This window comes from Papio anubis, chromosome 7, assembly GCF_008728515.1.
Source record: "Papio anubis isolate 15944 chromosome 7, Panubis1.0, whole genome shotgun sequence".
Taxonomy (NCBI): Eukaryota; Metazoa; Chordata; class Mammalia; order Primates; family Cercopithecidae; genus Papio; species Papio anubis.
Window position 1 is genome coordinate 49,195,369 of NC_044982.1, and position 132,829 is coordinate 49,328,197.

The window sequence follows — 132,829 nt, forward strand, 5'->3', positions numbered from 1 at the left end:
GCCCCAAATCAAAAATTGCCCGCCCCCAAAGAAAGAAAGATCACCATTACTAACACCATTGAGGTTTTTCTTCTAGTGTTTATTTTATTTTATTTATTTATTTATTTTTGAGATGGTGATCTCCCTTTGTCACCCAGGCTGGAATGCCGTGGTGCTGTCATGGCTCACTGCAGTCTTGACCTCCTGGGCTCAAGCGATCCTCTTGTCTTAGCATCCCAACTAGCTGGGACCATAAGCATGTGCTACCTGGCCCAGTGAATTTAAAAAAAAAAAAATTTTTTTTTTTTTTGGGTAGAGACAAGGTCTCTCTATGCTGCCCAGGCTGATCTCAAACTCCCGGGCTCAAGCCGTCCTCCCACCTTAGCCTCCCAAAGTGTTCGCCTTAGAGGTGTGGCCACCTCGCGCAGCCATTCTTTGAGTTTTGAATTTCTTCCTCAAACTGCTTTGTTATACTTCTCAGAGTTCCCAGGGAGTTGCTTCTTGAATTCTGTAGTCTTTATGTATATTCAGTGGGACAGATGAAGATAAACATGTAGTGTGATTACTTACATTTAAAAATATGTGTAGTTATATGTAATACTTTTTTTTAAAGACTCGATATTCAAAATTATCATCATGATTATTTTGCACTGGTGTCATTTTTCCCCCCATTTTCTATTTTCTAAACATTTTATAGCACACCTTCCTCAGACCTTCCTGTTTAATCCTGCTTCTTTCAAATCTTTGGTTAGCTGAGTCTTCTCTGAAGGAGCTTATGGTTTATAATCATTAGAAACTATTAATATCTGTGGCCAGGCACAGTGGCTCATGCCTGTAATCCCAGCACTTTGGGAGGCCAAGACAGGCAGATCACCTGAGATCAGGAGTTCAAGACCAGCCTGGCCAACATGGCAAAAACCCATCTCTACTAAAAATACAAAAAAAAAAAAAAAATTAACTGGGCATGGTGGCATGTATATACCCATAGTCTCAGCTACTTGGGAGGCTGAGGCAGGAGAATTACTTGAACTGGAGAGGTGGAGGTTGCAGTGGGCAGAGATTGCACCATTGCACTCCAGCCTGGGTGACAGAGTGAGACTCAGCCTGAAAAAAAAAAAAAAAAAGGCTGGGTGCAGTGGCTCACACCTGTAATCCCAGCACCTTGGGAGGTGGGCGGATCAGCTGAAGTTGGGAGTTTGAGACCAGCCTGACCAACATGGAGAAACCCCATCTCTACTAAAAATACAAAATTAGCTGTGCATGGTGGCACATGCCTGTAATCCCGGGTACTCAGGAGGCTGAGGCAGGAGAATCACTTGAACCCAGGAGGCAGAGTTTGCAGTGAGCTGAGATTGCGCCATTGCACTCCAGCCTGGGTAACAAGAGTGAAATTCCATCTCAAAAAAAAAAAAAAAAAAGAAACTATTAATATCTGTAACAACTAGAGTGCTTTCAACTGCAAGAAACAGAAATCATCAATTCAATGGCTTTAACAATATTGAAGTATATTTTCTCGCATAATAAAAAATCCTCTGGAAGGTGGTTGCAGGGCTGTTTGATGCTAGCTGTATGTCATCCCCTGCCATCTTTACGTTTGACATTGGCCTTGAGCTGGTTCTCCTCATGCTTACAAAATGGATGCAGCATTCCAGACATAACTTCTAGATACAACAACATTTAGAAACTGAAAATGGGCCATCTCTTTCTTTGTATTAGTTAGTATAAGATTTGACTGTAAATGACAGGAAACCTAAAATAACAGCCACTTAAGTGTGGCTTTTTTTTTTTGGTTCTGCCATACATAGTCTCCATTCCTAAGGTCATCCATGATCCAAGGTGGTTGTTCTGCCTCCAACTACCACAACTACATAGCAGAATAAAAGAAAAAAAAAGTCCAGATGTGGTGGTTCACACCTGTAATGCCAGTGCTTTGGGAGACCAAAGCAGGAGGATCACTTGAGGCCAGGAGTTCAAAACCAGTTTGGGAAACAGCAAGACTCTATCTCTATAAGAAATACAACAAAAATTAGCCAGGTGCATGCCTGTAGTCCCAGCTACACAGGAGGCTGAGGAGGAGGATTGCTTGAGCCCAGGACTTTGAGGCTGCAGTGAGCTTTGATCATGCCACTGCACTCCAGCCTGGACAACAGCATAAGACCCTGTCAGGAAAAAAAATAAAACTAGGTAAAAAGCACCTGTCAGCTGTCCAATAGGGAAGATTCTCAGGAGCTGCCACACTACAATTCTGCTTTCATCTCATTAGCCAGAACTTATCAGGCCACCTGGGCAACAGAAGAGGCTGAGAAATGCATTCTTTATTCTGGATGTCCATGTACCCAGCTAAACTTTCTGCTACTGTGGAATAGGTGGAACATGTATAGTGGGAACCACAAGCTGTCACTGCCACATTCTTGAACCTCTCAAGAAGCCACTGGCAGACTTCCCCCTTATGCCCTATTGGCCAGCAAAGTATTGCATGCCCATGCCTAAGCCAACCTTGACAAGGGACTGGTAGGTGCCATCATGAATAGCTTACATCAATCAAGACTCCCAGTCTAAGCTTGGAATTGGGACTAGCCTCTCCTGAAGGATATGACTTCCAGCAAAAGAGCAGATACCTGGGTGAAGTCAGAATTCTTAGGAAGAAGTAAAGGACACAGAAAAAACAGGAAAGAAGGAGGGGTGTAGAGTGGATTTGGTAGGCATGGTCACTGCTTACCCTCTGTATGGAGTGCAACAGTGTCCAGGTCCCTGATTCCATGAAGTGCAATTGAAGTGTTTACTGTGATGCTCCTGTTACCGTCCCATCTCTCCACACTGCCAGAATCAATAGTGGATTTATTGTGTTTTCGTGTGTGAAGACGAGAAAAGGGAAGTGGAAGAAGCCCAATTAAATGCAGTTACTGCTAGTGGCTCCCCCAGTATGCACTCTTTCCTCCCACCTAAAAGCTCATTTGAATTAAGTTCTGAGTATTGAAATTATTTGTATTCAAAAGTATTTGATTAGAGAAGTTTCCCAGGAAAAATATAACTGTTCCTTACCTATGGTTGACTAGCAAGAGTCTCGAAGAGTGCAAACAGAAAAAACAAACTGACATTTTGAATTGAGGGTGTTAGGATTAGTAACATACACTTTTTTTTTTTTTTTTTTTTTTTTTTTTTTGCCACACATAAACTTTTTTGGGAAGAAGGAAGCCAGCATAGGAAAAAGGATTAAAAAAATAGATGGAGGAAAATGGCGATGAACAGAAATAGGTGAAAGAGAAACAGTAACAGGGCATATGTGTGAGAGGGAGGGAAGGAGCCGTTTGCTGTTGTCATTATTATGTTGCTATGGTAATGAAGCAAAACTGGGCTGATACTGCTCTATGGGTTTGCTTTGAATGAGAGGCCAAATATGTGCAAGCATAATGGCAGATTAACTCTTTAGTAAACCAAAGGAACAATTTAATTGTACTTCATCTAAAAATTCATGTAATTTTTTAAGAACTCCCACATTCTGTTGAAATACTAAGACCCAAAGAAGACTCCGAAGACATATAATAATTTTGAAGTTTCTTTCTGTGAATTAGCAGTGAATGAAAACTTCTCAATTATAAAGTACATATTCAGTGCAGAAAAAAATGTGAATATATAAAAGAACAAAGCCGATGATGAAAAAGACAGCTGATTCTGTTAACTTTTTGATGTGTAGCTCTATTGTGGTGATCTTCCCTGGCAGCTTCTGAATTTTCTAAAGGGAGAGGATTTGGCCCAGGAATTCAATCTCAGGCCACTTTAAAACATGCTTGGTAGTGGCTCACGCCTGTAATCCCAATACTGTGGGAGGCCAAGGCGGGTGGATCACCTGAGGTCAGGAGTTTGAGACCAGCCTGGCTAATATGGTGAAACCTCATCTGTATTAAAAGTATAAAAAATTAGCTGGGTGTGGTGGCACATGCCTGTCATCCCAGCTACTCAGGAGGCTGAGGCAGGAGAATCGCTTGAACCCAGGAGGTGGAGGTTGCAGTGAGCCGAGATCGCGCCATTGCACTCCAGCCTGGGCAATAAGGTCGAAACTCCATCTCAAAAAAAACAAAAACCAAAAACCATACCTAGTCGGGGACAATGCAGAGGTAGTTGTGTGGGAGTGGAGCACCATCTAAACTCTGGTTTTTTTGGGGGGAGGACGTGTTAGGGACTGTGTGAATATTGAGGTCTGAGTCTATGAGATCATTCAGTATGGTCATGGTGTCTCCTAAGAGTTTCTTGTGATCCTAGATGGTATCACAATAAGACCAAATATGATTCCCTTCTCCAGATACGGAAGAAAGTACAGCTGGAAGGAGCCTGGTGGGTTGAGAAAATGTGCGGCAACCTGCAAACTGGAGTCTGGATGAAGTTGAAGATTAGGTAAAGTGCAAGTATGAGATTGGGAGTTTTGGAGACAGGTGCAAGATGACAGAAGGCTGTGTATAGATCTGCAAGAACAGTGGAGGAGTTCCAGAATGATACATTTTCATGATGTGGTCATGAGAATGAGTTCTTATTCAGAAGCTAATGGATGGTATGTAGAAGGGTGTTGGGAATATTTGTTGCTTTGCTCTAAACTCTTTTATCCTCCAAAGCCCTAAAGACACCTGCATCTGAATGTCTCATGAATCCCCTGCCCAGGCAGAATTCTGCATCTTTCCCCAGCCAATCCGATCTCCATCCTGCGTTGCTGGTCCCAGTACCAGCCATCCAAGCCAGAAATCTGAAGGTAAGTCATCCTGAACATCTCCCTCACCCTCACTCAAACACAGTCAATCACTGAACTATGTTAATTCTATTTTTAAAATATTTTGCAATTTCTTTTCCAACTCTCTATTTCCACTGCTGTGACCTTGGTACAGATCATTATCACAATCTCTACCACTGTGCTCTTCTTGCCACCAGTCTTCAAAACCTCCAGTCTATTCTATCCTGTCCCCACCCCCATGCTGGGTAGAATGAGCTTTTTCCTTCAGCACTTCAGACTCCACTTCCACTCCATCTGAAGCAGCTTCTCAGGACACACCCTGCTGTCAAGCCACACTGAACTACTTGAAGTTGCAAGAATCTTCTACATTTTCTCCTTTGTTCAGTCTTTAGTTCAAAGACTACTCCCTTTGCCTAAAATGCCCCTCCTTTCTTTTTTCTTCCTGGCTAACTCCTGTTCATGCTTTAAGGTCAGGCTTGTGGTTGCCTCCTCCAAGCATTCCTTGGTGACAGCTTTCACCCTTTCCTTCCTGCTTGAGATCCTCCAGACATGCTCCCCAGCACTCCCGCATATGCTAGTAGAGAACTCCCTGCCCTGTCTTGTGAATACAGATTGATTTGTCTTTCTTCCCCATTAAATTGTGAGTTCTTTGAGAGAAGAGATGTGAGTCTTATTCAAATTTGTATTCTATTGCCTGGTTTGAAGTCTGACACATAATAGACCCTTAATAAACACCCACAGAAGGATAAATGAATGAGTGAATCCAGGGAAGATCCATCATAACTATAGTTCTTTGATCCTGTGAAGCTTCTCCCTTTTTGCACCATGATCATTTTATGAAGCACTGTTAGATCATGTCTTGTCTGAACACTAAATCCTCATTAAAACTTCTTTGTCATCAAAGGCTGAGATGGAAATGTAGTCAAGTGTCTTCATCTTTACAGATGAAGAAACTAAGGCACACAACAGTGGAATGACATGAAGGGGCACAGTGGGCCAAACTGGGACAGGATCCTGGGCTCCTGTGTCCTGACTCCATGCTTTTTCCAACTACTACATGGCTGCCCCCTCAAATACCTGTAACTGCAAATACTTTTGATTGTATTTATTTGAGAAATGCATAAAGTGCTGCTTCTTCTTCTTCTTCTTCTTCTTCTTCTTCTTCTTCTTCTTCTTCTTCTTCTTCTTCTTCTTCTTCTTCTTCTTCTTCTTTTCTTTTTGTAATGGAGTCTCACTCTGTCACTCAGGCTAGAGTGCAATGGCTTGATCTCAGCTCACTGTAACCTCTGCCACCTGGGTTCAAGCGGTCTTCCCACCTCAGCTTCCTGAGTAGCTGGGACCACAGGTGCATGCCACCATTCCTGGCTAATTTTTTGTATTTTTGCTGGAGATCGGGTTTTGCCATGTTGCCCAGGCTGGTCTTGAACTCTGAGCTCAAGTGATTCACTTACCTCACCCTCCCAAAGTGTTGGGATTACAGGCATGGACCACCGCGCCTGGCCCATGATGTGCTTCTAACCTCAGGAAACAAACACTCCCACCTGTAGACAACTTTGAATAGATGTTTAACCTTTCTCTGAAATGATTTTACTCTGTATTTCAAGCAGGAGGGTTAAACAGAGTGCCTTCCAACTTGGCTGCCCCTGGCCTCCTCTGTGCACTCCAAAACTTTCGAGGAAGGAAAATAAAGTCAGCTTCTCCTCTCACTTGGCTAGGACAATGAACATGGTCTGATATCAGATCGCCTTCGTTAGGTACTGGGTCTCCTTGGTGTGTTTTTATAAAAATCATTCACATGAAAGTCACAAAACTAAAGCATGTGGTGCTGGAGGTGGTGGGGTGGGTGTTCATAAAGTAAAATACAAAGCTCAGAGCTGTTCCCATCTTTTTTCATAGTCATATGGACTGCTCTGCAAGCCCAACTTGGTTTTAAGGCTTGCTTCTGTTTTCCTCTTTCTTCCATTCTCTCTATGGATCTGCAATATCTGTTAAAAAAAAGATCCCTCCTGATTTTTTCCCTCAGTTTATTTCTCTGATCACTGTGCTTACTGCTTGTGGCAGGTACATGTTTAGCAAGTCAGCGTGACTGAGGTTTCCTTTAGTTATAGGCCATAACCCAGTTTAGATATTTGATTTATTTAATTGCTGCATTCAAAACACTGTTGAGCATTTCATGTTAGTATTTTTTTCAGTCTAAAGATCACCTATGCTTATATTAATATTTTAAAGAGGGTATTTTTGTAGATATGGCTAGTCTGTCAAATTACTGCCTTTTATCATCTCTCAGAAGTATTCATATTTCTTCTTGTAAGTGATTGTTAAGGATGTGTACTCAGTCAAACAATATCATAGAACAAAGCCATAAACACTGGAGGGTAAACTGATGGCAAAGACTTTCCATTTTACTGAGGCTTCTAGGCTGCTATGTTCCACTTTGAACCATAGTGGCACCTTGTGTGTATATGGTGTGTGTGTGTATGTGTGTATTTGCATGTACTAATAGTTGTATATAAATGTGTAAGTATGGCCACCATGCATGCTTGTGGGGTATCAGAACAAAGCACCCTCACAAATATATTATCTACTAAGAAAAGAAACAATTTTGAGCACTGTGGGGAAATTCCAAGGAAGTCTAATCAAGATCACTGCATGACCAGATACCTTTTTTTTAATGTCAGGTATTTATCACAGAATTTTAGCCTTCTTAAATAAAAAGACATACCAAATATTTACTAATAAAACACTCTGACTCAATTTCTCGCCCACTTACAGTTGAGGGAATCATTAAAGTTCTAGGTGATGAACCTGAAGTTTGTGGTTATACAATAGAAAAGAAATGATTCTAGGACTGCTGATGCACTTGAATTCCACGTGGCTCCACCTGCCAGCCTCACAGATTCCCTTCCCCCGGCCCATCAGTCCCTGCAGACTCAAGCTTCCGGTAGGGGGTGCTGTTGTCTAATATAAGGCCTATACTTTGCAAGAGAATTTGGTTATTACTTCAGATCATTTCTAATCTTTACCGTTTCCCAAGATTTAACGTGTTTACATTGATATTGGCTATTTGCTGTTAAGTTTACTGTGAATTTAATCTTACGCTACTGTTTAATACATTGAAGTGCCATTTTGGTTGCTGCCACTGCACTGATCAGCGTTAAATTTTCCCAGAATGTGTTCTGAATATCAGTGACCTTGTTCAGGAAAAAAAATAATAATTTTATTGTTTTTAAAACAATGAAATATTTGATTACTTTGTAAAAATGCATGAAGTGAACTTTGATGAGAAAGGCTTAGGAATCAAACTAAGACTTTTAGAGGAACTGAACATAAAAGTTTTGCCTTTAAAATTTTATTTTTCTGCTGGTGGAGATGTGTTATATTTGCATTTTTGAGCCTGAATAATTTTAATTCCATTTTTATTGTACAAACCCAAGAGGAACGTTTGCTTTGTTTTCACTGATTAGTTATACAATTATTCTCTTCAGATATTACATGAACCATGAACCATAATATTATATTTCTTGTTAATACATTTTGGCAAAAGTATTTACATGACAACACACTACATAAATGTAATGACTTTCTCAAATGAGTACATTGTTGCCATGAAGCAATCATCTTTATTTTAATACAAGTAAAGTTCATTAAAATTTTTCTCAATTAGCAAAGCGACTTTTCCAAATGAACTAGTGAAGGAAAAACATTTCCTGTTTTATCCTAGCCCAGCTGATTTGCTTTTTATTGCCAGATGTCTATTTGGGAAGGAGAGGAAAAAAGAGGAATGTTTAATTTTAATAAACTCGATACAATGCTGACTCCTAGGGGATTAGGTATGGTTCTGATACACTTAGTTTCTTTGCAGTTCGTTTCAAAGTAAAAGTTAAATTTGAAAGCAAAAGCCTTTGAAGCAAAGATACTACTTTCAAGACTCTCTCATGTTGAAAGGTAAAACTTGGAGAACCAAATGAACAAATCCTTTGAATTGCAAACTTAATTTAAACAAAAGAATATTTTATTTTTCTCCTCTCACTAAAATGTTTAAATCCCATCATAAGTCTAATAACCAGATTATGTCATTTGACACAGACAGTTGAGTTGAGCCCTGTATCTGTAAATGCAAATGTAGCTTTTTGGGAAAAAATATAATTAACTTTGAATTTGCATTTACATAGCATAGATTTCAGATTAATTTAACTTAACTGCTCCTTTACGAAGTAATTGTTTAGGCCTAGTATTGGCCATTCATTTTATGTGTAGAATGAAGATATCTTTTTTTTCCTTAAGATAAGTTAAAAAATAAATGACAATACCTGTGTACAGACGGAATGACTCAGAGTATTGAATTTGTAAAGTATGTTAGTTTTTTTTTTTTTTTTTTTTTTTTTTTTGAGACAAGGTCTTGCTTTGTCACCCAGGTTGGAGTGCAGTGGTGTGATCTCAGCTGGCTGCAACCTCTGCCTCCTGGGTTCAAGTGACTCCCCTGCCTCTTCCCAAGTAGCTGGGACTAAAGGCATCTGCCACCATGCCTGGCAAATTTTTCTATTTTTAGTAGAGGGTTTTACCATGTTGGCCAGGCTGGTCTGTTGGATATTCTTAATAAAAATGTGAAGACTAAGAATATTAATTATCATATATGTTTATGTGGCCCTTGCTTTTAAGATACTTAGTAACACAGAATCTAATTCTTAGAATACCTGATTAGCATTCTTCGGATGGATTGTAAATTGCTAGTTAAATAATATTTCTAAGGGAATAAGGTTAATAATGAAAATTTCAACTTCTAGTAATGTTTACCTAGGATAAGTGACAATTAATATTGTCTCTGTCTTGTAGGAAGCTAGATTAAGATGTTAAAATAAATTATACATTAATCATGAGGAAAGAAATCAATATATTTCTCCTTCCCTGATCATCCAAATAGCTCTTAACTTTACAGAAGGAGTCAAGCCTTAAAAAAATAACAGCAATAAAGAAGAGGCACATGATAGACTCTAGTTAAAGGAGCAAGGCTCCTTAGAAAAATGACTGATTAGAGAGCTGATGCAGAGAATATGCAAGATGAATCTAGAGCATCTTGTAAAACTAGACAGTAAGAAAGTGCTCAAAACACAAAAACAGACAAAAAATAAATCAGGCATGTCAGAGGAACATAGGAGTCAAACTAAAGCTGCCAGTGGACAAATCTGGAATAAATAAATAAGGTAGTATTAAATTATAACCCAAAGTATAAAATAAATATTCATGAATCAAAGCTTGAATAAACAAACAAATAGGAGAAGCTCAACACCACCCCTCAAGTAGGTAGAGTTTAACTCTCCACCCCTTGCGTTTGAGCTGTGCTTAGTGACTTTCTTGTGAGAAGTAGAATGTGGAAAGAGGAAATAAGTAACTACAGCAGAGAAATATATCATCTGGCTCCAACATATCATCAGTGAAAAGTCGTGTTGATAGCATGCTTTCTTGATATGATGAGAATGGCACTTTACCTTCATTGTCTTCCTCCCAAATACTCATAACCCCAGTCTAACTGATAGGGTTTGGCTCTATGTCCCCACCCAAATCTCATGTTGAATTATAATCCCCAGTGTTGGAGGTAGGGTCTGGTGGGAGGTGATTGGATCATTAGGGTGATTTCTAATGGTTTAGCACCATCCCCCTCATGCTGTTTCATGGTAGAGTTCTCATGAGATCTGGTTGTTCAAAAGTGTGTGGCACCTCCCTGCTTCTCTCTTCCTCCTGCTCCGGCCATGTAAGACGTGCCTGCTTCCCCTTCGCCTTCCGCCATGATCATTAAGTTTCCTGTGGCCTTCCCAGCCACTCTTCCTGTACAGCCTGTGGAACTGTGAGCCAATTAAACCTCTTTTCTTATAAATTACCCAGTCTTGGGTATTTCATTATAGCAGTGTGAGAATGGACTAATACACTAAACATGATAAAAAAAAAAAAAAAAAAAAAAGTCAGACAAACCCAAATTGAAAGACATTCTACAAAACACATGATGACTATACATAATGCGATATCCTGGAAATATGATCCTGGAATAGAAAACAAAAATTAGTGAAACTGAAGAAACTGTGGAAGTTCGTTAATAGTAATGTACTGGTGTTGGCTCCCTAGTTGTGACAAATGAGCCAGGAGAAACTGGGTGAGGGGTATAATAAGGGAACTCTGTACTATTATTGCAACTTTTCTGTGAGTCAAAAACTATTCTAAAATTTTAAAATTTGTTTAAAAAAGAAAAGGTATTTAATATTTCATTTCTGTTACATAGATCTTGATAGGTTTGGGGGGAAATTGGAGCTGGAGGATAGGAAAATGTGGCACAAGAACTAATTCTCTCTCCAAAAACATACATGATTTGTGAAAAATACCTCCCCGTCACACCCACTCCCAAAGCTTTCCACCCTTCTGGATATTAGTGATCATATTGTAAATTGGGTTTGAAGAAGTCCATGTTTTGTATTAAGCTAATGGTTAATGTGATGGATTTGCCTCATCTGGCATAGGCTGGAACTGTGATTCTGATATAACCCGGACTGGCACCTGTAATTACTGTTGTGCTAGGGATTACCTTTGCCTCTCAAATGTGTAGGATCCATCCCCAGTCTATTGGTCTATTGAATTATAAGTTTTTTTTTTTTTTTTTTTTAAACTGGCTTTCTCTCTCTCTCTTTTTTTAATGGAGGACCTCTTTTAGAAGTTTCATTGAAAAGAATACATAAGGAAGCAAATTTTGGAGAACTTGAATCTCTAAATATCTCATTCAAGTGATTTTTGATTGGGCCTAGAATTCTAGAATGTAAATTATTTTCCCTCAGAATTTTGTAGCATTATTCAACTTTCTTCTAGTTTTCTGTGCTCTCTTAAGAAGTCTGATCCAATACTGAATCTTGATTGTTTATGTCTAATGTTTTCTCCCTTTAGAAGCTTTGTGGATCTTCTCATTGTTCTCTGAGTTCTGAAATTAAAAATTATGAGCCATGTATAAGTGTATTTTTATTTATTGGACTGGACATATACCAGGCCCTTTGAATGCAGAAAGTCATGTTCTTAATTCAACTTTGGAAAATTCTCATGACTGTTTTTGTTGGTGATTTCTACCTTTCCCCTTTCCATTTTCCCTGTTATCTGATTATCTCCTTTGAATCTCCTGTATTTCTCCTCTAATTTTTGAATAAATGCTCTTATGTTTTCTATTTGTCCTGACCTGAGCATCTCCTGACTTCTGGTGATCTGCCTGCCTCGGCCTCCCAAAGTGCTGGGATTACTGGCATGAGCCACCGCGTGAGGGTGCTTCTTGTTCTTTTAAAGAAAAAAACCCTTTCCTGTTATTTTTGTGTGTTTTGTTAAGGCTGACAGAAGGCATGCATATGTGCAACCTGTCATCTTTAGATGGAAATCCAGTATGTCTTTATAGAGGGCCTACCATGGACTGGACTGTGCTAGGAACAATGGGGAATATAAGATGTTCCCTCGAGTCATGAAACTGAATCACTGTCATGACTCAGTTTTAACCTGAAATTTAGAATTGGCCTTAGGAAAGACTGAGTAATTCAAGATGCTACTTTTCCCATGATCGAGGTCAAATCAAAGATGGAAAAAAACATGGTGTAATAACTGTTAGAATGAGTAGGAAAATCTTCCTTAGGTACTTTATGTATTGAGATGTCTATATGTTGTAATAATTTTTTTCTTCTTTTCTTTTACTATTCAACCCAAAAAACTAATGAAGATGAAAAAGAGGAAAACTTTCTTTTTCCCCCCTGAGCATTTCCAAGATAGTCTTGTGAAAATAACTCTTCTTTGAAGGGGTGTTACAGTCCCCCAGGATTCAAATATAATAAACTTAAGGTCACACAGTCAAATGTCCATAGAAGTTACCTGGGTGTAAATAAAGAGAAGCAATAGAGCAAGAGACATAATATATGTCAGAAGACCCTTGACCTTACAGGTGGGGGACCACAAAAAGCAATAGGAACTGTGGAGAACTGAAAAGGGAATGCCCTATTTAAAGAGGGTCCTCACTATTGAACTTCAACCTGTTGCTGCCTTGTGGAAATGAACAATCCAAGTTGTCAAGGGAAACCAGAAATCTGTGTTTTTAATATGAAATTTTAAAATAAGATATAAAACAAAATATTAAAATGTTAATATGAACTAGCCCAATTAAAACATTTTAAACATTAAAAAGTAGCTAAATATATATATTTTTAAATAGTGTGCAGGACAAAGAAAATGTGTTTGTGAAGCAGGCTGAGTTGTAGGTCTCCAGTTTGCAACCTGTGCCATAGTCTTCTATTTGCCCTGGATTCATTTTTCAAGATTATATAGGGTCATTCATAATTGTCATGGCAAAAGTAGCACCAAAGATTAATATTCATGTCTGGGAAATATTAGGCTTAGTAGGATGCAAGAATGGGAGATTCTGACTTACTAAAAATGCGGGCCAAAAATCCTGTATACTCTTTGCCATAAGAGTTATACTATTTTTTCACATAGAGTTGACTCAGTTTCTCAAAACCAGCCTGCCTTTCCACAGTCCTTCTAATCAGAACTGATTTTTGGCCGGGGGGGGCGGGGAGGGGGAAGGAGTTTCACTCTTTCGCCCAGGCTGGAGGGCAGTGGCGCAATCTCAGCTTACTGTAAGCTCCGCCTTCCAGGTTCACGCCATTCTCCTGCCTCAGCCTCCCGAGTTGCTGGGACTACAGGCGCCCGCCACCACGCCCAGCTAACTTTTTGGTATTTTTAGTAGAGACGGGGTTTCACCGTGTTAGCCACGATGGTCTCGATCTCCTGACTTCGTGATCCGCCTGCCTCGGTCTCCCAAAGTGCTGGGATTACAGGCGTGAGCCACCGCGCCCGGCCTGTGATCAGAACTGATCTTGCAGTGCTGTATAGCTGGATACAGGAGTGAAGAAGCTCTCTATCCATTGATAGGAAAGGACTGCCAATATATATTCTTAGGTGAAAAAAATCAAGGTGAGGAAAAATGTCTACTGTGCTACTTTTTGTGTTAAAATAGAGGAAAATAGAGACATATTTGTCCATTTGCTTATATATGCATTAAGAAAATCTAAAAGGTTACATTTTAAAAATTAGGAATGACCTGTGGGGTACTGGGCAGATTGCCGGAAGGATCACTTGAGGTCAGGAGTTCGAGACAGGCCTGGCCAACATGATGAAACCCCGTCTCTATTAAAAACACAAAAAATTAGCCAGGCATGGTGATGCATGCTTGTAATCCCAGCTACTCGGGAGGCTGAGGCAGGAGAATGTCTTGAACCGGGAGGCGGAGGTTGTAATGAGGTGAGATCACATCATTGCACTCCAGCCTGTGCGACAAGAGTGAAACTCTGTCTCAAATAAAACAAAAAACCTATTCTATTTTAATCACAAATCCGTATCAAACATAACTTAAGTTTAAAAAGGGTGGTGTATTGCCCTGTGTACTTGAAGAGTCCAGGAGCAGGACTAGCTGCATAAGGTATGGCTGGATAAATTAGGACTTTTTTGCTTTTGTTTTCTTTCCTCCCTAACTCTCAACTCTCAGTTTGAGGGTGTTGGCTGCATTCTCTTACAGCAGATGGCTGCCCCCTAAGGTTCTGGAAAAATGGTTGCAAGATGCATGAGTCACATGCCTACAGTGGCTACAATCTATTATTATAGATTGCCAAGGAGGAAGAAAAAATATCTTTCTTCTTTGGTAATAAAGTCCAAAAAAGAACTCTGGATCATCTTAGGCTATATACCCATCCCTGATCCCTGAACCAATCATTATGATCAGAAGGTAGAGCACTTTGATTGGCTAGGCTTAGGTCACATGGGGACATTTAGCTTGTCCTCATCTGTACCACATAGAAAGGGCAGGGATATTCCCCCAAGCTAGGGGTGATGGGCCATGAACACTATATCTATTATAGAACCAAATGGGCTCAAAGTTAAAGCAACCCTCCTAAATCCCGGTGGCTCAGATCTTTATTAAAGACGTGCTGCAGAACTCAGTGAACTGCAAGATGCCAGGTACATGGAAAATGACCATTAATCGTCCAAAAATACACTCTCGATTTACATAGGCTGCGAAGTTGAGACTAGAATATGACATCTTTTCCTAGGCCCCTACCTGATTAAAGTTGCCATTTTGCATACCAGGAAACACAGTAAGCCCCTTTTCCTCACAGACTGTTTATTTCACTCAGGTATACATGGTTTGAGAGCCCAAACTAAAATGGTGAGAGAATGGAAGAAGCAATACAGCAAGCTCTGATTTCAAAAATGCTGAATTAATCTTCACCAACTTAACAGATTTTTCAAAAATAAAAGCTACGTTCATTAAAAAGTCATCTAGTCTGACAACTGAAGACAAAAGAATGAATGTTCTGTCAGTAAGTTAGCTAGTTTATGCATCCTGCAGCTTTATCAGGACCTGGGGAAAACTTACTTGCTTCAAGGACTGATTGCTCTCACAATGCATAATTGTTAATAAATAGCCATTGCTCTCACAGTGGCTATTTTTGAGTGTACCTAAATTCTCTCTTGAAGGCTGAATCAAGCCACCTGAATCCCTTGAAATATCAATTTCTCTGTCTTTAAAATTGAGATGATAGTTTTGTTTTGTAAAATTGTTGGGAGCTGCATTAGTGTCTGCTATAGACTGAATGTTTGTATCTCTCCACAAAGTTCGTACATTGAAATCCTAACCTCCAGTGTGATGGTGTTGGGAGCTGGGACCTTTGCATGAGTGGAATTAGTGCCCTTATAAAGGGGACTCCCAGAGAGCTCCTGTTCCCTTCTGCCACATGATGTCACATGAAAAGATGTCTGCCTATGGACCAGGAAGCCAGCCCTCACCAGATGCCAAATCTGCTGGCACCTTGATCTTGGACTTCCCAGCCTCCAGAACTGTGAGAAATAAATTTGTGTTGTTTGTAAGCCACTCAGTCTGCAGTAGTTTGTTACAGCCACCCAAGTGGATTAAGACAGTATCCTACTTAGTCAATTGGGTGGCCATGTTTGTGGCCAATAGCTTGTGGCCATTACTACTGCATAGCAATACAAATTACCACAAATGTAGCTTAAAACAACACAAAATTATTATCCACAGTTCTGGAGGTCAGATGCCCAAAATGGGTTGGCAGAGCTGCATTATTTCTGGCAGCTCTAGAGGCAGAAGCCATTTCCTTGCCCTTTCCAGTTGCTAGAGGCTGCCTACATTCCTTGGCTCATGGTCATATCACTGACTTCTCTCATGGTTATATCTTCTTTTCTGACTCTGATCCTTGTGCCTCCCTTTTATAAGGACCCTTGTGATTACACTGGCCCACCCAGGTAATCGAGGATAATCTTTTGTATCAAATCCTTAATAATACCTGCCACGTAAGGTAACATACAGTTTTTGGTGACTAGGATATGAACATCTTTGGGGGACCATTATTCTACCTACCACCAGAGTAGAAAATGAAATAATATCTGTGAATTTTCTTAGCACTGTGCTTGCCACATAATAGATACTTGATTAATGCTGATTTTAAGTTTCTAAGTTTTATCAATTCAGATGTTTGACCATGCATCCTGTCTAGCATTCCATATTTGGATGTTTAATATCCTGGTAGAGCAGAATATGTAATATTATATTCTCATGAGTACCCACCTAATTTTTTATACTTATGAGCTCTTTGTACTTATCTTGAAAGAGATTGTCTATCCAAAAATAAAGGGCAGTCCTTGGATGGAACTATTTTAAGCAGCAAAATTGCCAACATGCACATTCTTTTCAGCTGCTCTCAACGAAGACCAAATGTAACACATGGATTGTGGAGAATTTTCAGAGAATACTCAATGTCCTAACGAATGTTCCACCTTATAGATGGCAATGAAAGGGTTAATTCATCAAGGTACACTGCAGGGGGTCAAGATTTGGCAGTAAGGGTGTTTGTACCTTAGCACATCTCCCCATTTGTCTTTAGGTTAACAGGTTCCAAGGGCATCCCAGCGTCCTTCTTTTGGGGAGGGTCCTCCTGGCCCAAAATTATACTCAGCATGGCCCAGTGGCTCTGATTCAGGGGTTGAATGGTGAATTTTGATGTTTTTCTCCTGGCCTATTATACTCCAAGGACTTTAACGACCAAACAGAACATGCCACCATATTGAAGAATGTGCAGTGGACTTTGAGAGCCTCCCAAAATGATTCATGAAGCCTAGTCATATATCTAAAGAAAGGTAAAGATTAAGCCTTTATGAATTCTAGCGGAAGAAATGAACGCCCATGATTCCCAGAGGGGTCAATGTTTGCAGTAATGAAGTTTATGTCTGGGATGATGGGCCATCCCTCATGTGTGTTCTTTTGGTTAATAATAGTCTTTGTTTAGTAGTCACTCTCCTAGGAGGGAATGCTAATGTAATACTCACTGATTTCTGCTGCTGGCTGGGAATTATCAATAGGTCATAAATAAACTACCCTCACACAGAAAAGACAGTAAGATTATATATACTCCTACTACCTCCAATTACGGTAAGAGTAACAATTATAAGGTTGTACTCCTACAGCCACCCTATGGAGAAAATGAGAGGAAAATGTTCCATTAGCTTAATGAAGAGAGCACGGCAGAGCCACAAATTTCCTCACTATTAGCACCTATGGTGTGCCCCAGCACAGGAGGGAAGCTCAAGTTGCAGGGTAACAATTAAACTTTCTGACAATTAGCCCCTGCAAGGTATGGTCTCTGAACCTGAAGGAGGCATTTCAAGGAATCCCATTTATGTTTTTCTCACCTCTTGCCTCTGAAATTTGAGTGAGTCATTTGCTTGTGGAAATGGAGGGATCAGGGCAAAAGTTTCTTTTACAGATGATTACAAAGCATCATTGGCAGGCTTGCCAGAGAGCACCCATCAACTGAATGCCCCCATTAGTAAAAGGGAGGGTTAAGAAAGGTGAAAGATCTGCAGAGAAATGCTCACACCAACCTAATTAGGGAAAAGATGAACTGGATCAATGTCAGTACTTTAGCTTTCGTGTTATTTGCGTTAGAAAGAAGACGACTGAAGAATAAAAATAGATGTAAGTCTTGGCATTGCAGCTGTCAAAGAGTCAGGTTTGCTCCTGACAGCACTTGTATTAGAGGGAGAAGAAATCAAGCTCCCCAGAGAGGCTGTCCTGTATTCACATTTTGGCTCTACAGCTTACTCTCATCAAGTCCCTATTTTTCTCCTCTGCAAAATGGAGGTACCAATAGAACAAATGTCCACGGGTTTGGGGAGGATTAAAAGAGAAAATCCACAGAGATTAATCAATAGTAAGTGCTTGACAAATGTTAGGTATTATTACCTAGGTTCACAATTAGCCTACACCACCATGCATTTGTATAGCATAAGTAAATATGTGTGATAATTAATACTCTCAACATATCCTTTGCCAAAATTTCCATGTTCAAACTTTACTTGTGTGTAATTAAATAGTTTACTTAAGATCCTCTCAATTTAAGAAGTAGTATAGAATATTTATACAATTTGGAGATGTAATATGTCTGAACTGTTCTACAAATTGCTCATAAATATATGGATAAATATGGGCAAATAATGGACTTTTCCCTCCATTATCCAAAACACAAGGGGTTTTTGTTTGGTCCAACTTCTCTACCCAATTGCATGGAATACTGATGTTAAGCACAGCAGTCCACTACTGCTCTTGCTTCTTATTGCAGCCCAGAGCCTGTTGAAAAGTGGGTGGTCTACTGCCTACCTCTCTGGGCAAGACAAAGCAGTTCTTAGACAAAGCCCAACTTCTCTTCCTTGGAGCTGACTTTGACCACGGTGCAGCTCTAACGTATGCCTCTTTCTCTTTTATACCCCACATTCTCCAGGGTAGCAGTTGGCCTCAGCAACTCTAGGTCAGTCACCTCATGAATGCAGTTCCCTCTCCCCACAATTTTGCTCAAGGTACTCGCAATGGATTTCCTGAATTGAAAATTTCCAACCTCTGACTTCCAATTATAGTTACTAATAGAAAGCCTAAAAAGTCAAATAGCAGACTATCTTATTGAGAAACAGTCTTGCTTAGGATACAATATTTCAAGCATTATCTTTCATACCTGTGGATTTTATGCTGATGTTTCAGAAGGCAGTTGGCAATTGCAATTAGGCTTTAGGTGTTTTGTGAAACTACAACAGCTGTTTTTTAAAAGATCTTTTAAAATAGCAAGATACTGAGTTTGAGAAATAGAAGTACTTCTCAATGATACCTTTACTTGTCTTGTGATGCCTAGATGTCCTTGTGATGATTAAGCTTGGGTCACTTCTTTTTCCTGGTGTGTGGATTTTGCCTTTCACAGCATGTGCTTCTCTTTTCCCAATCATTAGAGGGTTCACTTTTGCCCCCTGCTACCTGGCTTTCCCCCATTTTGTGACCATTATACATTACATTTTAAAAACTGTACCCCACTTCCATTCCTAGGACTCTGTCCTGATTACCTCTCCCCTCTTTTTTTTTTAACTCCAAAGAATTTATCACCACCTGATATACTATGTATTTTACTTATTTACATCTTTATTTTCTATCTTCTCTTACTGTAGTTAAACTCCTTGAGATCAGGGGATTTTGTTTCATTCATGCTGATCCCCAGTGACTAGAATAATGCCTGGTACATAGTAGATGTTCAACAAATAGTTATCTATAGGTAAAATGTATTAATTTTTAAAATTGTGACCTAACCTCCAAAATTATAGGTGAAGATTTTTATAACTCAACTTCCTTAACTATGAGCCCTATCATCATTGTCACCATTACTTTTTTCTTATTGTCTTATCTCTCAAAACTACATGGCTACTAACAATAAAATTTGATACCTACACTAATTTAAAAGAGACCCAATTTAAAAAACAGAGATTGACTTTTTAAAAGATTTAAAAAGAGATGGGTAAAAAACAGATCATCTAATCATCTTGCCTTGCTTCCACATTTTTCAGATTTAGAAACTGAAAATAGATATAATTGTGATTGCACAGCTACTTGCACTGTGTGGATCTTGGGGACTGGGGGAGTGTTGTTTTAGTTTTAAGATAGAAAAGCCCTGTGACTTTATAAAAAGATTTGATAACCTGTGCTCATGAGGATAGATGCTCCCATAAGCTCATGAGCCCTAACTCCCTGTTTGCAAACACGAGTAATAATTCTGGCTGTCCCTTTATCAAGGTGGATGGACCACATGAGTAGGATGAATAAGGAGCTGCTGATGTAGCATAGTTTGAAAGGTATCTAACAGTATGGAGGCCCTATAGCCCAAAATACAGAACACTCCCAATGTCAGAAATTGTACCATTGGCCTTTTTGCTCAGCTTTATTCACTTTGCAACATTCTATCTGAAAAGCAAATCCTCTAATATTAGAGCGCGTGAAATCCGTAATACTTTAGTGGGGACACGGAGACTTGGAAGTGATTCCCAAAATCTAGGCACACAGAAGTACTGAGATTTAGGTATGGAGAAGGGGCAAAGTGGATACTAGTAATGTACTCAAAGAGAAAGCAAAAACGCTGAGGGTCAACTGCCCACCTAAGGCCAGCTCTGAATGTCCTCCCCAGTAAAATGGGCCAAACGAGCCTGCATAGTGTTAATGGTGGACTATGATGCAGAACTAATCATGTTGTATAAAGGCCCTGGGAAGCATGTGGTTGACACACAATTATTTGAGAATTGTTAATTTACTAATAGATAGCATCCTTGGATCTCCTTCTCACTAAGTGAATATTGATGAACATACAACATTCAAGGTTGGTGTAGCACATCTTTGAAGGTTTTCTGCAGTTGGATGCCCCTGGCACAAAACAAAGCACGTTTTTGTCGAGAGAGATGAAATGAGGGTAAGCAGTAATGTGTCGCAGGCAGGGTAGTCCCCTCCTGATACAGGCAAAAGGGGATGCAATGTCTGTAGAGAAATACATAGTAATACAACTGACCAAAAGTTTGTCTGCTTTTCATTATCACTGTGTGCCACCAATTCTAAACTATGCAAATAATAAAATAATCCTCCTGTAAACTACCTTGTGTTAAATTCTAAACAATTGCTCCGGTTGTGGTTGAGTTGAAATAAAACATATGAAAGTTTCAAATAACCGCATCTTGATAACTTATCCTTTAATAAACATTGTATCCTACGTGTAAATTAATTTGGAGAATTTCCAATTATACAGTTAATCCCCCACAAAAGGGCTCTGCTATACCCATTCTTTTTGAGAGTAACAATTGAGAAGCGCTGAAATTCGCTTTGAAGGCAACTTCTATATTTAAGCAGTATAATTGAAATGAACAATTTAGTGCCATGATTTTAAGATGAAGAACCTGAGTTACTTCAATTAGGTCATTCTGTGTAGTTTTTATTACAATAGTGAAGCAGCATGCCAAGTCTGAGGCGTAATGTTTTTGACAAGTGCAAATTTTATTTCAAGCATTGTCTTTTACTAAATTTGAATACTACTACTTCATTAACTTTTTTTTTTTTTTTTTTTTTTTTGAGACAGGGTCTTGCTCTGTTGCTTAGGCTGGAGTGCAGTGGTGCAATCACAGTTCACTGCAGTTTCCACTTCCCAGGCTCAGGCAATCCTCCTGCCTCAGCCTCCCAAGTAGCTGGAACCACAGGCTCATACCACCACACCCAGCTGATTTTTAAAAATTATTTGTAGAGACGGGGGTCTCCCTATGTTGCCCAGGCTGGTCTTGAACTCCTGGTCTCAAGATATCCTCCCACCTCAGCCTCCCAAAGTGCTGGCATTACAGGTGTGAGTCATCGTGTCTGGTCTAACCATGTTTTTTTCAACTAAAGAATAACTCAAGAAAACAGAATGTTACATCAGTAGTGTAATCTAGTTGTCTAAATTGTACCTTTTGCAGATGTTTTGGTTTTACTAAAATTCAGTTATCAATTACTGTAATGTTAGTATGTATTACCGAGACAGACTAACATGTAGGTATAAACTCTCCCCTCTTTTTGAGATATATAATTTTAAAATAATGATATTTTTTATTTTGTAATATTTCCTTTTTAAATTTTTGTACTGCATGATTATTATGCACGTGCACACACACACACAAACACACACACACATTTTCAATAAAAGACATTTTCAGTATCTGCACTCCTTTTTCAGTCATCGTTCTCGTTCCTTTCATGATTATTACTGAAAACAATTTTGTCCTGTGAAGGTGGGTATTAAAAAAAATCCACTTTGGGTGTCAAATACTCTAGATATGACACTAATACCTACAACACTGGTACTACAATGAGATCTTCTACTTGGATCTCTTAATTACCTGCAGCTTTGCAAATACACTTTGTACCTTCACTGGCTGATATTTCTAGTGATTGCTAAAGCAATGAGCTACTTAAGACCACTGTGAGCTCCGTTTAATTTGGTTAAAAGATAAGAGTTCTTATTATTGCAGTTATTTTGTCTTGATCGGTTAAATTAACATTCAGTTATTGGGGTTGCTGTGCAATATATGGTATCATTCTACCTACTGTGTGTTCAGAGTAGTCTTGTCATAGTGACAGCATGCTAGCATAGGAAGCATTATAACAAATAGGTAAATACATGTCTTTTGTGAATTAAAGGAGGTAATTATGTCAGCCTTACTGCAATTGTGGGTGAATAGCTAAAAATAATTAAAGTAAAAAAATGCCAGAAAATATTTAACATTAAATAAAAATAATCACAAGATTGTCATAAGAATGAGAATGAGCTGTAAAACATAATTTTTAGTTTCTCTTGATAGAGTATTTCAAATCAGAATACGAAAACACATATACAAATACTCTTTTATTTTCTCTTCATTCAAAGCAGTCCCAGTCCTAGACTATACACTACAGGTACGATTGCTGTAATTTTCCTGCCAAAATAGATATTTGCTATAAAAGACTTCTAAATAGTTATTTTTGTTTTTATAATTTATCTTTATGCTTTGTACAAACAGAACCCAAATAAATCTTGATATTTAGAATATTTTGGCTCCCTAGAAACATGTAGGATTATGCTGTATGGGGTGTCCTATTGAGATTCATTTAAAAACAAACATACCAGAACTTGCAACTGAGCCTCAAAGTAGCTTTTGGTTAACTACACTTATTCCAGTAACTCTGCCATTGTGCCAAATCTTTCTGGGAATTTCTTTTTCCTTGTGAATGGCCTTTAAACCATGTGGCATATTCTTCCAAACATTTGATGTATTGAGCCTCATGAATATAAGGTGGTTAATTATGTTAGATAAAATGGTTATTATTTAAACAGAAGAGGGAATTATGAGGTTCATTTTTCTTCTGTAGCTTCTAAATTAGCTACGAAGGCTTTTGCAAGAGAGGTACCCTGAATACTTTTCTAGCTATGACACACTGGAATCATATTCAGAGGAGGCTAATTTGAAAGACATGTATTTGAACTGGTAGAGTTGTTAATGATGTGAGTCCTCCTTTTTCTTTTAATAGTCAAATAGATTTTAATGGCTATTGATGTGAAGCAACAATCAGTGGCATAACACAGCTGTGTGTGGGCAAGAATGAAATGCTTAAATTTAGAAGCCACCAGGGAATTATCTGACATCCGTTGCAGGGTCACATTACATTTTCCCCAATCTTTTTTTCTAAATTTGGCCTAGAACATCACTCAGCAGTGGGCTGACATTATTTTGTATATATAATTATCCTCAGCCTTATTCCAAAAATGATTTGCGAAAACTATAAAGGATATAGTAGTACATCATTAATAAAGATCAGTACAATATGATAGGGTAGTACAATAGGATGCAACATAAAAAAATAGATTGAGGGTGGGAGAGGTGACTCACACCTGTAATCACAGCACTTTGGGAGGCTGAAGTGGAAGGATTGCTAGAGCCCAGGAAATCGAGGCCAGTCTGGGCAACATGGCGAGACCCCATCTCTACAAAAAAATGTTTTAAAGATTAGCTGGACATGGCAGTAGGCATCTTTAGTCCCAGATACTTGGGAGGCTGAGGCGGGAGGAATGCTGAGCCTGGAAGATTGAGACTGCAGTGAGCCGTGATCACACCACCGCACTCCAGCCTAGGTAAAAGAGCAAGACCCTAGCTAAAAAAAAAAAAAACAAAATTGAGGCAAAGGGAAAATCAGGAAAGCATAGAAAAATGAAGACAATACAAAGCTATTAACAAAGCATGTACATGAAAAGGCTCTGCACAACTCTAGTAAAGATCAGAATTTCAGCTCTCAGTTTCCTAGTTATCAAACCAGAGAGGAAAACAATCTGTTACAAAACACATATACACTAATATGTGTGTGTGTGTGTGTAGGGGAAGTGGCACTGGTTAGCTTAACTAGATGAAAATCTAAACCTGACTCTGCCATTGACATAAACTTTTGATTTCTATGTGCTGCAGTAAACATGAGGATTTAACACTTGGCTTTTCCCTATTTTACTAGAATACATTACAAACAATAATTTGATGTAAATAATTATGACCTATTTTCAGTTCATAAGTCATGAATAGAAACAGCTGACATTGATATTTGAGGGGAGTCAGAGGGAATGAAAAGGTATCAGCTATGTTGCATTCATTTTGTATATGCCACATCTTTAATTCATACACCAATCTGAAGAGGTAAGGTTCCTATTTTATAAATGAGGTCCCTGGGCCCCAGGAGACCTCCTTAAACAGAGATGGCATTTGAACTGTGGCCTGCCTAATGCTACAGCCAGAATACATACTCCACTGACTACACTGCTTACTAAACCCACCAAAGGCTTTATTGAGAAACTATCGATAGGTAGCATAATAAAAAGTTATCTTTTTTTTGGATTCCCTAAGCATCAATCTTTGGTTTTCACAAAGGCCCAAGATTACTGTGCACTCATTTGAGTTTTAACCTTTATGTTAGCTATACTCTACCCAAATGATTTACTAATTTTCTTTATATGAATTCATTTTAAATTTATTTCAAGAGAACTTTAAATCACTATTAAAAATGTAAAACCAATGTGTTTGCCAGCAACAGAAGACACAGAGAAGTAACTATTAAAAGATGGGAATACATGTAGTTCCTAAGCTCTCCAGCACTACCAACTGTGCCTCCCTGGAGGGCAGGGGCCCTCTTATGCAGGACTGGGAAGTCAGGAAGCTCCTCGAGTGTAGGGGAGTGGTCTCCGGGAGTTTCTGAGGGTCAAATCCAGGCTTCGATGTCATTTACTTTTCTCCTTTCAAACATGAGAGAAACTTGGCATTTGGCAGAGATGCAACCCTAGGGAAGATTAAGGAATATACCCACTGCCATCAGAAATATGTAGCTGCAGCCTAGGATACCTTATTCAATGGAGCAAATTTGGGGAAAATGCTGGTAGAACAAAACAAAACAAAAGGTGTCTCTTCTGTGAGATGAAAACAAATTACCACTCCTTTTAGCATTACTGAGATTTAAGTGCCCTTGTTCGGAAACTTCAGATTTTCAGGAAGCAAAATTTGATAACTCAAATGTTTCACCACATGAATAAATCAAGCAATCTGATATTAAAAATTTTTATATTGCCAATATTTTTCTATTTTTTGTGGAAAAAAAGTCAAGAAACCCCAAGAGATAATAGCTGGTACTCAAGCATTTCTACATCTTTTAGATTGTAAATTTTAGGAAAGCAGGTACTTATTCGAATTTTACATTCCTGCCACCCCCGCAACCCCAACCAGGCCCTAGTACAGTACATTACATAATGTGTGTTAGAATATTCTGAACATATTCATCTCTTTACCAGACATCCAACTCAGGTATGATCATGGTTCATCTTAAAAAGAAATGACTTCCACAAATAGCAATTTGTTATGAATGGTACGGACCATATGTTGGACAATGTAAAAGACCTCCAGAAGTTAATTGAGCTCTATTAATAGTTTGTGCATTATTACCACATTTGTCCAAAGTTCCTGTGGATGAGTTTTATTTTCACTCAGTCCCACTTTGGGTAGAATATAACTGTTTTCTTATAATTCATGAATTTTGAGTAAATGTCTTTCCATGAATAATGATGAATTGTTAAACTTTAGCAAACTTTAGCAAACACTTACACCCACTCAATTCTACAGCCATTTTATTAACTCCAAGACCCATTCAAGCAACTGAGTAGGCATTCTGCAATACAGAGTTGAACATTCAAAACCAAGGGCACATGGACAATTCATCTAATTTTGATAATCTGAAGGCACAATCACATAATTATAGGTAGAGACAGTTCCATGAAAAGGCCATTATGAATCTTTAATACAGAAGGGAATGAACACTGATTGAATACCTATGCACTTAAAACTTAGTATCATTCAAGGCTCACAATAACCCTACAAAGTTGGGAGGAAACTGAAGACCACGGAGGTTAAGTAATTTATCCAAGACCACCCAGCTTGTAAATGGCAGAGCTGGGATTTGAAATCAGGCCTGTGTGACTTCAAAGACTGTATTATTTTCTCTATACCACTTTGCCTTTATGGTTAATGGAAATGTTCTAAATAATCACTTGGAACTTTTGGATACTGGCGACTCCATTTCATTAGTACACAAGGACCGCTGAAAGCTGTGGTTTTATAGGAGAGTCATAGCATACCAGGTCGTATTATGCCAAACAAAATCAGGATTGACTCTAGCAAATAGTAGGGAGCCCACAAAGCTGTTGTAGAGTGAGTTTCAGATGGACATTTCTAACATACGAGTGCCAAATGTTTTAAGGTTCACTGAAGCGTAACTGCAAGCAATGTGTCCTATGATGGGCAGCCTCAGCTGTTGCCAGTCTGACAGTTTAAGCCAAGGCACTACAAAGTGTGTCTGAAGATCAGTGTCATAAATGGCAACAAATTCTCTGAAAAGTGCTATAAAGATGGCAATCACAGGGCAGAATTCACCTGTGCCCAATACAGAATGAACCACTGTTTGCACAATGGCCTTTCTATACACACATGCAAAACCCTAGTTACTCAAACATCACTAATTTGTTTTAGGTGACAGGACAATCTGCTTTATTATGTATTTAACATTTTGCTACTTCGCTAAATCAACACTAAGCTGCTTTTGTGTTTCTGGTGGCACCGGAAATCTGAAGGTATGAAAATGAATGTCATGGTCCACAAGAGGTTTGAAATATTAGGGAGGTAGGGGAAAGACTGGCACACTAATATAAACCAGTGTGAGGACACTGCTCTAGAGCTTGTATTTTTCTTGTTTTCCACACATGCACACACACACACATTCAAAATGAACAAGGCTAAGAATGTGTTCCAAGGTAGAAGTTCTACTGGATGTGAACTATCCTAAAGAAAAATTTAGTTTATCAATGGACTACACATTAGGATAGTTGGTAAATCTAAGACACATTAGCATATAAATGTTAGATTACATAACATTTCTTCACATATATATTTTCCTTATAATTCTATATAGATATCATATTTTCTTCACTGATAAGGCAGAGGTAAATCTCATACTAGCAAATTGAGCACACATTCAAAATCAGTGAAGGAGGCAGGAGGGGAATCAATGGGAGAAACGTATACTCTGTATGTAGGAGTTTTTTTTGTATTTAATTTAGTATTTCAGTATAATAAATTAAATATCAAATCAAATACAATAGTAATCACTTTCATTAGACATTCATATTTACCCTATGTATCCAGATGTTTGGATCTGAGGCAAAACCAATTCTCTCTCAAACATCTGGAGGCAAAACCAAATTCTCTCTCATGAATAAATATACTTCCTATAATCTTTCTTTCCTTCTGCTCTATCAGGTGCTCAAGTTTCCGGGATTCCGTTTGCTAGAGATAGACCCATGGGGATATGCTGCCCCTGCGGCGTGCCCTTTAACTGGCAGGTAGACTTCCACCATCACCTTTTTGGGCAACGTATAGAAATAGTCTTCTACACTACAATACTAATACATTGCAGGAGGCAGAATATATCCTTCAAAATATGGAACTGTTTTTTGTCTTTGTGTCTAATCCCAGAGTAGCATACAACATGAGCACAAAGCTTAACATTAATTATGAATTTTTATTGACCAAATTAAGGTCTCCCTCTGAACCATACTGCTCAGCAGTTTTAAATTCCAAGCCATACCTTATGATCAATTGCTTAGGCCTTAAATATTAAATAAAATAATGTGCTATTTTAATATGTCTGAGGGAAATAAATACTTATGGCACGAGACCACTGTTATTCATATTAAAAAGTCCTCTGGCTCCAGTTAGTTAACAAGCAACAAATATTACTAACCACTTCTACTGATGATTGCCTTAGCAAAAGCAGAATTAGAGGCGTGACATCTACTTTATTTTAGATTAAAAATTTTTTGATTATTGACAAAGACAACTTTTTATTGATTCTAGACTTAAAATATATGATGCTCTGTAAACATACATATTATAGAAATGGTAAGTAATAAAGTAACAGGCTAAGAGTTTCTTAAGGGCTAATCTTTGATAACTGCGATAGATACCATTTTTAGGTTGAAATGTGGGAAAAGGCCGACAACTTGTCCTGTTGGTAAATCTAAGAAAATAGTTCTTCAAAAATCAGCCAATCCATAAGGGATTACAGAATACTAAACTTGTATTCAATAACACTAAGAGACCAAGTAAAACATTTTAATCCCTGTTAAATACTATATTTCAATTTCTAAAGTGTAAGAGTGATTTAAATTGTTCATTTTAAAAAGGTAAAGGCTAAAATTCTTTCTAAATTTTTAATTATTAACTTTCCCACTTATCAATGCATATAATAAAGATTGAACTTTTAAAGGTCAAATTGGTACACCTATTGTTCAATGGCTTTTTCATTCTCAATGTAGTCTTTATGAGATAGTTCAAAATAACTGCAGCACTCAAAAGTTATCACAGTAATCAACTGGTATTTCTCCAGTGCATATATTACATACCCATTTCAGTAATTTCACAATTGTTTTCATTTTTTGATTATTTTCAGCTTATTATTTCTTATGTATTGTAGCTTCTGGGAGGAAAGTTACATAAAGCATCTGGAAGTAACTGGAAGGTATATTCAAATAAATAAATAGAGAGTTTCTTTTCTTTTCTTTTTTTTTGATGGAATATATTTCCTAGAGACAAAAATCTTTAGCGGAGAAGGTAACATTAAATTTGGCACTTAAATATTTTGAACTAACATAGTTGAGAAATATTATGTTAAAAGTTATTTATTTTCTAAAATGTACAAGTGACTGACTCATTTTTATTATCACTCATGCACTGTAAGTCTGGAGAGCAGCAGGTTGCTTGAAGATGCAACAAATATTCTTTCAACACTTCAATAAACACAATGTAAACATTCACTTTAATAATGTTTCCTTTGTTAATGCAAAACTGAGTGCATTTTTTCCTTCCCTCTGGCTGAGCTATGACTAGCTGAGTAGCAACAGCAGAGTGCTGAAAGAATTTTTCAACAGCAATTTGCTTGTTCTAATTTACTTTTCAAGGTTGATGATCAGAATCATTATGTTGCTTGCAAAAAGATCTATTTCTATTAATTTGACCCAGTCATTCCTCTTGTTCTCATCATATTTAGCTTCCCTGGCAGCTTCACCAAGTAAGTTAATTGAATCAGAAGTGCCATTACCACTCCAGTTCTACAGTTTCATATAAAAAATGAACTCCTATGTCCTTCAGAAACAAATCTGCTACACCTGTTGAGAAAGTATAGGCGTACTGAAAGGAGTAACTCATGTACTTCCACAGGATGGTGAGGAAACCTTTGCCTTTTGCTCTTCAAATACTCTTTCTAGTTTAGTAGACCTATGTCTGCAATGGGCAGTACCTATGCATTATCTGTTTACTACTCACTTTTTAAAAAAATAAGCAATTCTGAGAAGGTCTGCTTTTTGAGCTAGAACACAATCATCATCATCAACAAGATCAAGAAAGAGAAATCTTGTGTAATTTTCTAATTATTTTCTTTCATGTAATTTTACATGACGACTGTTGAAAAAGCAAGGCTTACTCCAAATGTGTAATATTCTAAAAACGTAATGGGAAACAAGCTATTCCCTACATTTGCAATAAATTTCAAAATAGCTATTTTCCCAATCTCCCTTCTGTGAGGGAATGTGTATTACGACAGTTCCAACATTTAAAGAGCTCCAGCTAAGTAGTCTGGAAGTTCAATGGTATCACATTCTTCACACTAAACACACCTATAAAACTAGTGGAGAAAAGAAACTCCAACTTCAACCACTGGCAAATTAATAAGAGTTAACTTAAATAAATTAGCTCACACTTTCTTTGAAATTGGGTGTAAGCAGGCTATGTGTATGAAAGAGAAAAATCACAGGGTTTTAAAATATAGTCACTAATTATCTCTTTATAACCTGCAGAGGGCACCCAAGTCCCTTGAAGGAAAAAGTAAAAATTTAAGAGGAATAACTAATTTAAAATTTTTTCATTATAACAAAATTTATAAACATAAAATATTTAAAAGAGGCCATTTAAAGGAAATATGCAGTTTTGACTTTAAATGTCTGACAGATTAGAAATGCAAATTTTCACATCCTACTGGAAAAAAAATTCAGCAGGTGGTTTTTAGTGTGGAGTATTTGTCCATCTGTAAATGCTTGTGCATCACACATTAACAATACACTGATGTCAATTATACAGATTGGCCAGGGCATTAGAAAAATCAACCAGCCCTTGCAGTATCCTGCTTATAAGGCAAGAAACTAGTGATACAGGTACAGCTTTGTATTGTTCCAGGCTATACACAAACACTAATGTTACATCCATAAAACAGCTGGTGAGGAAAGTTGGAGGCTAGTTGGAAAGACTTCAGGTCATAAGAGTTTTAATCACTTTGTTTCAATCACCAACTCAAGAGTTCCTTGGCAATTTTCAGTTTAATGAATCCTTTCACTACTATTAACTAATACTGTGTTTGGAGGAAAGATATTTGAATATTTGACCTTAAAATATTCTTTATCTTACATGATACCGACATGTTTCACAGGGAAACCCATCAAGTCAGACACACTAGTGTTGTATACATTTACATAAATTCATATACTTGTATATGTATGTTGTGTGTATATATACATATTCTATGATGGTCAATTTCAAAATACACCCTGTTTTATTGAATAAATATAACTGCATGGAGTGTAATGATTAAAAACACTAGTTTCTTAGCAACATAGCCAATGGGAACCTGCCCTCTATCTTTATAGAATACTGCATCTTATATTTTTCCTGATCCGCAATTTTGTTGTGGTTTAGGAACTTGCTATCAAAATATATTTTGAAACTAGTTATTAAATTGAAACTAGAGGAGGCTGGCTTGGCACAAACATAAGTTAGATATGCACTTCTTTGAGTCATTGTTTCAATTTATAAGTTAGATCGCAAAAAGTCTGAGCCAAAAAAAAGTATAATAACCTAAATACATCACTTGTATTGTAAAATACTACTAGAATAGTAATTACTAAGCATTAAAATGCTTTGCTTATAATTCAATCATTAATCAAAATCTAATCTTTAAAAACATATTTTGTGACAAATCAGTATACTTTTTTTTTTAAAGGTCTTAAAATATACTGGAGGAATAAATCCTCTGATTTGACATCTTGCAAGATAAAGACTGACATTACTATTGAAACAGTTTTAAACAGCAAATTGAGAAACCTAGCATGAAACATGATCTTAAATTTTTTTCTCAAAATACTGTGCAAAATCCCATGTAATATTTCAAAATTTAAAATTATGGAAGAAGAGGTACTCAGATGACTGAGAGAAAGGCAGGCAGAAAAAATTTAATTACTCGAGTATTTTGGTAATGCTGTCACTTTTTTTTTTTAAAAAAAAAGCGTCCTGAAAATGAATGCAATTATTCTTATAATGGAAACATAAGAAGCTCCTTTGCCTCAAGAAAAGAAATAGTTAACAAAGCTTCAAAATCATTAGTCTTAAGGTGGATAACCGTGTACTACAACACATTTTCCTCAACTGGATTTCTTTACCACACAGTATGACATTTTCTAATGGTGGTGGTGGTGGTGGTAGGGGGAAAGGTGAGAAGAAACCACGCAGCTTAATAAAACAGAAGCATTTTCTCAGCCTAAGTTATAGCCACTGCTTTGATTTTTGGGTTATCTCAGGGCCAGTAAGTATACTCTAGTGCATGAAACAAAACTAGAAGCAATACTTAGAATGTAGTCTTTGTTTCTTCTTTCTTCAAAGCCTATGTTTCCTAATATCATTGTTAGGCAAAGCAAAAAGAAATGTTTGTTCTATTACGTAAGAAATAAACTTCATTTGGTATTCAATTGACTTTCTAACTTAGCAGACAGGACTTTACATCTTCAAATACTGAAAATAAATTGCATTCTTGGCCCTTGCTTTAAAAGGTTATAGAGAATAAACGCACACCCTGGTAGTGTTCTAGTGATCTCCCTAATCTCAGTTGCACTTTGTCAGAACGAGGTAACTGGTAGTTAAGTGAAATACCCTAGATCAAAGGGGGATTAATCACCAACTGAATCCTTGCTGAATAAACCTGTCATTCAAGAAAATTATTTCCACTGAACTTAGCAGAGGATTGAAGGTATTTGCATAACAGGGACCAACGTACTTCAGCCAGGTTAAAAGGTTCAGAATTCATCCCATGTTTAGCTTTTTGCCTCCTTTTCCTTTCAGCAGCCTGGTACAATGGTTTCTAATCTGATAATACAGCTAACTATCTAAATGATGTCAGAACAGGAAAGTATTGCAAAGTTTGGATGAGGGATGGATCAATTTCACTTTCAGTAACTCCTAAATCTGATTTGTTGGAATTTAAGATGTAATCCTAAAAAAGTCCCTTAAACCTGAGGACTGTTTATTAACACCCCTTTTTTTGACCTTTGTCTTAGGAACAACCATTCTGTTGTGGCAGCAGTCCCTACAGAAGTACTGGATGGTAATTCCACCTACCTAGCTCCCAGGGGTAGGGTAGCAGTTTATCAATGTCTATGAAGTATTTTGAAATACTATAACAAAAACCAAAAAAAATTGGCAATTGTGACTAAGTATAAATGTCTGCCTTGAAAGATCTTAAATCATACAATGTATAAAAACACCATAATAATTTTAATCCAGTAGAAATACTGAATTGGTATGAAAAAATGAAAACTATTTTATGGGACAGACTAATGTTTAATACAAAAATTTTTTTAAACAAATAATTGTCATCGGAATTCCTGACAAGACTACTTCAAACTTGACATTTGAATCAATTGCTTAAAAAGTTAAAAAAAAAAAAAAAATGCCACTACTGTAAGGGTATATTGCCTGAGTACTATATTGCTGGCTTTAAAAAGTTTTTAAAATATTGTTTAGTAAAAATGGAGAAAAGGGTTTACAAAATCATGAACCATCTTTTCTGGAGTTCATTCTAAAAAATTTAACACTTTTTTTTTTTAACCTTTTGAATTTATTGAAGAATAATTACCTATGTGATAGACATCAGATTTCATAATCATATTTTGGCACTAAAAGGGAATTTAGCAATTTTGCATCTAGAGAAGGTCTGACACTATCCAAATCTTTCACTGGAAGTAGTTGCTCATATGCACTGCAAACGCAAAGCATCTTTCAAGTTAAAAAATGCAAAGAATAGTTATCAAAGAAAATGAATAAAATCCATAGTGAGATAATTTTTTAGAAAATGATTGAAGTTTTAACCCAAGAAAGGACTCTTAGAGTGTCTTATAGCTTAGAATAAGAACATGTCAATCACGATTAAGCTTCTGGAATCGGAATCCCTTTGAAATGCAGCTGTTTCTTCTTTAATTGTGGCAGCGGACTCTGAAGAAAAGAAAGGTCCAGCCTTAAAGATGAGTAAGGAATACAAAATAGCTCAGGATTAGTTGTGGAGTTCAAAGGTCGCTAATTACACTAAGGAGTTCCCAGACACAGGGAAAACATTAAACAGGTCACCTACCAAACGGGAAACAGACTCTGTCTTCAGAAATTATCCTGAAGTGACAGGTTTCTAGACAAAATCAAAAGCATCACAGTGTGCCCAGCTGATCTCAATGGGATGAAAACCTAAGTTGGTTCAGTTCTGTAGCACTATGTTAGAATGGAATGGCAACAGATGGTATCAGGTTCCCCAACACCTCATCACTTTTCCAGGACACCCTAGATTTTCCTCCGGTTTCTAGAAATGCCAAATAGAAGATTCACTGATTTTTCTAACTGCTTATAAACTTTTGCCTAGGGGATTATTATATTAAATCTTCGCCTACTCACTAGATAAATGCCTCTCGCTTACCTTAGTGTATTTGGTAAACATTTATACAATCAAGATTCCAAATGGCTCCATTACCATTAACTTATCAACATAAGTGAAATGTTAAGCTTTATTTGAGTTTAAGAGAGATCAAATAACCTACAGGGAATGATATTTTCTTCTTTCTAAAGGAAAGTTTTCACTGCTGATTATCTATGATTAAGCTAGAATAACAAGTTAAAGTCCTGGTCAGGCAATTATTCTTTTTTCTTTGTTACTTGGGATAATTTTGAACACAGAACCTTATGCCATGATAATGCTTTGCAGAAAATGAGTTTATGAGTAGGACTGACCTTAATTAAAAAATCATATTTCAAATCCTAAATTTATATGCACAATCCCTTTAAACTATCATGCTCTTTTTTGAGGAGTTAGCAAATTTTCTAAGCTTTTCCTTAGAAGACTCATTAAAAAACAGAACCCAAGATATTATCAAATTGAGTATTAATCTTTAATGCATATTTTTTTCTAATCTGTAAAAAGACATGAAGTTTTGAGGTTCGTGAGATTTCATCTTCTCTTGAATGGTCACTTAAAGTCCAACTTGACAATGAACTGCTCTGAAAACATAATATGACATATAATTGCAGAAGTAGGTAGAGAATAAAGATGATTAGATGGTTTCTGAAGAAATCAAGAGAATGGTAAGAAAGTGAGAGTGACAGCTTTAAGGAGATATATACTACATGTGACTAAAATAAGCTTAAATGATACTCTCTACCCACAGAGTGCCTTTTGAATTTTTTCCAGAATTCATTCATTAATTTTAACTTAATAAGACACAGAAAGAGCAGTATTAGATCTAAATTACCTTTAAAAATTTAGCTGCAGACATTAAACGATTACAAAACACTATGATCCTCTTCTGAAGCTATTCCACACATCTTAATATGGCTACTGACATCCTAAGCAAAATGTCATTGTGGCAGATTAACAAGCTTACTTAAAAACTAACTCTCGAACAGAGATTACACACCTTAAGTAGAAAAGTAGAATTATGCAGATTCTTTATTAGTCAATAGGATAGTTCTGATTAAGAAGAACAGGTTACTACTTAAACACTTTTCCTTTGTCTCTGTTGGCTGTTTTTTGAAGAGATGTAGTTGTTTCTAACATGGCCTCTGGTATTCTGCAACAACACCTTATACTAGGAGCTTAGTACTTAGATGTGGAAGAGAAAATAGTTTTTATATTGCACATCATCTACAACCCTGAATCTCTGAACTGAAAAGGAGCCTGACCCTTTATCCAAGGCTCAGTACAGAAAAGGGCTATAATTGATTAGCAATGTCTGCCACAGAAACACTAAGAAACAAGTGTGGCAGGGTGACCCAGGACTAGTCTAAAATGAGCCCAAGTGAATCATTACTTTTCTATGTTCTGAATTATACTGGCATAAAATCAAAGGTTAACAAAATTGGAGACATTAGCTTTTAAAACATCCTTTCAAGTTCTATCAGACTACAAACACCAAATAAGACTACTTTTACAATTAAATCATTCAGTGATTTTTCACTCACAGGTTCTATGCATCCACATTAAAAATATAAGATTATGACTTCCTTCAAACTGTTATCATTATATAATCCCATTTAAACATGAGACTATTACAGTAATAATGATCCATATGTTACTGGAGCGGGGGCTTTAGAATTCCAGATGTAATAATCAGAAGAAATTAGTTTCCGGTCTAAAGAAAAGAAAAAGAAATTAATGATAAGATTATTTTATCTTAGCAAAAATTCAACGAGAGCAAAGTCATGATTTTTGAAATTGTGCAATGCAGTTATTTCAAGGCAATACTTTGAAATATTCATTTTAATTTGATATTATCAAGACTTTATTATAACTTTTACCATTTTACAAATACGGACTCATTAAATATTTGAACAACCCATCTTTGACCTTACATGAAATATCTCTCATTTGTGTCAAATCTGCCAATTTTATCTTCACATTTTCTCTAAAATCTTTTTCGTATGGACCATTACTCTGACTGTAAAAACAGTAAACATTTTTCACTGGTTTCTCTTCTATAACCTTATCACGATGGCCCTGATTCTGGGTCTTGCTATTCTTTACCCAAAATGTCAGAGATATAAATTAACACCCAACTTCCTAGCAACATTCTAAACGGTTTGCTTCACTGATTTCTTATTCTAGTTTTGATCAATTTAAGCCTTTTTAAAAATAGCTTTGAAACCCTACAAAAATGGCAACCTATTTGAAGTAAAGTTTTCTGATATGTAAAGTTGAGATAATAATGTTCATTTGGAATTACATATGTAAATTCTTTATATATATTTAATTAAATATCCGATTAAATATAATTAAATACGCAATTCAGCCTTCACTTTCTTCTTCATGCCCTTCTTCATAAATGAAAAGAATATAGACTATATTGTCTTTTTTGTTCTCTTCAAAGTACTCAAACCCAGTAACAATGTGTGGCAAGACAGCATACTGTTAAGTGGACAGGTTCTAGAGCAAGAATGCTTGAGTATCTGACTCCCAGTTCTGCCATTTGCTAGCTATGGGACCCTAATCTCTCAGTTCCATCAGTGTCCTCATCTGTAAAATGGAGATAACAACACTTACATAGGGTGCTGTGAGGATTAATGAGATAATATACATAAAACACTTAGAACTTTGCCTGGCATATAGTAAGCAATAAATATTAGCCATTATTATTTAAATTATCATTAGCCATTATTATTTAAATTTATTAAATTAATTAAATTAGCCATTACTATTTAAAGTATAATTATTACTATTTTTAAACTAAGTTGTATATTTTGAAAATAGATTTTATTGTCAAGATGATGGCAAAATAAAGTTTTACATAATTGCACAAACTGGCAGTCAGATTCCGAAACTAACAGAGGAAGAAAAGATGGGTCATAATATTAATTTAAAATGAGTTCTTTCATTCAACATATTTTGTATTAAGAAGTAGGTATATTCCCATCCTGTATTATGCTCTCTGGAAATTACTGTGGTATGTTTAGTTAACATAAATAAATTAAAATATTTTCCCATAGACAATCTAAAATACTGGTCTGTTTGCTTTCAGTCTCCCATATATACAACAAAAAAATGATGTAAGAGAAAACACAGGGCAAGCCTAGGGAAGTAAAGAATACTGGTTTACTCTGGTTACATTACATAGAAGTTATATCGTCATGCACAGTAGCTGCTTAAAATTCTATAGTTCTAAGTTCTCTAATTCTCTTGAAATGTCCATGGAGAGTCCTTTCCTCTTCTTCCTGTTTTAGGAACCCTAATCCTTAGTTTAAGAAATATTAATCTAACTATAATAATAAAAATGTGTGTAAATTGGGATCATTCTTGTCCACACATATAACAGCTTTATTCTCCTTGAGGCAAAAAGGTTTTGCTTAAGTTTAGGTAACTCTACCTCATTTTAGCTACTATTCTATGTTACATATTTCCATTTGATCTGAATTAAATAATTTTGATTCATTTATAAATTGTTTTTTGTCTCATTATATTTTCATATGTTTTGTGTGTGTGTGTACACACATATAGATCTATACTTTACCAACCATTAAACATACTAAAATGCGGAAACGTCTTTTTTATTGTCTTCCTATTGATTAAGAATAGAGAAGGTGCTAAATAATGCTTATTGATTGCAATATTTGCTAAAGATATTTAAAAGTTTTAAATAAGAACCATCTCTAGTATCTACTAAATCCATACTATATGCTAAGTATCATACTGAGTCAATATAATCTTATTTAAACCTCATAACAAGCCTGAGGTAAATCACACTATTATTTCCATTTTCTAGACAAGAAAATTAAAACTTCAAGAAGTTCACTAATTTGCCCAAAGTTATACACCTAATGAAATGGCTGAGCCAGGCTTAGGTCCTGTCTGTTCAACACCACAGTCTCTGTGAATCATCTCTGAATAAAATAACCAGAGAAAAACAAATCTAATTTTATACTGAAGTTCACCTCTATCCCAATCTTTGCTCATCCAGACCACTTTATAAACAAGGAGAAGGCAGAGGACAGTGCAAAGTACACAAACAGTTATGTGGGGTAGGATCAGTCCAGAATTTTATAAATTGGGATTATTCTCTAATCTCTAAATTCTGTTACATTCAAATTTTACCCTAGGTAATAACTGCAAACATCATTTTAGTTCCCTTAAGTTAGTTTGAATCTGTATAACTTACGTGCACTTATTTTTGGTTTTCCTGATGCAAAAACTTGAACTGAATGCTGATCTGCGTAACACCCAGTGAGTGTGTAATCTAAGATCCTAAAATGAAGCTAGAAAGAAGAGAGAAATATACCAAATTAAGGTGATCATTTGGTAAAAAGGATGGTGACATTTTTTCCCTTGACCCAGTTTTAGCGAATTTATTTTACACAGTTGACAAAATAAAAAGTTTAATACACAAGTATTAAACTTGAATTGTGTGTGTGTGCATGTGTGTGTGCACACATATGTATACAAAAACACACACATAATTTTTTTCCCTTTGCCTTAGGGCCATTTCTTTGTAAGGCTGTCATTATGAAGTACTTAACGCACAATATGCACTTCACTAACAGCTCTAATCCATACTGCAAGGTATGCTGAATGAATTGAGGTTCAAAGATGGAAGCAACTGGTATCCCAGCACATAAGCAGCAGAGCTGGCATTTGAACTCAGACCACACCGACTCCAAAAGCTGGTGCTGTCTCCCACTGTGCTGCTGTCTTGTATGCCGTATATTCTCTTCTATCCCTAGGGCTACGTGGTTATGATATATTGTAGATCATAAGTCTTTTACAGGCAGGAAAGTGTAAACCTTCTAGCAAAATATAATGCAATTATGAAAACAGAAACATCAGTTTATCTTGTGTTTAGGGTGAATGAGCTGTACTACTTAATTTTCCAGAAGGGTGAAATTTAACTTTTATAGAACTAAGCTTAGGAATTACCTTTTCCCTTACCTAGAAAACCTTTCTAAAACATCCTCCATAATTCCTGGATTTCATTGACAATGTGGGGCTATCACTACACATGCCAACTATTACACTGTGCTGTAAGAGAGTGAATCATTAGTACCTTCTCTGAAGACATAGCACACTCTGTTGTCCAGGTTGCAGTGTAGTGGCCAGGGTGCCCCTAAGTTACAATGACATTCACATGACCTGTGAAAAAAATCTACATTTCATGGAGCGCCTGTTCTCCTTTGCTGTGATTCTCCTCATCTCTGCTGCTAAATGCTCCCGATTTTTGCAGTATCCTGATATCTTTTTATATATTTTTTCTCCTATCTCTATTCCCACAAAATTTCTCCCATTTCCTAACTTTATTAATTACCAAACTAACTGATCACATGCATAAGATGGGATTTAGAATGTAATTTTCAGATCTTCTCAGCAATTTTTTTTTCCTGTTGCAACTCAAATTATCTCTGATAATAAAGGGCTTTTGCTTGTTTTTTTGGTATAATTCTCAATGCTGGTATAATTCTCAACGCTGGTATAATTCTCAATACAACATTAAGTATAGTTATAAGTTATGACCAGACTGATATCCATACAACTGAAATACTGTAAAACACACTTAGATCATTCAGTCAACAAAAATATGTGCTACATGCTTTCAATGTGAGTGTAACTGGTTGGTGATGGGAATGAATAGAAAAATCATAATTCCAACCCTTGAAGGACATACAATGTGTGGTAACATTCCACATTTTTTTCTGAAAGGTATCTGAAGTAGGAATTTTTATAATAATCCTTGAAACAAAGCTTCTGGACACAAGTGAAGCCAAGATAGAAGAAATGAATTATCACCAGTATACTTCTGACTTCACTACCACTTCCCCTAATTGCCTGTATTTCTCTTGACTTCTTTAATACATTTTATTTAGGTTTTCCCACTACCTTTCTAATCACTCCTTCAATTGCCTCACTTGTTCTTCTGAATCTTCCTGTATTATTTTATCTTTTTTCGGTTATTTATTTTCACTGCCTCAACTATTTCTTCTCTGTGGATAATTCCTAAATCCTTATATACAGCTGAGCCTTCTCTTATGAATCAAGCTTTAGATTTTTAGCTACCCACTGAACATTTACAATGGGCTATATTGCTATTACCAGCCAAAAATATGATATGAAACCCATTTCTTCCCAATTTTCTTCATATCAATAATTTAGGTATATTCATTCATTCAGCAAATATTTATGTGCTAGGTCCTGGACTAGATATTTGGAATAAAACAATGAACGAATGAGATTCACATGTCTCTACCCTCTTCAAAAGCGTCAAATTTGGTTTAAGTTCCATTTTTTTTTTTTTTAACAATATCATCTTTGAACAACAACATTTCTTGTCTCTGTATTTACTTAGTAGTCAAGGCTTTACTTTTATCACAGCTTTTACAGCAGTCCCTTCATTTTTCTCCCTTTTCCCTTCTTTTCTCTTTCTGTTGACACTACACTAACTCAGCATTATTAACTTATTATAATATTACCCTTTCATATGGAATATTAATATGCTATAGATTGGCTTGTCTCTAGTTTTTTTACTCACCTTGCTTACGTCCATTCCAGATTAACATTCATAAAGTATCACTTGTGAAAGACTACTCCCCTACTTAAAAAAGTACACCATCAACCAAAGGAATAAAAGTCAGATTCAAATTCTGTATAATCTTAATCTAAATTATGTATCCAGTCTCTTATAGTACTACTACTTTTAGCACTGGTTTCTAAGCATGCCTTGTTTATCCTTCTTTACTCTTTTAAGTAACTTCTTTACCTAAACAATTGTTAGTCAGTCTTCAAGTCTTCATATTCATGCATATCTAGGCCTCAGAGTTTGGCTTAAACTTCACCTCCACTGTAAAGCTTTCCACAATAACTTCAGCTGTAGCACCTTTTTCTTGAAATATCAAAGCTGTTAGCACTGATAAATCGTTGATGTACAACACTGAAAAATTCTTGGAGGGTAAGGACTACATCTTCTATTTTTTGTACACAAATCTCAAATTTTTTGTTTCTTTTTGAGACAGAGTCTTACTCTATCACCCAGGTCGGAATGCAGTGGCATCATCATGGCTCACTGCAGCCTTGAACTCCCCAGGCTTAGGTGATTCTCCTATCTGAACCTCCCAAAAAGCTGTGACTAAAGGTGTGCACCACCATGCCCAGCTGATTTTTCTATTTTTTGTAGAGGTGGGGTCTCACCATGCTGGCCAGGCTGGTCTTGAACTCCTGGGGTCAAGCGATTCACCCGCCTTGGCCTCCCAAAGTGCTGGGATTACAGGTGGGAGCCACCAGGCCTGGCCCAAATCTCAAATTTGATAACCAAGAGCTGAGTGGAATTAGACTGAGTTGGGGTATTTAGGTTAGCTGGTTCCCTTTAAAAAAACACAAAAAACCCTTGTTTAAAAGAGATCTGGTTGCATTCTGTTGTCCAGGTTGCAGTGCAGTGGCACAATTTAGCTCACTGTAACCCTGAATTCCTGGGCTTGAGTGATCCTCCCACCTCAGTCTCCCCAATAGCTGGGACTACAGACACCCCGCCACTATGCCTGGCTTTTTAAAATGTTCAAGTATTAAGTGAAATAGAAGTGACTAATACTAAACAACAATAAAAAATCAAACAAAAATCCAAAAGAGAACTTACACCAGACAAAAAGAATAGAATTCTAAAACAATTGGTGGAAAACATTAAAAATCAACTAGAAATATGCAATTTATAAACAAAGGAAGGGCTCTACTGTAGTAAGCCATATAAATATGTTTACCTTTAAATATGCTGTTTCTCCAATACAAATTGGGTCAAATGGCTGCTTCTCATGGCTCTTGGCTCCAAAAGTTACAGTTCCAGAAAGACTAATTTCCATTGACTTTGGGAACTTCTGGCCTAAAACACAAATATACCAATCAACTATTCTAAATCAAGTAGATTCTACAGTAAATGAAAAGAAAAAAAAACCAATAAATAAAACTTGCTCACCAATAATCCAGATCAGTAAGCTTTTCTCTCGAAATACTTCGAGCTGGCCAAAACTAGTTTTATATTCCAAATGTGTAATTGGACCTCTTTAAAAAGAAAGGGATAAAATAGAAAAAGATCACAGATATAACAGTTTTAAGAGATCTAAGTCAAACTTGGCCACTGTTACTTAATACAAGGACAGCATAAAAGCAGATCTGTATTCAAGTTTCCAGAATAGAAAAAATAATGAATATTAAATCTTGAAAAACAATAAAACACACATAAACATTTTTGGTGATGACGTGTATTTCATTATTAGTTCTTAAGACAACTATGAAATCATATAAAATGTATTAATACAGTCACATAGGTTGCTATAACATTAAGACTATGGTTTTACTACATATGTAGATATACTTTGACAAAAATCTGTGCTGCAGAATAAATTTAAAAGTAGAACTGATAATAAAGTAATATTATAATTGGCTAATTCACCGGGTTGTTGATAGTTTGGTTTGACTTGTATATGGAAAAATTGCTAGAAAAATAATTCCTGAGGAAGCTACATTGGTTTAAGTGTATAATTTACTAGTAAGTTTTACTAGAAAGATAAAGGCATATTTAAAGGTAAACAGATTATTTTTATGACTATATCATGAAAATCAGCATTCATTTGAATAGAATAAAATTATTCAGACCTTAAAAATAAGGTAAAAGAGAAAGACAATTTATTGTGGAGCAGTGGGAATGTATTAAGGAAGACAGAAATTATGGCAATACAGATTTTATTCCTACCTATTGTAAAAAGGTATATGAGCTTCACAGAATTCAAAATTATTTTTCACACTTTCGTGAAGTTTTAAATTAATGGTTATTCTTAGTTGTACTTCTTCCTCCTTCATTTGATAAAATCCCAAAATTGGTGGGACAGGGACCTAAAAAGAAACATAAATGTCTATATAATTCTCAGGTTAATGGGTCTAAAACACCAAAAGTAACTGAGAAGAGTTACTTTTAATGACTTAGAGGTTATTCCAAGTTGTTTTAGTAACAGCAATGATGAATCTATATTCGCTTTAAGGATAGGGATTCTTCTCTCTTTTCTGTTTTCAGAGATGAGAAAAGTGCTTTACAAAGGTGTACAATGCATTCTTGTTCCTATACTTGCTCATCCAGGCTCCCCGTCTCCATGTTCTCTGACCTGCAGCATAGGGTATACAATAGGTGTGCAGCAGGCACTGCCAATCTGCCCACAGCTCCTGTTCTCCAATTGAATCCCATGAGTTCTCCAATCCCCTCGTTCAGCAGTAACTTACTTGGTTGGTCATCAATAACTGACTGAAGGGGAAACAACTTGTAGGCTGGGGTGAGCCAATCATTATTTCTGGTACATGTGAAGTAAGACACAGAAAGACCACTTATACAGTGCAAGCCCTAGAGCTGTAAGGTCATGTGTAAGCAGAGAAAGCCAGCTGAAAGAGGAGACTGAGAAGCAGACATGTGACAGACAAGGTGGACCTTGAGTACAGGCTGATATTAATTTTCTGGTTCCAGTCCCAGTAAGAACTGTGTCTGCTTCTTTTCTTATTCTTAAATGGCAATGAGACTGCCTACTGCATTCTCAAAATAAATTTGCTCTACTTAAGCTAGCTTGAGTAGGTTTTTCTAACCTACTCATCCACAACTAGGACAAGAGATAAATGGTATAGTAGAAAAGAGGTTTGGGAGTCTGAAAAATTGGGGTTCAAATCCAGGCAGTGCCATTTATCAACTATATACCTGGTACAAGTCATTTCACTTCTCTGTGACTCTCCTGAGCTGTAAAATGGGGATAATGTCTAATTAAAGGTTGTTACCAGTACTACAGTACTAGAGAAAATACATGTAACGTGCTTAGGACAATGTCTAACATACAAGCAGTTATTCAATAAATAAATAGATATGAGTAATAATATATATTTGTAATTCAGGTTGCCTGCGATGAGGGGTATTTTATTACGTTCATGGTTAAAACCACGACTAAATCATACCAAAATCTATCCCATGACCGTGAACATTTTTAGGGAACATTAAAACAAAAAATTCAATTATTTTGAAAGCTATTTACAAGTAGTTACCGACACCAAAGATAAGAGGTATCTCATTCAAAGAAGTGAATCTTTTTTTTTTTTTTTCTTGAGATGGAGTCTCGCTCTGTCACCCAGGCTGGAGTACACTGGTGCAATCTTGGCTCACTGCAACCTCTGCCACCTGGGTTCAAGTGATTCTCCTGCCTTGGCCGCCCAAGTAGGTGGGACTACAGGCGCACGACACCATGCCTGGCTAACTTTTTGTATTTTTAGTAGAGACAAGGTTTCACCATGTTGGCAGGCTGGCCTAGAACTCCTGACCTCCAGTGATCCACCCGCCTCAGCCTCCCAAAGCGCTGGGATTACAGGCATGAGCCACGGTGCCCGGCCTAAATCTTCATCTTCATTCATCAATTATTGTCTGATAAATAGAACTTTTTCTAAGTTCTCATACCAAGAGTGTGAATTATTTACTTATCAATAGTATTTATGAATATAAAGATCAGCAAACTCTCAACTATTCTAGGGTTGTTTACCTGGGAAGTGTAGTAGCACAAGTTGAATGACTCTAAAGGTGGAGTCAATGGAAATTTGTAAGGCCCACTAAATGCAGAGTCATCCATTGCATCAATACTACTAGAAGTCAGAATTGCAGAGTCAAGAGAAGTTACACAAGGATGAACTAGAATATCTTGAAGTGGAGATCCATTGGTGGGGAGATTCAAGCTGATGGTAACATTTGGCATGATTCCTTCCAAATCACACTGAAATGCAAACAGAAAGATTACCACCAAAATCTCAGAAGCAAATGTCTGTTTCAGGCTTCTCAAAATTTACCAAAGTCATTTTCCCCAATTAACTCACTTTTCTCTAGGTATTGTTCTCTTTGCTTTCTGTGTTCTTATTAATGGTTTTATCATGTTCTTACACACCCAAGCCAGAGACCAGGAGGGCCCTCATAGACTCCATTGCTTATCTCTAAAGCTCTTACAAAGATAATTTAAATCTGCTGAATTTTCTCCATTCCTGTTGAACCACATTAATACGGGCCCTTACAATTTCTGCCACAGCCCACGAAATATTTCTGAACTTGCTTTCCTATAATCAGTCCTCCAATCCTCCATCCTCCTAGCTCTCCATGCCAGAGCTATCTTAATGAAACATAATTTTTATTATACTTTTTCCATGCTCAAATGCTTTCAGTGATTCTACTTCAATTCTGAATTACTTGTAAAGCCTTTCATTGTTTGGTTCTCATCTACCTCCTTTTTATTTTCCTTCAACTTTTAAGTTTTGGGGTACATGTGCAGGATGTGCAGGTTTGTTACCTAGGTAAACGCGTGCCATGGTATTTTGTTGCACAGATCATCCCATCACCTAGGTATTAAGCCCAGCATCCATTTGCTGTTCTTCCTGATGCTCTCCCTCCCCTAACCTCCCCAACTGACAGGCCCAGTGTGGTCGTTCCCCCCGTGACCGTGTGGTCTCGTCATTCAGCTCCCACTTATAAGTGACAACATGTGGTGTTTGGTTTTCTGTTCCTGCATTAGTTTGCTGAGAATAATGATTTCTAGCTCCATCCATGTCCGTGCAAAGGACATGATCTCATTCCTTTTTATGGCTGCACAGTATTTCATGGTGTATATGTACCACATTTTCTTTATTCAGTCTATCATTGATAGGCACTTATGTTGATTCCGTGTCTTTACTATTGTGAATAGTGCTGCAATGAACATACATGTGTATGTATCTTCATAGCAGAATGATTTTTCTTTGGGTATATACCCAATAATGGAATAGCTGGGTCAAATGGTATTTCTGCCTCAATGTCTTTGAGAAATTGCCACAGTCTTCCACAATGGTTAAACTAATTTACACTCTTACTAACACCGTAAAAGTGTTCCTTTTTCTCTGCAATCTTGCGAGCACCTGTTGTTTTTTAACTTTTTAATAATAGCCATTCTGACTGGTGTTGGATGGTATCTCATCGTGGTTTTGATTTGCATTTCTCAAATGAGCAGTGATGTTGAGCTTTTTTTCATATTTGTTGGCTGCATGTAGGTCTTCCTTTGGCAAGTGTCTGTACATGCCTTTTGCCCACTTTTTAATGGGGTTGTTTTTTAATCTACCTCCTTAATAATTTTCTACCCTGCAACTTACATGTAGTCATATTGGATTCTTGCATTTTCCTAAATAAACCATACTGTCTTATACCTCCAAATGCACCTTTGCATGTGCTATTGCATGTGCTATTCCTTCCAGCTGCAATGTTTTCTCCCTGTAAATGCTTTCATTCTTCATGTCTTAGCTCATTTGATGCTCTCTGTGAAGTCTTACACTCTGTATCACCTCTACAGCCTACCTTTGCTATGTAGAGAAGCCCAGGATCTTCTTCCCTATGTAGTCTGGGTTAGTTTGCCAATGAGAGGTACTCATGAGAGATTTACAAGGGAAAAGAGAAAAGGAAGTAACTTTTCTTGAAAGTTCCTTGAAGCCAGATAGGTCAGCTTCTCAAACCTGTCCTTGAACTCCTACTTCAAGGCCAAAGTGGCCAGATGTTACACTTCTGCGGACCTTTCCTTGAATTTCCTCTGTGAGGTCATTAACAGACAGACATGGCAGTTTCTCAGACTTCTTTGTGAACTTTTGATTTGACTATCTCCTCAGTGACTGTTTCTGAAAGGCTATAGCTAGAGGATCAAAGACTTATTTCCTCAGTGCTTCTTGAATAAGCCCTAATTTCTATGTTAAACATCTTTACTCCTATAAATCTTATAGTGGCTTCTTCTGGCCCAACCAGACTGACATACTTTACTTGTGTTTGTGTAGGTAGCCAGGGTCTTTGTACCCCTCTCTTGAAATTCACCTCTATTAAAGCCTGGATCAAACTGACCAACTGAGCCCCATAAGAATTATTAGTATCTTCTGTTTCACCAGAACTACACAATATTTTAAGAGTTAGTGAACTCTGAAAGCATAACACTTAGTTCCTAATGCACTATCATATACATAGATTGCACCATGCATTAACTGTCCACTATCTACAGGTACCTGGTCCATTTCTCTTTTCAAGTTTTAAATTCTTTGAAACAAGAATCGTTACATTTTTCTTAGTATCTCTAGTGCCTGACACATTTCTATGCATAGAAAACAGTAATAAAAAATGTTTGCTGAGTGGCTATCTTTTTCTAATTATAAACCTACTTTTGTTTTCAATTTCTAATATGAAATGTTTCACTTTTAATGTTTTATCTACTATTTGACATGTGTGGGAATTCATTATATATCTGCTATACAATGTAAGTACTTAGCAGGCAGGCATTATGAAGAGTACTACATATAATCAGTGCCTTTATAAGGTCTCTCAGTGACAATTACAACAATGTCAGTCACATTAAAAATAAATATGCCATATAATCTTACTTTAAAACTTAAAAAAAAAAACTTAGGTTTTTAACTTTTAAACCATCTGCTATTTTCTATATGTGAACTAATAAGAACAAATGAAAAGTAGTTTTGTTTTTGATAGATATTTATGGAGACAAAATAAGCAAACATCAATAGTAAATACCATTATAATTTAATAATATTCAGTTTATACTTAGTAAATTAATCTCTTAATGTTCGTAAAGGGTCAGAGAAACATCAGCCATCATGGAACCTGCCAATGAATCTATCTGGGCACTTAAAATGCCAGATCATCAGTTATTTACTATAGGATGAGAACATCCATTCTAGAAGGAATTGGTGTACTACCCTTTAAACCAATCTGGCATATGTAAACCCAACTTTAGCAGTAAAAGTTATTAAAGAAAAAAAAAGGCACCTAAGAGTTTATCTCATTTTAAAAATGAGAAAAGATTCACAAAATTGTGTAACTTTCTAAAGACATACAGAAAATTAGTGGAAGAATGAGGTCTAGAACTTTGGACCACTGGCCTTTGGCTCTGGTTTTCTACCAGAGTAGGATAAAATGAAGATGATTATTTCCATTTACAATGGGCTTCACAATAAAATTCCTTTAAACAGTAAGTTTTGGAAGTACTTAAAGAATGTCTGGCTAACAGTTATGTTATGTACCTACAACCTTAAAGAAACATTTAGCATGTAGGTTAAGGTATATCCTTTTTTTTCCCTTAAGAACATTTTTTAAGTAAGAAAATTGCCCATCATGATAATCTTGTATCAGGATTAAGAGTAGGAACCAATCTGAAATTCTCCTAAGAGTAAACTGCAGTCAGCCTATCAATGAACAGACACATTAAATGCCATGGTATTAATTAGCATTATATCAAAAATAACATATTCCCTATTTATTGCTACAGAATGAAAAAAAAACAGAACTGGTGAATTTTTCTATTTTATTTTTTTTAAGACAGAGTCTAGCTCTGTCACCCAGGCTGGAGTGCAGTGGCACAATCTTGGCTCACTGCAGCCTCTGCCTCCCAGGTTCAAGCGATTCTCATGCCTCAGCCTCCTGAGTAGCTGGGATTACAGGCGTGCTCCATCACGCCTGGCTAATTTTTGTATTTTTAGTAGAGAAAGGGTTTCACCATGTTGGTCAGGCTGGTCTCAAACTCCTGACCTCAAATGATTTGCCTGCCTTGGCCTCCCAAAGTGCTGGGTTACAGGAATGAGACACTGCGCCGGGCCCTATTTTTCTATTTTCATTTCATTGAACTTATGAGAAAAAAGATTCAACTACTTTAAAACTTAAGAATGACATAATCCATGAACACCTCAATTTTGGAGCCATTTACAATAGTTATTTCTAAGAAAGTGAGTAACTGGAGTGTATTTTTGACCACGATAGATATGAGTTTAAAATAGGCATAAAAACTTTTACGTAACTTTAATGTTAAACAGGATAAAAAAAAAAAAAAGACCCAATATTTCTGTCAGGACTGTTCTAATTCTCTGCTCTTGAACTCTGGTTTTATCTATCAGATTTATATACAGCCACACATTAAATTTGACATATAAAAAACATACGTAACTGCAGGGAATAAAGAAAGAAAAATAAAGAAACGAGAATACTATTAATATAAACTTGTAGAAAGTTTACCTGGAGGATTTTATTTTCAATCATTATTCAACATGGCATGACTCACCACTAACTGTATTGTTATTTCCATTGTCTTTTCCTTCCTATTTTCTATTTCTACAAAGAACCCAATATTAATCTAATGACTTATTTAAATAAGAGTCCCTCAATATAATTTTAGATATGTCAGAGATGTCAATTTCACCCCCTAAAGAAAATGGAAAATAGGAGTGGTGACTTTAAAGTATGTTCTGAAGTTATTTGACATTACTCTTTTCATAGGTGGAGCTTAATTCCATGCCCCTTGAATATGGACCACTTAATGACTTGCTTCTACTGAACAGAAAGTAGTGGAAGTGTAACCTCCCAGGCTAGGTAATACAAATAATCGCTTCTGCCTGGCTGTCCGTCTCTCTCTCTCCTCTCTCTCTCTCAGATCATCTGGTCTGAGGGAAGCCAGTCACCAAGTGTGAGGGCACTTAAGCAGCCAGTTGAGAAGTCCATGTGGAAAGGAACTAAGGCTTTCCTCCAATAACTAGCACCAACTTGTTAGCCATGTGAGTGAGTCATCTTGCAAGTAGATCTTCTAGCCTCAGTCAGACCTTCAGATGCCTATAGTCTCAACTGAAACCCTGACTGCAACTTCGTGAGTGACTCTACACTGAAAGTTCCCAGTGTAGTTTCCCCACAGAAACTATGAAAATAATAAATGTCTATTTTGGGGACAATGAGACAATTCTTTACACAGCCACAGATAACTAATATAATTGGTAAGGAATTAAAAAGACAACATAAAATTTTACATGACTCTCCCATTTAACAACTGCTGCTTAAGATGAAAATAAAAAATGTTATTTAAACCACAACTAGCAAATTTAACTTTCTCCATATGTTAAATAAAATGATAAAGCAAATACCAGAGAAAAATCTCACCTTGCAAGTCACTGTTCCAACAACTTGCCATGTATCCGCTATACCCTGTTTATCATATTGCATGGATTTTACCTTTTCAGTGATAGAAATAGAAACTTGTGGTTTTCCTTTGTACGTTCCAGTTTTCCAAGCTGGCTGTTTTTGTGGCTGAGTCACAGATGCAAAATTGGTATTATCTAATGAATTCTTTAAGTTGGCATCTAATAAAGTGCCAAATGGACAAGCCTGCAGAAGCAAGTCAGGCAACTGGCTCAATTTTGTATTTAGCTCAGAGTCATTTTTTTGACCTGAATAAAGAAAATCCTGTATCCCAAAAAGAAATTCAAAGCCTTGTGAAACTCCACTAACACTAATTAATGGCGGACGAGGGGACAGAGTTTGTTCAACTAGTGGAACACAAGCATATATAATGTCATTCTTCAGAAAAGCGACAACTGGCCAGAGTTCTTCACCTCCTATCAAGAGTCCATAAATGGATGTTTTATTGATGCGTGAACAGCTATCACGACTCTCAACAAAGTCTTTATCATCATCCAATAATCTAAGTTCAAAGAGCAGTGCTTTAAGAAAGGGACCATCTTCAGGAATAGGCACATAACTTGCTCCATTGAAGACTCTGGCTCGTTTTTCAACCGTTGGATACCGCCTGCATTATGGAAACAGAAACATTATAAGTGATTCTTCCAAGTAAAACCAAGATGAAAGAATTTTTTAAAAACTCCCAAATATAAGGCAAACAGTAATAATAATAAAATACATGAGAAACAAATACATACACACAAACACAAATGCCAACAACCAAAAAATTATAATGCCCATTAAGTTACTATTAGAGTAACTTTCATATTTGGTATATAATCTGTTATTGAAAATGCTTAATTCAATTTATTTATTTAGTTTAGGTAGAGTACATGATTCTAATTCAAAATCCCTGTCTCTCAGCCACTCAGATATCATCTTGGTCAGCAAGGAGTATATACTTGAACCATTTTAGGCATCTATAAGAACTTTTTTTTTCTTCTGATTCTGTCTTAGCAGCTACAGTAGGACTAACAAAGTGGTTCAATTTAACCCTCCACAATTTTGGATTCATTAGTTGAGATGGTATAATTTTAAAAGGAATGTTCTATTCTACTCAACCTATAGTGAATGACAGGTACCCTGAGTCTTCTTGCCAATCCCTACAAACACAAGGAAGATCATTTTAGTAATAACGGTTTATCTCTATGGCCCTGGAAGATACTTTTAGGTAATAAAAAAGAATAAAATCAGAATGTTTTTGCATGTGCTGAGTTGAACAGTAAGCAGTTACTAATTTATCTTTTCTTTGGTTGGAAACAGAAGATGCTTTCGCTTATACAGTTTCTCAGTTCCAAAATATGTACTTTTCCTCATTCCTTCTACCTCCACTCCAAAGTCCAGAACAACGTCATTTATCAGCTGTTAACTTTTGAGTAAATCACTTAACTTCCCTTAGCCTATCTTCTTGTTTGTAAATAAAGGGGTGGCAACAAATCAGCAGTTTTTACCAGAGTCAAAAACATACCTGGCTAAAACAGTTTTTGCTAAAAAATATTGATGTTTATTAATATTTAAAAAAAATAAAAGGCCGGGCACGTTGGCTCAAGCCTGTAATCCCAGCACTTTGGGAGGCTGAGACGGGCGGATCACGAGGTCAGGAAATCAAGACCATCCTGGCTAACACGGTGAAACCCCGTCTCTACTAAAAAATACAAAAAAACTAGCCGGGCGATGTGGCGGGCGCCTGTAGTCCCAGCTACTCGGGAGGCTGAGGCAGGAGAACTGCGTGAACCCGGGAGGCGGAGCTTGCAGTGAGCTGAGATCCGGCCACTGCACTCCAGCCTGGGCCACAGAGCCAGACTCCATCAAAAAAAAAAAAAAAAAAAAAAAAAAAAAAAATATATATATATATATATATATAAAATAGAATGTATTCAAAGTTATCTATATGTAGGCTGGGTGCAATGGCTCACCCAGCACTTCTGGAGGCTGAGGTGGGCAGATCACTTGAGGGCAGGAGTTTGCAGGAGTTTGAGACCAGCCTGGCTAACATGGTGAAACCCTGTCTTTACTAAAAATACACAAATTAGCTGGGTGTGGTGGTGCATGCCTGTGATCCCAGCTACTCGGGAGGCTGAGGCAGGAGAATCTTGAACCCGGGAGGTGGAGGTTGCAGTGAGCTGAGCTGAGATCTTGCCACTGCACTCCAGCCTGGGCAACAGAGTGAGACTCCATCTCAAAAAAAAAAAAAAAACACACACACACACAAAACAAACAAACAAAAAAAACCACCAGCCAACCAAAAAACCCAAAAGCAGTTACCCATGTGTAGGTAAATCTCACTTACATTCTGATGCATTTTCTTGATTGAGAAAGGGGAAGAATCAGGTAGCACACCAGTAATGACATGGCATAGCAGGTTAATGCCATTTATTAATCTAAATCTCTGTATATGAATAGTAGAGATCTCTGTACTAAACTGTAGTCCAATCTCTTATTATCTAATTTTCTAGAGGATAAAGTTCTTAAGTATAAAAATTTCACAACTGACTGTGAAGATAAGTTAATCTGGGACCCTTATACAATGTCTCAATATGTGTTCAATGAATATTTTGTTGGATGACTCAACCTATCATTTCTAATTTATTATATGCTTTTTCTAAAACAGGATTCAAAGCTTAAATGGGTCTACAACTATGGGGTATGATACCGGCCTAAGCCAGATGTAACTGGATGCTATTATTATCTGGAAAGGAAACCTTTAAACCAGAATCTTAACCAAGTTTTGTCATGGTAAATAAGTACTTAGATAGAGAAAATATCATTTGCCTTCTTAAATCTTAAATATTGGCCACTTATTGACACTTATGTCAGTGCATATCTGTGTAGCTCTAACACCTGCCCCAAGAGGTTAGAAAACTGAAAATACAATAAAATTTAACTAAGTCATTCAATGATACAGAATTAAATTATTTGAACCCAACTTGCTACCTCCATAAATGTATTGAAAAGCCCATCCAAACATATCTGACTTTTTATTCTGAAATAATATCCTGAGCACAGTTAAAAGTCATTCGGAAAACTAGGATTTAAGAAACTTACTTTTTTAAGTAAAAATAAAAGTTTACCTCTATGAGATATTAAGATAAAAAGTTTACTCTTTTTAAGTAAAAAGTTTACCTCTATGAGATATTAAGATAAAAAGTTTACTCTTTTTAAGTAAAAAGTTTACCTCTATGAGATATTAAGATAAGCTACAAAAGCAACAGATATGGTATTGGCACAAGAAAGACAAAGCACTAGAACTGAGACAAACCAACATTTATATGAGAAGACATAGCTAACATTACCAATAGCCTCACAAATTAATGAAGACATGACATACTGCTTAAAAGGTGGTGTCAGAAAAACTGATCCACAGTACAGAGAAAAACAAAATGGGATTCCTACTTAACACCATATCCAAAGATGGACTACATATGGGTTATAGACCTAAATGTAACAGATGAAATTATAAAGTTAAGAGAAGGTACTGTAGGAAGATATTTTTAGGAAATATGGGTAAGAAACAACTTCAACAAATTCCCAAAAGCGACTACTTCGATTGCATCAAAATTAGTGATTTCTGTTTAACCAAGGGAAACATAAAGTTAATTGACGATGGTAAAATTAAAGAAAATATCAGTACTTTCTAAAAATGACATAGAACTAATATCAAGGATACAAAACAAACTCCTACAAATTCAGAGGAAAAAACAAGCAACTTTGAAAGAAAAAAAAGACATGTACAGGCAATTCACAGTAAAGGAAACTTAAAGGACTAACAATCATTATTACACACAGAAATGCAAACGAAAATAAGATGTCCTTTACCGGAAAAAATTAAATGTTAGGAAAGAATGGAGATATGGGAACCCCTTCTTGCTGCTAGTGAGTGCGTAGGTGGGTGAATGTGCAGATTATTTGGCAGTCTTTAGTCAAAATCGGCATAGACATGCCCAATGGACCAATTTGAGGATGCATACTTTGGCAGTGTTCTTTGGAGGCAAATTTGGGAGAGGTCGTCACTAGGGAAAGGGGACAGGTAAAATGTGTAGGATGTGAACCATGGAGTAATACAGAGCAAGAAAAAACAATGGCCTAGATTTGCACTGTCCAACACAGTAGAACTACCCACATGTGGCTATTTAAACTTAAATAAAAATTAATTAACATTACCCAAAAGTAACAATTGAGTTCCTCAGTTATGCTAGCTGCAGTTCAAAAGCTCAATAGGTACTTGTGGCTAGTGGCTACAGTATTAGCCAGTACAAATTAAGAACATTTCTCCTTTCCATTATCATAAAGAATTCTATTGGGCATGCTGCCTTAGATGAACACAAAGTATCATGGATGTTTCTTTAAAATAGTACTGAGAAATCTGACAAATGTAACATTAGGAAGTGAAGTCTAAAGCACATTTAATTATGTAATTTGAAAAATGCATACAATGAAAAAGGGTAACATCGAAGATGTAAGAGCTACCTGTCAAGGGGAGGGGAACGGCAGTTAGAAATAGGTAACCAAAGGGAATATGTAACCAAAGTAAAATGAGAGATACTTTGGATGGACTGATGCGCCTGGTAAAGTATGTACTAAAGAATATATATAATCTCCTGTATTTGAGGTCCAACAACAAATGTTGGGGTTAGTGTCAGCCAGAAATCCTGCGGGGATATGGTAAACTCCAACTCTGATGCCCTCCGGAACAAAAACTGTTTAGGTTGCAAAGAAGGAATTTTTCATATCCTCATTGCCAACCAATTTTCATTTAAAATTACAATCATTTTTTTTCTGCCTCGATCTCAATTCTACTATGGTGCTACTTCACTATAAACTTTCTTCAGGGAAGAACGAATTGGGACAAAAAAGAATTATCAACGGCCAGAGAACAGAAGGTGAACAGACCCAGTCGATTGCCACCAACATTTTACAATGAGTTATTGTATAATTCTCTTAACAGAGCTATTTTGATTACACAGGGCAAATTCTAAAAGTGGGACCAGATCAACTTAACACAATATACGAAAAAGTGAATTAATTTTTTTTGTGTTTCTATTTTCTTCAACAATTAGGAACTGTAAACAGATGATTTCTACCAATGACACAAATTTACAAGATAAAAATAAAAGTCTGGGTAGGGCACGGTGGCTCACGCCTGTAATCCCAGCACTTTGGGAGGCCGAGACGGGTGGATCACGAGGTCAGGAAATCGAGACCATCCTGGCTAACACGGCGAAACCTATCTCTACTAAAAATACAAAAAATTAACTGGTCGTGGTGGCGGGCGCCTGTAGTCCCAGCTACTCGGGAGGCTGAGGCAAGAGAAAGGCGTGAACCCGGGAGGCGGAGCTTGCAGTGAGCCGAGATCGTACCACTGCACTCCAGTCTGTGGGACAGAGCAAGACTCCGTTTCCAAAAAATAGCGACAACAACAACAACAACAACAACAACAAAGTCTGATGTAACTTAGCATGGATTTTTCAGTAGAATAAAATGTTCCTGAATGACTTTGTCAATGCATGTTGAAAATCTGAAACGTTTAGTGCTCAGTAAATTTTCTACCTTTCCCTTAGTCATCTCCATTTTAATCCTAAGCAGACGGAGGTCATTTTAAAATCCAATACTAATAGAAAACATACACCGTAATACTTAATATGTACGAGTCATCAACTCAATTCTCACAACACTGTAAGGTAAGACTATTAAAATCTCTATTTAACGGACGAAACAGAGGTCTGTTAACTGGCCAGTCCAAGGTCACGCAGCTATTCGTGGCAAACCTGGGCCACGAAGCACCACAAAACTATGCTACTTCATCGATCAGGATTCAGATTTGCATTTACCTGGAGAATCTCACGGTGCCACAAAGTGGAGTTCCCGGTTCGTGACTTATAAGCCACACTGCCCGCTGCGCCATGGTAAGTCAGTGAAGCATTAACTCATCTCATAATTAAGGTCGCCACCGAGGAACAGTGCAGACAGGCTTTCTCAGAAGCCCCAAGGCTCATCTTGCGCCACAAACCGGTCGCGCTCAGCAGAGAGGTTATTTTTAGGTGAGGTAACTAACACTTCTGAGTCGCTCTAGCTCAACATACACCACAAAAAGTTCTAAGAACCCCAACCTATAACGTTGAGAAATTTACCTATCCCCTGCAACTCCGGTACTTTCTTCCTCTAAATTCCACTTCCGGAACGGTGGCCCGCAAGGATCCAAGTTCCTCACATACCGTAGCGTCGAGCCTCTTTTCGGATAGCCAGCCGCTCGTTTTCTTCACTGGCCCCTCCCGACAACCTCCGGGACGCGCGCAGTTCCACTTCCGGCGTGTGAGGCGGTGACAATGGGAGCAGCGCGGGTGGCGCCGGGAGGCAGCTGACAGGCGTTTGCGGCTTCGCTTCATGGCAGCTCTCCCGCCCCGCCTGGGATCTGTGGGGAGTGGGGGAGCCCGCGGCGGCCCGGAGCCAGGGTTGGCGAGCCGAGCGGAGACCTGTGCGCCGCGCCTCTGAGGCGCAGCATGTGAAGCGGAGACGGCATCCAGTGCGGGGCGAGCCTCTCAGCCGGCCGGGATGGCTACCACGGCCGAGCTCTTCGAGGTGGGCCCCGGCGGCTCTTCAGGGAGTGGCAGGCTCGGGGTTTGCAGGCAGCTAGGTGGGCGGGCTGAGGAGCGGGCGTTTGCTGGCTACCCAGGAGGAGCCCTCGGGAGAGAGACGCGAAACTGAAGGGTTGGGGTGGCAGCTCCGTGTTAGCGCGGGCGGAGCGTGAAATGGGGGAGGGGTGCTTGGGGCCGAGGTGGGTTGGGCGACCGGTCGGCCGAGAGGGGAAGCCGGGTGTCCGAAGGGAGGAGGGTTGGTTTTTCTCTGTGGGGGCAAGAGGGGGAGTCTGGAAGGTTCGGGTGTTGGAAGATGTCTACTCGGGATGAGTAGTGGGAAGGGCTGACTCAGGACGAGGAAAGAGAGCCAAGAGCCTCAGGTTGGGCGAGTCTTGTCGCTGGGATTCTTGCGGGAATAATAGCAGGAAGCCACTTAAGATGGGGACTCTTGGGGGCTTCTCGTTTTGAATAATTATTCCATTAGTAAGGCTGCAGGTGGCATTCATAGGCCTGCCAGTTTAACCTTACATTTGAAAAGGCTGGGACAATTTTTTTTTTTTTTGTACAATAAAGGCCTACTTATCTCTTTCGACTGAAGGGAGGCAAAATTCAAGTGAACACTTTATTTCATGTAATAATAATACACTGAAAGCATTTACGTGTATTATAAAATAAAACCGAAATGAACACTATAAAACGAACACTTCGTTTCATATATATAATGCACCTTAAGTGTATTATATTCATTTACGTGTATTATAAAATCACCAAACTGCAAGCTAGAGAATCCTTAATACGTAATAGTGAGAATACTATCTTTCCTCGAGCGTTTTCAGTATCTAAACCTTAAAATTTAATTTCGTGAAGTCTGGTGTAAGAAGCTGTGATAAAAGTTTGAGATAATAGAATAGGAAAACTAATTGGACTACAAAACAATGAAACTTATAAAGCATCTCGTGTGAAATAAATGAAAACACATGAGAAAAAGGAAAAGACCCCTTTTGTGTGTGTGTGCTTGTGTTTCACATTGAATAACAAAAGTGCATTAATTGAGAAGACTGTAATCCACAATAGGGAACTTCTCCATAAGTGAAAATGGTATCCTTTTTCTGCCTAAGATTCAGCAGTTTTTGTGGCTTACAATTTGAATGCCACAGTTTTGATAAATGGAACTTTGCATTTGTTATTGTTACTATATTTTGCGTATCAGTCAGCTTTCGGATCGATAGTGCTTTTTTTGAGAGGAATAATATATGTTATTGTTATAATAACTTGTAATAAGACAGTAATTTGTGAATGAAGGATCGTAATTACAAGAAAGACTTCAGAGATACTGTATTTTCTCAGTTAAGTGTTGGGAGATAAGCTACATTAATTTCTGTAATTCCAAAATTGTGCCATCTGTTTATTGACACAAGATTGGGGAGACACTTTTCCTGCTAGGAACTTTTACTGTGTCCCTGGGTACTAAGTAGTGCTGTGGTTCCTTGTTTTATTTTTCACATCTTACAGAGGGAGAACACGATGAAGTTGTATGAGATCTTCAATTAATGTATTTGCTGACAAGCCAGGTCTTAACAGAAAATTATTATATATGTTGTCATACAGTTCATAAGACATTATCCTTTGAGTTAATCCAGTTCCAGTTGTACCTTGGACCGTCTTATGTATATTTTTATTTAAATATTTGACTGCATGATTTCGGTAACTTATTTGGAAATATGTTTGATTTTTTTTCTCCCTCTCCCTGGCGGGGAAGGGGAGGAGGTGGGGAAATATATATTTTGCTTTCTGGGGTCCGGACATTAGGTTGAGTCGTTAAACCAGATTAGGATTTAATGTAATTTAGTGACTCTAGTTATATGGTAGCCAGTAAGATTCAGTGATAATAGAGACAGTAGCCCTTACACTACTCTTAGGCCAGAGGGTTTTAGAACAAATTTAAACATATGTATAGATCGTAAAACTTATGTGACTTTTTTTCTTGACTGTATGTAGATTGTTGCTTCGTCAAAATTAAAAGCATAATAGTTATAATTAAATTTTAGTAGTTATAATTAAGAAGTGCATTTATTTTTTCTGGTACTGCTATGAATCCAGCCCTACAGTGGACTCTACTCTTGAGTAAGTTTTCATCCCCAAGTGAAAAGTTGATCTCTTGGCGTTGGAGGGAGGAGGAAAAACAAATCTTGTCACTGCTCAGTTTCCTGTAGCTACTGCCATAGCATCTAGATTGTAGTACAAGTCAAAGGAAGTATCTTTTCCCCCTGCTTCCCTTTCTTAGTGCCAGCTGGAGAACTGTGGAAAACAGAAGGCAGGATGTAGTCAAGGATGTTTGGTTTTTATTCATCCTAACTTTCATGCACTATTAAATAGAATTGTACTTTCATTTTTCATGTTAAGAGAAGTTAAAACAAAATTAAGCTTTTGAATCCATGAAATTTCATTGTGTTAACTATACTTCTTTTAAAATCTTATTGGTCCCATGACACTTAATGAAAACAACTTCATATAACAAAATCAGACTGTAATGTATTTCCTCAGTTGACCGAAATGATTTAGTAATAGATGATTTGGCTATTGTAATAGTGTATATCCTGAAAGTTTCTCAGAATACCTTCTTAGTTTCAACGTTTGTTGACAGATCTTTCTGAAAAGATCCATGTACAGTGTTATTAAATCTTCTCAGGATAGACATTCTGAATAAGGATTGTTACGTGGTGTAGATAAATTGTATCTTCTACATATGCAAAGTGGCTGGGCTCAGAAATTCCTTTTTAAATTTTCTTTTCTTTGTTTTTGAGACAGGGTCTTGCTCTATTGCGCAGGCTGGAGTGCAGTTGGGTGATCACTGCTCACTGCAGCCTCTACCCTCCAGGCACAATCCATCCTCCCACCTTAGCCTCCAGAGTAGCTGGGACTACAGGTGCCTGCCACCACACCCAGCTAGTTTTTAAAATTGTTTTGGAGAAACAAAGTTTCACCATGTTGCCCAGGCTGGTCTTGATCTCCTGGGCTTAAGCAATCTGCCCACCTTGGCCCCCCGAGGTGCTGGGATTACAGGTGTGAGCCACTGTGCCCCGCCAGAAGTTCTTTTTATGTTGTTGCAAATATTCCTTTCTCCTTTTATTGTACTACTGAGGACATTCTTTTCTCATTTGCTTATTTTTTCCCCATAATTCTTCAAGAATCTTCCCTTTTCTCTGGTTAGACTACCATTATGGGAGAGTTCTTGGTTAGTAACTAGGGTTAATTATTCATTCATTCTACAAATATTTGTTGAATACCTATTAAGTTCAAGGTAAAGTTCTTGAACTTTATCTGCATGCCTCAAAGGGCATGCCAAAGAAATATTAATCCTACGAGATGTGTTGCAAAAATACTAACAGGGTTCAGTGGCCAAATAACTTATGGAAATGAGCATAGTCTGTTTTGTTGGAGATTTGCAGTATACCTTAATATGTTAAAGATGATGAGAAGTCCATTTCCCAAACTTTTTTCACCATGAGACTCTTTTCTTTTTTTAAGAGACTTTTATTTTCTACTGCTTGTTAACTTAATTTTGTGAATTACAAGGTACATATTTTGGAAAATGTTAAGTATAGAACCTGTCCTTAGCAAATAGAGGGAGAGAAGGTAGATACATGATACTATACTCTTAAAAATAAGGTTATAAATGGTTTCAAAGAAGTCTAGATAAAGTGCCATAGGTGTCAAGAGGATGGGAAGATTACCTCTAGAAGAAAGAAAGGATTAGAATTATCTACAGAGGGATTATTATCATTTGAATTATCTACAGAGGAAAAATTAGATTTGAGTTTGTGGAACTGGGTGAAGGGACTTTTCAGTAAAGCAGACAATGAAAGCTAAGACATAAAGGGAGGGTTGTAGGCCCTGGAGATAAGGGGAACATTCATTTTGGCTGGAGTATAGCACACATAAAGAGGAGGAGTGGCATGTAAGGTAAATTGGGGTTTAATTTTGGAGGTCCTAAATGCCAGGATTAAAAATTCATTTTTTTTTTTCTTTCTGTAAATGTAGGTTCCTTGATAATAGTGCTTGAGGTCAGGTAATTTGGCTGTGATAGCAATGGCTGTTTGATTTCCAAATTAGAGTATGAATATTGAAGAACACATTTTCCCACATTTATTTGTCTCGTAATTTTTCAAACTAAATTACAAAAGCTGTTTAAAAATGGACTTGTTGAAAATGATGTCTCTTGTTCAATTAGCTAGCCAGGTGTATACTAATGAGCATGAGATATACAAGTAAGGAGCACCCCGTTAACTGTCAAGGTGCTGAAATGCTATTTATTTTAACCATATTAGTTGTTAAGTGTTTATAGACGTTGGCTACCAATTGTAGTATCATGTATATGATAAAATGTATTCATTCTGCAAACATTGAATAAATGTGTAGGCCAGACATTATTCCAGGTACTAGAGTTAAAAGATGTTGAGTTAAGCATCTGATTGAGGGAGACAGACATGTTAATACATTAATACAGTGCAGTGGGAGTTTAGAATCTTTTCCAGGGATTATTAGGAAAGGTTTCATTTAGTAGTGGCATATAGAAATTGGATATTGATGGATGAGTAGAGATTTTTCAAACAGGAGAAGGGCATTCCAAGGCAGAGACACAAGATGACTCCAGTTTATTGTAAGGTGAGGCAATTGAGAAGAGTTAGGATGTGTATGTGCATATTTTAAGAACAGGGAGTGGTGGCAAGGCATTGAGACCATGGGAGTTTGAGGGCAGTTTTTCATTTTTTTGTTTTTTTTTTTTTTTTTTTGAGAAGGAGTCTAGCTCTGTTGCCCAGGCTGGAGTGCAGTCACATGATCTCGGCTGACTGTAACCTCCGCCTCTGGTTTCAAGCGATTCTCCTGCCTCAGCCTCCTGGGTAGCTGGGATTATAGGTGCCTGCCACCATGCCTGGCTAATTTTTTTATTTTTAGTAGAGATGGGCTCTCACTGTGTTGGCCAGGCTGGTCTCGAACTCCTGACCTCATGATCGACCCGCCTTGGCCTCCCAAAGTGCTGGGGGATTACAAGCATGAGCCACCGTGCCTGGCCAGTTTTTTTGTTTCTTGAGACAGGGTTTTGCTCTGTCACCCAGGCTGGAGTGCAGTAGTGTAATCACAGCTCACTGCAATGTCTACCTCCTAGGCTCAGGCAATCCTCCCACCTCAGCCTCCCAAGTAGCTGGGACTACAGGCATGTGCCACCATGCTTGGCTAATTTTTTATTTTTTGTAGGGATGGGGTCTCACTATATTGCCCAGGCTAGTCTCGAACTCCAGGACACAAGTGATCCTCCCACCTCAGGCCTCCCAAGGTGCTGGGATTACAGGCATGAGCCACTGGGCCCAGCCCCGGGGGAATTTTTAAGAAGGCTTTTTATAGATCATGCAAGAGGGCTGATCTTACTTTTTTTGGGTAAGGGTCAGGAAGACAGACAATTTTATTTTTTATTTTTATTTTTTTATTTTTTTGGTTTTGAACCTTTAATGAGAAAAAAATATATAATGTCGAGCTCAAGAACACTGTGTGTTTGGTGTCATTGGGTCAAGGGTTGGGGATACACACGGCAGAATTTGGAAACAGGGTATACATCAACAAAAACATTAGTCATAACAAGAAAAACTGGCGCCTGGCACAATCAACTCTCAGTTTCCTCTTCACTCAGCAGCATGTTGGGGATCCCGCGGCTGATGGGGAACATACGTCCAGACTTCGGGCACTGCAGGGTGCCCTCTATGACTTCCACCTCCAGCAGCAGATGGTGCATGGTCCTCAGAAACTTCATTCTCCTCATATCCCTCGACCGGCCCTTTAGGCACCTGGATCAGGCGCAAATTATCGGCCGCTTCCAGGAACGCCGCCCACTCCACCTTAGGTATCATACGCGCCACGAAGTTGGGGTTGAACTCCACAGGGCAGATACGGACCTCAGTGGCCTGGAGGCGCAGGGGGAAGCCACGGGACCCCACCCCCTGCACATGCGAGCTCAGCAGATTGTGGGTGAGCAGTTTCATATCGCCGACCAGGCTCTCGTTCGACAGACAATTTTAATGTCAGCGTGAAGAATGGCCTTCGATGGGGGAAGAAATTGTTAGCTGGGAAAATTGGGATCATGGGCAGCCTAACATAATTGTTGTCATTTGGTAAGTGTTCCAGAATTATCTGTTGACTGATTAATCTTGCCAGATGAAATTCTAACCTAATTCAATGGCAACAGAGAAGAAATTTGAAAAGACATTTTGAAGGAAGAATTAAAATAATTCAATTACTGAGGAGTTAAAATTCTAAATTTGTAACTTTGAAAAGTAGGTGGTTGGTGATTCATTAACTGTGACAGAGAAAATTAGAAGGACCTTTGCAGGGGAAAGAAATAATATATTCATTAAATATATATGTATATGTTATTTTATATATGTATATATATATTTTGTTTTATACTTTGAGTTTTTAGCAAGACATCGTGGTAAAGAAGTCCACTAGGCAAATGGAAATATGAATTAGTAACTCAGAAAGAGATCACAGTTAGAGATAGCAGTTTAGGAAGTATCACTTTATATGGGTGGTAATTTAGTCAGGAGGTGGATGACATCTCTTAGCTCTGCCCCTTACTAGTTGTGTGATCTTGGCAAGTTACCCAACCTCTTTGTACCTCAATTTTCTCATCTGTATAATGGGGGAAATAGTAGTATCTACTTCAGAAGGTTTTTTTGATGACTAAATTGAATTGAGAAATTTAAATTGCTTAGCATACTATCAAAAGAGTAGTATCCATTTTTAAAAATTAGGTGTCGGCCACTTTCAATTTAAGTGGATTGAGATGAGAACTAGATTAAAGATCTATCAGGGAGAGAAAGCCTTCAGCCTTGTCGGTCTCAGCTGACTTAGAGTAAATGATCCAAGAAGTAGGAGATTATAGTAGGAGAGGATTACAAAAAGGGGCTGTGGAAGGTTATATTTTTCAGGATGGTCACAAGATCTGCCATCCCACATCGTGATGTTTATGCCCCTCCCATAGGGAAGTAGGGTCTCTGCTCACTTCTTGAATCTGTACAGGCCTATGACTATAGAAGTGTTGCTACGTAGTGATTTGCAAGGTTAGGCCCCATAGAGGGCCAGATGTATTACCTTTGATGACCTAACCTCTTGGACTCTAGCAACCATACCAAGAGAAAGCCCATGCGGCCCTTTTAAAGAACCAAGGCCCTTCACCCTTGGCTCTCGCTGAACTCCCAGCTAACGGTAAACACCAGCTTGCCATCTTGAAAGAGTATCTTCTAGCCAAGTTGAGCAGCCCCAGCTTATTTCATGTGGAGCAGAGACCAGATTTCCCTGTTGAGCCCTCCTCAAATCAGATTTGTGAACAGTATGATTATTGTTATTTTAGGCCACTAACTATTTGAGTGGTTGTTAGGCAGCAATAGATAACTGAAACAGAGGCTGATCAATTTCTTACCTTCTATTGGTGTTAGTGGAGAGAGTGATAGAGGTAGAGGTTGATGCTTAAGAGTAATAGAGTTCCATTTAAGTGTTTTATGCTTTGGAGTTCTCCAGTCAAACCAACTTGAAAGTGAACTTCTGGAATAAGCAAGTCATTAAATTGAGGACAGTATTATAGACTGCACATGTGTATAATTAATTTAAAATACTGAATCCCTGGTGTTCCCAGGAAATTAAATTGTTGAGGTGTGTGTGTGCCCACATGTGTGAGAGAGATTTGAAAGAGTGATTGCTTTGTTCTCTTAAAAGTGGATTGCAACTGCACATAACACCCGGCAAATAAACATATAACCTACAAATTAAATGAAAGTTCTAGTTGAGTGATAAATAATTTAAAAGTTTGGTGGTTAATATTTTATGTATATATATATATTTAAAACTTAGCAAACTTTTCTGATGCTATTTCCTTGAAGCTGAAATATGAAAATAAGAAAATATAGTTATTTATATATCTTTGCTTATTCAGGGTATGATAAATGAAAGAAGCAATGATTCCTTACTTGTTTAATTTTATTTCCAAGGTGTTTATTAAATACCTGTAAGAATATTTAACGTGTATATTTGTAAATACACTTAATTTGATTTGAAATGCTAATGGCAGATTTTATTAAATACTTAAAGTAATTTCACAGTCTATATTAAAGTCTCTATAATAGAGTGGGAAAAATATCTGGGTTAGAATACTGGTTTAATACCTTGATAAGACTTAAATTTCATTTCCTCAGTTTCCTCATATGTAAAAATGAGATGAAAGAGCTGGGCTGTGATGATATTTAAAGAACATTCTTGCATTACAAATTTTAAATCTGATTATATGATTCTGCTGAGCCTAGTATAACAGGAATTGTAACATTTTGTTACCTCTCCCTTTTGGACATACACATGATATATATTACTTTACGGTTCGAAATGAGAAATATTCTATCCTGGAAAAATATTTTGCTTAAGAGAATCTAAAATATTTTGTAAGATTCTAAATTACCATCATTCAGGTAGTCTTCAAAACAATTTTGATGACATGATTAATTGACCAATTTCATAGTTTAAAGGGCTTCAAGATTGAATGTTAAAATTGACTAATTTTAAAAAGTAAAATTATTTATTTTGTAGTGTTTGTGCAAGTAGTTTTCAAAATACTTTTTCAAAGTTTGCCTTAGTTATATTTGTGTCTTAAAATGCTTTATTTTTCTACCTTTTCATACTACTTTTGAAATCCATTTTGTTAGCTGGAGACAAAATATTTTGTGGTTTTTAAAAAAAATCAGTAGTCAATAAATATAAGTTATTAATATACAGAAAACACGTAAAGAATCTCACTGAAAAATCAAAGAAAATGGGGTTAGAAAGTAGAGGCCAAATATTGTAAAATTCTTTAGTTCTTTGTAGTGCCAGAATTGTATTAGGCTCATATTTGGTTTCTGTTAGAATCTTGGATTGATAGTACCATGTAATGCCTGTTCTTTATTTCTGGGTTGTGGGGTAGTGGTCCTGCCCTTTTGGTTTTGGATATATGGATCAAGAGCATGACTTTCAAGACCCTCTGCAGGGATTTCAGCCATGGCCCCAACTAGCTAGTGTTTTGGTATGCTCAGCATTGTTCTGTTGACTACAGCTGGAAAGCAAGAGAAATGTATGACACAGCCTCCCCTTGCTTTCAATGTAAGTATGGAGAAAAGAGTGAAACTTATGAAAATGATTCTAAATCAATAAATGATAAAATGACAGTTAGTAATATTCTGTGTTGGGATTTGAATTTTTAAGCTTCATAGGGGTTTAAGAGTGGAGAAATTAATGGAGACCATGTAGGGAAGGAACCCTTCAAAGAAGAAAAGGGAATGGAGCCAGGCTTTAAGTAATGGTATAGCAGTCTTTGAAGTTTTGGAGGAGAAAGGGCATACTTAGTAGGGTGAGTTACCTGGCCACAGGTTAGGAAACAGGAGTAACATGGGCTTAAAAAGAAGACTGGCATAGTCTGATGGAAGTGTGGCTATTTGTTTTGAGGTACAGAGAAATTTGGGTAGGTGGTACAAGATAAGAACCCTAAAGGGTAGATATAAGAGTGTGAACTTGGCTGCGTGTGGTGGCTCACATCTGTAATCCAAGCACTGAGTCGGGCAGATCACTTGAGGCCAGCAGTTAGAGACCAGCCTGGCCAACATGGCAAAACCCAATCTCTACTAAAAATACAAAAATTACCCGGGCGTGATGGCGCACACTTGTAATACCAGCTACCCAGGAGGCTGAGATATGAGGAGGCAGAGTTTGTAGTGAGCCGAGATTATACCACTGCATTGCAGACTGGGAGACAGAGTGAGACTGTATCTTTAAAAAAAAAAAAAAAAAAAAAAAAGGTGTGTGAATTCGATAGTGTAATAGGAATTATATAGGGAAGTTTCTCACTAAAAGGAGGTAGTGTTTTAATGATCTGTTAGATAGTGGTATCCATAATAAATTTAAGGAAAATACATGATAGGCAGTACTTTTGAACCGATGGGTTAGTTGGTTTAACAAGATACAGAAATATCTATCTGAAATGATCTGAGACTTACTTTTTTTTTTTTTTTTTTTACCTAGGCTGGGGTAAATATCCTAGTTTCTTTGAGTTTTTGGGTGATTCCAACACATTGTATTGGATCTACTTTTGGGAATGGAGATATAAGAAAATACAAAAATTTGAATTTTTGTCAAGGAAGCAACATTATTTAAATTAGGGATTTATGTTCCTGTCCAAGGGATTGCCATCCAAGGGAGTTTTCAGTAGAAGTGACCACAAACACCATTAAGTTCTGGGATACATGTGCAGAACTTACAGATTTGTTACATAGGTATATATGTGCCATGGTGATTTGCTGCACCCGTCAACCCCTCATCTACATTAGGTATTTCTCCTAATGCTATCACTCCCCTGGTCCCCCACCCTCTGACAGGCTCTGGTGTGTGATGTTCCCCTCCCTGTGTCCATGTATTCTCATTTTTCAGCTTCCACTTATGAGTGAGAACATGCAGTCTTTGGTTTTCTGTTCTGTGTGAGTTTGCTGAGAATGATGGTTTCCAGTTTCATCCATGTCCCTGCAGAGGACATGAACTCATCCTTTTTCATGGCTGCATAGTATGGTGTATATATGCCACATTTTCTTTATCCAATCTATCATTGATGGGCATTTGGGTTGGTTCCAAATCTTTGCTATTGTGAATAGTGTTGCAGTAAACATACATGTGCATGTGTCTTTATAGTAGAATGATTTGTTATACTTTGGGTCTATACCCAGTGATGGGATTGCTGGGTCAAATGGTAATTCTGGTTCTAATCCTTTAGGAATCGCCACACTGTCTTCCACAATGACAAACACCATATTTTAATATTACAATTGGTAACATTTGTAAAGCATTTAAAATCAGTTTAACGGAGCAATATAACAACCAATTATGTAAAGCTAAGTTTCATATGATAGTATCTTAATGCATAGTTCTAGATTTTTGTTTTGGCTTGGTGATTTTTGCTTTTGATTACTGTAGCAAACAGAAAGTGAAGCTAAACCTTTGTCAGGCTTGTAAAATTCTAAAGGATTTAAAACAATTTTTACAGGTATTTGTATTATAGGGAATTGTTTGAGAAGTCTCTTGGGAGGACTTGGTCATTTGGAGGTCTTAGGATTTGTTAATTTGGCTATCTTTTTCTCACTGTAAGTGCCTTTGCAGCAAGGTAAAGTGTTAGAAAGCAAGGCATTAGGATTTATTTGCTTATATAAGCAGAATTCTTTATTTTTATTTATTTTTTTATTTTTATTTTTTGCTTTTTTGGAACTTCCATCCCTTGGGGATCAATCGCTGACTTCTCTTAAACCCTAGTGATAATTTGTCTCTGAGGATAAAATGTGTACTTTGCTTCCAGGACACTGACCTCTAATTTTCTTCTGCTTGCACTGGTGCCTCCTGTTTTCTTTTGTTGGGTTGTTTTCTTCCTCTTATCTCCAAATGTTGGCATGCCTTTCTTCCTCCTAGATGATCTCACCCAGTCCTTTGGTAACCATCTATGTGTTGATGATTCAAATTTTGTGAAGCTCCAGCTTCTTCCGTGTAGTACTAACTTGTTTTTCCATCTATGTGCTCTATATTTGTCTTATTTATCTAATAGGCGTCTACAATATAACATATGCGGAACAAAACTCTTGTTTCACTGCTCCCTCATCCGTCTCTTTCCCTGACCTTCCCATCTCAGTAATTAGCACCACCATTCACAGAGTCGTCCTGGCTGCAAACCTCTACCTCTATGAGTAATCTTTTATTCCTTTTTTTTCTTTTTCCACATATTCAATCTATCAGCAACTTATATGAATGCATGCCTTAAAACGTCATGAACCTATTTCTCACCACCTCATCCACTACCACTTTCATCTGAGTCACTGCCATCTCTTGACTGGACTACTAAGGTATTGCAGGTTGGGTCTTTTGGGAGGCCGACTTTGAGACAGTTTAGCATGCAGAATATTTATTAGGAAGTAACCTTGGATAAACATTTATGAGGGGGCAGAGCAAGGATACAAGATTGGGCATGTGGAGAAACAGAGTTACAGTTTTGGTCCAGTGGCAGTGTTGATGGCTCCTGTGGGGAGGTCTGAAACTGAAATGACCTGTCAGAGTTGTCCTGCTTTGGACCAAAGTGGTCTGGCCCTTATACTCCCATCTTAATCAGTCATTGGCTATGGATCACATTGGGAAAGGCATGACATTGGGTGAAGTGACTCTTTGCATCTGATGAAGTCCCTGAAAATACTGCCCATGAAGCCTTTTTGTTGGCAGCACTGTTAGCAGTTAGGGCAAGTCCCTTCTTGAAGGGCGAGCTGGATGGCACATAGTTGTGTTCACCACAGACCACCCTTGTTCCACTACTAGACTTCACTTCTTCATATACATTTGGGGAGTAGCTCTTCTGACATTCTGGTTGAGTCTTATCCTGGAGGAAAATTCGAAGAAGAAGGCTAGTGAGATGAACTGTGGCCCCCACTACTATAGCTGATCTCAGAGTTGCAACTGATATTCACTATCTCTCACCTCTACTATCGATTGTAACTCTGCCTTACCTTCAGCTAGTACCTCTGATGTTCTTGGTATTTTAACTGGTTACAATACCCTTTTTAGGCCAGGGTTGTAACACTTGTCCATACATTTTCAGAATTGGTTGAGGGAGTGTCAAGAGATCCCCAAGAGGATCATCTGTGTGCCAAACATACTGCTCTCGGCCCCCATTGTGTGTGGGCAGCCCTGCCTCATCCTGATCATTATGGTTGATTGCCCCAGCCAAAGATGATCACTCCTCTTCTTATTCCCTAGGTATAAGGAAACAATATGACCAGGCGGTACTTGTAGTTATAGTTTAATGATACTCTTATACTATGTTCGTAGGCAAAAGTATTCATTCTTTGGGGACCAAGACTCTTCCTGAAGAAACTAGAGTCACAGGGATCCCAAGCACAAATTGGGAATCATGATAAGTGAACCTACTTTCTGCTTTTACCCCTTGTTGCCAGACTCATGTGTTTTTCGTATTGGAGTCAAAGCATCATATAAAGCCTTTTAATTCAGAATATATATTGCATCTTGGAGGATAGTACTTCTTTTTTTTTTTTCTTTTTTGCCTTTGGAGACGGAGTCTTGCTCAGTTGCCCAGGCTGGAGTACAGTGGTGTGATCTTGGCTCACTGCAACTTCCACCTCCCGGGCTGAAGCAACTCTCCTACCTCAGCCTCCCAAGTAGGTGGGACTACAGGCACCCGCCACCACATCCAGCTAATTTTTTGTATTTTAGTAGAGACAGGGTTTCACTGTGTTGCCAAGGCTGGTCTCGAACTCCTGAGCTCGGGTATGAGCCACCACGCCCGACCAGTGCATTATCTTGATAGAGTACACCCTCTGAACTGGTGCTTCAGCTGTGCCTTCATCAGGCTGTTCCAGTGCTCTGTTAGTCTGCCTACCTCTATTTGGTGTGGTTTATGATATGACCAGTGAATCCCATGGTTACCTCCTTTGCTGTAAACTGGGTGCCTGGGTCCTTTGGTGTGATGTGGTATGTGAAGTCCTGTGCCAGAGGAACAAACACTCCCTCGGAGGAAAGGCAAATCCAACTCAAATATTTCTCTTTCTATCAAAGTAAAATATTCTTTCTTCTAGAGTGGGAAGGGCCCAGTGTAGTCAACTTGCCAACCATGTGATTAGTCTTGAATGGGGCTATTTTAGGGGCTTAGAGTTGGTCTTTGTCACTGTAAGGCTAGATATTTGGTTTCACAGTAGCTGAATCAGCCTTGGTAAGTAGGACCCCTTGCAGTTGGGGTCATGTTGTCTCTGTACTGTGTCTGCTTTGTTCATGTGCTCAGAGTGCTAATGCCAAGCAGCGTCATTTTTTCTGCTTGGTTGCTTAGTTCCTCTTTCATGGTATATGTTTTCTGGTGCTAACGTGTTATACAAAGAACTTCATACTTTTCATCCAGTCTCATATATCTGTCTGTCTTAGTCAACTCAGGCTTCCATAACAAAGTTCCATAGACTGGATGGCTTCAACAACAGAAGTTTATTTCTCAGTGTTCTGTGGGCTGAGAAGTCCACGATCAAAGTGCCAGCAAGGTAGTTGTCATGCTGAGGCCTTTTCTCTTAGCTTGTAGGCACCACCGTCTCACTTTGTGCTTGCGTAATCTCTTCTTTGTGTGTGCAGAGAGAGATTTCTTTTTCCTGTAGGAACATTAATCCCATAATGAGGGTCTGTACCTTGTGACCTCATCTAACACTGATTACCTCCCCAAAGGTCCCATCTCCAAATACCATCACATTGGGAGTTAGGTCTTCAACCTATGAATTTTGGCAGGACAGTTCTTTCATTGTATCGTCCATATGCCTCTACTCTAGACTTCCTTGTCCTTGGTCTTCCAATCTTACTTCTCTGATAGCTAGGCCTTTTGCCATTTCCTGTGTAAGGTGGCATCTCATGGTAGTTTTGATTTGCATTTCCCTAAATATTAGTAATGTTGGGCATTTTTTTTTTGGACAGATTCACTCACTCTGTTATCCAGGCTGGAGTGCAGTAGAGTGATCTGAGCTTACTGCAACCTCTGCCTCGCTGGTTCAAGTGATTCTCCTGCCTCAGCCTCCCAAATAGCTGAGACTACAGGCACTCGCCACCACACCCAGCTAATTTTTGTGTGTTTAGTAGAGACAGGGTTTTGCTATGTTTGCCAACCTGGTCCCGAACTCCTGACCTCAAGAGATCTGCCTGCCTCAGCCTCCCAAAGTGCTGAAAAGACTGTCCTTTGTCTTTCGAATGGTCTTGGCACCCTTGTCAAAAATTGTTTGACCAAATATGTGAGGGTTTTTTTCTAGGTTTTCTATTCTGTTCAGTTGTTCTGTATCCCTGTCTTTATGCCAGTATCATATACTGTTTTGATCAGTGTAGCTGTGTAGTAAGTTTTGAAATCAGGAAGTGTGAGTCCTGCTGCTCTGTTCTTTTGCAGAATTGTTTTGGGCTCTTTGGGGTTTCTTGTCTGTTTTTGAATAGAGCAAAGTCATTGGGATATTCACAAGGATTGAGTTGAATCTGTAGATCACTTTGGGTAGTATTGACATTGTAACAATATTAAGTCTTCCAGTCTGTAAACATAGGATGTCTTTCCGTTTATTTGTGCCTTCTTTGATTTCTTTCGAAGTATTATAGTTTGCATTGTACAAGTCTTTAGCCTCTTTGGCTAATTCTTAGTTTATTCCTAAGTACTTTGTTCTTTTTGATGCTATTGTGAATGGAATTGTTTTCATAATTTCCTTTTTAGATTGTTCCTTGTTAGTATATAGAAATGGCAACTAATTTTTCAGTTTTTCTTTTATCTAACTATGTATTTGTATCTGTTAATCAGGCTGTCTTCTTCCTCCTCCCCTCCCCTTTACCCTTCCCAGCCTTTCTTTGGTAACCACCAATCCACTCTTACTTCTATGAGATCACATTTTTAAAATTCCACATATGAGTGAGGTCATGTGGTATTTGTCTTTCTATTCCTGGCTTATTTTCCTTAATATAATGTTCTCCTGGTTCATCCATATTTTTGCAAATGACAGGATTTCCTTCTTTTTAATGGCTGAGTAATATTCCATTGTGAATATATGCCATATTTTCCTTATCCATTCATCCATTGATGGACACTTAGATTGATTCTGTATCTCAGCTCTTGTGAATAATGCTGCAGTAAACATGGTGGTACAGATATCTCTGACATACTAATTTCATTTCCTTTAGATATATATTTAGTAGTATGATTGCTGGATCATTATGGTATTTCTGTTCTTAGTTTTTTCAGGAACCTCCATAACGTTTTTCGTAATGGCTATGGTAATTTATATTCCCACCGACAGTGTGCAAGGGTTCCCTTTTTCTCCACGTTTTTACCAACACTTATCTTTTGTCTTTTTGATAATAGCCATTCTAATAGGTGTGAGGTGATACGTTACTGAGGTTTTAATTTGCATTTCCCTGATGATTAATGGTGTTGAGCATTTTTTCGTATACTCGTTGGCCATTTATGTGTTTTCTTTTGAGAAATGTCTGTTTCTGCCCTTCACACATTTTTAAAATTCAGGTCATTTATTTTCTTCCTATTGAGTTGTTTGAGTTCCTTATATATTTTAGATAAACCCGTTATCAGATGTATAGTTTGCAGATATTTTCTCCTATAGGTTGTATATAATCATGTTAATAATGCTATGGAATTTGGTTTGCTGATACTTCATTGAGGATTTCTGCATGAATGTTTATAAAGGGATATTAGTCTATAGTTTTCTTGCACAGTCTTTGCATGGCTTTGGTGTATCAGGGTAATGCTGACCTCATACAGTGAATTAGGAAGTGTTTCCTCTTCCTCAATTTTTTGGAAAAGTTTGAGAAGGCTTGGTGTTAGTTTTGTAAAATGTTTAGCAAAAGTCAACAGTGAAGGCATGAGTTCCAGGGCTTTTCTCTGTTGGGAGATTTTTGATTACTAATTCATCCCCCTTACTGGCTATAGGTCTATTCATATTTTCTATATTTTCAGGATTTAGCCTTAGTAGATTTTATGTTTCTAGGAGTTTTTCTATTTCATCTAGGTTATCAAATTTGTTGGTATACAATTGTTTGTAATGCTGTCTTATAATCCTTTTTGTTTCTATAAAATTGGTAGTAACGTCTTCATTTTCATTTGTGATTTTAGTATTTTGAGCCTTCTCCCTTTTTTTCTTAGTCTGTTTAGCTAAAGGCTTTTCAATTTTGTTGATCTTTTCAAAAAGCCAACTTCTGGTTTCATTATTTTTTTTTTTCTATTGTTTCTCTGTTCTCTAGTTTGTTAATTTCTGCTCCAGTTTTAATTATTTTCTTCCTTCTGCTAGCTTTGGCTTTAGTTTTTCTTTTTTTTCTTGGTTACTTAAGTTTATACTTCTTTTTCTAGTAACTTAAGTTTTAAAGTTATGTTGATTTGAGATCTTCTTTATTTTTTAATATAAATATTTCTAGTTGCACATTTACTCCTTAGCACTGCCTTCACTGTGTCCTATGTTTTTGTATATTGTGTTTTTATTTTCATTCATTTCTTAAGTATTTTACAGTTTCCCTTGTAATTTCTTCTTTGATCCATTTACTTAAATCCTCTGACAGTCACTTTATCCAGAGGGAGAGGGGCTTGCAAAAATGGGGACGGTGCAACAACAAAGGCCTTTTTATGCCTCTGTGGTCTGAAGCAGCAATTAGCCCTCAGCACAGGGATCCCAGATATTTAGAGGACAGGGTCCTTTTTGGTCATGCTGGCCTCTACAACCTGTGTGCATGTTGTTCCAGAAATTTGTGTACAGCACTCTCCCACAGGGCTAGGGTGGGACCTGGGTAGCTGCTATTGTGCTAAGAGCTGAAATTGACCAAAATTACCACATTTTCTTGTCTAAGTCTTCACCTGGGAAGATACAAGCCTTAACTAGCCTACAGAGTTCCAAAATAGTTAGATTCTGCCAGTGCAGTTGTTACCTAGATGGGGAGACAGATTTACTCCACCATCTTCCCAGAATCCTGTCTGTTTTATTGATACATAACCATGCTCATTCATGTGTTGTGTATGTTTGCATCTGCACCACAGTGGCAGAGTTGAATGGTTTTAACAGAGACTGTATGGTCTGCAAGCCTAAAATACTAGCTATCTGGTCTTTTAAGAAAAAATTGTCGATCTCTACTTTATATTCTTAAGAGTGGCATTACTTTTTGCCATCCTACATGATTAACTACCTTGACTGGACAGGGGCAATTTTAGGGATTTTTACTTGGGCTTCCTCATTATAATAGTTCTTATTTTGTAGACCAAGGACCCAGTGTTGGAGTCATATCAGCCACTTAAGTGTGTCTATACCTGTTAAACATTTGTAGACTGCAGAAATCACCACTAGCTATGCTCATGGACGTATTGGTTTGACTCTGCCAGATCTTGGCCAGGAATCTATTACCTGGCCCCCATAGGTTCTCACTCTGACACGGTCCATGATGCCTTGGGCCAGCCAAGTGCCAGTGCCAACTAGGACCCTATGTCCAACAGACTTCAAAATATTTGCATATTTTTCTTTCCTTAGCGTACTAAAGTAAATGGTTGTAGCTTCTTTTGGAAGAAGGAATAGGAGAATTATTATTGTGTATTGGCATTCCCAAGAAGAAGGTAATACCTATCTTCTTGAGAACCTGGCCTTTTCTTCAATCAATAACAGGGAATATATCATAGTACATCATATAAGACTTTGGTATAAACTCTGGATTCTCATTACCTCTCTTGACCTCATCCACATTTATTCTCCCCTGCATTCACTCTCTTTTAGTCACACTGGCCTCTTTTCATTGATTGTATACCAAGAGTGTTCCCTGTGCTTAGAGTCTTCCTCCCTCAGATAGCTTATTAGTTGGCCGCATACAGGTCTTTACTCAAAATTTATTTTCTTAGAAAGGCCTTGCCTGGTGACTTCTTTCAAAGATAATCTCACTCTGGCCAGGCCCGGTGGCTCATGCCTGTAATCCCAGCACTTTGGGAGGCTGAGACAGGCGGATCAGCTGAGGTCGGGAGTTTGAGACCAGCCTGACCAACATGGAGAAATACCACTTCTATTAAAAATACAAAATTAGCAAGGCGTGGTGGTGCATGCCTGTAATCCTAGCTACTCAGGAAGGCTGAGGCAGGATAGTCGCTTGAACCCAGGAGGTGGAGGTTGCGGTGAGCCGAGATCATGCCACTGCACTCCAGCCTGGGCAATAAGAGCAAAACTCGGTCTCAAAAAAAAAAAAAAAAAAAAAAAAAAAAAAATTCATCATCATCATCTCACTCTTACCCATCATTCTGTATCCTCTTTCATTTTCTTCATGGTTCTTATTCCGCTATCATTTTTTGTGCTAATTTGTCTGTCACTCTCCTCCACTAGATCCAGAGGAGCAGAGATTTTTTTGCTCCTTTTTTACTATTTCCTGGATATTTAGCATAGTCTCTAGCATGTAGTAGGTGCTCAATTAATATTTGCTGAATGAAGGAATACTGTATTTTCAGGTGATTGAAAATATTTTGTATAAAAAATGCTTAGCTTAACTTTTTATGTCAGTAAATACCTGCTATTTAGAAGTTTTTAGTATATGTCATTTAATAAAACTAATATATTAAAATTGATGAACAGTATAACGTGTTTAATTGAAAACTGTGATTACTCAACAAATTAACAACACACAAGAACTAAGATTATTAAGTATTTATACAAATGTGTATGCCAAGCAAATGATAGGGAAAAGGTACATGATTACTATATGAAGTTTTTTACTGGAAGTATTGTAGATTTTTGAAAGGGCTGACTACTTCCTAAAGTAATTTCACAACTGTAAATTGAATTGGTATTAATAGAACCTACCTTGTAGACTTACTACTTACCATAGTACATATTGAATATGATAAAGTATGTAAAATACTAGGCAATGCCTGGCACATAGTAAGTACTTAAGAAACTTTTAGCTGTCATCACCATCTCATTGTATAGGAGTATTTCATGTGATGGCCAAGTTTTCTAAAATTTTTAAGTAGCTTAGTTTGTAAAGTTCTAAGTAGTTCTAAATATAAGTTCATCTTGAGTTCATATTTCTCAATTTTAGATGATGTTAAAAATCTTTAGATTCGCATCAACTCTTGTTTCGACAGAAGTGAGGCAGACTAGAGGCTGATTATCTAAATGATTATGTGTTGCTAAATGCGTTCATTTGATTTCAGGGTGCCATATTTTTTTCTTTGTAAGGATATTAATTCATCCTTGGAACTTAATTCTTAAACATGTCAGCACTTTATATCTTTAAAAGTTTAAGAAAAAACTTTGCAGATATGAAAGTTCAGATTGTAATCACCAGCAATTGCTGCTGATCACTAAGTTACATGCTAGGTAGGAGGCAATATGTGGTATCCATTTACATGAAATAGGGTAGTATGAAAAGTATGTAAATTAGTGTGTATTAGTCTAAAAAATGTATTATCTGCTGATGGTGAACATTTGAAGTTTTCTTGATTGAGCCTTTTCTAATATCCTTTTTTAAAAAATGGTTTTTTTAAAGAAAATTATAAGATTTCGTATCTTACTTTTTCTCATCGGCTGTCATGTGTTAGACTTTTTCTCGTTTCTAAACTCTTTACATGATCATGATTTTAATAGGAACATTGTTTTTCATCCTGTAAGTTTACTGTAATTTGTCAGTTATGGCTTTGTGAATATTATTTATGTAAACAATTTCTTAGTAATATACATAATGCTCAATGAACATTCTGCAGAAATTTTTGCATTCATATATGCTTTTCCCTTAGATTTTAAAAATAAAATTACTGTTAGGGTATACGAGCATTTGTAACACTATTGATGTTACCTAATACCAGTTGGCCTCCAAAAAGATTGTAACTGTTGACATTTCTAACAATAATGAGAGTATAAATTTCAGTTTATCCTTTCCTACCTTGCTTGTTATAATTAAAACAACCCCAAGCCAGTTTGTGATTTTTAAAAAGGATAGGCTGGAAGTGGCTCATACCTGCAACCCAGCCACGCTGAGGGCAGGATCAAAGAGGCCTAGGAGATCGAGACCATCCTGGCTAACATAGTGAAACCCTCTCTCTACTAAAAAATACAAAAAAATTAGCCGGACGTGGTGGCGAGCGCCTGTAGTCCTACCTACTCAGGAGGCTGAGGCAGGAGAATGGCATGAACTCGGGAGGCAGAGCTGCTTGCAGTGAGCCGAGATCGCGCCACTGCACTCCAGCCTGGGCAACAGAGCTGAGACTGCCTGCCAAAAAAAAAAGGATAATTTGATTTCACTAGTAAGGCCGTGACATCAGTGGCCACTTTTTTGACCATTTTATTTCTTCATAAATTACTGAAGTTTACTTTGCTCATTTTTCTGTTGAGTTGTTCCAGTTGGTCATTAATACTGTTCTAGTATTTTAATATCCTAATTTTCGTTAAGTAGTTTGTTTTGTTTATTGAAGACTTTTTAATTGAAGAAAACTGTACATTTTAATATAGATGTGTTTAAACAGTAATTTCATTTTAAGTTTTTACCTAGTAGCTGTTTTAATTTTATAAATAATATTAAGTACTTGTGTGTGAAACTTTGTTAAAGCATATTTATTTTGTAAACTAGGAGCCTTTTGTGGCAGATGAATATATTGAACGTCTTGTATGGAGAACCCCAGGAGGAGGCTCTAGAGGTGGACCTGAAGCTTTTGATCCTAAAAGGTGAAACAAAAAAAATTTTTTTCCCCACAGATCTAATCTGGTACATATTAGTGTTAGAATAGAGATAACTGTTGAGATTGCTTTCAACATTCCTCTACAAGGATTTTAGTTAACAATTGGCCAATAAAAGACATAAATCAGCAGAGCATTAAAAGTTTGAGATTTTGTTTTTTCTTTGACATTCTTTTAATGAAGCAGTTTTACTGGTATGCAGGAAGTAATTTTATTGAGTGTAAGAATTTGACATTTCTTCTAATGAGTCATAAACTAGAAATGGTTATACTTCTAAAATAAAATCATTAAATACATTGTTTTAAATATAGTTGTAAATTAGGGGAACAGAGTCACTGAACTCTAGAATGTATATTATTATTTTTATACAGTACATTTACCTTCTTGACTATTTTAAATAGGCTATAAAATGTATTTCTATTGTAGGAGTTTAATGGGGATTCTGGGTGAGGTTTTCATTCACCTCTGAGATATTCCACCAAAAAGTCAATAGTTAAAGCCTGGCCGTATTTTCAAACGTCATGTTTGCTTTAAAGCCATGTGGCCTGGACACAACTATGAGGAAGTTATGAAATTACAGAAAGACTTGATCTTTTGATGAAGAAATTTCTAACAAGATGCTAAAGAAAAAATTAACATGATCATTTCAAGCTCAAGGAACACTTCTTATTAAGACTTTATGATTATAAGTTAACTGGTCAGTTCCTAAGGATTAAAAATAGGTAGATTGATACATATTCAAACTTTCCTCTATTAGATTATTAGAAGAATTTGTAAATCATATTCAGGAACTCCAGATAATGGATGAAAGGATTCAAAGAAAAGTAGAGAAACTAGAGCAACAATGTCAGAAAGAAGCGAAAGAGTTTGCCAAGAAGGTACAAGAGCTCCAGAAAAGCAATCAGGTAAACATTTTGTTAAGAAATGGGTATTTTATATAGGCTATAATATCTTTATTTCCTTCCAGTTTTAAGCTCTTAAAAAAGTCTAGTCACATGGTAGTAACTGTCAAGATTTCTCTCTACTGCTTCAGTCCCATGGGGTAAAATGTTAATGAATTGTTATCAAGTACTCTTGGCATTGGCTTTCCATAGTGTTGGTTTAGGATCATGGTACTCTTCTCAGGATAGAGTGGTATCCAGTTGAGTGTGGTCCTTGATTCTCCTCTAATAATGCAAACTTGCAAGAATGACACTTCAATAGACCCCTAGTTTTAGGGACTCTTTATTAGCTTGGATATTTAGGTAGTCATTTGCATTCTCTTTAATCATAAGACAAAGTAATATGAAACCAACTATTGTCTGGATTAGGTTTTCCCTAGAGAAAACCTGGTCTGGGAACTTTCACAAAAGTCATGAGGTATATGCTCCAGTGAGAATTCTAGTGTAACTATAGGAAAAACTGCCTTGAACCGTTTTGGAGTAAAACCAGATCATTAGATTGGTCCTGAGGCTAAGCAGACCAAACTTCTTAGTCACTCTTAGGTCCTAGACTTAATCTGGAACCTCTGAATCCCATTCACAGGCTGGGCCTTATCTGGAATTTGATTGCCCTTTCTTTTTTTTTTTTTTTTTAAGACAGAGTTTCACTCTGTCGCCCAGGCTGGAGTGCAGTGGTGTGTTCTTGGCTCACTGCAACCTCCGCCTTCCAAGTTCAAGTGATTCTTCTGTCTCAGCCTCCTGAGTAAGTAGGATTACATGCACATGCTACCACACCCAGCTAATTTTTTTTTGTATTTTTAGTAGAGATTTTGCTATGTTGGCCAGGCTTGTCTTGAACTCCTGACCTCAGGTGATCCGCCTGCCTCGGCCTCCCAAAGTGCCAGGATTACAGGTGTGAGCTACTGCTACTGGCCTTGATTGCCCTTAGTGTAGTTTGGGATATTGTTTAGCTTTGCTGCCTCCCAGGGATCGTTAATTCTTTAGTGTTAGGGATTAGCAAACTGATTTCTGCTAAAGTTTCAATTTTTAAGATTGCTTTACTTAAACATATGCGGCTATGAGAAATAAGGCAGTAATTTAAGGTAAGGAATGCATTTTTAAGTAGTTAAGGTCACAGTTTCCAAACACTTCTAATGCAGTTTTCCCTTGCTAATAATAATAATTTAATAGTTAAGCTAATAAACTCTGGAACCAGTCTGCCTGAGTTTTAGTTTCAGCTCTGCCACTTATGAACTGTGTAATCTCAAGCAATTTAAACTTTTCACGACTCAGTTTTTTTTAAATCTGTAAAGTGTGTTGTTAAGAGTATTATATAAGTAAATACATGTAATATGCTTAGTACAGTGTCTAGTGTAGCACAGAGAAGTCCTCAATAAATGTTTACAGCTCTTCCCCACCTCAATTTAAGGTTGGAAAAAAAGTCCCACACTAGATTATCAGCAATTCTGCTGTTGGCAATTACAAGGCATTCATTGCATTCAATTTCGATATGCCACAGGACAATCGGTGTACCCGGGTAGAAGGGAAAGAATATTCTAGAAAGTAATATACCTTTGCCTTAGTAGAATAATTGCTACCTTTCTGTTTTCAAAATTGGGAAAGAACTATTTTACTTTATATATAAACATCACATTTTAAAATATTTAAAATAAATAGGTATATTTTACTACTGACTTTTTTTTTTTTTTTTTTTTTGAGGCAGAGTTTTGCTCTGTTACCTAGGCTGGACTGCAGTGGTGTGATCCCAGCTCACTGCAACCTCTGCCTCCTGAGTTCAAGCGATTCTCCTGCCTCAGCCTCCCAGCTAGCTGGGGTTACAGGGCCCACCACCACACCCCGCTAATGTTTGTATTTTTAGTAGAGAGTGGGTTTTACCATGTTGGCCAGGCTGGTCTCTAACTCCTGACCTCAAGTGATCTGCCTGCCTCGGCCTCCTACTGACATATTTTTTACTCTTTTCAGTTTAGTTAGCTAATTGTTTTCAGAATCATTATTTGGGACTAAATGGTGTTGAGTGTTTTGTTAAAACAGGATGAGGAGTAAATAGCTTTTTTTGTTTGCTTTTTTGTTGATTAATGTACTCATGATAAATATTATTTTAATAGTTAATGGTATAAAAGTTTGCAATTTGGTTAACAGATTTTCAGATCATGTCACACTAATGAGCATGAATTTTGTAGATCATCTCATATATATCTTCCGTTATCTTTAGTTAGTAGCAATAAGATTAGTAGTTTAGATTATAAACTGAGCACACTGATTGTATTTTATGCTTATGCACATTTTTCCTAGGTTGCCTTCCAACATTTCCAAGAACTAGATGAGCACATTAGCTATGTAGCAACTAAAGTCTGTCACCTTGGAGACCAGTTAGAGGGGGTAAACACACCCAGACAACGGGCAGTGGAGGCTCAGAAATTGATGAAATACTTTAATGAGTTTCTAGATGGAGAATTGAAATCTGATGTTTTTACAAATTCTGAAAAGGTAAGTACTGTCAGAGGATAAAACCAAATCACAGCATTAATAACAGTGCCCTAATTATGAACTGCACTAATTGCTTTCCAGAGTTAGACTTCAAATCACTGAGAAGCTGACTTATTAAAAGCTTTTATTGTTCTGAAACGTAAACTAATACAGTCACTTGTAGATTGCTGATGAAGTGTTAATATTGAGATTTTTAATTGGGTTTCCTGGCATTTTTTTAAATGAATTTTTTTGTGGCTTAAAAATGCTGTGGTAACTGTGTTCATAAGTATCTCTTTACCATACATTTCTTTCAATATTAACAGAATTTCTGTAGTCTTTAAATAGGGACAGTCTATTGGGTGGTGGTGGGGTGGTCTGACCTAAATCATTGATAAGCTGAGATGCTTTTCTGTAAAGGAAGAAGGAATTCAGAACTTCTGGTTTTTATTACTTGAATAAAGATCTCTTATAAATAATTAAAGCAGTTTGGACCAAGGAGAATTGAAAAAATTCTGAATTAATTGTTTATGTTAATCCTTTTCATACCACTCGTCACTTACTCCTGGTCTAAGGGTACATGGTATTGGTTGCTCTGCAATCTTGAAAGAAGGTAATTTCGCTCACTTTCTTTCCCTCAGGGGAAAAAAAAATCAAAATGTGTGAGAAAATGGACATTCTTATGGATCTTAGGTGTACATAGCAACATTGTCCACTCATATTGAATACAGTCTTCCTGAATTATTCCAGACTTACTCCATAGAATATTTCAGATATTGGATTGTAGAAGCTAAGTATTATTGACACTCACTTTGAATTAAGCAACACTTTTTAAATATAACTCTATAGGGTTATAGAATTTATAATTTTTAGAGTTCTTTGGAAAATAGTTATGTGTGTACAGATAATTCCTCTAAAGAAAAGGTGTTTTTGAAAAATTTAGTATTTTGAGTACAGGTGGTTTTTTGGTTATAAGGATGAGTTGTTTAGTGTTAAATTCTGAGATTTTAGTGTACCTGTCACCCAAACATTGTACACTGTACCCAATATGTAGTCTTGTATCCCTTATTCCCCTCTCAACTTCTGCCTTTAGAGTTCCCAAAGTCCGTTATATCACTCTGTATGTTTTTTTGTCCTCATAGCTTAGCTCCCGCTTGTAAGTGAGAACATGGTATTTGGTTTTCCATTCCTGAGTAACATCATTTAGAGTAATGGCCTCCAGCTCTCTCCAAGTTGCTACAAAAGACATAATTTTGTTCCTTTTTGTGGCTGAGTAGTTTTCCATGGTGTAAATGTACCATATTTATCTTTATCTGCTCGTTGGTTGATGGGCACTTAGGTTGGTTCCATATATTTGCAGTTAAATTAATTTTTGGCCTGGTTCTACCAGTTAGCCATCCTTAAGAACTTATGTAGTATTAGATTGCCAATTATTAGATAAACTCCTAGCTATCTCAATTTCTGGACTCTGTACCAGTCACCTTCCCAATGGAAAGAAAAGGAGAAAGCACCCACAGAGCTAGACCAATGTGTGATTTTAGGAGGAATTAGAATGGGTTAAGATATCAACACATCATATTCTTTTTCTTCTCGCCCCCTAGTCGTTTTTGTTTTTTTTAATTGTTCTTTTTTAGAATCTTGGCTGGGTGTGGTGGTTTAGGCATGCAACCCCAGCACTTTAGGAGGCTGAGGCAGGACGATTGCTTGGGCTTTGAAGTTTGAAAGCAGCCTGGGCAACATGGTGAAACCCCGTCTCTACAAAAAAAAAAAAATACATATATATATGTGTATAGATGTGTATATATATGTATGTGTGTATATATATTAGCTGGTCGTTGTGCCACACGTCCATAGATCTAGCACTCAGGAGGCTGAGGCAGGAGGATTGCTTGAGCCTGGGAGGTTGAGGCTGCAGTGAGCTGTGACTGCCACACTGCACTCCAGCTTGGGTGACAGACAGACCCTGTCTCAAGAAAAAAAAAAAAAAAAGGAATCTTCTCATATTCTGGGAAAAAAAAAACCCCTATTATTTGTTTACCTCTGTCCTTGCATATATGTTGTTTTTTGTTTTTTGTTTTTCTTTTTTACCTAGAGTGACAGCTTACTGTACCTCATGTGGATAATACTTGATGACTGTGATTATCTTTAACACTATTAGCAAGGGTAGTCTCTCACCTCGCCCAAATATCAGTAACTATTAGAATATAGTTTTGACAGCTTTTGTTACCTATTGTTGTAGTATGTTTTAACTGACTAAATGTCATATATTGTAACCTTAAGAGATACCTGTGCTTTACACAATTTCTATAAAATAATTTGCTATGGAAATTCAATATAAACAAGTGCATTTACCTCTATTCTACTTAGTACATTAAACAAAGTTTGCAGACAGCACAATGATGATGACAACTTCTTAAAAGAACATGAGCAAACTCCTTATGGAAGCATAGAGCAGGCTATATGCCTAGTATATTATTTCTGAAGGGGGTATTGGTGAGGAGAAAATGATGGACTTTACTAATACAACTAAATGGCATGGTGAGGACAGATACTGCAGTAATATTTGTGCCCATATACAGCAGAACAGAGTGAGTGTTTGGTAGTTGAAAATGACAGTGACCTGCTGACTAGGAGAAAAGAGATGACTGAAGCAGAAATGCTATATTCACTATAATTTGGAGCAAGAAGGGAGAAGAGGGTCTGCTGTTGTTATTCACAGTTGTTTGTCAGAGTTGATAATGCCTACTTAGAAAAATCTATATTGGGCAGGGCATGGTGTCTCAAGCCTGTAATCCCAACACTTTGGGAAGCCAAGGTGGGCAGATCACTTGAGGCCAGGTGTTCAAGAGCAGCCTGGCTAATATGACGAAACCCCATCTCTGCTAAAAAAATACCAAAATTAGCCGGGTGTGGTGACACATGCCTATAATCCCAGCTACTTGGGAGGCTGAGGCACGAGCGTTGCGTTAACCCGGGAGGCAGAAATTGTAGTGAGCCAAGATCATGCCACTGCACTCCAGTCTGGGTGACCGATCAAGCCTCTGTCTCAAAAAAAAGAGAAAAAAAAAATTATATATATAGATGTTCTTAGCTCTTCCTTCATATTTATGAGTCTCACTGTCTTTTCAAATGTAAAAGAAAATGAATCTTCATAAAGTGAATTATTAAAATTGTGCCAAAGTAAAACTGAGAACTAATTTGAAATTTAAAGAATAAATGAACATTATAGAACTCCCCTACACTGTTGTGTAAATAAGCACAGATATCTGCATTAAAGAATTTTAGAACTCTTGCCTAAGTTCCTTACTTCCACAACTTGAATAAATATACACATTTCTGACTGGACTCGGTGGCTCACGCCTGTAATCCCAGCACTTTGGGAGGCGGAGGTGGGTGGATCACCTGAGGTCAGGAGTTCAAGACCAGCCTGACCAATATGATGAAGCCCCATCTCTACTGAAAATACAAAAATTAGCCGGGCATGTGGCATGCGCCTGTAATCCCAGCTACTTGGGAGGCTGAGACAGGAGAATCACTTGAACCTGGGAGGCAGAGGTTGTAGTGAGCAGAGATCACGCCATTGCACTCCAGCCTGGGCAACAAGAGTGAAACTCCGTCTCAAAAAAAAAAAAAAGAGAAAGAAAAGAAATATACACATTTCTCTATTATATTTCATCATGGGGCTTTACATTAAACTTTATCTTTTCTTTTAGAACAAGTGTTATAAATTCATATGGTCAGTAAATGACAGGCATTTAGCTTAAAGTAGGATATATGTGGCAGTATACTCTAAATTATTTTTATAAATCTTGTTTATCCTTTTCGGGTTCATAAACTTAGAATTCTGAGATTTACACTTGGCTTTCAGCAAGCAATGATTTGAATTTCTTTGGAATAAACTTGAACTGTGGGTTTCATTGGGAAGGGATTATGGCATCAAAAAAAATCACAGAATTTCAGTACCAGAAAGATAAATGTTTATATTTTATTGACTAATTATTGATAACACCCCAAATGTATTCTTGTTGCTCATAAAGTTTTATTTGTTGTGGATTTTTAAAGGAAATTTTTTTAGGGAAGGGACTGTGGGCATTTGCAGGGAGATATTACTACTTTCAAATACGTAATTATTTTTTGATATGCCTAAAAGTTTTTTAAATTATTGCTTTTATTTATTTTTTAATAGATAAAGGAAGCAGCAGACATCATTCAGAAGTTGCACCTAATTGCCCAAGAGTTACCTTTTGATAGGCAAGTTCATTTCTCAAGAGCTAATTTGAATGTATGGTATAATTTATAAAATAAAATTGTGTCTTTTCCTCTATGATTTTCTTTGCCCGTTAATTAAACAGGAATTTATTGAGCACTTGCTGGTTCATTTACTTGCTAGTTTATTCACTTTGTGCAAGATGCAGTGTAAAATAATTTATTGAAAAAATACAGTCTCTTCTTAATATCTAAATTTAATGATAGGTCTTGAAATAATTTCAATCCCTGTCTTCTGAAAAAAATTTGATGGAGAATTTTGAAATCAACTGAGGTAAAATTTGGATTTTCACATTTTGGACTTTGAGAAGCGGGTAGACGATAGAGAGAACACTTCCTATTTCTTGATGAAGGTTCTTACGCTTTTGGAGGCCTTGGACACCTTTGAAAAGCTGATGAACGCTATCACCTTTCTTCAGGAAATTAAGATACACACAGATTATTGTATACAATTTCATGGTGTTTTAGACTCTAGCCTATCCACAGAACTCTTCCTAGGGACTTCACATTAAGAACCCCCTTTTTTTTTAAAAAAAAATACAAGGCCCCAGAGCCATTACTAAGTTAGATTTCATCCTAAAATAAACTATCCACTGAGAAGGAAATTTTTTCATGATTTCTTCTAGTGATGGAATGTCAGACTCTTTAATAAACTCTTGGTAAGTTAGTACTTCCTCCATGTGAATATTTGAAAGAAATATGATTTACTATATTACAAATGATACATATTAATAGACATATGTTATTTTGTTGATACTTGAAGATCTTCAGGAACAGATGAAGTATGGACATATTGCTATAATTAAAGCTTAACCATTATCTCCCAAACATGTAATGAATTCCCCCTAAAAAAGTGTCTATTTTATTCTCAACTCTGATTATCATGAAGAATTAGCAACAATGATCATCTGTCATTCTTAATAATAATCTGGCAGTTGCCCAGCATTATGATTTAACTTATTGTAATAATTTTTAAAGCCACCCACCAAAACTTCTCTTTAACTTTATCTCATTTCAGAATTGAACTATTTACTTAAATGGGTAAAATATCTAGCTCAAAATAGGCTCATAATAATTATTGACTGCATTCCCCTCCCCTGTCTTCATTCTATTTTTCTACTGCAGAACACACTTTCATATACAAATATATATTTATACACACACACACACACACACTCATATTCACCACCACTCAGGAACATACTTCTCTTATGGTTTTGTTTTAGCCTCTTCACCAAGCCTTGGAGTTGAATATATATCCTAATTAGATTCAGTTTTTTTCACACAGATTAATATGGCCTTATATGTGATCTGATCTACTGTGACTTTGATACATCATTTTTGTATAACAGTCTAGATTTTTATTTTCTTCTTCATTTGTCTTTGGCATCTCTTTTGCCAGCCACTCTCCTCTCTCTGCAAACAATTGCACACAATCTTAAAACATTTCTTTTTCATGCTATGCATTTCAATTAGATATTTGAAACTTGAAAAAATTCTACTGTGTGGTATTTTAGTTTTTTAATTTGTAAAGATTGAATGGCTACTCTGCTAGGCACATTGCTGGGTCTTTTTACCTTTTGTCATTAATACATCATTATCATATAGTATATTATTTGATCATCTTTTTCTTTTGAATAATAATGATTGAACTTTATTTTTAAAAATACCAACCATGGGAGTGGGGAGGGAGACAAATAATAAAGTGTGTTTAAAATGCCAGCAAATGTAAGTAAGAACAGTAAGTCAGTTTTGGGACTGGCTGGGTTGTTAATGTCTTATGCAGAGCAGTTGATTCTTTAAAAAGAGAATTGATTTTCAATGTAAATTTCCTAAATGAGAACCAACTACCCCATCTGAATTACCTACATTAAGTTCTATCACCTGGCATGCTTCCTATCGGTATTCTCTTGTCTGATTTGGTCTTTTTTCTTTTTACAATAACCTTTTAGCTTTATAATGGTTTTGGATTTACAGAAAAGTTGCAGAGATAGTCAGATGGTTCTCATATACCCTGCATCCTTTTTCCCCTTTGGTTAGCATCTTACATTGCTATAGGATGTTTGTCACAACTAACAAACCTCATCGTTGGTTTTTGTCTTTCAGATTTTCAGAAGTTAAATCCAAAATTGCAAGTAAGTGATGTATTTATTTTACCTTTTTTTTAATAAGTAAAAAAACTACGTGTGTAAAAATAAAACAAATAGCAAAAGGAGAAAAAGCAGGAACAATGTCATCTTCCTACCCCGGTAGGCCACTGCATAGAAGATCCCTGAGTTTGATTTCTCTTCCCTGAAAACAACCATTACCAATTTTTTGGATATTCTTGCAGAATAATCTATGGATATACAAGCATAAGACATAAATTCCATATATGTGTGTGTGTACATATATATGTGTGTGTGTAGATATTTGTATGTACTTCTATCCTCATTTACTTTTAAATAATTGCTACCATACTACATAAATAGCTTTATGCCTTGCATTTTTAATTTAACAGTGCATTTTGGAAGTTGTGTGCTTTCCATACATCTCTCTCTGAATAAGATTCTCTTTTTTTTTTTTTTTTTTTTAAAGATTATGTAAGCATTTCAGTATCTGTTTAACTCCTTACATGATTAGTTTGGTTCTTGCCAGTCTTGGATTTTATTTTAGGTTAGATCATTCTAGGTTTTTGAAAAGACCACTAAATTTGCAGGCTCTGTGGTAGCCGGGGTCACTATTTAGAGTAGGCCACTGCATAGAGGATTCAAAGGTTCATCTGTATTCCCAAAAAGTCTTAGAATAAGGGTGACACAGCTAGTTAGACTTCCTGGGAATATTTTTGATCACAGTAGATTAGTGTGAAGTTCAGGTGTTCATTGAGAACCATACTAGCCTCAAGAATATAGTGAATAGGGCCGGACATGGTGGCTCACACCTGTAATCCCAGCACTTTGGGAGGCCGAGGCGGGTGGATCACCTGAGGTCAGGAGTTCAAGACCAGCCTGGCCAACATGGTGAAACCCCATCTCTACTAAAAATAGAAAAATTAGCCAGGCATGGTAGCGGGTGCCTGTGATCCTAGCTACTCAGGAGGCTGAGGCAGGAGAATCGGTTGAACCCAGCAGGTGGAGGTTGCAGTGAGCCGAGATTGCGCCACTGCACTTTGACTGGGTGACAGAGAGAAACTGTCTCAAAAAAAAAAAAAAAAAAGAAAATGAAAAAAATATAAATACTGCATATTATCTGGATGAGATTTGGTGTTCAGTCATCAGTCCACTATTGTTCAAGGTAGAGGCATCAGAACTCTAGTAAAGAGTTCTGTAGTCCTCTTCACCCTTTCCATATGTAGGATTTTTCATGTGCGTTGCTATCAGAAATAGCATCTGGAGGATTTTTTCCAGTTAGCTACTGGTTTAAGTAACAATGGCATATGACAATCAGACTCTGGAAACACTCAGTAGTTTTGCCAGTTTGGAAGTTTTTTGTCTTGAAAATACAGATTTATATGCCACAGTGTATTATAGGGGCTAGGTTCACTGCCTATAATCTCATTAGTTTTTGTAATTCCTTCAAAATAAGTTTATATTCATAGTCATTATATTTGTAAATAATGTAGATACTGTTAAATGACGTGGATGCCTTGTATGCTTCAGTGTAGCTGAATGACTTTATTTTTAGGTAAATACCATGATTTAGAATGCCAGCTGATTCAGGAGTTTACCAGTGCTCAAAGAAGAGGTGAAATCTCCAGAATGAGAGAAGTAGCAGCAGTTTTACTTCATTTTAAGGTAAATACTAAGAATTAAAAATGAAGACTAGTGTTCAAAGCTATGGAAATTGTGTAAGTTCTATATATTATAGTTTCTGACTTCCCCCATCATTATGTAACTATATCACAGTGATAATTTTCATTGTTTTGAGTAATTTGCACATTTTATACTCTGTAAATGGTATTAAATGTTATATATTTAATATTTAAGGTTTTATATTCAATATTAATATTGAATTAAAATTAATTGATCAATTACATATTGGTGAATTTTTGTAGTTTGATAAAATCATACTGTCTGCCTTTTTACTTTCACATATTATGATACAGGTGAAAAGAAAGAAAACTTGACTGTAAATATCTGGTAGAATATAGGAACCAGAGAGTAGATGGCATGTGACTAGTAAGAGAGTTAAATCCAGGGGACCTCAGGACCTTGTATTACAGAATTGTTTTCCTAGAATTGGAACTAGGGAGAGAATCCCTGTGTAGGAGTATATTTCTGCAAAGAAAGTGCTTAAAGAAATGGTTCTTCCTTCAGTCTGTTTCTTTGATTTGTATCAGATTAGGGAAAGGGAAGCCTATTTGTTGGACTTTTCATTTTGGTAAAATCTGAATGAGTATTGAGAATGGCTCTTGAGACAGTAGTGCACTTCATATTGCTTTCCTTACTGGTTTTTATGTATGATTTATTAATAGGCAAAAATCTTATTATAGTGAGCTTAATGACAAATTAGTTTGTTTTAAACACATTTTATTAAAATAGATTCAGTTTAAAAAGTAAATTTCCAAACTGCCAGCTGAATACAACTGTCCAGATTCTTGCAAGGAAAACTAAATGCTAGAGAAAAGCCAGGCGCAGTGGCTCACGCCTGTAATCCCAGTACTTTGGGAGGCTGAGGCGGGTGGATCAGTTAGCTCAGGAGTTCGAGATCAGCCTAGGCAACATGGTGAAACTCTGTCTCTACAGAAAATACAAAAATTAGCTGGCAGGGAGGCGTGCGCCTGTGGTCTCAGTTACTCGGGAGGCTGCGGCAGGAGGGTTGCTTGAACCTGGGAGACAGAGGTTGTAGTGAGCCAAGATCACACGATTGCACTCCAACCTGGTGACGGTAGTGAAATCCTGTCTCAAAAAAAAAAAAAAGAAATACATATATATGTATATACACACATGTTTTAATATAAATATTTTTATATGTATATAAGACACATACATATATATGTGTAAAACCTTTTCCCAAGACCTTGACTGTGTGTGTGTGTGTTTGTGTGTATGCATGTGGGTGGGTGGGTGTGAGTGGGTATGTTTTGGAGTTAGAGGAGATGGCTAAAGAATGATCATAGGACAAAAATCACTCTAAAGAACTCAGTTACATACTTCATCTTTCTTGTTTCAGTCTAAAGTTCAACAAGGATATGTATCAACTGATAAATTTTATCATAGAAAGTGACTAGGGAGACGATAACTTTATCAAGTTATTGGTTTTCTACAGTTAATTTTATTTAAGTCCAACAGGTGTTGCTATCAGCCGTTTACTGGTAAATAGACATAGCTTTATGACATATAACACTTCTTTTATTGAAATACTAATTATTATAATTGAACCAGAATAATAACAATGTGTTTCTTCCTTGTAGGGTTACTCCCATTGTGTTGATGTTTATATAAAGCAGTGCCAGGAGGTAACGTAACAGTACACTTTATTGGATATTATTTTTTGCTAATTTGGTGTTTTAAAATCATTTAGAAATTATATGTTCACTGTGTAAAATGCCTCTGCTGTTTAGGGTGCTTATTTGAGAAATGATATATTTGAAGATGCTGCAATACTCTGTCAACGAGTGAACAAACAAGTTGGAGATATCTTCAGTAATCCAGAAACAGTCCTGGCTAAACTTATTCAAAATGTATTTGAAATCAAACTACAGGTAATTTTAAATAGTAACAAAGTAAATAGTTCTTAAGGCAATATGTAATTTTTTTCCTGTATTTTAAAAGTATTTTTAAAATTTAGTTTACTTATGTAATGACCTTAGAAATAGTAATCTAGTTAAGGAGAAAGGAATCCTCATGCTTTTTAAAAAATGTTTTGTTATCCACCAAGAAGAAAGTGCTAATCAGTAAGTATTATCAGAGAACATGCTTGAAATTTGTGTAGTATTTGTAGTAGTAATATAATATATTGTGGTAAGATAGCCTTGAAGACTTTTGTTTTTTTTGGTCCCTGCCTTCACCAATAGATGTCATTTGTGAAACTGAACAAGAATTCCAAGAGCAGTCTGTAGAATTTTTTTTTTTCTTCTTTTTTTTGAGACGGAGTCTCTCTCTGTCGCCCAGGCTGGAGTGCAGTGGCCGGATCTCAGCTCACTGCAAGCTCCGCCTCCCGGGTTTACGCCATTCTCCTGCCTCAGCCTCCTGAGTAGCCGGGACTACAGGCGCCCGCCACCGCGCCCAGCTAGTTTTTTGTATTTTTAGTAGAGACAGGGTTTCACCATGTTAGCCAGGATGGTCTCGATCTTCTGACCTTGTGATCCACCTGCCTTGGCCTCCCAAAGTGCTGGGATTACAGGCGTGAGCCACCGCGCCTGGCCCAGTCTGTAGAATTTTTAATAATATGGTACTAACATGAAAAGGGAAAACACAGAAATTTAATTTACCCACATATCACTGTACTTTCAGATAACATTTCCTAAACTATGTTTACTACTGGATTAAACAACATTCAATAAATGCTTGCTTTTTTTTTTTTTTTTAACACAATTCAGGAATTTTGATAGTGTTGTCATTCTCAAGAAGTGGGGATGTAATGTATAGCATTTCACACATTTACTAAGAAACCCTGTTTTGTAGTAATGCCTATAGATGTCTGAAAGAACACTAGTATTACCTGGAGCTCAGTTTGGGAAATGCTGCTTTAAGGAATTGACTCTATTATTTGTACTCTCAGTTTTGTTATTTTGATCTACCTCACAGAGCAGAATAGGCCAATTTAAAAGGAAAGGTATTTCTAAATTCTTAATACTTATTCCTGAGACTGATATAGATCCTCTACAGGTAAATACGAGAAGCTGTAAAATTTAAAAACCTGTTTTAAAATATTTTATGATTGGTCTGTTTTCTGTACATTACCTTTTTGATTGGATTGTAAGTCAGAAAGGTTCAAAACTGTGGAGTGAATTTTAAAAGAATATCTTGAGAAGTTACAGAATTTAATGTTTGCCTAATTAACAGAATATTAACCTTTTTCTTTTAGAGTTTTGTGAAAGAGCAGTTAGAAGAATGTAGGAAGTCTGATGCAGAGCAGTATCTCAAAAATCTCTATGATCTCTATACAAGGTAAATTTTTAATGATTAGAAAATAATAGATAACAGATTTTTTTATTTTTTTGATAGAAAATGAGGAAGTATTCAGGTATTTTTGAATAAGTTTGTCACCAGTTAACCTTTCAGCATTAAATGCTTAGCTGTATAGACTAGTTATTGCACAAGACTGTATTGTACGACCTTCTTAATACATTAACTTGAGGAATTGGATGTTATGCTTTATCTTTTCTCTAAGCATTAGTGTACATTTATCTGCAGTCAAAACTTTAGAAACTGCAAAAGGAAGTGATGTAATCTTAAACGATAGTTTCAGCTCTAAGTCTTATGTAGGAACTTTTCTTGTGCTTTTATAAATGTCAGTGTTACTCTTAGAGATTATCTCAGAAGCTTCATATGGAGTTTTGTGGGGTTTTTTTCCCTTGACTTTTGCCCACCCTATTACTCTTCTTCAGTGTCTTCATTTTGGGAGAAGGTTTTTCCAAAGTTACTGTAATGAGGAAGTCCATCTTAACAACAACACTGTTTTGACCCTATCTTCAGCAACGGGAAATAGAAAATTAGAGGGAAAGTCCACAAGGACAAAACAAAAGAGGGTGAATAGACAGTAGATCTCTCAGTACTCTGTTTTGGGTCACATGTGATGAATGGCATTAGACATACTTGAGGCCAATCTGCCACTGTCGCCATTTCTGGACTAGTTCATTGCCTCACAATTTCTTTTCCTAGGAATTTGTGACAGTTCTCAAAACCATAAAGTTGTTCATAATATTTCACTGTACTTTTACATGTAACCCTGTAGAGTTGATCTCTGCATCGTAAGTACTCTCCCAGAGTTTAAGAAATGGTGGCTTAACATAAGTCATTAAAGTCACATTGTAAAAATTTGTATTCCTTAATACTGTTACTATACCTAAAACATATATTAATCTTTTTCTCCCCCTTTTTCATGAAAAGAACCACCAATCTTTCCAGCAAGCTGATGGAGTTTAATTTAGGTACTGATAAACAGACTTTCTTGTCTAAGCTTATCAAATCCATTTTCATTTCCTATTTGGAGAACTATATTGAGGTGGAGACTGGATATTTGAAAAGCAGAAGTGCTATGATCCTTCAGCGCTATTATGATTCGAAAAACCATCAAAAGAGATCCATTGGCACAGGAGGGTGAGTATTTTTGTTAAATACTACTGTTAAAACTGAAGACATTGATAACTTCATTATATTTGGGCAAATTTATCAAATGTTGACTATCATTAGAATTTTTTATGAAGAGTTCTTTTAATCCAGATTCTTATATTATTGATCAAATCTTGCTCTTAAACCACATGTTGAAATGACCTAACATAACATGATTAAAATGTAGGCCGGGTGCAGTAACTCACGCCTGTAATCCCAGCACTTTGGGAGGCCGAGGTGGGCTGATCACCTGAGGTCTGGAGTTTGAGACCAGCCTGGCCAACATGGTGAAACCCCATCTCTACTGAAAACACAGAAATTAGCTGGGCGTGGTGGCAGGCACCTGTAATCCCAGCCATTCGGGAGGCTGAAGCAGGAGAATCACTTGAATCCGGGCAGCAGAGGCTGCAGTGAGCCAAGAGCACACCACTGCACTACATACAGCCTGGGCGACAAAGCAAGACTCGACGTCAAAAAAAAAAGTAAAGCAGATATTTGTCAATAAAAAAATAATTTTTTAAAACTATCAAGCAGAACACTAGTAATATAAAAAGTTCCATAGTTTCTTTCATTTTTTTTTTCTAGATAGAATAAGTTCCAGGTTATTGACCAGAAAACACATCTTTTTTTTGTTACTGTTGCAGGTGTGAAAAAAATAGAAAATAGTTTGCAGTTTAAGTACCTTGAATTGGTGAGTTTTGTTCAGAGACTTTAGCATAAAAAAACTATTAAATGAATACCTTAAAGCCTGCAATTATTTACAGACTAGAAGAAAGTAACTTGCTCCAAGGATAGTTGGCAACTCAGCTACCAGGCTTTAACTGCCTGGAAACCAGATTCTAAAAAGAGACAGAATGACTTTGGTGGACTGAGAGTCCGGAATCCCCACACATATATATCCAAACCAGTTTCTTGTTTCCCATTTTGTTGTGTATTAAATAATGATTAGAGAGAGTTAAAATTAGTAGTAAGAGGTATACCTGAAAGGTAGTAGCAAGGAAGGGAAGAGAAAAACTAATGAGTAATAGGAATTTTGTGTGTGTGTGTGTGTGAGTTTACAGTAGTCTGGAGTTACATACCCTAGGAGCAAAAAAATGTCTAACCCTCCAAAGATACAGCAAAAAATGTCTAACCCTCCAAAGATACCCCATATAAGTGTTTCAGGTGACCCTCAGTAATTAAGAATAGCTAAATTATGTTTAATATATCTTCTTTAATATCATGAGTAAATGTGCAGAATCTTAAAATGACTATATTTTAAAATTGTTAAACTTTTAAAGTTTTCTTTTTAAACAGGACTATTTAGTCACTTAGAATGCTAACCTGTTTGGAATAGCTCACTTTCTAAGGAAACCCAACAAGTTTTACTATTGAGTCAGAATTGTAAGGCTGAATTGTAAAGCAGCTTCAGAAATTAGAAGTCCAAATCTACTCATTTATCAGATGAAAATCTTCCATTTGGAGATCAAGGCTAACTCTATTTCACAAAACTAGTTATTGGAATTAGAAATTAGGTCTCTTGGCTATTGGTCCATTTTTGTTGTTGTTGTTGTTGATATATACTAAGTTTGGAAGTACTCGAAGTTGAAATCTAAGTAAAATGTTTTCTTTTTTTCATTTTTCTTTATGATGTACTAGTATTCAGGATTTGAAGGAGAGAATTAGACAACGTACCAACTTACCACTTGGGCCAAGTATCGATACTCATGGGGAAACTTTTCTATCCCAAGAAGTGGTGGTTAATCTTTTACAAGAAACCAAACAAGCCTTTGAAAGATGTCATAGGGTAAGAGTGGTTGTAAATTTATTTTACATATACAGTTGTTCCTTGATATCTGTGGGGAGTTGATTCCAAAACCTCCAAGGATACCAAAATCGTGGATGCTCAAGTCTGTTATATAAAGTGTGTAGTATTTGCATATATCCTGTGCACATCCTCCTTTATACTTTAATTCATCTCTAGATTACTTATAATTGTTTATATATATTATTACATTACCTAGTGCAGTGTAAATCTCCATAAATAGTTGTAACTTTAGTGTTTAGGGAATGATGACAGTACATCTTCAGTACAGATGCAACCATTCTCTTTTTTTTTCTTAAATATTTTTATCTGTGGCTGGTTGAATCTGCTGATGCAGAACCCACAGATACAGAACTTACAGATAGGGAGAATTGACTATATAGTTGTGTGTTTTAAGTCTTACCTTGTTTTACTAAGATACAAATTTACTCTCTGATTAGGAACAACTATTTTTTGTAATAAAAGATAGGATTTTTGTTTTGGAGATCAGAATAATTTTAAAATTAGGAATAAATGTGAATTTAAATTCGCATTTAAAATAACTTTAAAGTTGACCAGATCAAATTTTTGTTATGTAAGATTAAATGAAGATGTGAAAAGGACAGTTAGACTTTCTCTTGAAGAAATGGTGCATCAGGGAAAGAACAGTGTTTTAAGAGCATCAACATCAAAGGGAAAGAATGAAGATTTGGCTCCATTAAAACTTAGATTTTCTTCTCTAATAAACACAGTTTAGCAAAATAAACAGATAAGTCAGAGTGATAAAGTATTTGTAAATGATACTACTAGCAAAAGATTGTATGAAACATAATAGTAGCCAATAATTTTATAGTACATAATATGTTCCAGACACTTTTTTTTTTTTTTTAAAGTTCTGGGTTACATGTGCAGAACGTGCAGGTTTGTTATATAGGTACACACGTGCCATAGTGGTTTGCTGCACCCATCAACCCCTCATCTACATTAGGTATTTCTCCTAATGCTGGTGCTCCCTTAGCTCCCCCACCTCCCCTCAACGGGCCCCAGTGTGTGATGTTCCCCTCCCTGTGTCCATGTGTTCTCATTGTTCAACTCCTGCTTATGAGTGAGAACGTGCGGTATTTGGTTTTCTGGTCCTGTGTGTGTTTCCTGAGAATAATGGTTTCCAGCTTCACCCATGTCCCTGCAAAGGACATGAACTCATCCTTTTTTATGGCTGCATAGTATTCCATGGTATACACGTGCCACATTTTCTTTATCCAGTCTATTATTGATGGGCATTTGGGTTGGTTCCAAGTCTTTGCTATTGTGAGTAGTGCTGCAGTAAACATATGTGTGCATGTGTCTTTATAGTAGAATAATTTGTAATCCTTTGGGTATATACTCAGTAATGAGATTGCTGAGTCAAATGGTAATTCTGGTTCTAGATCCTTGAGGAGTCACCACACTGTCTTCCACAATGGTTGAACTAATTTATACTCCCACCAACAGTGTAAAAGCATTCCTATTTCTCCCCATCCTCTCCAGCATTTGTTGTTTCCTGACTTTTTAATGATTGCCATTCTAACTGGCATGAGGTGGTATTTCATTGTGGTTTTGATTTCCATTTCTCTAATGACCAGTGATGATGAGCTTTTTTTCATGTTTGTTGGCTGCATAAATGTCTTCTTTTGAGAAGTGCCGGATACTCTTCTAAGCATTTAAGAGAGTGTGGAGTGTGTGTGTGTGTGTATCTTGTTTGTATGTAGTTTACATACGGGGATGTGTGTGTGTGTGTATATATATGTATGTAAACTTATTTCATCATATAACCACCCTGTGAGGTTGTTATTTTGCAAATAAAGAACTGAAATACATGACTTTTAAGTAGTGGATTGAGAGTTGAGGCAGTCTTAATTATTTATGTTGATGTATATAATCTACATTTATATTGAGACTAAATTAAATTATACATGTGAATATAAATCAGTAGAAAACAAATCAAAGATACACATACACAGTTTGCAAAAAAGAAATGTAAATCACTAGTACAATACTCAGACTCACTAATAGGGAAATGCAACTTAGAATAAGAGAATTACCATCCCATTTTCATTAGGTTGGGATAAATTGAGAAGTCTGATGACCAAGTATTGTTAAGGAAGTGGAGCAATAGCAGTTGTCACACACCACCAACGGGAGTGAAATTGGTACGGTTATTTTGAGGATTAATTTGGCAATTTCTTAGAGAAACTCATAGGTTCATGTGATATGTCTAACATCATAACAGCAGTTTTTGTCATGGTGAAAAATTAAAAGCAAACTCTCAGTGTCCATCAAAAAGAGAATTGTTAAACTGGTGTTTTTCATACAGTAGAAAACTATACAACAATTTAAATACATGAAGTAGAGTTACATGTATCAACATGAATAAATCTCAAAAATACTTAGTATTGGTATTACTGAATCATATGGTATTTTTTTTTTAAGAAACTGCCAAACTAATAGTGTGTAGTGATATTTGATTATAGTTTTAGTTTTCATTTTCCTAATGCAGTGATGATTCATGTTGAACATCTTTTCATGTGCTTATTTGCCATCAATATATACTCTCTGGTGAAGTGTTCAAATCTTTTGTGCATTCTTAAATCAGTCATGTGTTTTCTTATTTTTTGAGCACTCTGTATTGTTACAATTTATCAGATGTGATTTGCACATTTTTTTAATGCCTGTGGCTTGTCTTTTTATTCTCATCAGTGTTTCTAAGGATAGATGTTCTTAATTTTGATGACATCCAATTTAATAATACATTTCTGTTCTGGATGGTGATTTTGGTGTCATATAAGAAGTCTTTGCCTAACCAAAGGTTACAAAGTTTTCCTCTTGTGTTTTCTTCTAGCAGTTTTATAGTTTGAGGCTTTATGTTAAGATGTATAATCAATTTTGAGTTAAGTTATACAGTATTGTGAATCAAAGTTCATAATTTTACAAGTAGGCATCCAGTTGTTTCAGTTTCATTTATTGAAAAAACTATCATTTCCCGGCTGAATTACTCTAGAACCTTTGTCAAAAAATCAATGGACCATTTATATGTGGGTCTGTTTCTGGACTCTTCTGTTCCATTGGTCTGTCTTTATGCCTGTACTATACTGTCTGAATTGCTGTAACTGTATAATAAGTCTTGAATCGGGTAGTGTAAGTCCTCTAACATTTTTATATAAATCATTTTGTATTATATCTTATAATAGCTTGTCCGTTTTTGAAAAAGTCTGAGATTTTGATTGGAATTACATTGACTCCGTAGTTCTATGTGGGGAGAATTGACATATTTTGATGCCATTATAGTATATGTAAATGGTCTTTTTAAAACTTATATTTAATTTCTAGTTTAACTTAGTTGTTAGTATATAGAAATGCAATTCATTTCTTTATGTTACTCTTATATCCACAAGGAAATTCCTTGTGGGCCTCAAGATCTTTCCCCTAAAACAGTTTTTTTGAATTTCACCTTGGCAATGTAAATTGATAGCTTGTCTTCACAGTTGCAGGACAAAGGAGAGAACTCAAGTCATCCCTCAGCCCACCTAAGACAAATGCATATCTCATTGTTTCCTCTGTCCTATTGTTTGTGTAAAAATGTAGATTCACTGAGCCAGATTAAGGTATAAGTGATTATTCCTCTACCCACCTCTGACATGCAAATTGTATATTCAGTGAAAGGGTGGATCACACTTAGAATACAACTGTTTGTCTCTTACCTACCTGTAACCTGGAAGTACCTTCTTACCCCTTCAAGTTGTCCCACCTTTCCGGACAGAACCAGTGTACATCACACCTATTGATTGATGTCTCATGTCTCCCTAAAATGGATAAAACCAAGCTGTGCCCTTACCAACTTAGGTGGGCACATGTCAGCGGGACTTCCTGAGACTGTGTCACAGGAATGTCCTTAATCTTGGCAAAATAAACTTTCTAAATTGATTGAGACTTGTCTCAGATACTTTTGGGTTCAGCCCTGCAACCTAACTAAACTTACCTATTAGTTCTATTTGCCTTTTTTTTTTATCTGTAGATTCCACTGGCTTTTCTGTATAGATTATCATATTATCAGCCCATAAATACAGTTTTACTTATTTTTTCCAATATAGATGTCTTTTATTTTGTTCCTTTGCCTTATTGCACTGGCCAGACTTCTAGTACAATGCTGAATAGAAGTGGTGAGAGTGAACACTTTGCTTTATTTCTGATCTTAAGAATAAATCATTTCGTCTTTCACCATTAAGTATGATACTAATTGGGTTTTTCATAGATGTTCTTTTTCAGATTGAGAAAATTATTTTATCCTACTTAACTATGAGGATTAGATGTTAGATTTTGTGCAAAACTTTTTTATTCTGTTAATATGGTAAGTTATAGTGGTTGATTTTCAAATGTTGGCCTTGCATTCCTTCTTTGATAAACTCCAATTGGTCATCAATTGACCTTTGACCTTTTGTCATATTTATATATTGTTGGATTAGTTTTGCTAAACTTTTGTAAAGAATTTTTAACATCTGTGTTCATGAGGGATATTGGCCTTTTTTGTTTTGTTTTGTTTTTGAGACGGAGTCTCACTCTGTCGCCCAGGCTGGAGTGCAGTGGCATGATCTCAGCTCACTGCAACCTCCGCCTCCTGAGTTCAAGCCATTCTCCTGCCTCAGCCTCCCGAGTAGCTGGGACTACAGGCTCCTGCCACCATGCCCGGCTGAGTTTTGTATTTTTAGTAGAGACAGGGTTTCGCCATGTTGACCAGGGTGATCTTGAATCTCTGACCTCAGGTGATCCGCCCGCCTCAGCTTCCCAAAGTGCTGGAATTACAGGTGTGAGCCACCGTGCCTGGCTTTTTTTCATTTTTATGTCTTTGTCTGGTTTTAGAATCAGGGTAATGTTGGCCTCGTAGGATGTGTTGGAAAATATTTCCACCACCCCTCCCAATTTTCTGGAAGAGTTTGCATAGAATTGGTATTCTTTCTTTCTTTAAGTGGTTGGTAAAATTCACAAGTGAAGTCATTTGGGCCTGAATTTTTTTGTGTGTGAGGATTTTAAACTACAAATTCAACTTCTTTGGTAGATACAGAACAATTCAGATTATCCACTTCTTTTTAAGTCAGCTTTGGTAGTTTGTATGTTTTAAGGATTTGTGTAGTTCACATAAGTTGTTGAATTTATTGGAATAAAATTATATTCATGATATTTTCTTATCCTTTTGATATCTGTAGAATTTGTAGTGATGTGACCACTTTCCTAATATTAGTAATTTATGTCATTTTTTTTTTTTTTTCTGATCAGTCAGGCTAGAGGTTTATTCATTTTACTGACTTATTTCCCCCCAAAGAACCAGCTTTTGATTTCATTAATTGTTCCGTGTTGTTTTTCTGTTTTATATTCATCAATTTCTACTCTTTATTACTTCTGTTATTCTGCTTACTTGGGTTTTATACCCCCCACCACAACCCCCCTGTTTTTTTAGTTTTCTAAGGTAGAAGCTTGAGGTCATTGATTTGAGAACTTCCTTCTGTCCTAATCTAATGCAGGTGTTTTGTTTTACAAATTTCCCTGTAAATACTACTTTAGCTGCATCCCCAGAATTTTTGTATGTTGTGCTTTATTTCCATTCAGTTCAAATCCTTTTAATTTTGCTTTTGATTTGTTTTGGCCCAAACGTGATTTAGAAATATGTTATTTAGTTTCCAAATATTTAGGAATTTGTTAGATATCTTTCCGTTACTGATTTTAAATTTGATTCCATTGTGGTCAGAGGATGTACTTTGTATGATGTGAACCCATTTTAAGTTTATTAAGACTTGTGGTTTTCTTTTAGCCCAGAATATGGTCCATCTTTTTTGTATGCACTTGAAAAGATATATATATCCTGATGTTGTTGGATGGAGTATTGTATAAATGTCAGTTAGGCTTAGTTGATTATGTTGTTCAAGTCTTCTATATCTTTACCAATTTTCCATCTGCCTCTTCTGTCTATTATTCATGGATGTTTGGATGTAAATAGGAGTGTAAGAATGGCTTGTGAAGAAAGTAAGAGCATTTTTTGAGCATCAGTGATTAGAGGAGGAGGGTGAATATTGGAGTAGAGAGACTGATGAAGGAGGGGTAAAGATTGGGGTAGTTATTAATAAGACCAGGAAGGAAGCTGAGTAATACCAAATTATAATCAGTGGGAATTCAAAGGGGGTTATAGAATTCCTATCAACTTCTAATTTAATACATCAGGTAATAAGTATTAACCCCAAGAGAATACGTGAATGAAGACTACAAATAGGTTTGACAGAAGCAGAAATCAATGTATAAATAATATGGAAAGCAATTATAAGAAGTCAAGAGTAATTTTCTGTTAAAAAAGGATTTTATTTTCCCAGCATAACTAATAATTATTTTACTAAATAGCTAGTTTAACAGCAACAGCAGCACCAAAATGAATATTGTAAGCTCACTATGTGCAAATACTGTGCTAAAAACACTTTACGCTTATTTTCGTATTTTATTCTCACTTCAAGGCTAGAATGTAAGTACTGTTAATATGATTCCCATCTTCCAAATGAAGAAATTGAGGCATGGTGGGGTTAAATAACATCTCAAAGGTTCACTTAGTCAGGAAATGATAAAACCATTATTTGAGCCAGTCATATTTTATGGTGCATCTATTATTAATTTCTCCATCTCCACTCCCCAGTGAAACAAAGAATTCTTTTTGTTTTAAGTTTTACTAGACTGTTCTTTGCTCAGTCAGTGGCTCTCAAACCTCTGACCCACAGTAAGAAATGCATTTTACATGTTAGCCCTGTGTATACATATTTAAATGGGGGAGGTATACATTTTATGAAGGTGTACTTGGATTTCACTAATGAATTGCAGTCCAAGTTTGAAAAACGTTGCTCTAAGTCAGGAGAGTTATAGGCAAATATGGAGCGTTAAAATTGTGTGTATGTGTGTTTGTGCATGCGTGCGCAGTATGGGGGGAGCTGTGAGTTATTTTGATACCTGAAACACTGACTACATCTTATAAAAAATTGCTTAAAAAATTGGCATTTTCAAAAGGTAGACTTGAGTGATAATTGTTTGGTTTTTGTTTTTAAGCTCTCTGATCCTTCTGACTTACCAAGGAATGCCTTCAGAATTTTTACCATTCTTGTGGAATTTTTATGTATTGAGCATATTGATTATGCTTTGGAAACAGGACTTGCTGGTATGTATATTTGTGTTACACTTGTGTTAAATTCCTTTGATCCTGCTTGGTTAAACTATATGCATAATGTTTTACATATAATCATCTCTGTTTGTCAAATTCAGTTCAGTGCAATGAAGTTGGAGCTTTTATAATGCAAAGATTTGCCAGGCGCTAAAAGCTATACAGAATGGTTCTCTCATATTGTTTACATACGGCATAATAGAATAATAAGCTACCTAAGTCACTACAATGTATGACACAATGTCTTACAATGCTGTAACTTAGAAAATGTCAAGGAACAAAAATGAAGGCAAAAACAGTTCTGATTGGGGAATTGAGTAATCTAGATTTAGAAAGAGAAGTATTAAAAACTAAGTCTGGAAAAAAATAGATTCAAATTAAAATTCTTATTTTGCTTTTGGTCTTTTGGTCTTAGTAGTTAGTATTAGTAGCATAATAATGACCTGAGTCCAGTCTCATTAATTCAGTTGTCTACTTCATCTGTTTAATGGTCATCTCAAACTTAACATATCCAAAATGAAACTCTTTATCTTCCTTCTAAACCTGTTCCTTTCCCATTCTTCCCATGTCATTAAAAGGCATTACCAATATGCATGATTAGTGTATGTCAGTTTTTTGAAAGGCATTACTAATCATTTACCACTTGCTCAAGCCCCAACAAAACCCAGGAGTTCCTTAATTCCTCCTTTTCAGAAATCAATCCTGATAGCCAATCCATCAGCAAATCCTGTTAATATACTTCCAGGCATAAGCCAGATTCATGTACTTTTCTCCATCTTCACTGATGCCACCCTAATTTAAACACCATTTTCTCTGACAACTTGTAACTGGTCTCCCTGTGTACATTCTTGCCTCTCCACATTACTGACTTCATGTAACAGCCAGTTTAATTATTTCCTTATTTAAAACTCTGTAGTGGTTTCCTATTACTCTTAAGGGGAAAACAACAGCAAACTCTAGAGAAGCATGACTTTTTATCTGGCCTGGTATGTATTCATCATCTCTCGTTGCGTTTCTTCTCACTGAGCAGTCACTCTGACCCTCATTGTTTTTCCTTGCTTAGTCTCTTTGCACTTGGTATTTCCCTATCCCCAAAATCCTTTTGCTTCAGCTTTTCTCGTGGCTGGCTTTTCAATCATCTGATCCCAGCTAAGATGTTATCTTCTCAGAGAGACCATTGCTGATCACCGTAGCTAAAGTAGCCCTCTTCTCCCAGCCCAGTTATCCTCATTATCTTATCATTGCATTAACTTTTTTTATAGCACTTACCACAATGAAATTTTTATCTGTTAATGCCTGCCTCCACTCACCAGAATTCATTCATTTAACACATGCTTATTAAATGCCTACTCCTGCACCTGTGGAGTTTACATGCTTATGGAGAAGATAGACAAATGATTAGAAAGTGCAATGAAGAAAAATAAAACTGAGTAAGGGATTAAAAAATTTTAAACAGTGTGTATATATAATAATTTTGATATGCCCTTATTTTTATTTTTGAGACAGAGTCTCGCTCTGTCACCCAGGCTAGCATGCAGTGGCACAGTCATGGCTCATGGCAACTTTGAACTCCTGGGCTCAAGCAATACTCCTGCCTCAGCCTCCTGAGTAGCTATAACTATAGGTGCATGCCACTGCACCCAGCTAATTTTTTCTTTTTTTGTAGAGATGGAGTCTTGCTGTTTTGTAGAGATGGGGGCCTAGGCTGTTCTTGAACTCTTGACTCCAAGCGATTCTCCCTCCTCAGCCTCTCAATAATTTTTTGTTTTGATTTAAACTGTCTTCCTAAAGGTTTCTTTTCCTACTAACTTATGCCACTGCTGGACTGTTTGTGTGTGCCAGTTTTTCTGTAATTATTGAATATTCTTTAAAAATTTTAATTTCATGGTTAAAAACATACGTCGTAGCTGAGTTCTGATGCCTATAAAGAAAAAAAGTACGTCAGTATTACCTTAATTTTTATGTCTTTCATTAATAACAATGATTCATATTTTCTACACATGTATTGATTTTTTTTCTCTTGTAAAGTTTATTTGTTATTGGAGCCTTCAGTTTTCTTACCAGTTGGTAATCTTGTCTTTTACTTGGGTGGGGGAGGGGAACACCTTTATTTTCCATTATTAAGACAAAAAAATAATTGTCCTGTAAAGAACTCTAGGTATCAAGCCTGTATTTTCTCATTAGCTATGCATATTTTCTTTAGTCTCTTAAGTCTTTTACTTTTAGCTAGAAACATAAACATCTAGGACCTTAGAGTTCATCTGTTATTCTTTACAAAAAGGAGGAAATGGAAATCCAGAGGTCAGCTGACATTTTGAGGTCAGAATATGGAGTGGCTTGATTCCCTTTTTATTTTATTCTGAATAAATTCCAGAATAAAATCAGGTATGTAATCTGTAGATAGAACATTTTGAGTATTTTTGAGAAAATAGTGTAGAGTACAGTAAGTGAAATGTGTCAGTTTAGGCATATTACTATGGCAGCAGTATCTAGGATAAAAGATAAAGAGACTTGAATGAGGAAGACCAATGAGAGAATTATTCGAACTATTATCAGAGATAAAGAGGCCTGGTTATAAGAAATATGTGGAGATGTATTCATGGCTCACGTGAATCATGAAGGCAAAGTAGATAGATGGTGAACATTGGGCGTAAAAATAACTTTGGATGAGTTTTACTAGTATAAGCTTAGCTTGATTTTCCTCTTCTGTCCACAGAAGTCATTACTGATGTATTAAAACAGTGGTTTCATTTATGTTGTAGATTAAAAAACCACATTCTTTTTTTCTGTTGCCAAGATGAATTTCTTCAAGGATGATTCTAACATATGTATGCTTTCTGGTTTTAGGAATTCCCTCTTCAGATTCTAGGAATGCAAATCTTTATTTTTTGGATGTTGTGCAACAGGCCAATACTATTTTTCATCTTTTTGACAAACAGTTTAATGATCACCTTATGCCACTAATAAGGTTAGTCAAATTATCTGATTTTCATTGATATTTCAGTGACTGTTACAGCATTCTACATAATATTCTACGTGTATTTTCATTAAATTTAAAAAGTACATGTTCACAAAAATGTCAGACTGGACAAGTGGAATGAAATAAAAATATAAAAATTCCTAGGAAATAAAACATTAAATATTGCTTCTTCTTGCATTTCTGTTTTCTCTTTCCACTATATTATTAATTTTGGTGTATTTCAAAAGATTTAATCTGTCACAAACCTAAAACTGAAATCTCATGTGAAAGAGGACCTGCAGCTTAGTGAAACTCAGCAAATTTGACATCTTTTAAAAGATCTCATAGACAAAGTCCATGTACCCACTTGTTATAAAGACATACAAAAAATTTTATAAGATTAATAGGACAGATTTTAATGAGGCATTAAGTAAAGTTTGGTTTATATCTTCATATCAGTTTATGTGAACTTATAAAACATTTGAGAATCAAATAAGATGGTGTATATGTGAACATGCTTTACAAAATTCTCTTTAGCACTATTATGTAAGAGGAAAAATATTCATATAAAATTTTTTGACTTTTTGTTATAAACACTGACATGCCAAGAATAGTCCAGAAACAGTCTCAAAGATAACAGTCACTTGTAATCCCTGAGTCATACTTTGAAAGGAAATTTACTTTTCAAGATCTGTTATACCACATAGCAGAGAATTCACACAATTATTAGGGTTGCCTATTTCTTAATATTTTGAATGTTTTGACATTCTGATAGCATTCAGAAGGCAAATATGATTGTCAGGTTTTTAAAAATACAAGTGGATTGGCTGTTTCCCTCCAAATTTTATAGTATGATTTACTGTATTCTTAAAACTCTGGTAATGCTAGTCTATAGCTTTTGTTGGTGTTACACTAGATATTTGTTTATAAAGAAAACCAAATAATTCCACAATTTTAAAGTCACATTTATATTCTTGAGAGATGTCTCCTCAGAGATCAAAATAACAAATTTAAGTGGTCCTCTTCCTTAGTCTATTATAATGAATTGGGCATAGTGAATGCTAAATAATTACTTTGCTTCTTATATGCTTCTTGGATTTGTTAACAATATTAATGCGTGTATATGGATGTATTTATAAATGGATACAATGTAATACACATCGATGTAAGAAAAACTTTTAGAAAATCTCAGATTATTAATATGACTCTTTTTCCATTTTAAATATACAATAGCTCTTCTCCTAAGTTATCTGAATGCCTTCAGAAGAAAAAAGAAATAATTGAACAAATGGAGATGAAATTGGATACTGGCATTGACAGGCAAGTTGTTGGTTTTGTCTCTTGCATTTTTAAAAATTATAAAAACACCATATTATAGCAGCATGCAAATACTTTGTAGAGAAGAAAAATATTTATCTTAATTCCACCATATTGCTACAACATTTGATTAAAAAATATATATATTTTTACATATTGCCTTCATCCTTATTAGAATGTTGTTTTTATTGGATCCTGAAGTTTTTTACTTTGGCCTATCTTGGCATTTAACATACCTTCCTCACTAAGCTTAATCATTTCTAGCTTTTGATTTAAAGTGAGAAGTATGTGACGTTTTTCAGTTGAACACTTAGAGGCCATTGTAGGATTATTAATTGTCCTAATTTCAATGTTACTGTGTTTCAAGGAATAGGGAGGCCCAAGGAGAGGCAGAGAGACAGGGAAATAGCCATTAACTGGAGTAATCAGAACACACACTATATTTGTCAGTTAGGTTCACTGTCTTATATGAGTATGGTTTGTGACCCAAAACAATTAAAATAGTAACATCAAAGATCACTGATCACAGATCACCATAACAGATTTAGCAGTAATGAAAATGTTTTAAATATTGTAAGAATTACCAAAATGTGACACAGAAACACAAAGTGAGCCCATGCTGTTGGAAAAATGGCACTGATAGACTTGCGTTGCCACAAGCCTGCAACTTGTAAAAAAACAAACAAAACAAACCACAGTATCTATGAAACACAATCAAATGAAGCAGAATAAAACAAGGTATGCCTGGATAATCAGAAGTGGGGTTGTTGGATCATATAGTAGCTCTGTTTTTAAGTTTTTGAGGAATTTCCGTACTTTTCCATAATGGCTGTACCAATTTACATCCCCATCAACAGTGTACAAATGTTCTCTTTTATCTACACTCTTGATAATGCTTGTTATCTGTTGCCTTTTTGAAAAGAGCCATGCTAACGGGTGTAAAGTGATAATTGATTGCATTTTCCTGATGACTAGTGATGTTGAGCACCTTTTCATATACCTGTTAGCCATCTTTATGTCTTCTTTCAAAAATTTTTATTCCTTTAATCATTGGATCATTTTTTTTTTTGCTATTGAGTTGTTTGAGTTCCTATATTTGGAGTGTTAAACCCCTCTGAGATGTACGGTTTACAAATATTTCCTTCCATTTCATAGGCTGTTTATTGTTTCCTTTGCTGTGCAGAAACTCTTTAGTTTGATGCAATCTCATTTGTCTTTGTTTCTGTTGCCTCTGCTTTTGAGGCCATATCCAAAAGGTCATTGCCAACACCAATGTCAAGAAACTTTTTTCTTATGTTTTATTCTACTAGTTTTATAGTTGTGGGTCTTATATTAAATGTAATTCATTTTGAGTTGATTTTTTTTTGGTGTAGTGTAAGATAAAGGTATCATTTCATTTTCCTGTGTGTAGATATCCAGTTTTCCAGCACCATTTATTGAGGAAACTATCCTTTCCCTATTGTGTGTTCTTGGCACCCTTGTTAAAGAGCAGTTGACCATAAATGGATGGATTTATTTCTGGGCTCTGTATCCTGTTCCATTGGGCTGTGTATCTGTTTTTATGACGGTATCATACTGCATTAATTACTGTAGCTGTATAATATATTTTCTAACCAAGAAGTACAATGCTTCCAGTTTTGTTCTTTCTCAAAATTGTTTTGGCTATTCAGGATTTTTTCTGGTTCCATAAGAATTTTAGTGTTTTGTTTTTTTTTTCTATTTCTGTGAAAAATGCCATTGGAATTTTGATTGGGAATGCATTGACTCTAAATTGCTTGGGGTAGTATGGACGTGTTAATAATATTATTTCAAGCCCTAAACACGAGATATGTTTCCATTTACTTGTTTCTTTTGGCAATGTTCTGAAGTTTTTTCAGTGTATAAGTCTTTTACTTCCTTGGTTAATTCCTAAATATTTTATTCTTTTTCATGCTATTGTAAATGGGATTTTTTTTTCTTTCTTTTTTGGATAGTTTGCTGATAATGTTTAAAAACAACTGATTTTTGTGTGATGATTATCTTGCAACTTTACTGAATTCTTTTATTCTATTTTTTGATGGAGTCTAAAATTTAGAGTTTTCTCTAAGATCATATCATCTGCAAAGAGTCAGTTTTACTTCTTTCTTTCCAATTTAGATGTCTTTTATTTCTTTTTCTTGCCTAAGTGCTCTGGCTAGGATACCCACTACTGTGTTGAAAAGAAGTGGTGAGAGTGGACATCCTTCTTGTTCCTGATGTTAGTTAGAGGAAAAGCTTTGAGCTTTTCACTATGGAGTTTGATATTAGTTGTGGGCTTGTCATATATGATCTTTATTATCTTTAGGTATATTCCTTCTATACCTAATTTGTTTGCAAGTCTTTGTCATGAAAGAGTGTTGAATTTTACCAGAAGTGGTTTTTTTTCACATTGTCAGACAATCATAAGATTTTTATCCTTCATTCTGTTAATGTGGTCTGTCACATTTATAGATCTGCATATGTTGAACCATCCTTGAATCTCAGGGATAAAATCTGTTTGATTATGGGGTATGATCCTTTTAGTATGCTATTGAATTTAGTTTGCTAGTTTTTTTTTTTTTTTTTTTTTTAATATTTATTTTTGTTGGATATTTGTACTTGATTTTCTTACCTGTATTGTCCCTCTGGCTTTGGTATCACTGTAATGCTGTCTTTGTAAAATGAGTTTGAAAGTGTTACAAGTTCTTCCATTGTTTGAAAAAGTTTGAGAACGATTGGTGTTAATTCTTCTTCTTCTTCTTCTTTTTTTTTTGAGACGATGTCTCCATCTTTCCAGGCTGGAGACCAGTGGTGCAATCCTGGCTCACTGCAACCTCCACCTCCCTGGTTCAAGCAATTCCCCTTGCCTCACCCTCCTGAACAGCTGGAATTACAGGCGCACACCACCATACCCAGCTAATTTTTTGTATTTTTAATAGAGACGGGGTTTTACCGTGTTGGCCAGACTGGTCTTGAACTCCTGACCTCAGGCAATCCACCCGCCTCAGCCTCCCAAAGTGCTGGGCTTACAGGTGTGAGCCACCGCGCCCAGCCAATTCTTCTTTTAATGTTGGATAGAATTCACTAGTAAGGCCATCTGGTCCTGGGATTTTTCTGACTTCAGCAGGAACTCTGTCTCTTAATCTCTTCATCTTCTGCCAATCTATTATCCTTTTCCTAGCTTTATTTCTTTAGTTATTGTGCTTATATCACTTGGTCCATCTTTTGAATTACTTTCTTGAAATACCCTAAAGTACATTTCCTTCAAACACAACTGTCTTACAGACCCTAACCTCTGATAGGTGCAGTCTCTTTTATTCCCATAACTGGTTGGCTCCTCGCTGTTGGAGAATATCACATAACATGTACGTTATTAGTACCACGGCAAATCCATGCTTTCATTTCTCAGTTGAGTCTTTAGTACCTCTTATCCATTCTTCTGATTGTCCTTACATAGTGCGACTCAGCGTTGCTCCTACCTGTTTTTCCCAACCTTGTCAATTCTTCGTAAGTTCCCTATCTCCACTGGAAGCATTCTGTACACATTCAGCATCCCTAATCCAAAAATTCAAAATAAAAATGCTTCAAAATTTGAAACTTGAAACTTTTTGAGTGCTGACATTACCCTACAAGTGGAAAATTTTACACCTGATCTCATGTGACAGGGCACAGTCAAAATACAGATGCACAGCACATGGTTTATTTGAGTACCCCCAAGGGAAAAAAGACCCAACCCTCTTCAGCTGTGATAAATATTTTCTGTGCATGTCCGAATTCCACCCCCGCCCCTACAATAAGCATGCCTACAAAGAATAATAAAATGGCATGTGTGTAGGCTGGACATGCCAGTGGTAGGTTGCTCACAATGCCCCACATGCAGCCAAGACCTGTGTGTATTACTCACTGTGTGTGTGCGCTTTTTTTTTCTCCTTATTCTGCGCTCTGTGGTATAAAGATGTGAAATCTCAAAAAGGCCTGCAGAGACCCCTGTGGTTAACAGTGATAAGAAAAAGAGGAAGTTTATCCTTTTGTTTTTATTTTTTGAGGTGGAGTCCCTCTCTGTCGCCCAGGCTGGAGTGCAGTGGCGTGATCTTGGCTCTGTTCAACCCCTGACTCCTGGGTTCAAGCAATTCTCCTGCCTCAGCCTCCCGAGTAGCTGGGACTACAGGTGCACGCCACCGTGCCCAGCTAATTTTTTGTATTTTTAGTGGAGACAGGGTTTTGCTATGTTGGCCAGACTGGTCTCGAACTCCTGGCCTTAAGTGACCCACCTGCCTCAGCCTCCCAAAGTGCTGGGATTACAGGCGTGAACTACTGCACTCAGCCTGTTTATCTTTTAAAAAAAATTTTTTGTGGCCAGGTGCAATGGCTCACTCCTGTAATCCTAGCACTTTGGGAGGCTAAGGTGGGTGGATCACCTGAGGTCAGGAGTTCGAGACCAGCCTGGCCAACATGGTGAAACCCTATCTCTACTAAAAATACAAAAATTGGTCAGGCATGGTGGCAGGCACCTGTAATCCCAGCTACTCGAGAGGCTGAGGCAGGAGAATTGCTTGAACCCAGCAGTCAGAGGTTGCAGTGAGCCAAGATCACGCCACTGCACTCCAGACTGGGCAACAAGAGCAGAACTCCGTCTCAAAAAATGAATAAATAAATAAATAAAAATAAAAATAATTTGTTTAGAGACCATGGTCTTACTCTGTCACCCAGGCTGGTGTGCAGCGGTGTAATCATAGCTCGCTGCAACTTTGAACTCCTGGGTTCACACAGTCCTCCCACCTCAGCCTCTTGAGTAGCTCAGATCACAGATGCACACCACCATACTCAGCCATTTTTTTTTTTTTTTTTTTAAATGTAGAGATAGAGTCTCATTATGTTGTCCAGGCTATTTTTGAACTCCTGGGCTGAAGTGATCCTCCCACTTCAGCCTCACAAAGTGCTGGGATTACAGGTGTGAGTCACCATACCTAGCAGCACTTATGTTTATCAAAGCTGTTGGACAAAAAGGATGGTGGTGTAAGTGTGAAATGTATTACAGAAGAGTATGGTATTGGAATGACCACCATATATTACCTGAAGAAACAGAAGGAGAAAGTCTGTGCTGAAAGTGATGAACGGAAGTTAATGAAAAATATAAAAACACTACATAAAGCTAAAAGTGAAGATCTTGATTATGTATTGAAAGAGTGGATCTGTCCGCATTGCAATGAATACATTGCCACTTAATGGTATGGTGATGATGAAACAAACAAAGATCTATCACAATGAATTGAAAATTGAAGGGAATCATGGCTATTCAATAGGCTGTTTGCCAAAAGTTAAGAACAGACACGGCATTATGTTTTCAAAGGTTTGTTGTGATAAAGCATCTGCTGGTCATGAAGCAGCAGAGAAATTCCTTAATGAATTTGCCAAGGTTATTGCTGATGAAAATCTGGTGTGAGAATAAGTCTATAATATTGATGAAACACTACTATTTTGGCATTACTGCCCCAGGAAGGCACTGACAATACAGGTGATAAGATGGCTTTTACAGAAATTGAGGATGCCAAGGGCGGAGTAACTGTGCTGTGGTGTGCTAATGCAGCAGGCATGTAGAAGTGTAAGCTTGCTGTAATAGGCTGAAGCTTGCATCTTCATTGTTTCCAAGGAATGAATTTCTTGTTGGGTCCACTGTTACGCTAACAGAAAGGCATGGATAACCAAGGGTGTCTTTTCTGATTGGTTTTACAAACGTTTTTTACTAGTGGCTTGCACATACTGCAGAAAAGCTGGACTGGATAACAACTACAAGATTTTGTTATTCTTTGACAACTGTTCGTGTCATACTTTTTCCCAAATGTGACTTTATTCAGTCTTCTGACCAAAGTATCTTTAGATCAATGAAGAGTAAATATAGAAACACTTTCTTGGGTGGGCATGGTGGCTCAAGCCTATAATTCCAACACTTTGGAAGGCTGAGGCAGGAGGATCACTTGAGCCCAGGAGTTTGAGACCAGCCTAAGGCAATATAGTAAGACCCTGTCTCTACCCGCCCAAAATTTAAGAATTAGACAGGTGTTCTGGCATGTGCCTATAGTTCCAGCTACTCAGGAGGCTGAGTTGGGTGGATCACTTGAGCCTGGTATGTCCAGGCTGCAGTGAGCAATCATCACACTGCATTTATCCTGGGTGATGGAGTGAGACCCTGTCTCAGAACACTTGCTTTTTTTTTTTTTTTTTTTGGAGACAGAGTCTTGCCCAGGCTGGAGTGCAGCGACGCCATCTCAGGTCACTGCAACTTCATCTTCCCGGGTCAAGCAATTCTTCTGCCTCAGCCTCCTGAGTAGCTGGTACTACAGGCACCCACCACCACGCCTGGCTAATTTTTGTATTTTTAGTAGAGACAGGGTTTCACCATGTTGGCCAGTCTTGTCGAACTCCCGCCTTCAAGCTATCCTCCCACCTTGGCCTCTCAGAACACTTTCTTGAACAGCATACTAGCAACGGTGAACAGAGGTAGGAGTATGGAAGGTTTTCAAAATGAGTTGAGCATGAAAGATGCTGTATATGCTGTTGCCAGTGCTTGGAACACAGTGACTAAAGACAGTGATGCATGCCTGGCACAACCTCTGGCCTTCAGCTATGTTCAGTGAAGAGGATGAACAAGGTAGTGACTTTGAAGATTTCCATATTTCAAGTGAGAAAAAAGTGATGTCTGACTTCTTACGTATACAAAAATTAATACATTTAGAGTCTATCAGTAAGTTGGATGAAGTGAATATCAAATAATTTTTAACATCAGTGGGACTCCAGTTGCTCATTCATGGACTGGTAGTGAAATAGCCAAAATGGTTCTAAATCAAGGTGATTGTGATAATAGTGACAAAGTAATGTTGCTAACACTGCAGAAAAAATGCCTGTAGATTATATGGTGAAAATGTGCAATGGACTTATAAAAAAAGTACAGCAGTGTACATTCATAACAGAACAAGAAGTCATATCAGTTTACAAAATCAAATAGAGACTTCTAAGACAAAAACCATTATTAATGAGGCAGATAACTCCAGAGGAAACTTTTAAGAAGCCATCCAGCAGAATATCTCCTCATCCAAAGAGGTCCTGCTTTCTGGTCTCTCAACTGCTTCTGATGTTTCCTGTCACCTAAAAAAAATAAAATGTAGGATAGAGTAACCTTTTCATGAAAGCACAGCATCGTAGGTGGAGACTGAAAACCTGCTACCTTGTTTGTTGTTGTTTAATAGGCAATACAGGTATTGTGGTGATGTTACTGTGCTGTTTGGTTACCTTAAACGTTATTTTTTCTCTGTATGAATGGCATGTCTTCTTTTTTACTGTTAAGTACTTATGTGTGAATAAGTATAAGAAAATGATTGCTAGGCCGGGCGCGGTGGCTCAAGCCTGTAATCCCAGCACTTTGGGAGGCCGAGACGGGCGGATCACGAGGTCAGGAGATCAAGACCATCCTGGCTAACACGGTGAAACCCCGTCTCTACTAAAAAAATACAAAAAACTAGTCGGGCGAGGTGGCGGGCGCCTGTAGTCCTAGCTACACAGGAGGCTGAGGCAGGAGAATGGCGTAAACCCGGGAGGCGGAGCTTGCAGTGATGGCCACTGCACTCCAGCCCGGGCGACGGAGCGAGACTCCGTCTCAAAAAAAAAAAAAAAAAAAAAAAAAGAAAATGATTGCTGACTGGTAGCATATATAAATTCAGAGTTAGGAATGATGGTGATGCCAGACAGCCATGGATTGTCCACATGGGTGTCTGAGATAGTGACATCTTTGCTTTCTGATGGCTCAGTGAACATAAATGTTTCATATATAAAACTATTAAAATATTTTATAAAATTACTCTCAGTCTACATGTATAAGATGTATATGAAACATAGATGAATTTTGTGTTTAGAATGGGTCCCATCCCCAAGGTATCTTATTATGTATATACAAATATTCCAAAATCTGAAAAATTTCAAAATCCAAAACACTTCTGGTCCCAAGAATTTTGAGAAAGGGATAGTTAACTTGTATGTGGTTTTTGCCTTTGAAGATCCTTAGTTGTTAAGAAATTAAACTAGTGACAGGCTTCTGAGATCTTTGAATCTTGAAGTATTGCACAAAGAATTTTTGCCCTCTGTTTTGAGCAGAAAGATAATAAAACCAAGAGCTCTTTCATATTAAGACCTAGAGCTGACTTTTTCTAATATCTAAAGTTTACCAATAGTGAAAGAGTTTTATGGTGATAGGATATTAAATAACTGATTTAATTTAGCATAAATAATATAATTAAATATAAACATAAAATAAGTTAGATGAGTTAAAGAATGTTGTGTTCTCAATTCTCTAGGACATTAAATTGTATGATTGGACAGATGAAGCATATTTTGGCTGCAGAACAAAAGAAAACAGATTTTAAGCCAGAAGATGAAAACAATGTTTTGATTCAATATACTAATGTGAGTAAAATGATTCAATTTGTTAATACTTTGCTAACATTTTCATTGGCATATCCTACTGTGCCCTAGATTTTTTTCTTTTATACTTACAGATTAATGAGAAACTATGTATTTCCTCTTTAGCTAAGCTGGTATACATTTCTGTGTAATGAGTGTAGAAAAACTTTTATAGGCTTGTGTAAAAGTCTGTGCTTACGTAAGAAAACAAGTGGAGAAGATTAAAAATTCCATGGATGGGAAGAATGTGGATACAGTTTTGATGGAACTTGGAGTACGTTTTCATCGACTTATCTATGAGCATCTTCAACAATATTCCTACAGTTGTATGGGTGGCATGTTGGCAATTTGTGATGTAGCTGAATATAGGAAGTGTGCCAAAGACTTCAAGGTATGTATACACAAAAACATCAATCTTGCAAATAGGCCCAGGAACATAAGTCAGATCATTAAAAATCACTATTTACTTATAATTAGTGAAAGGTTTATAACTTTTGTTGATATTGTATGAGATAGATTAACACATTCTACCTGAAACAGTGTTGTTCCAGTCATTTTCTTTTAATTTTAAATTTTAAATTTTATTTTATTTTCCAGAGACAGGGTTTCACAGTGTTGCCCAGGCTGGTCTCTCCTGGGCTCAAGTGATCCGCTGCCTCAGCCTCCCAAAGTGCTGGGTTTACAGGAATGAGCCACCACACGTGGCCCACATATTTAATATTAAACACATTTTTGCTTCACGGTGTATTTTCAGTTCCACAGTCTTTGACTTATTGACATCCATGACTAATGCTGTATATGTCACACATTAGGAAAATAACGTTGTCTTCATTTATGTCCCTCTGAATTTTTCTGTAACATTTAAATTATGAAAAATGCTATATATTAATAACTAGTTTTAGTCCACTGAAGTATATATGATTGTTATATTGAAGAGAATTGACATATGAATCTTTTTGAAATATTATAGTAAGTTTATTTAACTATGAAATCTTTAAGTTTTAATGCTTTGTGATCTTTAAAAAATTCTAATGTGTTGAACTCCACGCACACTTACAGTAAGTCCCACCTGACAGTATGTAAGAAGTTAGAAGCTAATTGTAAAACTGGAAACTGTTTTGTTTCAATGTTACTTTCTTTCTTCTCTCAATTCAGATTCCAATGGTATTACATCTTTTTGATACTCTGCATGCTCTTTGCAATCTTCTGGTAGTTGCCCCAGATAATTTAAAGCAAGTCTGCTCAGGAGAACAACTTGCTAATCTGGACAAGAATATACTTCACTCCTTCGTACAACTTCGTGCTGATTATAGATCTGCCCGCCTTGCTCGACACTTCAGCTGAGATTGAATTTACAAAGGAATTCAATGTCAATTCCTTTACAGAGGAATTTCTTGTACTTCAGCAGGCCTCGGTTGATAGAAAGCACAGGAGATACCTTATGACACAGCCAACATTTTGTGAAACAGTGACTGGAACAAAACAGCAGCCATACTTACCTTTGAGGTTTTATTTAAAGTTTGGATACCACTAACTATATTTTGCTTTTTTCCCCTTATGTTGAATTTTAATTCCATTCTTGAATGTAGAAATTTCAGATTCTTTAAAACTACATGTCACTGTTTTCATCCTAGAAAATGTTGCTGTCAGAAGGCAAAGGAAATGTTACCAGTGTTTTCGGTTCTGGTACCTTTAACATATTCCATTTAGAAATTTTGCCATTCTGTTTTCCATTAATAATGGGCAAAATACGGGAAAACTACATTTATTATTCCTCAGTTTTTAATGACCTTTTCAGCATCAATTGTTAATCAGGTTATTTTAGGTTTTCATAAATAATTTTTTTGCCTCTTTCAAAAGGTTAACAATTAAGTTTACTTTCTGTAGTTGGTTGATTGGATTTTTTTCTGAGGGACAACATTAGTACTAGTCCAAAAAATGTCATAAACTGAACTAAAATGATGAAATATTTTATGTAGACATTAGGAGTGGATCAGAATACTTCTGCTTTCTGGGTAAAACTTAAAAGTTTACTATTTCTTATTTGGTAAATAGATTTTAAGCCAATTCTAGTAAGAAATTGATAAAACTACCTTATTTTATATTTCACTTATGGTGGAGGACCTTAACTAAAGGACCATATTTATTCATTATTTTAATATTATAAGGGAAGTAAAAAAAGTGAGGTATAGTCTAAATAGTGCATATAAGAAATATTGACAGTGTTTAGCAACAATGCAGCCCTTTAAGATTTTCTGTCGTAATGCTAAACTTGAATAAGATGGAATGGCTGAATATGTGGTTAGTCTTTTATTTTAAGAGGAATTGATAGATTTGGAGATGAGCTTTGCAAAGACTGGTTGCTTTTCATGTCTATAGGTCTGTCATTGTCCTTTTTCAAAGCATTTCTGAAGTTATTCCTACTTGGATATAGTTAATGGAATTGACTTAATTTGATGACGTATTAAATCACTTATAAAATTTTGAACATCAAGTGAAAATTTAGAAAGGCCATTGCTATTCTATAAACCTTGTAAACTTGCTCTGGGAGAATGCATTCTAAATTATATGTAATGTTTCAGCTCCCATCGTGTTGTTCATAAGTCTTCTAGGAACAGATAAACTTAAGTGTTACTCACTCTTGGCATTTTTTCTTTAATACAGGCTTGTAAGCCTGTTTTTGGAAAACTGCTTTTCTTCTGAGAACCTTAATCTGAATGTCATCAACTTTACCAAACCTTCTAAGTCCAGAGCTAACTTAGTACTGTTTAAGTTACTATTGACTGAATTTTCTTCATTTTCTGTTTAGTTCAGTGTTACCAAGGTAAGCAAGGGAATGAAGTATACCAACTTTTTTCAAAGAATTTTAGGACATATATGACAGCTTTAGAAGGCTGTCTTGTTTTCTAGCCAAGGAAAAGCCAGAACAGGTTTTGGATACTAGAGAAAGTCATATGCTTGTACTATTGCCATTTTAGAAAGCTCTGATGTGAATTCAAATTTTACCTCTGTTACTTAAAGCCAACAATTTTAAGGCAGTAGTTTTACTGGCCATTTAAGCTCTTTGTACAGTGTCAATTTGTAAAAAAGAAAAAACGAAAAAAAATCTCAAATAAAACATGAGATAACATTTTAAGACTTCCAAATCAGAGAAGTGCTTCAAATTATTTTGTTTGGATTAATTTTTAAAATGTAAAGCATATACTTGTTGCTTAGTTCTTTTGTTAATTATTTTCATGCTTGAGTTCTGTGCAATATTTTCTATTATGTCCGTTCATAGGACAGTGGCAAAATTCATAAGTGAATACTTAATTTAGAAGTGTTAACATTAATGCTCAATAAACAAATTCCCTGCAGTTGTTTTTTTTTTATTTCACTCTTTTTATATTTTAGAGCCATCCATCCTGAATTTTATAAATGATTTTTTATTTAAAAATTTAAGATTTTAAAATTTTTTCACAGCATAGGTCTTCTCACTTTCTTTTTTAGCAAAAAATACTGACTATATAAATAAGATTAGAAATTTATTCTAAACAGATGGTCTTTCTCTAAGGGGAAAAAAAAAATGTGTCATGTGAAGCAATATGCATTCTTTGTATTCTGATTTTTTAAGTGTTTTCATATTTATAGCCATCACAAAATTTTGTCCAAAGTGTATGGCTCAGAAGAGATGATCAATAAGTAAAATGTTTTTCATTTGCACATGGTAAAATTTTAGGTAGAGAATGGAGCTTTGTATAATTGGTAGCTTTAACCAACATTTACATAAATGCAATCTTTGCAGTATTACACAATACCACATGAGCTAATATGCAGTATTTACATAATGCATTGAATGAAGTTGAAAATACGCTCTAACACACTGCATATTGTTTTTCTAAAATTGAGAAATATCTGAAATGCAGAATATGAGTTTAGTAAAGGAAGCCTACCTTATATAAATTATGGTGTTGAAAATGACAGTCAACCAGAGTAGATGAAGTGTCCTTATGAAGAATTATTAAATAGTAGCTGGATGGATCTTCAGACAGATGACCACCTGACCATTCCAAGACAATATTTAGTCCCATTTTGAGGATTGCCATAGTTGCAAGTCCTTAGAATCTTCCTTATTTTAAAAAGAACTGTCAAAGTAAGTTAAATTAAAATCTAATTTAAATTAGGTTAATTTATATTACGTTGTAGATCATTCTTTTTTTCCCCCTCATTCACTTCTGAGTATTTTGCTTTCTAAGTACTAACCTTCTGGTTCACAGGGAAATAATTTAATTATCAATCAGTAGATTGATTCCAAGTGGAGAATTGACTGCTTCCCTAAAATGCGTTTTTCTTACCTATGATGGTAAATATTTACAAGGATCTGGATAAAGAGATGTTGATTTTTGAAATGCCACAAAACCCCTTAAAGTGGTCAAGTTCTCAAGGTAGTGGCTAAGGCATGCTTGAACTGTGTTTGAGAGACAGCAGTTCAGTCGGCACATAATTTATTGATGACTAACAAAGCCAACATCTGGGAGATTAACTTTTTTTAATGCAAAAATATTCTGCATATTACCCATATATTACTGAATTTTACATACAAAGCATTTTGTGCTTTCATTCAATTAGTTTAACTGTATTCAGTTTCTGTACTATTTCTCTCTGACCTATCCTGTAATACATTATTATGTACTTTAGAAGAAAAGATCAGTTCATATTGTCAGACTGAATAATTCTATATAAAGTTAAAAGTTAGCAATTTAAAAAATTTTACTGCATAATAAAGATAATTATAGTTACATGTATTGATTTAAGTCTCACACACTGTGCTAATAAGTCCTTTGCATACATTATTTGATTCTAGAGCAACCCTAGGATTTGGGTACTATTATTTCCATTTGACAGATGAAAAACCTAATGCATAGAAAGGTAAGTAGACCAGTCAAGGTCTACAGCTAGTAAAATGCGCAGATTGAAACCTAAATCTTTTCTCACTCACTTTTAGGTTCTATATGCTATTCTCCTTACATAACATTAAATAGATCCTTTAGTTTGGTAGGTTCATTAGTTTTGCTTAATCGTTTCTTCCAATATGAGTCTTATTGTAGCATTTTTATTACAGAGTTGGCATTACAGGGTCAATATCTAATTTACTGTTGTGTTTTTCTTAATATGTTCAATGTGTGGTCATACTTTCTAAATTTGATTTTTTTAAATTTTATAAGTGGTCATGAAACTTTAATGTTAAGTTTGTACCTAATAGAAATATGTCTATCACAAATCTTTATTGGTATTATTTTATATACTTTTCTAGCTTGATAATTTTCACAATAGAAAGAGACCAAATATTTGGTACTATATTTTGTGACATAGAAGTAAATGACAACTCTACCTTGGAAGATAAGAAGAAATCAGTGTTTTTATGTTCAAAAACTATTAAATGTCATAGGCTTGCCAATTGTGTTAACTATTTAATACGTTGGTAGTTTTTAAATGACTAATGCTGGAGTGAAAATGTAAGGCAAAATATTTAGTATATTAACAGTAGATAGTCATTTTCATGTAATCAGAATTGCATGTTAAGGGTTTTAAAAGCTGTTATAACTCTTACCTTTTATTTCTACCACTGATCAATCATTTCTCTTTACAAATTTAGGGAAGAAACAACTGTTCAAATGTATAGGAGACAGAAACCTGACATTTAGAGAATAGAGATTTTAATTGCCAAATTAGAGCAGTTAGGCTGCCCCTGGGCCTAACAAAATTCCTATTTTTGAACTAGACGCAATGTATTTTATCATTATTATTTAATAGGTACCATTAACCTTTGTTTTGTGATTAAATATCTACTTTTGGGGGGAAAGATGAGTAATTAAACACGCTCGCCCATTTTCTAAGTGGTTTAGAAGGTCGCAGTCTGCCTCACCATACAAAGCCAGTTTAAATAGGAATATATCACATCATACTTCAAATAGCAGTCAACCTCAGAGGAAAGTCATTTATTCAGAAGGCGTAGATTTTGCTAGACAGCAGTGATGCATTACAAATATATAATTATTTGCACTAATATTTGAGCAGGTGGAATGGATTAGAACATGGTCAACATTATGCTGCTGATAACATGTATTTTTCTATATTAATATGTACTGTGCAACATGTATTAAAATTGTCAATAATTCATTTTAGCCAAGATACTAATATTTATATTACTGTGTTTAAGAGACAGTATCCAACTGAGCCACTTTTAATTTAAAACTCTGAAACTGGAATTAAGTTTACTTTCAAAAATCACTTAAATTACTTTATAATCAGTGAAAGGTCAGTAAAACGTAGAATCATAAGTGCCTAGTGACTTAATAGGAGGAAATATGGAGGGTTAAGAAAGCAAGTAGGAACCTGGAATAAGAAAGTTAAGTTTCTTTTATAGCTCAGATGAGTGACTTTCTTTGTTTTCACCATTGGGAATCTTAAATGAAGAAAGTGTCGTATCCTTTCCAGTTATCTTTATGTTAATAAACTAAGTGATGGTTGGACAGAACTAACAAAGGAATTAGTCTCCAATGGTGGACTTCCAGAGTTTTGAGATTAAACTTTGAGAGGTGAGAAGTCTTCCTGATGCCCCTGTCATCTTAAGTTGGCAGGTGCCTTTAAGTGAGGCCATCCCTCTTTGCCTGCCTATCATTTTAATCTTTATACCGTAACTGGTTCCTTTCAACTGGCCTTTTATTGTAGTACTTTTATCAAGTCTGCAGCTTCCCAGCTACTTGGGAGGCTGAGGTGGGAAGAACACTTGAACCTAGGAGTTCAAGACCACCCTGGGCAACATAGTGAGTCCCTGTTTTTAGAAAAATAACCCTTAGCTTTTTGCTATAGAAAATATCCAAATAGAGTCTGGACAATGCTGGATGTAAAGAAAACTGTGAAGCTACCTCTGAGTATATTGTCTATAAATACTGTGTACCATTTAGAGGATAACATGGGGGATTTCACATGAAGTTATGTGAGAATATTTTATAAGGAATAATACCCAAGTGCCTCTCCATTATAGTTCTCCAGTAGAATGTATTTTCAATTTTTGCCACAAGGGGGAGAAGTTATTTTTATAGTAATATGTACTTTTTTTATTTTAAAAATAGAACTCACATAACTTTACAGCATCTATGAACATTTTGCTCTCCTAATTATGTGTGTGTGTGCATGTGTGTAAACAAGATTCTGAAAGTCATGCATGGGAAAAATTTCAAAGGAAATTAATAATAAAACCAAAACAGTTTTGAAGAACATGTGCACAGTGGACACAGGAATTGAACAAAGTTTACCATGATTAAAATTATGTTTTCTTAGTTATATATCATATTGAATTTCTTTATCAGCTCTAATAAGAATCTACTGATTAGTGTTCTGAATTCTGTTTTTTAAAGAAAAAATTTTGAAACAATCTGAGACTTAACAGAAGGGTTGTAAATACTGTACAAATAAAAATTTTCCCTTTTGAGAATAAGTCACTGTCATGATGCTGCACCATCCTCCAATACTTTTGTATTTCCAAGAAGAATGCTTCGGTATAACTACAATACATGAAAATTGGGAAGGTAACATTGACATATTACTACTATCTAATCCTCAGACCCCAGTCGAGTTATACTAGCTGTCCTAATTCCTTTTGAGGATCTCAGTTCAAAATCATGTGTTGCTTTAGGTTGTAGTGTCTCTAGTTTCATTCATTCTGACACAGTTCCACAGTCTTTCCTTGACTTTTGTGACTCCGAACATTTTTATAGATTATAGGGAAGTTCCTTTGTAAAATACCCCTACATTTGGATTTCTGTTTCCCCGTAATTAGATTCTGGTTGTGCTTTTTGGCAGGAGTACCACAGATGCAATTTTGTGTTACTGTTGCATCCTATCACATAGTACACAATTTCAATTTGCCCCATTTCTGATGATGTTCATTTTTATCACTTAAGGTACTGTTTACCAGGCTTCTGCACTTTAAAACTATTACTTTTCCCTTTGTAAATATTTTGGAGGTAGGTTTAGTTAATAGATACAGACATATATAGATCCCCCTAGTTTGTTTATTTATTTGGAGACAGAGTCTCGCTCTGTTTCCCAAGCTGGAGTGCAGTGGCGCTGTCTCAGCTCACTGCAATCTCTGCCTGCTGGATTCAAGTGATTCTCCCACCTCAGTCTCCCGAGTAGCTAGGACTACAGGTGCATGCCACCATGCCTAGCCAATTTTTGTATTTGTAGTAGAAATGGGGTTTTGCCGTGTTGGCCAGGCTGGTGTCGAACTCCTTGCCTTAAGTGATCCACCCACCTCAACCTCCCAAAGTGCTGGGATTACAGGTGTGAGCCACCTTAACCAGCCATCCTTTATGTGTGTGTGTGTATGTATCCTTCTAATCAATTCTCTTGGTATCACTATGTATTCATAGTTTTTTGTTCAGTTGATTATAATCTGTCATTTTACCAAATCTCAAATTATTTCAGTTTGGTCAGAAGAAGCCTCTTCAGGTTGTCTCCTGTGTTGTTTTGGCATGTTCCTGTCATTTTTACAGCACTTTCTTCTGGGCACAACAGGATTTTCCAAGTTCATCTTGTACTTAACTTGCCCTAGCTCTGGAATCAGCCATTCCTCTACCTTTTAGTGAAATTGGCAGTTAGAAACTAAGATTTGTGCATGAGATGTGCTTATTGTTATTGAGATATCCAGCCCTACTCTTTCTCAATAGATAATGCTAGGGGGCTTCATGTGTGTACACACACACACACACACATATTTTAAATATACACCTGCACACACGCTCCCCTCTGCAACATCTTCCCCACCTCACTTGAGCTTCCATACCCCGTACTGGGCTTCACCTCTCTCAGGAGGAGACCATCCTCATCTCACATAGCTCTTAAAGTTTTGGCTTTAGGACCAAATTGAGGGAATAAGGATGGTCATTGCAGAAATCATGTAAACATTTTAAAATATTAAATTTAAAAATTACAATTTATCACTCAGAAACAACTATATTTTTGGTGGAAGTTTGTTTGTTTGTTTTAATGTAGTGAGCAAATTAGTAAAGCTGAATTGAAGAGGGGATAAAGTGTTATGCCCAAGACACAGAACTTACATTTTGAAAGAATTAAATTTGAAATGCATACCGTATGTTTTTCTATTATATAATCTCCTTGCTATTGTAATTGCTATTTAATAACAGAGTTCATCAGAGAAACTGTATGAATGGAAACCTGACCATTAAGTACTGAATACCAATAGGATATTTTTACTAATAAAGTTCAAAGGAAAAATGATCATACAATTGTTGTTTTTGTAGGCCATTAGAAAATATATATGCTAAGAAAAACAATGTGAGAAAGGAGTCTCTGGGCTAGATCTGTTATAATAGATGTTACAATAAACAATGTGAAATAGGAGTCAAATGGAGGCACAGAGAAGTTAAATAACTTCACAAAAATTATGTATCTAAAAAGTAATAGCATCAGAATTCAAACTTATATCCTTAGACTTCTATAGCCTATGTTTTAACCACTTTGCTCTGTTACCTCTAAGAAGATTTCACAAAGGAGGTCACATTTCAGCTGTGCTTTAAAAAGGCAAGTAGCATTTCATCAGTAGGGAAGGAGAAGGGGAATTCTAGGCAGAAGTAACTTAAACTTGCAAGGTGTGGAGGCATGAGTCACTTGTATATCACTGAATGGAAAAACTGCTGTGTGAGTAGAGCTCAATGTGTGGGGTCCATCAAAAAGGGCAAGTTAAAACGAATATTTGGATTGGGGTTAGCTTATTTAGAGTCTAAGCCAGGTGCAGTCGCTCACGCCTATAATCCGAGCACTTTGGAGGTCGAGGTGAGTAGATCACCTGAGGTCAGGAGTTCAAGACCAGCCTGGCCAATATGGTGAAACGCCATCTCTACAAAAATACACATGGCAGGTGCCTGTAATCCCAGCTACTCGGGAGGCTGAGGCGGGAGAATTTGCTTGAACCAGGAGGCGGAGGTTGCAGTGAGCCGAGATTGTGCCATTGCACTCCAGCCTGGGTGACAAGAGCAAGACTCAGTCTCAAAAAAAAAAAAAAAAAGTCTTTAAAATGGTATCCCAATTAATTTAGGCTTCATCATAAAACCAGAAAACCATTGAAAATTAAGTAAATGAATGACATGAACAATTCTGTGTTTTAGAAAAAAAGAACTGGTCAGAATGTATGCAGTGGACTACAGGAGAGAAGAGGACAGAAACCAGGCTACTGCATTAATCTGGTGAAAGCCTGAACTAGGGGAGTAGCACAGGAATGAAGAGGAGGTGATGCATTCAGGAAATATTTGGAATATTTGGAAGATTAAACCAATAGGACTTATTAATTGTTGCTTTATTAGATGTGGGGAGTAAGCAAGAAAAGGAATCAAAGATGATTCCGAGATTCTTAGTTTACATATCTTGGTGAATACCAACACTATGGACTTAAAATATATACATTAGGAAAAGTAGGTCTAGGAGGAATGTCACTGACTACTGAAAGAACATCTCTTTTGCCAGAACTTGGTTCAGTTCGTGCAAAAAATTTAAACTTCATAATCTGCTAGAAATTGTGGCAGGAGAAAAAAAACTCCATCTATGGCTTTGAAACATAGGAGAATGATTTTGAAATTTTAATGGTATGTAATTTGGCATATATATATATATAAAAGTTTAATTTACCAACATTGATATAAGATAAAAATAGAAAATATTAACAGTCTATGTCCAAAATAGTGAATCCATAATTAAAGACTTCCCTGTGAGGAAAATTTAGGCTCCAATGACTTTCCTGATAAGTTCCTCCAAACATTAAAGGGAAAAATAATACCAATATTGTTAAACCCTTTCAGAAAGTAGTAAAGGAGAGAGAACATCCCAACACATTTTATGAAACCAGCATAAACTTGATGTGAAAAATTAACAAAGACATTACAAGAAATGAAAATTACAGAGCAGTCTCTCTTGTGAACATAAATGCAAACATCCTAAACAAAATATTAGCAACCCAAACCCAGTAGTATATAAAATAGAGAATATACTGAAACCATATCAGACTTATTTCAAAAGTAGGTTGATTAGATATTTGAATAAGTCAATGAAATTTACTATATTTAAAGAATTAGGAAAAAATCATCTCGATAGAAGCAGGAGAAAAACAGGTAGTGAAGTTCAATATGCATTTATTATTTTAAAGAAATGTAGCAAATTAGGAATCAAAAGGAATTTCCTTAATATGCCAGAATATCTGCAAAAAATATATGGCAAACATTATAATGGTGAAATATTGAAAGCTTTCTTCCAGAAGTCAGTAATGAAGCAAGGATCCTTGCTACCACTTCTGCTTAGCAGTGTACTGGAGATCCTCGCCAATGCAATAAGTGAGGAAGTAAGAAATAAAACTCATTATTTGCAGGTATGATTGTGTACATATAAAGTTCATATAAGATAAACTATTAAATGAATTTAGCAAGGTTGCTGGATACAGAATCAATATACAAGAAACTATTTCTTTACACCAGCAATAAACAACTTGAAAATAAAATTTAAAAAATACAGATTACAGAAGCACCAAAACATCAAATATATAGGTTTGTGAAAAACTATAAAACATTGTTGAGAGAAATTAAGGGAGTGAAAGGCCATATTCATGAATTGAAAGACTCAATATTATAATTCAGTTCTCTACCAAGTGACCCATACATTTAATAAAATCCTAATCAAAATTAGCAGGTTTGTTGTGGGAATTGACAAGCTGATTCTAAAATTCATGTGAAAATGCAAAGGTCCAATAATAGCCACTGGATATCAACACTTATTTTAAAGTTACAATAATTAAAACAATTTGATGTTGGCCAAGGAAGAATAAAACTATAGAGCAAAATAGGAAGTCCAGAAATAGACTGACAAATGCACAAATACTTGATTTATGATATAATTGGCACTGCACAGTAGTGGGGGGAGAGGCAGTTCTTAAAAAATGGCCTACTGTCTCACTGTAGATCTTGACCCTTCTTAATAGCATATACAAAAATAAATTCTAGGTGAATAATGCACTCAAATGTGAAAGATGAAACAATAAAGCTCCTAGAAGGTGACATAGGCAAATATCTTCATTATGGTGTAAACAAAGATATCTTTATAGGTAACAAAACCAACAAAGCTAAATTAAATTAAAATTAGGAACTTATGCTTAGATCAATTTGTAGACTCATCTTGGCTTTGAAAAATCCCTTCTACTTTGGTAGAATTTTACCATTTGGACTGTGGGAATCAGATCCCCCACTGAGTGGGTGGGATAGAAGCTTTCATCTGGAAGAAAAAAAATATTCCCACTCCCAGTTATCCTAAGGCAGAAAATGAATAGACTTTGGAATTAAAGAGTGAAGAAGTGGGAGCAAAAGAGCCTCTGAATCTTTGGGGCCAAGAGGTTGGGGAGCTGGATTTAGAGGTATAAAGATTCTTGAAAAGTTTTGTTGATAGGAGTTTAAGAATTGAAGGGAAAACAAATATTTGCAATATAAAATATAGTTGCCAAAAGATTCATATCCAGAATATATGAAAAATGTATGTAAGTCATTAAGAAAAATACAATCCAACAGAAAAATGAGCAAAACATTTGAGACTTGATCCACAAAAGAGAATATCCAATGCCCAATGGACATATGAAAAGGTCCTCAATCTCACTGGTCACCAGAGAATTACAAATTAAAACTACAATGAGATGCCATTACACATCCCCAGAATGGCAAAAAATAAGAAGCCCTAACAATTCCATGTGTTTGTAAATGTGAAGCAAGTGGAACTCATTCATATGTGTGTGTATATATATATATATATATATGTTTCTGGTGAGAATAGATAGATATATTGCTATTTGGATAACTATGTTTGTTTCTACTGCATATGCATACCCAGCAATTCCACTCTTTCCTTTGAAGAGAAGGATGGTGTCTGAGGAGGGCAAGATGGTAGCTTCTAGGATGTTTTATTACTTGATCTGAGCAGAGTTACATGAGTGTGTTCACTTGGTAATAATTCATTGATAATACATTTACAATTTGTTCACTTATTTAAGTTAGTTTCTAATTAAAGGGTTATTTTTAAAAAGTAACTGAAACATGACTACTTCAGCTTTTTATTCATAGCCATTAATGATGCTGTAAAAAATACTATAGAACCTAAAGGCACATTTTCTAGAACTTTCTGGGTATACTACAACTTCTAGCTTGTACTGCTTGTTAATAATTAACATAATTTGACCTCAAATCATAAGAACTATTGTAGTAATTCCTGTAGATGGATTAAAACATGTATATATAATATTTTTATATTAATATATTTTTTCCCGTTATGCTTTCATTATACTTGCTGTAAGTACTCCAAACATTATAGAAATATGCAGTATAATATAACCAGAAATACATAGTGTAGTGTCTTCCTGCTTTATTGGCTTGGGCTATGAAAGGTCAACTTTTAAACAAATATTAAAACTGTAACAACTCCAATCCAACACCTTGAATTCCCCCTAAACCTAAGGTTTTAGTGGTTAATAAAATTCTACTGCATGCTTGGGGGATAACCACAGTATACCTCCAAAGTGATTTACTTTGCCATTGGCAATGATTTTTCTTAGGTTCAACAGCCCCAAATTTAGTATCAGGGACCCTCTGGAGTTTGTCAGGCTCCAGATGTTGAAGTCAACTTAATGCCCACCAATAAAACTCTCCGAGAACTTTTGTGCTCCAAATCCAGACTCAGAAAAGCTCTTTCTGCCCTATCCTGTCAGTCCTGATTTCAAGACCCATTCATTTTTCTGCCTTAAAATGATTGAGATGGGACCAGAAGGTTAGTCACAGTAGAGTGGGTTTCTCATATCTCAAGTTAGTGCATTTTAGTATCACCACATAGGAACACTATCTAAATCTACACATAGGAAAGTACATCTCCAGAGCTTCAAGAGCCCAGCACAGCCAACTCCATATCCAGGTACTAAACGGAACTCCTAATAAGGATAGCTAACACTCATGGAGCATTTACTCTGTGCCAGATACTATTTTAATGATTTTGTATTAGATCTACACAAAAATTCTATGAGGTAGATGCAAACATTATTATCATGAGTTGAGGCATGGAGAAACCCAATGCGAATCCACCCAGGTAGAGGAAGGTAAAACCCAATGCGAATCCAACCAGGTAGAGGATTGAACATGGGCAAAGATTGGCACCTGTTCTATGGAACACTTCGCTGCAATTGCAAAATCAGTTGCTCAGATTGTAATTTCAGGATTTGGATTTTCTGTGACTTCACATGTTCCTTCAAGATCAACTAATGAATTAATAAATTTACTTTGTATAACAAAAGAGCCTATTCTGGATAAATTTCCTCAAACAAACTGAACTTCTCAGAGTATAATGGATGTATCTACTATCAGAAGCCCAAACTATCCAGCAATCTCCTAAAAAGCAGATCACTTAAAATTTTAAAAGTGAAAAATCCCAATAATCCTGCCCCTCAGATCTGAACCCTGTTAATAGTCATGTCACAAATTTTAATTGACATAGCTTCCAAAACACTTCCTTACTCTTGGAAAATCCATGCTTTTCATGCTTAAATATGCAGCATGTTTAATACCAATGTGGCCCTTCATAGCATGAGCAGAGGTTAGAAACACCTGCACAAACATGTAGAGTTTAGGGAGTAAGCCTTTCCTTACTTAGAGAGTAAGCTCCTTTCTGAGCTAGTGGGTAAGAATTAATGGGCTAGTAGGTAATATGTTGCCTGAATGTTGGACTAGGCTAGCCCCAGAGCCTGATCTGAAGTTTGCTTTATTAGTTTGCCAGACCCTCAAGCTTGGTACAGGTTTAAAGATGAGCAATAACGACAACTTGGCCCTAGTATAAGGTTGCTTTTACTCAGTTACTTGACAAACCAGCAAATGAGCAACGAAACGTGTGTGTGTGTGTGTGTGTGTGTGTGTGTGTGTGTGTGTCTGTGTGTGTGTAGAGCCCCCAATGTCTCCTTTGCTCTCCATGGAAGGGTGTGAAAAGTTAAGAAGTCAATGCACACATTTCCAGTTAAGTATTACCACAAGACTCTGCCTCACAGGGTCTTATTATCCTAGCATAGATGCCCAATTAGCATTCAAGGGTTTATCTTATCATTTGTTCAAGTCAGTAAATATTTATTGAGCACTTACTGTGCACTGTCCTAGGCATGTGAGGTACATCAGTGAACGAGGCTCCAGACATTGCTGAGCTTACATCCCAGCAGCTGAAAGCAGACAATCAACATAATTAATAAACCAATTCTACAATACGTTAGAAAGTGATAAGTGTTTTGGGAGGGGAAAATAGATCAAGGTACAGCAAAAAAAAGGAGTTGATGAGAAAGAGTTTCAATTTTAAATATGGTGACCAGAATGGCAGGGTAAGCCTTATATTTGTGTGACCTGTGCAGTTGCCCAGGGCTTCTTAGCCTCCAGAAGAGTCTATACTTGGTTTAATGCCCTGCTGTCATCATCTTGAAATTCTTGATAATTTTATCTTTGAAATTGTGTTCTGCTAAATGAAGTCTGATGGCACAATGGAGCATGTAAGCAAGCAGAGGAGATATGCACAGTATGCATGTCTGCCATGTTGGTTAACATTCGAATTGAAACTACATTGGTATATTCATTTGGAGGAGATTGGTATTTTTATAATATTAAGTTATTTCTATCATAAAACATAGTATATCTTTTCATCTGGTTTTATGTTCTTTAGTGATATTGTTTAGATTTTTTTAAATTTAAAGTAAGCACATTTTAAATTTATTTGAATTTAAATTCTCTTTGGGGCTGGGTACGGTGGCTCACACCTGTAATTCCAGCATTTTGGGAGGCTGAAGTAGGTGGATCACCTGAGGTCAGGAGTTCGAAACCAGCCTGGCAAACATGGTGAAACCCTGTCTCTACTAAAAATACAAAAATTAGCCAGCACTGTAGTGCACACACCTGTAGTCCCAGCGGCTCAGGAGGCTGAGGCAGGAGAATGGCTTGAACTCAGGAGGTGGGGGTTGCAGCGAGCGGGAATCACACTGCCGCACTCCAGCCTGGGTGACAGAGTGAGCGAGACTCTGTCTCAAAAAAAAAAATTAATAAATAAAAAATTCCATTTGGGTTTATTCTTAGGATTTTTGGGAAACAGTTGTTTCAATGCAAGCCCCATCTTTTTCATATTAAAAACAAGCATTTTGTCCTTTGACATATAGAAATATACAATGAGAAACAAAGTAGTCTGTTGTTTCCTGGCATGTTGTCTTTCTAACTGACCTTTGCTTGCAAGTTTATTTTTTTCACTGAAAACCTTTCAGAGGAAAAGGGATCAGTGAGTTTCATAGAGTAGCAATGGATAAGACAAGGTCAATACTGGCCATGAGAACAGACTGCTTTGTGTGGTTACTTCTTCTTATAGCCGTGGTTGTCAAGAAGACCAAAGAGAAGTAACCAGAGGTCACTGACCTTGTGGCCTCTTGGGTGGGGTCTACATATGTACTTTTGACACTGATGGCCAGTGAGGAGTGAATGCTAAGAGCAGCACAAGCAGGGGCCACAAGAGCTGATGTGATGTATGGTCCAGACCTGATTTGTGCAAACCAGAGGAAATGGAGCTCATGCCAGATCAAGGCTGTAAACCTTCTTGTAACCCACAACAGACACATTTACTTGGCAGAAATATTTTGCATCGGCAGTGTGAAATGTGCCAAGGCACACAGTTGGGAAAGCTAGATGAAAAATAAGAGCAACAGCATCATGGCAGAAAGACGTGGACATTCTAGACTAAAATGAAGTGGATACAGAAATGCTTAGTATGCTGCTACAGCCCTCCAGCATAGTGATTCACAAAAGCAATCAGCCAGGCTAGGACATGCAGGGATAACGAGAGGAGGAGAGGCACAGAGAGGAAGCCCAAGATTAGGTCTGAGACTGACTATACACTCTGGGCTAGGAGAAAATACCTAGCATTAGAGAAAATGTATGGAATACAGTGTTTTAGTGGTGCCTAAATCAATCACTTTAGTGAATCCACCTGTCATTTACTCATACAGATATTCTTACAAATTCCTTTGTTTACTGTGGTCAAAATCGTCATTCGGATGTTAGAATAGAAACAAAGAAGTGTTTCAT

At 36.6% G+C, this 132,829-nt stretch overlaps 2 protein-coding genes and 1 pseudogene across 7 annotated transcripts; 1 reads left to right on the top strand and 2 right to left on the bottom strand.

Moving 5' to 3' along the window:
• Positions 1-24,672: 24,672 nt before the first annotated feature.
• AP5M1 (adaptor related protein complex 5 subunit mu 1) lies at positions 24,673-56,404 on the bottom strand. Of its 5 annotated transcripts, none has more exons than XR_002523369.2 (10): positions 55,944-56,339; positions 50,038-50,683; positions 44,597-44,824; positions 42,787-42,926; positions 42,010-42,095; positions 41,798-41,916; positions 39,103-39,162; positions 38,221-38,317; positions 35,534-35,703; positions 24,673-24,953 (listed from the first exon to the last, which is right to left on the bottom strand). XR_002523369.2 is itself a non-coding variant. In XM_021941256.2 (9 exons), exons 1-9 carry the CDS (start codon positions 56,015-56,017, stop codon positions 35,621-35,623), a joined length of 1,533 nt encoding a protein of 510 aa, XP_021796948.1. In that variant the 5' UTR covers positions 56,018-56,339; the 3' UTR covers positions 25,775-35,620. The 5 variants fall into 5 exon arrangements, 3 of the variants coding, with proteins under 3 accessions (XP_021796948.1, XP_003901906.1, XP_021796949.1); XR_002523368.2 differs by lacking the exon at positions 24,673-24,953 and adding an exon at positions 25,775-34,573; XM_021941256.2 differs by lacking the exon at positions 24,673-24,953 and having other exon boundaries at positions 25,775-35,703.
• A 4-nt stretch (positions 56,405-56,408) lies between these two features.
• On the top strand, positions 56,409-120,443 carry EXOC5 (exocyst complex component 5). The gene is made up of 18 exons (XM_003901854.3): positions 56,409-56,691; positions 77,892-77,986; positions 78,756-78,903; positions 81,232-81,426; positions 85,592-85,656; positions 87,778-87,806; positions 89,335-89,444; positions 91,064-91,108; positions 91,214-91,354; positions 92,680-92,762; positions 93,705-93,914; positions 95,565-95,712; positions 102,820-102,928; positions 105,779-105,899; positions 107,124-107,210; positions 115,550-115,658; positions 115,831-116,046; positions 116,811-120,443. The coding sequence occupies exons 1-18, from the start codon at positions 56,665-56,667 to the stop codon at positions 116,997-116,999; spliced, it is 2,127 nt and encodes a 708-aa protein (XP_003901903.1). The 5' UTR covers positions 56,409-56,664; the 3' UTR covers positions 117,000-120,443.
• LOC101011202 lies at positions 62,173-62,735 on the bottom strand (annotated as a pseudogene). The gene has a single exon (XR_004184894.1). The product of XR_004184894.1 is annotated as a multifunctional methyltransferase subunit TRM112-like protein pseudogene (transcript).
• Positions 120,444-132,829: the final 12,386 nt, after the last annotated feature.

Bases quoted from the DNA above. Each gene is read 5' to 3' on its own strand.
- EXOC5 (XM_003901854.3), top strand. From the start codon at position 56,665: ATGGCTACCACGGCCGAGCTCTTCGAG. The intron at 91,355-92,679 runs GTAATTTTAAAT...TTTTTCTTTTAG, and splicing joins TATTTGAAATCAAACTACAG to AGTTTTGTGAAAGAGCAGTT. The intron at 92,763-93,704 runs GTAAATTTTTAA...TTTCATGAAAAG, and splicing joins CTCTATGATCTCTATACAAG to AACCACCAATCTTTCCAGCA.
- AP5M1 (XM_021941256.2), bottom strand. From the start codon at position 56,017: ATGGCGCAGCGGGCAGTGTGGCTTATAAGTCACGAACCGGGAACTCCA. The intron at 42,096-42,786 runs GTAGGAATAAAA...TTCTTTTTAAAG, and splicing joins CATATACCTTTTTACAATAG to AGGTCCAATTACACATTTGG. The intron at 38,318-39,102 runs GTACTAATGATT...TCTTCTTTCTAG, and splicing joins GTGCTATGTCTTCAGAGAAG to CTTCATTTTAGGATCTTAGA.